Source organism: Zeus faber (genome assembly GCF_960531495.2).
Source record: "Zeus faber genome assembly, chromosome: 12".
Classification (NCBI taxonomy): domain Eukaryota; kingdom Metazoa; phylum Chordata; class Actinopteri; order Zeiformes; family Zeidae; genus Zeus; species Zeus faber.
Window position 1 is genome coordinate 785,165 of NC_137196.1, and position 144,179 is coordinate 929,343.

Consider the following 144,179-nt stretch of genomic DNA (forward strand, 5'->3'; position numbering starts at 1 on the left):
GAATTAAAGAAAGATTGAAAGAAATATTGAAAGAAAGAATGAAAGATTGAAAGAAAAAAATGAAAGAAAGATTGTAAGAAAGAATGAAAGAATGAAAGAAAGAATGAAAGTATGAAAGAAAGAATGAAAGTATGAAAGAAAGATTGAAAGATTGAAGGAAAGATTGAAAGAACGATTGAAAGAAAGAATGAAAGAATGAAAGAAAGATTGAAAGATTGAAAGAAAGATTGAAAGTAATAAAGATTGAAAGAAGGAATGAAGGAAAAATTGAAAGTTTGAAAGACTGAAAGAATGAATGAAAGAAAGATTGAAAGATTGAAAGAAAGAAAGATTGAAAGAAAGAATGAAAGAATGAAAGAAAGATTGAAAGATTGAAAGAAATACTGAAAGAAAGAAAGATTGAAAGTAAGAACGATTGAAAGAAAGCTTGAAAGAAAGATTGAAAGAAAGAATGAAAGAAACATTGAAAGAATGAAAGATTGAAAGAAAGATTGAAAGATTGAAAGAAAGAATAAAAGAACGATTGAAAGAAAGAATGAAAGAATGAAAGAAAGATTGAAAGATTGAAAGAATATTGAAAGAAAGAGAGAATGAAAGTAAGAAAGATTGAAAGAAAGATTGAAAGACTGAAAGAAAGAATGAATAAAATAATTAAAGAAAGATTGAAAGATTGAAAGATTGAAAGAAAGATTGAAAAAAGAATGATTGAAAGAAAGAAAGATTTAAAGAATGAAAGATTTAAAGAAAGATTGAAAGACTAAAAGTAAGAATGAAAAAAAAGAATGAAAGAAAGTTGAAAGATTGAAAGATTGGAAGAAAGAATGAAAGATTGAAAGAAAGAATGAAAGAACGATTGAAAGAAAGAATGAAAGAATGAAAAAAAAGAATGAAAGAAAGATTGAAAGATTGAAGGAAAGATTGAAAGAACGATTGAAAGAAAGAATGAAAGAATGAAAGAAAGATTGAAAGATTCAAAGAAAGATTGAAAGTAATAAAGATTGAAAGAAGGAATGAAGGAAAAATTGAAAGTTTGAAAGACTGAAAGAATGAATGAAAGAAAGATTGAAAGATTGAAAGAAAGAAAGATTGAAAGAAAGAATGAAAGACTGAAGGAAAGAATGAGTGAAAGATTGAAAGAAAGATTAAAAGAAAAAAAGATTGAAAGTATTAAAGACTGAAAAAAATATTGAAAGAAAGATTGAAAGATTGAAAGATAGAATGAAAGAAAGATTGAAAGATTGAAAGATTGAATGAAAGAATGAAAGATAGATTGAAAGACTGAAAAAAATATTGAAAGAAAGATTGAAAGATTGAAAGATAGAATGAAAGAAAGATTGAAAGATTGAAAGATTGAAAGAAAGAATGAAATAAAGATTGAAAGACTGAAAGAAAGAATGAAAGAAAGATTGAAAGTGCGAAAGAAAGAATGAAAGAATTAAAGAAAGATTGAAAGAAATATTGAAAGAAAGAATGAAAGATTGAAAGAAAGAATGAAAAAAAGATTGTATGAAAGAATGAAAGAAAGATTGAAAGATTGAAAGAAAGATTGAAAGAAAGATTGAATGTTTGAAAGAAAGATTGAAAGAAAGATTTAAAGAAAGATTGAAAGACTGAAAGAAAGAATGAAAGAAAGATTGAAAGTTTGAAAGAAAGAATGAAAGAATTAAAGAAAGATTGAAAGAAATATTGAAAGAAAGAATGAAAGATTGAAAGAAAAAAATGAATGAAAGATTGTAAGAAAGAATGAAAGAATGAAAGAAGGAATGAAAGTATGAAAGAAAGATTGAAAGATTGAAAGAAAGATTGAAAGAACGATTGAAAGAAAGATTTATAGAAAGATTGAAAGACTGAAAGAAAGAATGAAAGAAAGATTGAAAGAACGATTGAAAGAAAGATTTATAGAAAGATTGAAAGACTGAAAGAAAGAATGAAAGAAAGATTGAAAGTTTGAAAGAAAGAATGAAAGAATTAAAGAAAGATTGAAAGAAATATTGAAAGAAAGAATGAAAGATTGAAAGAAAAAAATGAAAGAAAGATTGTAAGAAAGAATGAAAGAATGAAAGAAAGAATGAAAGTATGAAAGAAAGAATGAAAGTATGAAAGAAAGATTGAAAGATTGAAGGAAAGATTGAAAGAACGATTGAAAGAAAGAATGAAAGAATGAAAGAAAGATTGAAAGATTGAAAGAAAGATTGAAAGTAATAAAGATTGAAAGAAGGAATGAAGGAAAAATTGAAAGTTTGAAAGACTGAAAGAATGAATGAAAGAAAGATTGAAAGATTGAAAGAAAGAAAGATTGAAAGAAAGAATGAAAGAATGAAAGAAAGATTGAAAGATTGAAAGAAATACTGAAAGAAAGAAAGAAAGATTGAAAGTAAGAACGATTGAAAGAAAGCTTGAAAGAAAGATTGAAAGAAAGAATGAAAGAAAGATTGAAAGAATGAAAGATTGAAAGAAAGATTGAAAGATTGAAAGAAAGAATAAAAGAACGATTGAAAGAAAGAATGAAAGAATGAAAGAAAGATTGAAAGATTGAAAGAATATTGAAAGAAAGAGAGAATGAAAGTAAGAAAGATTGAAAGAAAGATTGAAAGACTGAAAGAAAGAATGAATAAAATAATTAAAGAAAGATTGAAAGATTGAAAGATTGAAAGAAAGATTGAAAAAAGAATGATTGAAAGAAAGAAAGATTTAAAGAATGAAAGATTTAAAGAAAGATTGAAAGACTAAAAGTAAGAATGAAAAAAAAGAATTAAAGAAAGATTGAAAGATTGAAAGATTGGAAGAAAGAATGAAAGATTGAAAGAAAGAATGAAAGAACGATTGAAAGAAAGAATGAAAGAATGAAAAAAAAGAATGAAAGAAAGATTGAAAGATTGAAGGAAAGATTGAAAGAACGATTGAAAGAAAGAATGAAAGAATGAAAGAAAGATTGAAAGATTGAAAGAAAGATTGAAAGTAATAAAGATTGAAAGAAGGAATGAAGGAAAAATTGAAAGTTTGAAAGACTGAAAGAATGAATGAAAGAAAGATTGAAAGATTGAAAGAAAGAAAGATTGAAAGAAAGAATGAAAGACTGAAGGAAAGAATGAGTGAAAGATTGAAAGAAAGATTAAAGGAAAAAAGATTGAAAGTATTAAAGACTGAAAAAAATATTGAAAGAAAGATTGAAAGATTGAAAGATAGAATGAAAGAAAGATTGAAAGATTGAAAGATTGAATGAAAGAATGAAAGATAGATTGAAAGACTGAAAAAAATATTGAAAGAAAGATTGAAAGATTGAAAGATAGAATGAAAGAAAGATTGAAAGATTGAAAGATTGAAAGAAAGAATGAAATAAAGATTGAAAGACTGAAAGAAAGAATGAAAGAAAGATTGAAAGTGCGAAAGAAAGAATGAAAGAATTAAAGAAAGATTGAAAGAAATATTGAAAGAAAGAATGAAAGATTGAAAGAAAGAATGAAAAAAAGATTGTAAGATAGAATGAAAGAAAGATTGAAAGATTGAAAGAAAGATTGAAAGAAAGATTGAATGTTTGAAAGAAAGATTTCAAGAAAGATTGAAAGACTGAAAGAAAGAATGAAAGAAAGATTGAAAGTTTGAAAGAAAGAATGAAAGAATTAAAGAAAGATTGAAAGAAATATTGAAAGAAAGAATGAAAGATTGAAAGAAAAAAATGAAAGAAAGATTGTAAGAAAGAATGAAAGAATGAAAGAAAGAATGAAAGTATGAAAGAAAGATTGAAAGATTGAAAGAAAGATTGAAAGAACGATTGAAAGAAAGATTTATAGAAAGATTGAAAGACTGAAAGAAAGAATGAAAGAAAGATTGAAAGTTTGAAAGAAAGAATGAAAGAATTAAAGAAAGATTGAAAGAAATATTGAAAGAAAGAATGAAAGATTGAAAGAAAAAAATGAAAGAAAGATTGTAAGAAAGAATGAAAGAATGAAAGAAAGAATGAAAGTATGAAAGAAAGAATGAAAGTATGAAAGAAAGATTGAAAGATTGAAGGAAAGATTGAAAGAACGATTGAAAGAAAGAATGAAAGAATGAAAGAAAGATTGAAAGATTGAAAGAAAGATTGAAAGTAATAAAGATTGAAAGAAGGAATGAAGGAAAAATTGAAAGTTTGAAAGACTGAAAGAATGAATGAAAGAAAGATTGAAAGATTGAAAGAAAGAACGATTGAAAGAAAGAATGAAAGAATGAAAGAAAGATTGAAAGATTGAAAGAAAGATTGAAAGTAATAAAGATTGAAAGAAGGAATGAAGGAAAAATTGAAAGTTTGAAAGACTGAAAGAATGAATGAAAGAAAGATTGAAAGATTGAAAGAAAGAAAGATTGAAAGAAAGAATGAAAGAATGAAAGAAAGATTGAAAGATTGAAAGAAATACTGAAAGAAAGAAAGATTGAAAGTAAGAACGATTGAAAGAAAGCTTGAAAGAAAGATTGAAAGAAAGAATGAAAGAAACATTGAAAGAATGAAAGATTGAAAGAAAGATTGAAAGATTGAAAGAAAGAATAAAAGAACGATTGAAAGAAAGAATGAAAGAATGAAAGAAAGATTGAAAGATTGAAAGAATATTGAAAGAAAGAGAGAATGAAAGTAAGAAAGATTGAAAGAAAGATTGAAAGACTGAAAGAAAGAATGAATAAAATAATTAAAGAAAGATTGAAAGATTGAAAGATTGAAAGAAAGATTGAAAAAAGAATGATTGAAAGAAAGAAAGATTTAAAGAATGAAAGATTTAAAGAAAGATTGAAAGACTAAAAGTAAGAATGAAAAAAAAGAATGAAAGAAAGTTGAAAGATTGAAAGATTGGAAGAAAGAATGAAAGATTGAAAGAAAGAATGAAAGAACGATTGAAAGAAAGAATGAAAGAATGAAAAAAAAGAATGAAAGAAAGATTGAAAGATTGAAGGAAAGATTGAAAGAACGATTGAAAGAAAGAATGAAAGAATGAAAGAAAGATTGAAAGATTCAAAGAAAGATTGAAAGTAATAAAGATTGAAAGAAGGAATGAAGGAAAAATTGAAAGTTTGAAAGACTGAAAGAATGAATGAAAGAAAGATTGAAAGATTGAAAGAAAGAAAGATTGAAAGAAAGAATGAAAGACTGAAGGAAAGAATGAGTGAAAGATTGAAAGAAAGATTAAAAGAAAAAAAGATTGAAAGTATTAAAGACTGAAAAAAATATTGAAAGAAAGATTGAAAGATTGAAAGATAGAATGAAAGAAAGATTGAAAGATTGAAAGATTGAATGAAAGAATGAAAGATAGATTGAAAGACTGAAAAAAATATTGAAAGAAAGATTGAAAGATTGAAAGATAGAATGAAAGAAAGATTGAAAGATTGAAAGATTGAAAGAAAGAATGAAATAAAGATTGAAAGACTGAAAGAAAGAATGAAAGAAAGATTGAAAGTGCGAAAGAAAGAATGAAAGAATTAAAGAAAGATTGAAAGAAATATTGAAAGAAAGAATGAAAGATTGAAAGAAAGAATGAAAAAAAGATTGTATGAAAGAATGAAAGAAAGATTGAAAGATTGAAAGAAAGATTGAAAGAAAGATTGAATGTTTGAAAGAAAGATTGAAAGAAAGATTTAAAGAAAGATTGAAAGACTGAAAGAAAGAATGAAAGAAAGATTGAAAGTTTGAAAGAAAGAATGAAAGAATTAAAGAAAGATTGAAAGAAATATTGAAAGAAAGAATGAAAGATTGAAAGAAAAAAATGAATGAAAGATTGTAAGAAAGAATGAAAGAATGAAAGAAGGAATGAAAGTATGAAAGAAAGATTGAAAGATTGAAAGAAAGATTGAAAGAACGATTGAAAGAAAGATTTATAGAAAGATTGAAAGACTGAAAGAAAGAATGAAAGAAAGATTGAAAGAACGATTGAAAGAAAGATTTATAGAAAGATTGAAAGACTGAAAGAAAGAATGAAAGAAAGATTGAAAGTTTGAAAGAAAGAATGAAAGAATTAAAGAAAGATTGAAAGAAATATTGAAAGAAAGAATGAAAGATTGAAAGAAAAAAATGAAAGAAAGATTGTAAGAAAGAATGAAAGAATGAAAGAAAGAATGAAAGTATGAAAGAAAGAATGAAAGTATGAAAGAAAGATTGAAAGATTGGAGGAAAGATTGAAAGAACGATTGAAAGAAAGAATGAAAGAATGAAAGAAAGATTGAAAGATTGAAAGAAAGATTGAAAGTAATAAAGATTGAAAGAAGGAATGAAGGAAAAATTGAAAGTTTGAAAGACTGAAAGAATGAATGAAAGAAAGATTGAAAGATTGAAAGAAAGAAAGATTGAAAGAAAGAATGAAAGAATGAAAGAAAGATTGAAAGATTGAAAGAAATACTGAAAGAAAGAAAGAAAGATTGAAAGTAAGAACGATTGAAAGAAAGCTTGAAAGAAAGATTGAAAGAAAGAATGAAAGAAAGATTGAAAGAATGAAAGATTGAAAGAAAGATTGAAAGATTGAAAGAAAGAATAAAAGAACGATTGAAAGAAAGAATGAAAGAATGAAAGAAAGATTGAAAGATTGAAAGAATATTGAAAGAAAGAGAGAATGAAAGTAAGAAAGATTGAAAGAAAGATTGAAAGACTGAAAGAAAGAATGAATAAAATAATTAAAGAAAGATTGAAAGATTGAAAGATTGAAAGAAAGATTGAAAAAAGAATGATTGAAAGAAAGAAAGATTTAAAGAATGAAAGATTTAAAGAAAGATTGAAAGACTAAAAGTAAGAATGAAAAAAAAGAATTAAAGAAAGATTGAAAGATTGAAAGATTGGAAGAAAGAATGAAAGATTGAAAGAAAGAATGAAAGAACGATTGAAAGAAAGAATGAAAGAATGAAAAAAAAGAATGAAAGAAAGATTGAAAGATTGAAGGAAAGATTGAAAGAACGATTGAAAGAAAGAATGAAAGAATGAAAGAAAGATTGAAAGATTGAAAGATTGATTTAAAGTAATAAAGATTGAAAGAAGGAATGAAGGAAAAATTGAAAGTTTGAAAGACTGAAAGAATGAATGAAAGAAAGATTGAAAGATTGAAAGAAAGAAAGATTGAAAGAAAGAATGAAAGACTGAAGGAAAGAATGAGTGAAAGATTGAAAGAAAGATTAAAGGAAAAAAGATTGAAAGTATTAAAGACTGAAAAAAATATTGAAAGAAAGATTGAAAGATTGAAAGATAGAATGAAAGAAAGATTGAAAGATTGAAAGATTGAATGAAAGAATGAAAGATAGATTGAAAGACTGAAAAAAATATTGAAAGAAAGATTGAAAGATTGAAAGATAGAATGAAAGAAAGATTGAAAGATTGAAAGATTGAAAGAAAGAATGAAATAAAGATTGAAAGACTGAAAGAAAGAATGAAAGAAAGATTGAAAGTGCGAAAGAAAGAATGAAAGAATTAAAGAAAGATTGAAAGAAATATTGAAAGAAAGAATGAAAGATTGAAAGAAAGAATGAAAAAAAGATTGTAAGATAGAATGAAAGAAAGATTGAAAGATTGAAAGAAAGATTGAAAGAAAGATTGAATGTTTGAAAGAAAGATTTCAAGAAAGATTGAAAGACTGAAAGAAAGAATGAAAGAAAGATTGAAAGTTTGAAAGAAAGAATGAAAGAATTAAAGAAAGATTGAAAGAAAGATTGAAAGAAAGAACGATTGAAAGAAAGAATGAAAGAATGAAAGAAAGATTGAAAGATTGAAAGAAAGATTGAAAGTAATAAAGATTGAAAGAAGGAATGAAGGAAAAATTGAAAGTTTGAAAGACTGAAAGAATGAATGAAAGAAAGATTGAAAGATTGAAAGAAAGAAAGATTGAAAGAAAGAATGAAAGAATGAAAGAAAGATTGAAAGATTGAAAGAAATACTGAAAGAAAGAAAGATTGAAAGTAAGAACGATTGAAAGAAAGCTTGAAAGAAAGATTGAAAGAAAGAATGAAAGAAACATTGAAAGAATGAAAGATTGAAAGAAAGATTGAAAGATTGAAAGAAAGAATAAAAGAACGATTGAAAGAAAGAATGAAAGAATGAAAGAAAGATTGAAAGATTGAAAGAATATTGAAAGAAAGAGAGAATGAAAGTAAGAAAGATTGAAAGAAAGATTGAAAGACTGAAAGAAAGAATGAATAAAATAATTAAAGAAAGATTGAAAGATTGAAAGATTGAAAGAAAGATTGAAAAAAGAATGATTGAAAGAAAGAAAGATTTAAAGAATGAAAGATTTAAAGAAAGATTGAAAGACTAAAAGTAAGAATGAAAAAAAAGAATGAAAGAAAGTTGAAAGATTGAAAGATTGGAAGAAAGAATGAAAGATTGAAAGAAAGAATGAAAGAACGATTGAAAGAAAGAATGAAAGAATGAAAAAAAAGAATGAAAGAAAGATTGAAAGATTGAAGGAAAGATTGAAAGAACGATTGAAAGAAAGAATGAAAGAATGAAAGAAAGATTGAAAGATTCAAAGAAAGATTGAAAGTAATAAAGATTGAAAGAAGGAATGAAGGAAAAATTGAAAGTTTGAAAGACTGAAAGAATGAATGAAAGAAAGATTGAAAGATTGAAAGAAAGAAAGATTGAAAGAAAGAATGAAAGACTGAAGGAAAGAATGAGTGAAAGATTGAAAGAAAGATTAAAAGAAAAAAAGATTGAAAGTATTAAAGACTGAAAAAAATATTGAAAGAAAGATTGAAAGATTGAAAGATAGAATGAAAGAAAGATTGAAAGATTGAAAGATTGAATGAAAGAATGAAAGATAGATTGAAAGACTGAAAAAAATATTGAAAGAAAGATTGAAAGATTGAAAGATAGAATGAAAGAAAGATTGAAAGATTGAAAGATTGAAAGAAAGAATGAAATAAAGATTGAAAGACTGAAAGAAAGAATGAAAGAAAGATTGAAAGTGCGAAAGAAAGAATGAAAGAATTAAAGAAAGATTGAAAGAAATATTGAAAGAAAGAATGAAAGATTGAAAGAAAGAATGAAAAAAAGATTGTATGAAAGAATGAAAGAAAGATTGAAAGATTGAAAGAAAGATTGAAAGAAAGATTGAATGTTTGAAAGAAAGATTGAAAGAAAGATTTAAAGAAAGATTGAAAGACTGAAAGAAAGAATGAAAGAAAGATTGAAAGTTTGAAAGAAAGAATGAAAGAATTAAAGAAAGATTGAAAGAAATATTGAAAGAAAGAATGAAAGATTGAAAGAAAAAAATGAATGAAAGATTGTAAGAAAGAATGAAAGAATGAAAGAAGGAATGAAAGTATGAAAGAAAGATTGAAAGATTGAAAGAAAGATTGAAAGAACGATTGAAAGAAAGATTTATAGAAAGATTGAAAGACTGAAAGAAAGAATGAAAGAAAGATTGAAAGAACGATTGAAAGAAAGATTTATAGAAAGATTGAAAGACTGAAAGAAAGAATGAAAGAAAGATTGAAAGTTTGAAAGAAAGAATGAAAGAATTAAAGAAAGATTGAAAGAAATATTGAAAGAAAGAATGAAAGATTGAAAGAAAAAAATGAAAGAAAGATTGTAAGAAAGAATGAAAGAATGAAAGAAAGAATGAAAGTATGAAAGAAAGAATGAAAGTATGAAAGAAAGATTGAAAGATTGAAGGAAAGATTGAAAGAACGATTGAAAGAAAGAATGAAAGAATGAAAGAAAGATTGAAAGATTGAAAGAAAGATTGAAAGTAATAAAGATTGAAAGAAGGAATGAAGGAAAAATTGAAAGTTTGAAAGACTGAAAGAATGAATGAAAGAAAGATTGAAAGATTGAAAGAAAGAAAGATTGAAAGAAAGAATGAAAGAATGAAAGAAAGATTGAAAGATTGAAAGAAATACTGAAAGAAAGAAAGAAAGATTGAAAGTAAGAACGATTGAAAGAAAGCTTGAAAGAAAGATTGAAAGAAAGAATGAAAGAAAGATTGAAAGAATGAAAGATTGAAAGAAAGATTGAAAGATTGAAAGAAAGAATAAAAGAACGATTGAAAGAAAGAATGAAAGAATGAAAGAAAGATTGAAAGATTGAAAGAATATTGAAAGAAAGAGAGAATGAAAGTAAGAAAGATTGAAAGAAAGATTGAAAGACTGAAAGAAAGAATGAATAAAATAATTAAAGAAAGATTGAAAGATTGAAAGATTGAAAGAAAGATTGAAAAAAGAATGATTGAAAGAAAGAAAGATTTAAAGAATGAAAGATTTAAAGAAAGATTGAAAGACTAAAAGTAAGAATGAAAAAAAAGAATTAAAGAAAGATTGAAAGATGAAAGATTGGAAGAAAGAATGAAAGATTGAAAGAAAGAATGAAAGAACGATTGAAAGAAAGAATGAAAGAATGAAAAAAAAGAATGAAAGAAAGATTGAAAGATTGAAGGAAAGATTGAAAGAACGATTGAAAGAAAGAATGAAAGAATGAAAGAAAGATTGAAAGATTGAAAGAAAGATTGAAAGTAATAAAGATTGAAAGAAGGAATGAAGGAAAAATTGAAAGTTTGAAAGACTGAAAGAATGAATGAAAGAAAGATTGAAAGATTGAAAGAAAGAAAGATTGAAAGAAAGAATGAAAGACTGAAGGAAAGAATGAGTGAAAGATTGAAAGAAAGATTAAAGGAAAAAAGATTGAAAGTATTAAAGACTGAAAAAAATATTGAAAGAAAGATTGAAAGATTGAAAGATAGAATGAAAGAAAGATTGAAAGATTGAAAGATTGAATGAAAGAATGAAAGATAGATTGAAAGACTGAAAAAAATATTGAAAGAAAGATTGAAAGATTGAAAGATAGAATGAAAGAAAGATTGAAAGATTGAAAGATTGAAAGAAAGAATGAAATAAAGATTGAAAGACTGAAAGAAAGAATGAAAGAAAGATTGAAAGTGCGAAAGAAAGAATGAAAGAATTAAAGAAAGATTGAAAGAAATATTGAAAGAAAGAATGAAAGATTGAAAGAAAGAATGAAAAAAAGATTGTAAGATAGAATGAAAGAAAGATTGAAAGATTGAAAGAAAGATTGAAAGAAAGATTGAATGTTTGAAAGAAAGATTTCAAGAAAGATTGAAAGACTGAAAGAAAGAATGAAAGAAAGATTGAAAGTTTGAAAGAAAGAATGAAAGAATTAAAGAAAGATTGAAAGAAATATTGAAAGAAAGAATGAAAGATTGAAAGAAAAAAATGAAAGAAAGATTGTAAGAAAGAATGAAAGAATGAAAGAAAGAATGAAAGTATGAAAGAAAGATTGAAAGATTGAAAGAAAGATTGAAAGAACGATTGAAAGAAAGATTTATAGAAAGATTGAAAGACTGAAAGAAAGAATGAAAGAAAGATTGAAAGTTTGAAAGAAAGAATGAAAGAATTAAAGAAAGATTGAAAGAAATATTGAAAGAAAGAATGAAAGATTGAAAGAAAAAAATGAAAGAAAGATTGTAAGAAAGAATGAAAGAATGAAAGAAAGAATGAAAGTATGAAAGAAAGAATGAAAGTATGAAAGAAAGATTGAAAGATTGAAGGAAAGATTGAAAGAACGATTGAAAGAAAGAATGAAAGAATGAAAGAAAGATTGAAAGATTGAAAGAAAGATTGAAAGTAATAAAGATTGAAAGAAGGAATGAAGGAAAAATTGAAAGTTTGAAAGACTGAAAGAATGAATGAAAGAAAGATTGAAAGATTGAAAGAAAGAAAGATTGAAAGAAAGATTGAAAGTAAAAAAGATTGAAAGAAAGAATGAAAGAAAAATTGAAAGATTGAAAGATTGAAAGAAAGATTTAAAGAAAGATTTAAAGAAAGATTGAAAGACTGAAAGAAAGAATGAATAAAAGAATTAAAGAAAGATTGAAAGATCGAAAGATTGAAAGATTGAAAGAAAGATTGAAAAAAGAATGATTGAAAGAAAGAAAGATTTAAAGAATGAAAGTAAGAATGAAAAAAAAGAATGAAAGAAAGATTGAAAGATTGAAAGATTGAAAGAAAGAATGAAAGATTGAAAGAAAGAATGAAAGAACGATTGAAAGAAAGAATGAAAGAATGAAAGAAAGATTGAAAGATTGAAAGAAATATTGAAAGAAAGAGAGAATGAAAGTAAGAAAGATGGAAAGAAAAATTGAAAGATTGAAAGATTGAAAGAAAGAATTAAAGAAAGATTGAATGATTGAAAGATTGAAAGAAAGATTGAAAGAAAGATTGAAGAAAGAAAGATTTAAAGAAAAAAATATTTAAAGAAAGATTGAAAGACTAAAAGTAAGAATGAAAAAAAAGATTGAAAGAAAGATTGAAAAAAGAAAGAAAGATTGAAAGAAAGATTGAAAGAAAGATTGAAAGAAAGAATGAAAGTTTGAAAGAAAGATTGAAAGAAAGATTGAAAGAAAGATTGAAAGACTGAAAGAAAAAATGAAAGAAAGATTAAAAGAGAGATTGAAAGATTGAAAGATTGAAAGAAAGAATGAAAGATTGAAAGAAAGAATGAAAGAATGAATGAAAGATTAAAAGATTGAAAGAAATATTGAAAAAAAGAAAGATTGAAAGTAAGAAAAATTGAAAGAATGAATGAAAGAAAAAAAAAAAGACTGATAAAAAGAAAGAATGTTTGAGAGATCAAAATATTTAAAGATAGAAAGATTGAAAGAAAGATTTTAAGACTGAATTAAAGAATTAAAGAAAGATTGAAAGAAAGGTTGAAAGATAGAATGAAAGAAAGATTGAAAGATTGAAAGTTGTAAAGAAAGATTGAAAGAAAGATTTAAAGAAAGATTGAAAGACTAAAAAAAAGAATGAAAGAAAGATTGAAAGGTTGAAAGAAAAAATGAAAGAATGAAAGAAAGATTGAAAGATTGAAAGAAAGATTGGATGAAAGAATGAAAGTATGAAAGAAAGATTGAAAGATTGAAGGAAAGATTGAAAGAACGATTGAAAGAAAGAATGAAAGAATGAAAGAAAGATTGAAAGATTGAAAGAAAGATTTAAAGTAATAAAGATTGAAAGAAGGAATGAAGGAAAAATTGAATGTTTGAAAGACTGAAAGAATGAATGAAAGATTGAAAGAAAGATTTTAAGAAAGGTTGAAAGACTGAAAGAAAGAATGAAAGAATGATTGAAAGATTGAAAGAAAGAATGAAAGATTGAAAGAAAGAATATAAGAACGATTGAAAGAAAGATTGAAAGTAAGATTGAAAGTTTGAAAGAAAGATTGAAAGAAAAATTGAAAGAAAGTTGAAAGACTGAAGGAAAGAATGAGTGAAAGATTGAAAGAAAGATTAAAAGAAAAAAAGATTGAAAGTATTAAAGACTGAAAAAAATATTGAAAGAAAGATTTAAAGACTGAAAGATAGAATGAAAGAAAGATTGAAAGATTGAAAGATTGAAAGAAAGAATGAAAAAAAGATTGAAAGACTGAAAAAAATATTGAAAGAAAGATTGAAAGATTGAAAGATAGAATGAAAGAAAGATTGAAAGATTGAAAGATTGAAAGAAAGAATGAAAGAAAGATTGAAAGACTGAAAGAAAGAATGAAAGAAAGATTGAAAGTGCGAAAGAAAGAATGAAAGAATTAAAGAAAGATTGAAAGAAATATTGAAAGAAAGAATGAAAGATTGAAAGAAAGAATGAAAGTAATAAAGATTGAAAGAAGGAATGAAGGAAAAGTTGAATGTTTGAAAGACTGAAAGAATGAATGAAAGAAAGCTTGAAAGAAAGATTGAAAGAAAGATTTTAAGAAAGGTTGAAAGACTGAAAGAAAGAATGAAAGAAAGAATGATTGAAAGATTGAAAGAAAGAATGAAAGATTGAAAGAAAGAATATAAGAACGATTGAAAGAAAGATTGAAAGTAAGATTGAAAGTTTGAAAGAAAGATTGAAAGAAAAATTGAAAGAAAGATTAGAAGAGTGAAGGAAAGAAAGAATGAAAGAATTAAAGAAAGATTGAAAGAAATATTGAAAGAAAGAATGAAAGATTGAAAGAAAGAATGAAAAAAAGATTGTAAGATAGAATGAAAGAAAGATTGAAAGATTGAAAGAAAGATTGAAAGAAAGATTGAATGTTTGAAAGAAAGATTTCAAGAAAGATTGAAAGACTGAAAGAAAGAATGAAAGAAAGATTGAAAGTTTGAAAGAAAGAATGAAAGAATTAAAGAAAGATTGAAAGAAATATTGAAAGAAAGAATGAAAGATTGAAAGAAAAAAATGAAAGAAAGATTGTAAGAAAGAATGAAAGAATGAAAGAAAGAATGAAAGTATGAAAGAAAGATTGAAAGATTGAAAGAAAGATTGAAAGAACGATTGAAAGAAAGATTTATAGAAAGATTGAAAGACTGAAAGAAAGAATGAAAGAAAGATTGAAAGTTTGAAAGAAAGAATGAAAGAATTAAAGAAAGATTGAAAGAAATATTGAAAGAAAGAATGAAAGATTGAAAGAAAAAAATGAAAGAAAGATTGTAAGAAAGAATGAAAGAATGAAAGAAAGAATGAAAGTATGAAAGAAAGAATGAAAGTATGAAAGAAAGATTGAAAGATTGAAGGAAAGATTGAAAGAACGATTGAAAGAAAGAATGAAAGAATGAAAGAAAGATTGAAAGATTGAAAGAAAGATTGAAAGTAATAAAGATTGAAAGAAGGAATGAAGGAAAAATTGAAAGTTTGAAAGACTGAAAGAATGAATGAAAGAAAGATTGAAAGATTGAAAGAAAGAAAGATTGAAAGAAAGATTGAAAGTAAAAAAGATTGAAAGAAAGAATGAAAGAAAAATTGAAAGATTGAAAGATTGAAAGAAAGATTTAAAGAAAGATTTAAAGAAAGATTGAAAGACTGAAAGAAAGAATGAATAAAAGAATTAAAGAAAGATTGAAAGATCGAAAGATTGAAAGATTGAAAGAAAGATTGAAAAAAGAATGATTGAAAGAAAGAAAGATTTAAAGAATGAAAGTAAGAATGAAAAAAAAGAATGAAAGAAAGATTGAAAGATTGAAAGATTGAAAGAAAGAATGAAAGATTGAAAGAAAGAATGAAAGAACGATTGAAAGAAAGAATGAAAGAATGAAAGAAAGATTGAAAGATTGAAAGAAATATTGAAAGAAAGAGAGAATGAAAGTAAGAAAGATGGAAAGAAAAATTGAAAGATTGAAAGATTGAAAGAAAGAATTAAAGAAAGATTGAATGATTGAAAGATTGAAAGAAAGATTGAAAGAAAGATTGAAGAAAGAAAGATTTAAAGAAAAAAATATTTAAAGAAAGATTGAAAGACTAAAAGTAAGAATGAAAAAAAAGATTGAAAGAAAGATTGAAAAAAGAAAGAAAGATTGAAAGAAAGATTGAAAGAAAGATTGAAAGAAAGAATGAAAGTTTGAAAGAAAGATTGAAAGAAAGATTGAAAGAAAGATTGAAAGACTGAAAGAAAAAATGAAAGAAAGATTAAAAGAGAGATTGAAAGATTGAAAGATTGAAAGAAAGAATGAAAGATTGAAAGAAAGAATGAAAGAATGAATGAAAGATTAAAAGATTGAAAGAAATATTGAAAAAAAGAAAGATTGAAAGTAAGAAAAATTGAAAGAATGAATGAAAGAAAAAAAAAAAGACTGATAAAAAGAAAGAATGTTTGAGAGATCAAAATATTTAAAGATAGAAAGATTGAAAGAAAGATTTTAAGACTGAATTAAAGAATTAAAGAAAGATTGAAAGAAAGGTTGAAAGATAGAATGAAAGAAAGATTGAAAGATTGAAAGTTGTAAAGAAAGATTGAAAGAAAGATTTAAAGAAAGATTGAAAGACTAAAAAAAAGAATGAAAGAAAGATTGAAAGGTTGAAAGAAAAAATGAAAGAATGAAAGAAAGATTGAAAGATTGAAAGAAAGATTGGATGAAAGAATGAAAGTATGAAAGAAAGATTGAAAGATTGAAGGAAAGATTGAAAGAACGATTGAAAGAAAGAATGAAAGAATGAAAGAAAGATTGAAAGATTGAAAGAAAGATTTAAAGTAATAAAGATTGAAAGAAGGAATGAAGGAAAAATTGAATGTTTGAAAGACTGAAAGAATGAATGAAAGATTGAAAGAAAGATTTTAAGAAAGGTTGAAAGACTGAAAGAAAGAATGAAAGAATGATTGAAAGATTGAAAGAAAGAATGAAAGATTGAAAGAAAGAATATAAGAACGATTGAAAGAAAGATTGAAAGTAAGATTGAAAGTTTGAAAGAAAGATTGAAAGAAAAATTGAAAGAAAGTTGAAAGACTGAAGGAAAGAATGAGTGAAAGATTGAAAGAAAGATTAAAAGAAAAAAAGATTGAAAGTATTAAAGACTGAAAAAAATATTGAAAGAAAGATTTAAAGACTGAAAGATAGAATGAAAGAAAGATTGAAAGATTGAAAGATTGAAAGAAAGAATGAAAAAAAGATTGAAAGACTGAAAAAAATATTGAAAGAAAGATTGAAAGATTGAAAGATAGAATGAAAGAAAGATTGAAAGATTGAAAGATTGAAAGAAAGAATGAAAGAAAGATTGAAAGACTGAAAGAAAGAATGAAAGAAAGATTGAAAGTGCGAAAGAAAGAATGAAAGAATTAAAGAAAGATTGAAAGAAATATTGAAAGAAAGAATGAAAGATTGAAAGAAAGAATGAAAGTAATAAAGATTGAAAGAAGGAATGAAGGAAAAGTTGAATGTTTGAAAGACTGAAAGAATGAATGAAAGAAAGCTTGAAAGAAAGATTGAAAGAAAGATTTTAAGAAAGGTTGAAAGACTGAAAGAAAGAATGAAAGAAAGAATGATTGAAAGATTGAAAGAAAGAATGAAAGATTGAAAGAAAGAATATAAGAACGATTGAAAGAAAGATTGAAAGTAAGATTGAAAGTTTGAAAGAAAGATTGAAAGAAAAATTGAAAGAAAGATTAGAAGAGTGAAGGAAAGAATGAGTGAAAGATTGAAAGAAAGATTAAAAGAAAAAAAGATTGAAAGTATTAAAGACTGAAAAAAATATTGAAAGAAAGATTGAAAGATTGAAAGATAGAATGAAAGAAAGATTGAAAGATTGAAAGATTGAAAGAAAGAATGAAAGAAAGATTGAAAGACTGAAAAAAATATTGAAAGAAAGATTGAAAGATTGAAAGATAGAATGAAAGAAAGATTGAAAGATTGAAAGATTGAAAGAAAGAATGAAATAAAGATTGAAAGACTGAAAGACAGAATGAAAGAAAGATTGAAAGTGCGAAAGAAAGAATGAAAGAATTAAAGAAAGATTGAAAGATTGAAAGAATATTGAAAGAAAGAGAGAATGAAAGTAAGAAAGATTGAAAGAAAGATTGAAAGTAAAAAAGATTGAAAGAAAGAATGAAAGAAAAATTGAAAGACTGAAAGATTGAAAGAAAGATTTAAAGAAAGATTTAAAGAAAGATTGAAAGACTGAAAGAAAGAATGAATAAAAGAATTAAAGAAAGATTGAAAGATCGAAAGATTGAAAGATTGAAAGAAAGATTGAAAAAAGAATGATTGAAAGAAAGAAAGATTTAAAGAATGAAAGATTTAAAGAAAGATTGAAAGACTAAAAGTAAGAATGAAAAAAAAGAATGAAAGAAAGATTGAAAGATTGAAAGATTGAAAGAAAGAATGAAAGATTGAAAGAAAGAATGAAAGAACGATTGAAAGAAAGAATGAAAGAATGAAAGAAAGATTGAAAGATTGAAAGAAATATTGAAAGAAAGAGAGAATGAAAGTAAGAAAGATGGAAAGAAAAATTGAAAGATTGAAAGATTGAAAGAAAGAATTAAAGAAAGATTGAATGATTGAAAGATTGAAAGAAAGATTGAAAGAAAGATTGAAGAAAGAAAGATTTAAAGAAAAAAAGATTTAAAGAAAGACTGAAAGACTAAAAGAAGGAATGAAAAAAAAGATTGAAAGAAAGATTGAAAAAAGAAAGAAAAGTTGAAAGAAAGATTGAAAGAAAGATTGAAAGATTGAAGGAAAGATTGAAAGAACGATTGAAAGAAAGAATGAAAGAATGAAAGAAAGATTGAAAGATTGAAAGAAAGATTGAAAGTAATAAAGATTGAAAGAAGGAATGAAGGAAAAATTGAATGTTTGAAAGACTGAAAGAATGAATGAAAGAAAGCTTGAAAGAAAGATTGAAAGAAAGATTTTAAGAAAGGTTGAAAGACTGAAAGAAAGAATGAAAGAAAGAATGATTGAAAGATTGAAAGAAAGAATGAAAGATTGAAAGAAAGAATATAAGAACGATTGAAAGAAAGATTGAATGTAAGATTGAAAGTTTGAAAGAAAGATTGAAAGAAAAATTGAAAGAAAGATTGAAAGACTGAAGGAAAGAATGAGTGAAAGATTGAAAGAAAGATTAAAAGAAAAAAAGATTGAAAGTATTAAAGACTGAAAAAAATATTGAAAGAAAGATTTAAAGACTGAAAGATAGAATGAAAGAAAGATTGAAAGATTGAAAGATTGAAAGAAAGAATGAAAGAAAGATTGAAAGACTGAAAAAAATATTGAAAGAAAGATTGAAAGATTGAAAGATAGAATGAAAGAAAGATTGAAAGATTGAAAGATTGAAAGAAAGAATGAAATAAAGATTGAAAGACTGAAAGAAAGAATGAAAGAAAGATTGAAAGTGCGAAAGAAAGAATGAAAGAATTAAAGAAAGATTGAAAGATTGAAAGAATATTGAAAGAAAGAGAGAATGAAAGTAAGAAAGATTGAAAGAAAGATTGAAAGTAAAAAAGATTGAAAGAAAGAATGAAAGAAAAATTGAAAGATTGAAAGATTGAAAGAAAGATTTAAAGAAAGATTTAAAGAAAGATTGAAAGACTGAAAGAAAGAATGAATAAAAGAATTAAAGAAAGATTGAAAGATCGAAAGATTGAAAGATTGAAAGAAAGATTGAAAAAAGAATGATTGAAAGAAAGAAAGATTTAAAGAATGAAAGATTTAAAGAAAGATTGAAAGACTAAAAGTAAGAATGAAAAAAAAGAATGAAAGAAAGATTGAAAGATTGAAAGATTGAAAGAAAGAATGAAAGATTGAAAGAAAGAATGAAAGAACGATTGAAAGAAAGAATGAAAGAATGAAAGAAAGATTGAAAGATTGAAAGAAATATTGAAAGAAAGAGAGAATGAAAGTAAGAAAGATGGAAAGAAAGAATGAAAGAAATAATTAAAGAAAGATTGAAAGAACAAATGTAAGAAAGATTGAAAGATTGAAAGATTGAAATAAAGATTGAAAGTTTGAAAGAAAGATTGAAAGAAAGATTTAAAGAAAGAAAGATTGAAAGAAATATTGAAAGAAAGATTGAAAGAATTAACAAAAGAAAGATTGAAAGAAAGAATGAAAGAAAGATTGAACGATTGGAAGAAATATTGAAAGAAAGATAGATTGAAAGTAAGATAGATTGAAAGAAAGAATGAAAGAAAGATTGAAAGATTTAAAGAATGAATGAAAGAAAGATTGAAAGATTGAAATATTGAAAGAAAGAATGAATGAAAGATTGAAAGATTGAAAGAAAGATTGAAAGATTGAAAGATTGAAATAAAGATTGAAAGTTTGAAAGAAAGATTGAAAGAAAGATTGAAAGAAAGAAAGAAATATTGAAAGAAAGATTGAACGAAAGATTGAAAGAAAGAAAGATTGAATGATTGAATGATTGAAAGAAAGACTGAAAGAAAGAATGACGGACAGAAAGATTGAAAGAAAGAATGAAAGAAAGATTGAAAAAAAGATTGAAAGATTAAACAATTGAAAGAAAGATTGCAAGAAAGATGGAAAGAATGAAAGATTGAAATAATGATTGAAAGTTTGAAAGAAAGATTGAAAGAAAGTTTTAAACAAAGAAAGATTGAAAGTAAGAAAGATTGAAAGAAATATTGAACGAAAGATTGGAAGAAAGGATGAAAGAAAAATTGAAAGAAAGATTGAAAGAAAGATTGAAAGAAAGATTGAAAGAAAGATTTAAACAAAGAATGATTTAAACAAAGAAAGATTGAAAGTAAGAAAGATTGAAAGAAATATTGAACGAAAGATTGAAAGAAAGGATGAAAGAAAGATTGAAAGAAAGATTGAAAGATTGAAATATTGAAAGAAAGAATGAAAGAAAGATTGAAAGATTGAAAGAAAGATTGAAAGATTGAAAGATTGAAATAAAAATTGAAAGTTTGAAAGAAAGATTGAAAGAAAGATTTAAAGAAAGATTGAAAGACTGAAAGAAAAAATGAAAGGCAGATTGAAAGAAAGATTGAAAGATTGCAAGAAAGAATGAAAGAAATATTGAAAGATTGAAATATTGAAAGAAAGAATGAAAGAAAGATTGAAAGATTGAAAGAAAGATTGAAAGATTGAAAGATTGAAATAAAGATTGAAAGTTTGAAAGAAAGATTGAAAGATTGAAAGAAAGATTGAAAGAAAGATTGAAATAAAGATTGAAAGTTTGAAAGAAAGAAAGAAAGATTGAAAGAAAGATTGAAAGAAAGATTGAAAGAAAGAATGAAACAAAGATTGAAATAAAGAATGAAAGAAAGATTGAAAGAAAGATTGAAAGAAAGAAAGATTGAAAGATTGAATGATTGAAAGAAAGACTGAAAGAAAGAATGACGGACAGAAAGATTGAAAGAAAGAATGAAAGAAAGATTGAAAAAAAGATTGAAAGATTAAACAATTGAAAGAAAGATTGCAAGAAAGATGGAAAGAATGAAAGATTGAAATAATGATTGAAAGTTTGAAAGAAAGATTGAAAGAAAGATTTAAACAAAGAAAGATTGAAAGTAAGAAAGATTGAAAGAAATATTGAACGAAAGATTGAAAGAAAGGATGAAAGAAAGATTGAAAGAAAGATTGAAAGATTGAAAGAAAGATTGAAAGAAAGATTGAAAGAATGATTTAAACAAAGAAAGATTGAAAGTAAGAAAGATTGAAAGAAATATTGAACGAAAGATTGAAAGAAAGGATGAAAGAAAGATTGAAAGAAAGATCGAAAAAAAGAAACATTGAAAGAAAGATTGAACGACTGAAGGAAAGAATGAAAGAAAGATTGAAAGAAAGATTGAAAGAAAGATTTAAACAAAGAAAGATTGAACGTAAGAAAGATTGAAAGACATATTGAACGAAAGATTGAAAGAAAGGATGAAAGAAAGATTGAAAGAAAGATTGAAAGATTGAAAGAAAGATTGAAAGAAAGATTGAAAGAATTAAATATTGAAATAATGATTGAAGTTTGAAAGAAAGATTGAAAGAAAGATTTAAACAAAGATAGATTGAAAGTAAGAAAGATTGATAGAAATATTGAACGAAAGATTGAAAGAAAGGATGAAAGAAAGATTTAAACAAAGATAGATTGAAAGTAAGAAAGATTGAAAGAAATATTGAACGAAAGATTGAAAGAAAGGATGAAAGAAAGATTGAAAGAAAGATTGAAAAAAGAAAGATTGAAAGAAAGATTGAAAGAATTAAATATTGAAATAATGATTGAAGTTTGAAAGAAAGAATGAAAGAAAGATTGAAAGATTGAAAGATTGAAAGAAAGAATGAAAAATTGAAAGAAGGAATGAAAGAACGATTGAAAGAAAGAATGAAAGAATGAAAGAAAGATTGAAAGATTGAAAGAAATATTGAAAGAAAGAGAGAATGAAAGTAAGAAAGATTGAAAGAAAGATTGAAAGTAATAAAGATTGAAAGAAAGAATGAAAGAAAAATTGAAAGATTGATAGATTGAAAGAAATATTGAAAGAAAGAGAGAATGAAAGTAAGAAAGATTGAAAGAAAGATTGAAAGTAATAAAGATTGAAAGAAAGAATGAAAGAAAAATTGAAAGATTGATAGATTGAAAGAAAGATTGAAAGAAAGATATAAAGAAAGATTGAAAGACTGAAAGAAAGAATGAATAAAAGAATTAAAGAAAGATTGAAAGATTGAAAGATTGAAAGAAAGATTGAAAGAAAGAAAGATTTATAGAAAGAATGAAAGAAAGATTGAAAAAAGATTGAAAAAAAGAAAAATTGAAAGAAAGATTGAAAGAAATATTGAAAGACTGAAGGAAAGAATGAAAGAAAGATGGAAAGAAAGATTGAATGAAAGAAAGATTGAAAGTAAGAAAGATTGAAAGAAATATTGAATGAAAGAAAGATTGAAAGATTGAAAGAAAGAATGAAAGAAAGATTGAAAGATTGAAAGATTGAAAGATTGAAAGAAAGAATGAAAGAAAGAGTGAAAGATTGAAAGAAAAATTGAAAGAAAGATTGAAAGATTGAAAGATTGAAAGAAAGATTGAAAGTTTGAAAGAAATATTGAAAGACTGAAAGAAAGATTGCAAGAAAGATTGAAAAAAGAAAGAAAGATTGAAAGATTCAATGAAAGAAAGATTGAAAGATTAAAAGAAAGAATGAAAGAAAGATTGAAAAATTGAAAGATTGAAAGAAAGACTAAAAGAAAGAAAGAACGATTGAAAGAAAGATTGAAAGAAAGATTGAAAGAAAGAAAGATTGTAAGAAAGAATAAAACAAAGATTGAAATAAAGAAAGAAAGAAAGATTGAAAGAAATATTGAAAGAAAGATTGAAAGACTGAAAGAAAGAATGAAAGAAAGATTGAAAGTTTGAAAGAAAGAATGAAAGAATTAAAGAAAGATTGAAAGAAATATTGAAAGAAAGAATGAAAGAAAGATTGAAAGATTAAACAATTGAAAGAAAGATTGCAAGAAAGATTGAAAAAAGAAAGATTGAAAGAAATAATGAAAGAAAGATTGAACGATTGGAAGAAATATTGAAAGATAGAAAAATTGAAAGTAAGAAAGATTGAAAGAAATAATGAAAGAAAGTTTGAAAGATTGAAAGAAAGAATGAAAGAAAGATTGAAAGATTGAAATATTGAAAGATAGAATGAAAGAAAGATTGAAAGATTGAAAGAAAGATTGAAAGTTTGAAAGAAAGATTGAAAGAAAGATTTAAAGAAAGAAAGATTGAAAGAAATATTGAAAGAAAGATTGAAAGATTGAAAGAAAGATTGAAAGAAAGAATGAAAGAAAGATTGAACGATTGAAATATTGAAATAAAGAATGAAAGTTTGAAAGAAAGATTGAAAGAAAGTTTTAAAGACAGAAAGATTGAAAGTAAAAAAGATTGAAAGAAATATTGAAAGAAAGATTGAAAGATTGAAAAAAAGAAAAAAGAAAGATTGAAAGAATGAAAGAAAGATTGAAAGAAGGAATGAAAGAATGAAAGAAAGATTGAAAGATTGAAAGAAATATTGAAAGAAAGAACGATTGAAAGATTGAAAGAAAGAATGAAAGATTGAAAGAAAGATTGAAAGATTGAAAGAAAGATTGAAAAAATGAAAGATTGAAAGAAAGAATAAAAGAAAGATTGAAAGAACAATTGAAAGATTGAAAGAAAGAATGAAAGAAAGATTAAAGGAAGGAATGAAAGAATAAAAGAAAGATTGAAAGATTGAAAGAAATATTGAAAGAAAGAGAGAATGAAAGTAAGAAAGATTGAAAGAAAGATTGAAAGTAATAAAGATTGAAAGAAAGAATGAAAGAAAAATTGAAAGATTGATAGATTGAAAGAAAGATTGAAAGAAAGATTGAAAGAAAGATTGAAAGACTGAAAGAAAGAATGAATAAAAGAATTAAAGAAAGATTGAAAGATTGAAAGATTTAAAGAAAGGTTGAAAGAAAGAAAGATTTATAGAAAGAATGAAAGAAAGATTGAAAAAAGAAAGAAAGATTGAAAGAAATATTGAAAGATTGAAAGAAAGAATGAAAGAAAGATTGAAAAAAGATTGAAAAAAAGAAAAATTGAAAGAAAGATTGAAAGAAATACTGAAAGACTGAAGGAAAGAATGAAAGAAAGATGGAAAGAAAGATTGAATGAAAGAAAGATTGAAAGTAAGAAAGATTGAAAGAAATATTGAAAGAAAGATTGAAAGATTGAAAGAAAGAATGAAATAAAGAATGAAAGAAAGATTGAAAGATTGAAAGATTGAAAGAAAGAATGAAAGAAAGAGTGAAAGATTGAAAGAAAAATTGAAAGAAAGATTGAAAGATTGAAAGATTGAAAGAAAGATTGAAAGTTTGAAAGAAATATTGAAAGACTGAAAGAAAGATTGCAAGAAAGATTGAAAAAAGAAAGAAAGATTGAAAGATTCAATGAAAGAAAGATTGAAAGATTAAAAGAAAGAATGAAAGAAAGATTGAAAAATTGAAAGATTGAAAGAAAGACTAAAAGAAAGAAAGAACGATTGAAAGAAAGATTGAAAGAAAGATTGAAAGAAAGAAAGATTGTAAGAAAGAATGAAACAAAGATTGAAATAAAGAAAGAAAGAAAGATTGAATGAAAGATTGAAAGAAAGATTGAAAGACTGAAAGAAAGAATTAAAGAAAGATTGAAAGTTTGAAAGAAAGAATAAAAGAATTAAAGAAAGATTGAAAGAAATATTGAAAGAAAGAATGAAAGAAAGATTGAAAGAAATATTGAAAGAAAGAATGAAAGAAAGATTGAAAGATTAAACAATTGAAAGAAAGATTGCAAGAAAGATTGAAAAAAGAAAGATTGAAAGAAATAATGAAAGATAGATTGAACGATTGGAAGAAATATTGAAAGATAGAAAAATTTAAAGTAAGAAAGATTGAAAGAAATAATGAAAGAAAGATTGAAAGATTGAAAGAAAGAATGAAAGAAAGATTGAAAGATTGGAAGAAATATTGAAAGAAAGAGAGAATGAAAGTAAGAAAGATTGAAAGAAAGATTGAAAGTAATAAAGATTGAAAGAAAGAATGAAAGAAAAATTGAAAGATTGATAGATTGAAAGAAAGATTGAAAGAAAGATTGAAAGACTGAAAGAAAGAATGAATAAAAGAATTAAAGAAAGATTGAAAGATTGAAAGATTGAAAGAAAGGTTGAAAGAAAGAAAGATTTATAGAAAGAATGAAAGAAAGATTGAAAAAAGAAAGAAAGATTGAAAGAAATATTGAAAGATTGAAAGAAAGAATGAAAGAAAGATTGAAAAAGGATTGAACAAAAAGAAAAATTGAAAGAAAGATTGAAAGAAATACTGAAAGACTGAAGGAAAGAATGAAAGAAAGATGGAAAGAAAGATTGAATGAAAGAAAGATTGAAAGTAAGAAAGATTGAAAGAAATATTGAAAGAAAGATTGAAAGATTGAAAGAAAGAATGAAAGAAAGAATGAAAGAAAGATTGAAAGATTGAAAGATTGAAAAAAAGAATGAAAGAAAGAGTGAAAGATTGAAAGAAAAATTTAAAGAAAGATTGAAAGATTTAAAGATTGAAAGAAAGATTGAAAGTTTGAAAGAAATATTGAAAGACTGAAAGAAAGATTGCAAGAAAGATTGAAAAAAGAAAGAAAGATTGAAAGATTCAATGAAAGAAAGATTGAAAGATTAAAAGAAAGAATGAAAGAAAGATTGAAAAATTGAAAGATTGAAAGAAAGACTAAAAGAAAGAAAGAACGATTGAAAGAAAGATTGAAAGAAAGATTGAAAGAAAGAAAGATTGTAAGAAAGAATGAAACAAAGATTGAAATAAAGAAAGAAAGAAAGATTGAAAGAAAGATTGAAAGAAAGATTGAAAGACTGAAAGAAAGAATTAAAGAAAGATTGAAAGTTTGAAAGAAAGAATAAAAGAATTAAAGAAAGATTGAAAGAAATATTGAAAGAAAGAATGAAAGAAAGATTGAAAGATTAAACAATTGAAAGAAAGATTGCAAGAAAGATTGAAAAAAGAAAGATTGAAAGAAATAATGAAAGATAGATTGAACGATTGGAAGAAATATTGAAAGATAGAAAAATTGAAAGTAAGAAAGATTGAAAGAAATAATGAAAGAAAGATTGAAAGATTGAAAGAAAGAATGAAAGAAAGATTGAAAGATTGGAAGAAATATTGAAAGATAGAAAAATTGAAAGAAAGAAAGATTGAAAAAAAGAATTAAAGAAAGATTGAAAGATTGAAAGAAAGAATGAAAGAAAGATTGAAAGATTGAAAGATTGAAATATTGAAAGAAAGAATGAAAGAAAGATTGAAAGATTGAAAGAAATATTGAAAGAAAGAGAGATTGAAAGAAAGATTGAAAGTTTGAAAGAAAGATTGAAAGAAAGATTGAAAGACTGAAAGAAAGAATGAAAGAAAGATTGAAAGTTTGAAAGAAAGAATAAAAGAATTAAAGAAAGATTGAAAGAAATATTGAAAGAAAGAATGAAAGAAAGATTGAAAGATTAAACAATTGAAAGAAAGATTGCAAGAAAGATTGAAAAAAGAAAGATTGAAAGAAATAATGAAAGAAAGATTGAACGATTGGAAGAAATATTGAAAGATAGAAAAATTGAAAGTAAGAAAGATTGAAAGAAATAATGAAAGAAAGATTGAAAGATTGAAAGAAAGAATGAAAGAAAGATTGAAAGATTGGAAGAAATATTGAAAGATAGAAAAATTGAAAGAAAGAAAGATTGAAAAAAAGAATTAAAGAAAGATTGAAGGATTGAAAGAAAGAATGAAAGAAAGATTGAAAGATTGAAAGATTGAAATATTGAAAGAAAGAATGAAAGAAAGATTGAAAAATTGAAAGAAATATTGAAAGAAAGAGAGATTGAAAGAAAGATTGAAAGTTTGAAAGAAAGATTGAAAGAAAGATTTAAAGAAAGAAAGATTGAAAGAAATATTGAAAGAAAGATTGAAAGATTGAAAGAAAGATTGAAAGAAAGAATGAAAGAAAGATTGAACGATTGAAATATTGAAATAAAGAATGAAAGTTTGAAAGAAAGATTGAAAGAAAGTTTTAAAGAAAGAAAGAAAGATTGAAATAAATAATGAAAGAAAGATTGAAAGAAGGAATGAAAGAATGAAAGAAAGATTGAAAGATTGAAAGAAATATTGAAAGAAAGAACAATTGAAAGATTGAAAGAAAGAATGAAAGATTGAAAGAAAGATTGAAAGATTGAAAGAAAGATTGAAAGAAAGAATGAAAGAAAGATTGAACGATTGAAATATTGAAATAAAGAATGAAAGTTTGAAAGAAAGATTGAAAGAAAGTTTTAAAGAAAGAAAGATTGAAAGTAAAAAAGATTGAAAGAAATATTGAAAGAAGGATTGAAAGATTGAAAAAAAGAATAAAAGAAAGATTGAAAGAATGAAAGAAAGATTGAAATAAATAATGAAAGAAAGATTGAAAGAAGGAATGAAAGAATGAAAGAAAGATTGAAAGAAATATTGAAAGAAAGAACAATTGAAAGATTGAAAGAAAGAATGAAAGATTGAAAGAAAGATTGAAAGATTGAAAGAAAGATTGAAAAAATGAAAGATTGAAAGAAAGATTGAAAGAAATACTGAAAGACTGAAGGAAAGAATGAAAGAAAGATGGAAAGAAAGATTGAATGAAAGAAAGATTGAAAGTAAGAAAGATTGAAAGAAATATTGAAAGAAAGATTGAAAGATTGAAAGAAAGAATGAAATAAAGAATGAAAGAAAGATTGAAAGATTGAAAGATTGAAAGAAAGAATGAAAGAAAGAGTGAAAGATTGAAAGAAAAATTGAAAGAAAGATTGAAAGATTGAAAGATTGAAAGAAAGATTGAAAGTTTGAAAGAAATATTGAAAGACTGAAAGAAAGATTGCAAGAAAGATTGAAAAAAGAAAGAAAGATTGAAAGATTCAATGAAAGAAAGATTGAAAGATTAAAAGAAAGAATGAAAGAAAGATTGAAAAATTGAAAGATTGAAAGAAAGACTAAAAGAAAGAAAGAACGATTGAAAGAAAGATTGAAAGAAAGATTGAAAGAAAGAAAGATTGTAAGAAAGAATGAAACAAAGATTGAAATAAAGAAAGAAAGAAAGATTGAAAGAAAGATTGAAAGACTGAAAGAAAGAATTAAAGAAAGATTGAAAGTTTGAAAGAAAGAATAAAAGAATTAAAGAAAGATTGAAAGAAATATTGAAAGAAAGAATGAAAGAAAGATTGAAAGAAATATTGAAAGAAAGAATGAAAGAAAGATTGAAAGATTAAACAATTGAAAGAAAGATTGCAAGAAAGATTGAAAAAAGAAAGATTGAAAGAAATAATGAAAGATAGATTGAACGATTGGAAGAAATATTGAAAGATAGAAAAATTTAAAGTAAGAAAGATTGAAAGAAATAATGAAAGAAAGATTGAAAGATTGAAAGAAAGAATGAAAGAAAGATTGAAAGATTGGAAGAAATATTGAAAGAAAGAGAGAATGAAAGTAAGAAAGATTGAAAGAAAGATTGAAAGTAATAAAGATTGAAAGAAAGAATGAAAGAAAAATTGAAAGATTGATAGATTGAAAGAAAGATTGAAAGAAAGATTGAAAGAAAGATTGAAAGAATGAATAAAAGAATTAAAGAAAGATTGAAAGATTGAAAGATTGAAAGAAAGGTTGAAAGAAAGAAAGATTTATAGAAAGAATGAAAGAAAGATTGAAAAAAGAAAGAAAGATTGAAAGAAATATTGAAAGATTGAAAGAAAGAATGAAAGAAAGATTGAAAAAGGATTGAACAAAAAGAAAAATTGAAAGAAAGATTGAAAGAAATACTGAAAGACTGAAGGAAAGAATGAAAGAAAGATGGAAAGAAAGATTGAATGAAAGAAAGATTGAAAGTAAGAAAGATTGAAAGAAATATTGAAAGAAAGATTGAAAGATTGAAAGAAAGAATGAAAGAAAGAATGAAAGAAAGATTGAAAGATTGAAAGATTGAAAAAAAGAATGAAAGAAAGAGTGAAAGATTGAAAGAAAAATTTAAAGAAAGATTGAAAGATTTAAAGATTGAAAGAAAGATTGAAAGTTTGAAAGAAATATTGAAAGACTGAAAGAAAGATTGCAAGAAAGATTGAAAAAAGAAAGAAAGATTGAAAGATTCAATGAAAGAAAGATTGAAAGATTAAAAGAAAGAATGAAAGAAAGATTGAAAAATTGAAAGATTGAAAGAAAGACTAAAAGAAAGAAAGAACGATTGAAAGAAAGATTGAAAGAAAGATTGAAAGAAAGAAAGATTGTAAGAAAGAATGAAACAAAGATTGAAATAAAGAAAGAAAGAAAGATTGAAAGAAAGATTGAAAGAAAGATTGAAAGACTGAAAGAAAGAATTAAAGAAAGATTGAAAGTTTGAAAGAAAGAATAAAAGAATTAAAGAAAGATTGAAAGAAATATTGAAAGAAAGAATGAAAGAAAGATTGAAAGATTAAACAATTGAAAGAAAGATTGCAAGAAAGATTGAAAAAAGAAAGATTGAAAGAAATAATGAAAGATAGATTGAACGATTGGAAGAAATATTGAAAGATAGAAAAATTGAAAGTAAGAAAGATTGAAAGAAATAATGAAAGAAAGATTGAAAGATTGAAAGAAAGAATGAAAGAAAGATTGAAAGATTGGAAGAAATATTGAAAGATAGAAAAATTGAAAGAAAGAAAGATTGAAAAAAAGAATTAAAGAAAGATTGAAAGATTGAAAGAAAGAATGAAAGAAAGATTGAAAGATTGAAAGATTGAAATATTGAAAGAAAGAATGAAAGAAAGATTGAAAGATTGAAAGAAATATTGAAAGAAAGAGAGATTGAAAGAAAGATTGAGAGTTTGAAAGAAAGATTGAAAGAAAGATTGAAAGACTGAAAGAAAGAATGAAAGAAAGATTGAAAGTTTGAAAGAAAGAATAAAAGAATTAAAGAAAGATTGAAAGAAATATTGAAAGAAAGAATGAAAGAAAGATTGAAAGATTAAACAATTGAAAGAAAGATTGCAAGAAAGATTGAAAAAAGAAAGATTGAAAGAAATAATGAAAGAAAGATTGAACGATTGGAAGAAATATTGAAAGATAGAAAAATTGAAAGTAAGAAAGATTGAAAGAAATAATGAAAGAAAGATTGAAAGATTGAAAGAAAGAATGAAAGAAAGATTGAAAGATTGGAAGAAATATTGAAAGATAGAAAAATTGAAAGAAAGAAAGATTGAAAAAAAGAATTAAAGAAAGATTGAAGGATTGAAAGAAAGAATGAAAGAAAGATTGAAAGATTGAAAGATTGAAATATTGAAAGAAAGAATGAAAGAAAGATTGAAAAATTGAAAGAAATATTGAAAGAAAGAGAGATTGAAAGAAAGATTGAAAGTTTGAAAGAAAGATTGAAAGAAAGATTTAAAGAAAGAAAGATTGAAAGAAATATTGAAAGAAAGATTGAAAGATTGAAAGAAAGATTGAAAGAAAGAATGAAAGAAAGATTGAACGATTGAAATATTGAAATAAAGAATGAAAGTTTGAAAGAAAGATTGAAAGAAAGTTTTAAAGAAAGAAAGAAAGATTGAAATAAATAATGAAAGAAAGATTGAAAGAAGGAATGAAAGAATGAAAGAAAGATTGAAAGATTGAAAGAAATATTGAAAGAAAGAACAATTGAAAGATTGAAAGAAAGAATGAAAGATTGAAAGAAAGATTGAAAGATTGAAAGAAAGATTGAAAGAAAGAATGAAAGAAAGATTGAACGATTGAAATATTGAAATAAAGAATGAAAGTTTGAAAGAAAGATTGAAAGAAAGTTTTAAAGAAAGAAAGATTGAAAGTAAAAAAGATTGAAAGAAATATTGAAAGAAGGATTGAAAGATTGAAAAAAAGAATAAAAGAAAGATTGAAAGAATGAAAGAAAGATTGAAATAAATAATGAAAGAAAGATTGAAAGAAGGAATGAAAGAATGAAAGAAAGATTGAAAGAAATATTGAAAGAAAGAACAATTGAAAGATTGAAAGAAAGAATGAAAGATTGAAAGAAAGATTGAAAGATTGAAAGAAAGATTGAAAAAATGAAAGATTGAAAGAAAGAATAAAAGAAAGATTGAAAGAACGATTGAAAGATTGAAAGAAAGAATGACACAAAGATTAAAGGAAGGAATGAAAGAATGAAAGAAAGATTGAAAGATTGAAAGAAATATTGAAAGAAAGAACGATTGAAAGATTGAAAGAAAGAATGAAAGATTGAAAGAAAGATTGAAAGATTGAAAGAAAGATTGAAAAAATGAAAGATTGAAAGAAAGAATAAAAGAAAGATTGAAAGAACGATTGAAAGATTGAAAGAAAGAATGAAAGATTGAAAGAAACATTGAAAGAAAGATTGAAAGATTGAAAGAAAGAATGAAAGAGAGATTGAAAGATTGAATGAAAGATTGAAAGATCGATTGAAAGATTGAAAGATTGAAAGAAAGATTGAAAGAAAGATTGAAAGTTTGAAAGAAAGATTTAAAGAAAGATTGAAATATTGAAAGAAATATTGAAAGAGAGAAATATTAAAAGTAAGAAAGATTGAAAGAAAGAATGAAAGAAAGATTGAATGATTGAAAGATTGAAAGAAAGATTGAAAGAAAGAAAGATTGAAAGAAAGAATGAAAGATTGAAAGAAGGAATGAAAGAATGAAAGAAAGAATGAAAGAAAGATTGAAAGAAAGATTGAAAGAAATATTGAAAGAAAGAAAGATTGAAAGTAAGAAAGATTGAAAGAAAGAATGAAAGAAAGATTGAAAGATTGAAAGAAAGATTGAAAAAAGAAAGATTGAAAGAAAGATTGAAAGAAAGATTGAACGACTGAAAGAAAGAATGAAAGAAAGATTGAAAGATAGATTGAAAGAGAGATTGAAAGAAATATTGAAAGACTGAAAGAAAGAATGAAAGAAAGATTGAAAGAAAGATTGAAAGATTGAAAGAAAGATTGAAAGAACGATTGAAATAAAGGAGAACGAAAGAAAGGTTGATCCATTAACATCAGCACAACCCCATTGTGTTTATTGTTCTATGATAAGATTGAAAGAAAGATTGAAAATAAGATTGAAAGAAACAAAGATTGAAAGAAAGATTAAAAAAAAATGAGTACTAGTCACTTTTAAAAAATCATTTGTCCTATGGATTAAATGCCATACACACTTGCATCTCTCCCCTCCCACCCCACACACATTCACATGACCAATCCTCCCAACACCCACACACACATGCGTACATGCACACACACACACACACACACACACACTAGCACAGGAATAAATGTACCCGTACATGTTAGGCCCACGGCCTCCCAGCGCCACTAGAGGCCGCCCTTGCCCCATCTGCAGCTCCCTACTCAGACCCAATTGCACACACCTGGGATCAATTACCCGCACTGTATTTAGCCCCAGCTTCCTAGCCATTCCTTGCCAGACCGTCAACTAGCTTTCCCCGAGTTGCATCGCGATTGGCTCCCTTCCTAGTTCCTAGTTCCTAGTTCCCAGTTCCCAGTTCCAAGTTCCTAGTTTATGTCTTGTTGTCTCGCCTTCCCTTCACCTGTCTGTCTCCGCTTGTCGACCAGGACTCTCCACCCAGCCTGGTTCCCCGTCTCTCCACCTGGATCCTGGACCCCATCTCCTGGTCATCATCGTCCCTGCCCTGCCCTGCTCCATCCCCTCCCGACCAGGTCCCCCCGGCCAGCTCCACCGTCCCAGTTAATAAACATCCCTTGCCTGCCTCCCGTGTCCCTGTGTCGTGCGTTTGGGTTCCTCCCTGTTCGGGTCGTGACAGTACGGTCTGGCCAGGAAAACATGGACCCAGCCGACACAGAAGGGCTCCGCCGCGCACTCCGGGACAGAGGAGTGTTGCTTGGGCAACATGACCGGGTCCTCCGGGACATCGCGGAACACCTCCGGACCATCTCTGCGGCCGTCAGCAGCCTGCAGGGCCCTCCGGCCCCCGTGGCCTCCCCTGCTCCTCCGACCTGCCCTCCTTCCCCCACCAGGGCTCCCAGCGCCTCTCTCGTTCCCCCTGAGCCCCACGTTCCGGCTCCAGCGCCTTACGACGGCGATTTCGGCACCTGCCGCGCCTTCCTTGTGCAGTGCGTGGTGGTTTTCCAACAGCGGCTGTCGTCGTACGACTCCGATAGTGCCCACATCGCGTTCCTCATCTCCTGCCTGAGAGGGGCGGCTCTCGGCTGGGGTTCCGCGGTTTGGAGTCAGGGGGGTCCCGTGAGTCTCTCCTACGATCTGTTTACCCGCGAAATGAGGAGAGTCTTCGACCACCCAGTTTGCGGCAAGGAGGCCGCCAGAAGACTCCTCTCCCTCCGCCAGGGTTCCCGTAGCGTCGCCTCCCTCGTCGTCGAGTTCCGGACTCTAGCCGCGGAAAGCGGCTGGAATGACGGAGCCCTGCAGGACGTGTTCCAGCGTGCCCTGAACGACGAGTTGCGGGACGAGCTGGCACGGCGGGACGAGCCCACGGACCTGGACCAACTAGTGGAGACCTCAATCCGCCTGGACAACCGGCTACGGGAGCGCCATCGCGAGAGGGAGGGGGCGAGCCTCCAGTCCGTGCCTCCCGCCTGGGCGGCCACGCCCCAGTCTCCAGCGCCCGCTACTCTCGGGCGCCGCACAAGTCCCCCGACTCTCTCCGATGCCGAGCCAATGCAGCTTGGTCGCTCCCGGATCTACCCAGAGGAGCGAGCACGCCGCCTACAGACCGGTGCCTCTCTGTATTGCGGTCGGCTGGGACACCTCTGAGCCACCTGCCCGGTCCGGCCACGAGAGGGCGACTCCTCGGTAGGGCTACGCTCCGGCCGCTCCTTACCACGTCATCGCCCCTATGACTGCGCAATCAACCTCCTGCCAGGCGCCCCCCTCCCCTGCAGTCGCCTGTATAACGTCTCCCGGTCTGAACAGGAGGCCATGGAGACTCACATCCGCGACTCTCTCGCTGCCAGGATTACTCGTCCCTCGTTTTCTCCGCTAGGCGCAGGGTTCTTCTTTGTTGCGGAGAAGGACAAGACCCTCCGTCCTTGCGTCGATTTCAGGGGACTGAACGATATCACGATCAAAGACAAGTACCCCTTGCCCCTGATGGATTCAGTCTTCGTCCCCATCCAGGGGGCCACCCACTTTTCCAAGCTGGACCTCCGCAACGCTTACCACCTGGTCCGCATCCGCAAAGGGGACGAGTGGAAGACTGCCTTTAACACCCCGCTCGGTCACTTTGAGTACCTTGTTATGCCCTTTGGGCTGTCAAATGCCCCAGCGGTCTTCCAGGCCCTAATTAACGGGAGGTTAGCAACTAGCTTTCCCCGAGTTGCATCGCCGCGTCAGCCGCGTCAGCCGCATCAGCGATTGGCTCCCTTCCTAGTTCCTAGTTCCCAGTTCCAAGTTCCAAGTTCCTAGTTTATGTCTTGTTGTCTCGCCTTCCCTTCACCTGTCTGTCTCCGCTGGTCGACCAGGACTCTCCACCCAGCCTGGTTCCCCGTCTCTCCACCCGGATCCTGGACCCCATCTCCTGGTCATCATCGTCCCTGTCCTGCCCTGCTCCATCCCCCCCCGACCAGGTCCCCCCGGCCAGCTCCACCGTCCCGGTTAATAAACATCACTTTATTATTTGCCTGCCTCCCGTGTCCCTGTGTCGTGCGTTTGGGTTCCTCCCTGTTCTGGTCGTGACAGTACATCCAGTATGTATACACACACAGTCATGTTAACCTATACACTGTGGTTTAAACAGGACTACGTACTACCCATATGCACTCACAGCACTGTGTATATCCTCTCCCACCACACACATTCACATAACAAACCGTCCCGGCACACATACACACACACACACACACAATGATGCAAGTCATATCAACACAGCTGAAGCCGCCTTGTGTTATGAATTCCTCTCATGCCGCAGCCTTCAGCTCTCCAGTAGCTCTCCAGCAGCTCCTCGTGTCCCAGCAGAGCTGCCGTGCAGTTGTTCTGCTGCTAAAGGCTGTCAACGTTCAGCGGGCGGACGCTCGTTTGCCCCCACCCTCCGAGCTCCCCTGCCATCCAGGGTCCTTCTGACCCCCCCCCCCCCCCCTTTAGCAGGGAGCTTGCCATCCTGCTTCTGTGTGTGGCCAGAGTCCACCGCTGCACACATCCCCTGGCCGACACGGCCCGTTGTGTTGTTTTTTTTTTATAATAGGGGGGATAAACAAAGTGTGTGTGTGGCGGAACAATCTCACGGGTTACAGGGGCCAAGTTGGGTTCACCTGTCGACGATGACGAAGCCCGGCATTGACGTGCAAGCTTGGCGGCGGTAGTGGAGTCGGGTGGTGGGGGTAGGCAGACTCAGAGCTTTACAAGGAGCGGGGCCGGGAAATGTGGCGCACGGCTGAAGGCGACGTAGCTAAATCACCTCCACGGGGTGTTTACGGGGAAGGATCATTAGCGAGCTCGGCTACCTGCGTTACTCCTCGCTCTCCCTCCGTCAGCGTTTCGGCAGGAGTCCAGGGAGTCTGATGCCCTCATTAATAAAGATTACTATCTTATCCTACAATGAATAGTAGTAATTTTAATAATTATGCCGAACAGCGATAAACTTAATCTCATTAAATTAATGCCCAATCGTTCTTCTTTACAAAGAATAATCCACGTATTCATAATAATAAATAATAATTTGGTTATCAAAATGCGTCATTATAGACGTTTTTTTTAATATCTTAATGGTATATTTTGTACGATCACATTAGCATGATGTAATAATAATTTTGGGAATGCATTATTAAAATATATTAAAATAATTTATTTGGATGGAGTAATTTTTTGGAGAAGCTTCCGCATTGCGGGAGGAGAACGTCTGAGAGAAGCACACTATATTTACCCTATCTCCTCATGCCGTGACTGTGCCCAATATTGAAACAGCAGAAGAAGAACGGGGGCAATAAAATGGATATAGAGTAAGTGCACGAAAAAAAAATGTTTTAGAAAGTTAACTTTTCAATTGTTACACGTTTTTGCTGTTAAATGCTAGCAGGTTTTGTGTTATAACACGATATAACACGGAGAGATTATGCATGCAAAAGTTAATGACTTTGTTTTATTTTATAAAGCCGTTTTTAACATGCACAGTATCTAGCTTTAGTTAAATGTGTGTTGGAGTGGAGTGTTAACTAGCATTTAGATTTAGTTTACTGTGTGTTGGGGCAGGGAGACGGTACTGTGAGAGAGAGACGGTTTTCAAACAGACAGACGGACCCGCTAGCTAAGTTTCACTTGATCGGTTCTCCACCAAAGCGTGCTGAGAGAGTCCGGACTGTTTTTTGCCAGTTTAGACTTTATTTGAAGGTACAATGGTACCTCGACTTATGACTGCATCTACTTACTAATCCAAGATACGATAGTCGTGAAAATTAGCATCGTCTTACGACTGACTGCTCCAAGATACGACCGTGGAAATTTGTAGTTGGCGCGTCGGCGTCAGTCAGCGGGCGACCTACATCGTGTGTGCACGTTGTTCGTGGCTTATCGATTTTTTTTTCATATTTACTGTGTTTGTGCTGTGCATTTTGTTTTTTTGTTTTTTAACTTATGAAAGCAATATGTGCTCTCTGTCATTTGGGTGGGCCGGCTGTACAAGTGGTTGCCTGCTGAAATAGAATATTTTCTGCAATGATATCTGTTATCCTCGGGCAGTGCCTGACTTTAAGGATAAACAGTAAAAGATAACATTTATAAAGTCGCGATCATGTGGGACATCTGGAACAATCACAGCATCCCATTTTGCTGGTTCATACACATTGCTGTATGGAGGTGATTTAGCAGCATGAGAAATGTACCACTGAATTTTGGAGTCCTAAATAGTTGTAACTGGTTCTAATGTTGTGGCTGATCGGTGTGTATGTTGTTGTATGATGTTGTTGTGATTTTATTTTTTCCTATTGAAATAAAAAAAAATGAAAGTCAAACCTGATTTTAAATTTCACTCATCCTTTGGTCATGAAATGGAAAAATAATTTTTCAATTTTGATTTTTGTATCTCCAAAAAAGCAAAATTTGAAAACCACTCATACCCCATTTTTTCCATTTCTGATTCTGAATTGAGAATAGAGTAACCAAAAGATACAGCGATTGAAAGACCTGGTCTACACTCCTAATTGTATTTGTCCTTTTACATTTCTATTTCTATCTTAGAAATCTCTGAGAGAAGGAGGTGGTTACCTGAGGAGGTCCATGCGGTGGAAAAGAACCTGAAGGCTTTCATTGAAAGTGGTAAAGTGCCGGGAAGGACTGAGTGTGATGCATGTATTAGAGCTTCACCTGAAGCTCTAAACCAGCGAAGCTGGACTGCATTGAAGTACTATGTAAAAAATCGTATCACTGCCATCCAATGCGAAAGTGCGAGAAGAATTTATTAATAGAGTTGTTAAAGCATTTGCTCAAACATGTTGGTTCACGTTGCTCAAAAATGTTGGTTCATTTGATGCAACTTCATTTTTGATGATGTTTGTGTTGTTCGTTGGCATCCTGAGTACCCAGGTATACACTGGAGTTCAACTAGTTATTGATTTTATCAGGCGAAAACATTGATAATTAGTAGTTAGGTGCAGTCAAAGGCCGCAAGTCAATTCATCTGCTGATAACAACTGACTCTACGGTGGTCAACGGGAAAACTCTGCAACTAAAGAAAATACATGTAAATAGACAAAACGCAAGCAAATTTAGAAAATGTCATCATCAATTTGACAACACAGGCAACAACACAATGGAAAAGTTCACGAAGGAACAAACTTAAAATAAAAACATCAAGAAATGTTTGTGTATCATATCTGATATATTCCCCAAATGAAGTGTCCGTGGTGAATTGCTTTTAAGTTTGTTTCTGTGCAAATGTTTCCATTGTTTTGCATCTCTTGCCTGTGTTGTCAAATTGATGATGATGTTTTCTGAATTTGCTTGTGTTTTGTCTATTTGCAGTGAGTTTTCGTGCCGACCACCGTAGGGTAGGTTTTTATCAGCAGATTAATTGAAAATGGATAGTTAGGTGCAGGCAAAGGCCAAAGGTCAGGGTTTACCACCATACTACTCTTCCCCCGCGTGAATACATTGCACTTTTTCTTTGTTACAAAGCATATCAGGAGACTTACTAAGCCCTGTGTGAGCCCTTGTTTGTTTTCTTGTGCCATCTGCTCCTTTTTATTTTATAATAAATAATTCTAATTTTTTATCTACCTTTTGTACAGTGGGTGTAGGTTTATTCCCCGTTCGATTAAGTTTGGAAGAAAATATTATACTGTCAAAACTATCAAATTCAATAACAATTGATTCTGTGCTCTCTTTTAAAGTATATGTGGTATTTGTCATACTTATCTGGAAATCAATTGATGAACCGGTATTTAAGTCGAAAATGATCTGCATAATATGCTCAAATTTACTACATTTACTTACAGCGTGCTTAGGTAGAAAAATAATCTTTACTTTCCAATTTTTGATATGTTTAAGTGGTGTTGGCCTGAGGCCTGATTTCTTAAATTGGTTGTATATCCTTTCAAATTAATAATTATACTTTTGGAAGGTTTATATTTTTCAATCAGAATCTGACCTATTGATTAAAAAAAGTGTTCAGTGTCAAAGTTTGCATGTCAATAGACCATAACATGGTGGGTCCCCTGTGTAATCAAAAAGTCAGGTGGGGTTCCCATGAGGCTCAAAAATTCAGGTCTAAAATCTTTTTGAGGGTTATCATTTTTTTAAGTAGTTTTTGTATCATCAAAAAATGATCCGTGATTTATGTACTCAACACTAAACATTTTACGAGACACAAGGACGCGTTAGCATGGGCTATGCCACGTGAAAACCCCAGCATGCAATGGGGGGCGTACCTTCGTATTCCTGTCTATTATTTGTCCGCATTTTGTTAATTGTTTATATTCTTGTTATTTACATTTACATTTACATTTAGTCATTTAGCAGATGCTTTTATCCAAAGCGACTTACAAGGGAGAATAACATTCAAGCTACAGCTATTTCTCTACATTCTGCTGGTACTTGTAGAGTTAATTGACTAACCGATATGATGGTCTATAGACCAATCAATAGAAAAAATAGTTTCACCTTTACAGCCAGCAGTAAGGTTTTTGGATGCTTTAAATTGCAGTACACTTGTTCTAGAAAATGATCAGTTTCTAAGTTATGGAGCCATTTCAAAATGTTATTGTCGAATTAGTGTCTTGTGCTGTTCTTATTTATCTATTGTGCCTCAACACTTTTAGAAGCCTCGTGGAAAGTCAGTAGTATTTATTTTGGGTTTTTGTCTGTTAAGAAACAGGTGATCACCAGAAAGTGCGCCTGTAGCCAATTTCCACCGTGACTGGACGAAGCCACAAGCTGGTCATTACAGCAGAGTCTCCAGATAAGAAGGTATTTTTGTTTGATTATTTATGAACAATACTTGAAGACAAAAGTTGTGATTTTCATGAAAAAAAAAGACTTTCTATGTTTCTAGTTTGTACTTCTTGTTGGTGACTCCCATCTACGGAGCATTGTGGATGGATTTGTGAAGATGCCAGGGGACCGAGGTACTGAATGCTTTTTTGTCTCGGAGACCTGACGCAGTTTGTGTTGTAGCCCCTAGCATTGACTTGACGGCCAGCAGGACCATCGACGAGGCAGCAGTAGACTTTCGCAGCCTCCTGGTCAGTGTCTGCAGTCGCTGGCCAAAGTTACGCTTCATGTTTAGTACATTTTTGGTAGTATTGGTACTATTAATACTTTTGCTTTGTGAGCTCTGCAGAACATATTTTACATTTTGAAAACAAATGTACTGTAATAAACACCTTTTTTTTTTTGTGTGTTTGTATAGGTGTTTGTCCTGGACTTCCTTCCGCGTCTGACTATTTGCTCCGTGAGGAATACCATCCTGTGGCGGCATGCATGGGAAGCATATTTTAATTTTAGTACAGTTAAATGTATAACGGAGTATATATTTTTAGACAAACCAATTCAATAAATATTTCTAATGAACAAAGTTGACATCTATGTATGCATATTTCTATTCGTCCTAATCGTTGTTTTAAGGCATCAAGTACTTTTCTGCAGCCAACCACTTCCCATTGAACCACCCAGAGCTGTGAAGCAGAGATGGTGTAAGTACAATTGTACAATTTGTTGTCATGTCACGTGATGGCTATTTTATGAATAACTTTGCTATGTTGTGAAACCATGGCCCTGTGACATTGCTGTGAAATGCTGCTTATCGCCAACTGGAGACAACAGCGCCGCCAACAGCACGAAAGTCAAAGGTTTCTCCCGGCAGGTCACTTCCAACATTCTCTCCAAAAGTGGTTGTGAAGGGAGAGCTCATCGTGCCTCATCCTTCACCTAACCCTTTTGAGTGGAGACTGGTTGGAAGGGGCAGAAAGATAATCGGTTGCACACTGTTATTGTTGGGGTAAGACCCTGTGGAAACTGTGATAGTCTCTGATATTCACTCAAAGTGTACCGATTTTCATTAAACAATTTTAATATGTTTGTTATGTGTGTAGTTGGCCTTTTGTCAAGACATTGTCTTAAATCGACATTTTGCTCTATGATTTCACAGGTGGACACAACACCAGTAGCGTCGCCGGAATGATCCATCCCGTTATCAACTTGTTCCATCGCATCTTTCTAGCGCTGTCCAGTGTGGAGAATTTTATATTGTTTTTATATCAACAATTGTATATCAATTTTATATCAAGAAAATTTTGCTTTGCTTACATGGGAAAGCCACGGTGGGACATTGGCAGAAAGCTACTGCCTCCAAGAGGACACTGGGAACGGAGCAGGTTTGCTTTGTTCGTTGTTTTTCTTCTTTTTTCAATGACATTTTTGATAGTAGTACTTCATTTTAGTTTTATTTTGTCCATGCATTTCATTCTCTTGCTTTTTTTTAGGGGAAGGCAGCACCAACCGTTGTGGAGGTGTCTTCAAAGCCACACCTGCCAGTGATGTGCCAGTTCTTGTGAAGGAATAGCAGCGCTCTCAAACATTTGTCAAAGGTCAGAGTGATGCTGCTCCTTATTATCCTGATATGGAGAGTGCTACAGTGTTTTCTGATGTTGCAGCAGAGCTTGACGCTAGCAGTTCTGTCATGGGAACAATTGATGTCACTTCTATCAGCGGAATAGGTGATAGCTGAGAACATTTTTTAACAAAGAAAAACGTAGAACACTTTCAGTGCCGGGAAAGCATACGTTGAGTGTTTACACAAATGGTCCTTTTACGATCTAGAAAAACTGAGATAACGACTAAAACTTTCGTGACAGTGATATACAGGAATGTAAGATCTCCTGTGAAAGAGTCGGGCGTCACCAAACAAACATATGCCTCAGCATTCAGACATCACTTGGTGGTAGAATTATATCATTCATTAACATTGATCATCATTTTTCTCTCACACTCCCTTCTGTTGTTCCCAGTGGAATGATACAAAAGGAAAATGCAATAATGCTAAAGTATAATATAATTGAGGCAAAGGGATCAGAAAATGATGTATAAATTGAGTACAATACATTTATACAGAGATATTGTTTTATCTGTGTCCTTTTGATGGAGGGGCCAAGGAAAATGATGACCATATAACAAGGTGGGAAGTGGCCAGGTGTAATCAAATGTGAAGCAGAAGTCCAGCGGTGGAGCCGTCTGTGGGGCGCCAATGTTGGTGTAGAAAGCCCCTTCGATAACTGCTTCCAAAACACACATTTCTTCGGCTGTGGTAAGGGGAATGGCAGTAACCCAAGTAGCCTATGTAGGTATGGTTGAAGTGGTTCCATCGCAGTTGCAGGGTGAGCAGCGTTCAGCGTACACTCACGTTGTCTCCTCAACGAGTACCTAGAGGGGAGTAGGAACTTTCTTGCGAGGAGATACGTGTATCCATATTGGTCGTTCTACCACCTTAACTGCTGCTGCAGTGGTCCCTAACCCTGCTGGAAAGGTCCTAGGAATCTGGCAGAGTTCCAGCTTTTCCTCTGTAAGTCGCGATCACCACCCATTCACCTGGTCAGCGGCCGTGTAGAGGTCCTTCAAGTGGGACGGGTAGGGCTGCTTTGACCTGGGCACATAGACTTAAACACTTGGGTGAGAGACACATTTTGACAACATTGTTTGGTATAGGTCCAAGATTGTTAAATGGGCGTTAAATAGTTGAATAGCAGACTACAGGCTCAGTACAAAAATGAATGTATGCACACTCGTGTAACAACAGAATAATATTATCACAATGTCTAATATGTAGGAGATAATAGGCGGCCATTTTGACACGCCCATGCATGGCACCACTAGAATATCAAATGACACACTGGGACTGACGAGTGTGCAAAGATTTGTGAATTTCCAAGTATCTTTTGGAACATGAAATTGTACGTGTTGCCACGCCCACACCGTGTGCCAAAATATATATGTATTTTAATAAGTTTTAGCTGTGAAGGTGTCTTGTAGACACTCGTCAAGTTTGAAGTCGATCCGATAAATCGCCAAGGAGGAGTTTCGCGAAAGTACAAAGCATAAATATGACTAAAAAGTCAGGAAAATTCAAAATGGCCGACTTCCTGTTGGGTTTCCGTCATGGTGGAAATATATATTTTTTCCAAGTCTAGAGAGGTTACAAATGTGTACCGAATTTTGGGAGTTTACGTGGAAAAAGGTGAATAGGTCAGAAAATTATTATTTTATTTTCTAGGGTGGCGTGGCAACACGTAAAATTTCATGTTCCAAAGATACTAATTCACGAAACTTTGCGCACTTGTTAGTCCCAGTGTGGCAATTGATATTGTATGAGTTGCCTGCATGGGCGTGGCAAAATGGCCCGACACACCCTGTTGAAAATGCCAAAACATCAAACCTATTCACTTTTTACCATGAAATTCACAAAATTCGGGACACTTTTGTAACTTCTTGGATTAAATGTGTAATTTTAGTCACTTTCCGTTCATTTTCTCGCTTTGTACTTTCGTAAACTCCTCCGAGGCCATTTATCTGGCTTCAAACTTGGCGAGTGTCTACAAGACACCTTCACGATTAAAAGATATTAAAAAAAATTATAATTGTCACACGATGTGGCCGTGGCAAAGCGTTGGATTTTGTGTTCCAAAAAAAGCTGTGTTTTTGTAATATTTTATCCACTTTTTATGCTTTGTACTTTCGTGAACTTCTCCTGGGGGATTTTTTGGATTGAGACTCATTGGGGATTAAAAGTTATTAAAACATTTTTTTTTCGTCACGATGCGGGTGTGGCAACACGTTGAATTTTATGTTAAAAAAAACAGTTTACGTGACTTTTGGGGCCTTGAGAAACTACAAAATTATTGCAAAACTTTGCACACTCTTCAGTCCCAGTGTGGCATTCAATATTCTATGGGTCCTATACATGGGCGTGTCAAAATGATCAACTAGATGCAGTTATCGTGGATGAGGATGTCGGGGTCCTGGTGCTGGGGAAAGGAGGCCCATACCTATAGCAACATAGGTGTCGCCACATTCCTTCTGTCTCAATGCCATGTACGCTTGTATTTCTGGTTTTCCCAACGCAGTCATGATGCATTTTTCACTAGAGTACAAATGCATGGTATACAACAACATCCACATACAATTAACAGAGCAGCAATGATAGAAACGTTGATTATGCATGATAAAATGAGGCCTTTTCATTTGGAAAACATAGAGTCCAACCAACCAGTGATGTGATCATCCATTCCTGCATTTTCTTTTAGTTCTACGCTCCGTGAGTGGAGTAGCAATTCCTCCTACTGGTTCCTGTGTTTATAAGCACATTACTCCATGCCCCACAATCAATATGGGTACCTTAAACCTCGTCCAGCCACCAGTCACTTGTTAGTCTAGGGTTGGTGGACCACGCATATTTCTCATTCCACTGGTACTGCTCCTACCCTGTGGAATCACACTTTATTATGGAACAGAAATCAACATTGAATGCCAGGATTTGTCCTTCATAGGCATAAATGACAAGAACTGTTTCTTTCATTCGGCCCCACTCTTTGACCTTTGTCATATACTGGTCATACGATAATTGGGGTCCCACTTGGTAAGAATATGTATACTGTGTAGGGTCCAGGACTTCTCCTAGGGTAAACAAAAAAAAAATATTTTTTTTTTTACATGGTTAATTACATAATGCTTACGTCTTTCAGCTGGATCCTTGTTTCTGTGAGAGTTCTTGCGGGTGGGGTGACAGGGGCGCAGTGGGAGAGGTGGTGACAGGGAGCACCAGTTTTATTTTTGAGCTTTACTGCATGTGAGGTGGCCAACACTACCTCCCAAGGTCCAGTCCACCTTGGCTCAGGCCACTTCTGTTTGTGGACCTTGATGTGGACCCAGTCTCCGGGGCTGACCACCAGGGTGTGGGGCAGTCTGGGGCAGTGTTCTTGACCTGTGAATACAAAACTCGAGATACTGCGGTTAGTGCTTTGACATATTCAGGTAAACCTTCCTGGAAATCATCAAAAGCGGGTGATTTAGCTGGTAGGTTGTGAGGACCTGGCATGGGGCGGCCTGTTAATATCTCGTGTGGGCTAAGATGTGTTTGACTATGGGGAGAGGTCTCGCATGGACATTAATGCTAGGGGTAGGGCATCTACCCACGTTAGTTTAGTCGTTTTTGTGATGTTCTGTAGAGACATACTGAGTTGCTGTTTTGTCTCTATCAGCACCTTGGCCATTTTTTCTTTCAACGTCTGGTTTGCACTTTCAACTAGGCCTTTTGACTGGGGGTGATAGACTGGACCAGATCTATGGGAGATACCTAATGCCTGTTCTACCTGGCTGAGTTTTTTATCGCTGGTAAAATGAGATCCATTGTCCGAGCAGATAACTGTGGGGTAACCCCACCGAGGAATGCGTTTTTTCCATAACCATTTAATCACAGATACTGCATCCTCTCTTTTGCAAGGGACTGCTTCTACCCATTTGGAGAATCGATCTACCATCACGAGTAGGTATCTGTACCCTTGTACTCTGTTGTCCCTGCCCATGCCGGTGTAATCTATGCATATTTCTCTGAAGGGGTAGGGGGACACTGAGAATGTTCCCAAAGGTCTTTGGTAGACTGTCTTCTTATTTAGCTCGTGACAGACGACGCATTCTGCAATATGGTTGGCCACCATTTCCTCCAGGTAGGGATGCCACCAGTCCTGTTTGAGCCTGTTGGTGGTTCTTTTGGGTCCTTCATGAGTCTGTCCATGTGCATCCTTGATGAGGTAGACCAGGAGTGCGGCTGGTGCTACTGGGCGCCCATCGTGGCTTCTCCATAGGCCGCTGGTGCATGTGGCTCCTTTCTTCTGCCACTGCGAGTGTTCGTTCCATTTCGCTTCTTTCTGCACTTCTTTCAGATGTTCCTCTGACAAATTGAGGGCGTTGTCTTCAGTAAATACAATCATCATTGCTGCGCTTTCTTTTAGGTTCCCTCCTGCTTCTTTTGCTGCTGTGTCGGCTGCGTTTGAATTTCCTTTGGAGTGTCCTTTGCATTTGATGATCTGGATTTTTCGGGGGAGATGTATAGCTTCCAGGAGGGCGAGTATGAGGTCTTTGTGTTTTACCGGGGCTCCTGCTGACGTTTGGAGTCCTCTTTTCATCCATATGGCTACATCCACGTGAGCTGCAGCGTGTGCGTATGCTGAGTCGGTGAATATGTTTGCATTTTTGTTTTTTGAGATTTTTAATGCTTTCACCGAGGCGTCGAGTTCTGCTTTTTGTGCTGATGCTGGTTGTTCTATCATCCCACTTCTTAGGGTGACGTGGTGTCCATTAATTTGTTGAATGGCTGCGTATGATGCTCTATTTCCCTCTTCTTCTTTGAAACAACAACCATCTATAAACAGGACAATTTCTGCATCGGGGTCAGATGTTCCATCCAAGTCTGTGCGGCCCTTTGCTTCCAGTTTCATGAGCTGTACGCAGTCATGGGTGCCATCTGCATACTGTAGTCCGCCGGCCAAGTTGATTCCATCGGCTGTGTACAAGACATTGTCTCTTTCCAGGGTGACATGCAAGCGCATCTTGTGTTTTGGTGTGGTAAAGGTGAAATCCGTTTGATCGAGATAGGATTTGACTCCATGAGTGGTATGCACGATGGTGGGGTGGTAGAAAGTAATGTGGTCGGTTCTCGTAGGGCGTGTGCGATGGCAGCCGTGTGTCGTCCACATCCGGAGAGTCCATGTTCCACTGTGTCGAGTTTGCAACTGTGGTGAGCCAGGATCGCGCGCTCACCGTGTCGAGGCTGCCAGAGCACAGCTTGACAATTCCGTGCTTTTCAGTAACGTCCAAATGGAACGAGGAAGAGATGTCTGGGGTGCATAGGTGTTCGGCCTTCCCCATGAGTTGTTTCAATCTTATGAACGCTTCCTCCGCACTTGTGGTCCAGTTGAGTGGTGCCTTGACGTTCCGATGGCCAGCTTCCGCAATGGGTTCGCGTGGGGGAACAGTGTGGTCCACATAATCAGCTATGTGGTGTCTGCTATAGCCAGTGAGTCCCAGGAATGCTAGCATTTGCTGCACAGTGGTGGGTTTAGGGTACTGGAGCATTGCCTGTTGTCTTTCCGGGTTGATGTATCTCTTATCTCCCGTGATCCTTTTTCCCAGGAATACCACTTCTGTGCGGCAGACCTGTGCTTTTTCCTTCCTGATTTTGTAGCCACATTTTGCGATGTGCCGTAGCAGGGATTTGGTGGCCGTGAGGCAATTTTCTACTGTGGTGATGTCCATGAGGATGTCGTCGACATACTGGATGAGTAGGAGTTCCTTGAGATCTGCCTTCAGGCAGGCGTTGAATATGGTTGGCGTGCATGTGAATCCTCGTAGCATTCTTGTGTAGGTCTAAGAGCATTTTTTAAATGTGAATGCAAACATATCTTGACTTTCTTTGGCCAAGGGGAGGCAAAAAAATGCGTTGGCCAGGTCGATGACGGTGAAAAATTGATGACTCGGGGAGCCTGCATGCAGGGCGACATGGGGGTTGGGCACTTTTTCAGTAATGGGTTGGACCACCTGGTTGATACGTCGCAGATCGTGGACCAGGCGCCATGAGTGTCCTCCAGCCTTGGGTACTGGTAGAATTTGTGTGTTCCACGGTGAATCCGCTGGTCGTAGAACTCCTGCTTGTAAGAGGCCTTCAATGCTGGAGTCTATTCGAGCAGCTGCCTCGGGCTTGACCTTGTACTGACCTTGCCAAATGGGCACAGCGTGGGCTTTCACTTTGATGTGTATATTGTGGTGTGGTGTGCAGCCAACGTGATAGGGGCCGGTGGTCCAGAGGGTTGGCGGTAGTTGGGCGAACATTTCTGCTGCCAGGGGTTGTTCTTCGATGCTTCCTTGATAAGTTCTTTCCAGGACATTTCTTTCATATATGCCTTGTTCGTAGCTGTTGTGTCCTATTCTCCAAACCGATTTGTCTGGCGTGTGTTGCAACAGGGGGTTCGTTGTGGGGACCCAGGTGGGTTGGCGAGGGCTCTTTTGACCATGGGGCCCAATTGTTTGGCTGCATGGTTGGCTTCTACGGCTAGGGTCACATGTGGAACTGCGGTGTCGTGAAGTAGATACCAGGATTGTTGGTCTGGTGTCAGGCGGACCGCTGCTGCAACTCCTTCGTGGCCCAGATAGAAGTCTGTTGTCTGGAGTCGTTCTTGTCGTCCCTCCTTTTTCGCTTCCCAGCCTTCGTCATAGATGTCATCACGGTGGCGTGTGAAACAGAGAGTGCAGTGTACGGGTCCAGCATCGACTTTTTCCAGAGTTGGTAGGTTTACAAAATTCCACCAGCCGGTGAGTGTGGGGTCGGGGGTGGTATCAGGAGTTCCACCTAAGACGAGTATACGTTCGAGGGGTATTAGCTCTTCTTTTGGCTCAGAGAAACTAACTTCCAGACCGTGGAGGTTACATATCACAGATGCCCCTGTTCTTCGGAGAAGGTCCCTTCCCATTAGGTTGGTGGGGCAGCTTGGTGAGTAGAGGTATTGGTGTCTGACTTTGTGAGGACCTATCTTGGTAGGGAGGGGTGCGGTGAAGGGTTGGACTTGTGTCGTCCCAGAGAATCCAACAGTCCGTAATTTCCGAGTGGATAGTTGTATGTAGTACGTAGTATGTTGGCGGCCAGGTTCTTCAAGCAAGACACGTGACAGTGACAGTGACAGTAATTCCTTGGATTGACAGTGATTCCTTGGATTGTACATGGCACTACTGGTTCGGCATTTATTTTTGTCTGTACCACCACTTCCATGTCCCCTGGGCGCCTCTATGCTCCATGCCATGGCGGGGTGTCCATGCGGGGTCCTCCCTTTCCTCTCGAGGAAGCTCCTCTTCCTCTCTGAGGGGGGCGGTAGGATCCTCTATATAATTGCTGGGGTTGTTGGTTCTGGGGGCATTCCCTTGCCCAGTGGTCACTTTGGCCACAGATGAAACATCCTGTAGTTTTCTCGGGTCCTCCCCATCTAGAGGATTGGAATTGTCCTCTCCCTCTCAGTTGCTGCCATTGGGGGGGGCCTTGGGGGTATGAGGGTGCGGGGGCCCCGGGATACTGCCGCTGGGGATATTCATAGGGGGTCCAGGCCTGCTGCCATTGGGGTAGGTGCTGGGCTGGTGGGTAGGCGGGGGTTACAGTTAGGGGCTGTGGTCCTGTCCATTGTAGTGGCGCGGTTTGGGGCGGGGCCTGTGCTTCAGGGGTGGTGACTACTGCTTGCACAGTTGCTTTCTTCTTTTTGTCCGTATTGACTTCATCTTCCAGTTTTTTTACCTGCATTTTTAGTAGTCTGGTTTGTATGGAATCTTTCTCCAGGAATTCGTCTTCTTGCTTTTTGATGTGTCTTTCCAGGTGATGGATGAGATGGCTCTCCCACTGTCTCTCGGTCATGTCTGACAGTCAAACTGTGTCTGCGAGCTACAGCCTGACATCTCCTGGGAGGCCATTTTGGCATTTGGCATCTGCATGTACATGGGGAGACCCACTAGGCAGGGGTCATGACGTTCTACAGTGCTATCACTCCAGAGCTCCTTTGCTCATGTGAGATAGGCGTGTGGTTCTTCCCCATTTTTAAATCTCAGGCCTGCCAGGGCCACTGTGTTGCGTCTGGTCGGCCAGGTTTCTCTCATGGCTGTCCATATGTCATTCCGCATGTGGTCGAATGGGTGCTCGTGTGCCATGGTGAGGGTTCTAACTTCTCTTTCCAGGGAGGTCAGGGTGATGTTTCCTGCTGTGGCGCGGAGAATGGCTCGCCCATCTCTTAGGGCTAGTGTGTCAGCCGCTGTGTGGTTTTCGAAGATTCGGATCCATGCTGCAGCTCCTTTGTCCAACGCTGATAGGTTGCCTTTGAGGGCCTGCATGTCGCGGTGGTACCAGGGAACTGCTTTGGCGGACTGCTTTTGTTCCTCCTCTCGTTGTCTAATTTTCGAGCGGGTAACTATCCCTATTGCTGACGATCTTCTGGCCTGGCTTTTGGATGATGCTATAAGGGTTCCTTTTCTTCTGTTGTCGTTTGTGTACTCTCCCCGGGAGCTGCCACTGTTTTTGAATGACCACTTTTTTGTCTTAGTCTCGTGGTCTGACATGGGTTCTTCTTCCCAGGAGCGGAGGGGGGTGGGGTGTCTTTGTTTTGTTTTCTTAAAGGTGTATTTGGGGACTACAGGGGTAGGTGAAGGTGTGGGCTGGCTTCGGGTCTTTTGTTTTTCTTTGGGTTGTTGTTTGGCTGTAGCGTCTGAAGGAGGTGCTATGAGATGAACATGGGTTGTGTTGGCATCCTCTGGTAGTGGGCCACATTGTCCAGTCAGTGTGACAGTTGCGTGGCTAACCCTTGTGGTACATTTCTTTTTCCTTTCTTGATGTCTTTTTGTGGTTTGTAGGACTGGCAAGTGCATTCGTCGTCCTCTGTATTAGAGGAGAGAAACTCTTTGTGTCTGTTTGATCGTTAGGGGGCGATGTCTGATCATTGTCCTTGTTCTCACTGTCAGATGGCTTTGGGGAGGGCTGTACTCGGAAATGGATTTGGATCGGGCCTTCCATTACTAATACGGGTGCTTGTATTTCTGGCGGGGGTGGGGTGGCTATTTTCTGGTTGCTCAGCACAGGGGGCGCTGTTGCTTCAGGTGTGTGCTCGGTCTTAGGGTTGTACGGAGAGGGGGGGTGCCGATGTGTTTCTTCATCGGCCAGCAGGGAGGGGTAGAGGGATGGGGTGGTGTGTGGTTGGAGTGGGGTGTGACCTTGGGGGATGGGTTCGGGGAGGGGTGGTAACTTGTCTTCTTGTGGGGGGTAGGGTTCCTTCTGGGCTTCTACCACTGCCTTGGTTGCGGCATTTCTGATTTTATTGCGACGTTCGACAATCATTTCCGCTCGAATCCATGCCGTCATTATGTGCTGAACCAGCGCCCATTGTGCACGCTGCTTGTTTAACTTGCGCTTTCAAGCCCCCATTAATCCAGGGTTGTTTTTTGCATCCACTCCTGCTTCAGCCAGCAGTCTTTTTTCTTCCTCTATCACCTTGGTGCGGTTTTCTGCTGTCGGGGTAGTGTCTTTCGACCACCACCCTGCTTTGATCCATTTTTGTTCATATTTATGGAATTTCCAAGTTTCTCAAGCATGGAACTTTGGCTCTGTTCTGTTCTTGAGCTCAGCTACAGCTTCAATACGAATCTCACTGGTGCCGGGTCTGGGGGATGGGGTCTTTTCCATTATGTTTTTGAATGGCAGGAGAACAAAAGACATGGGAAGAAGTGGGAGGGGGAAACCTCAAATGTTCGGATCTCAATGTGTTTCTGGTGCAGCTACGCCACTAGTGGTCTTTTAGGTTATTACAGGTCAACTTTTTTTTTTATTTGTATTTTTTTATTATATATTGCCCTTTTATCTAGGGCAATTTGAGGAGGTTGTTCATACACATACACACACAAAACCTCTAGCACACATGCACAGACTCTATCAAACACACACTCTCTTAAACACAAAGACTGTCTCAAACACACACACGCCCGCGGTCTCTCTCACATTCACACACACGCATGGTACCTCTCTTTCCACACACACAAGGTACCTCGTTGCGCACACTCTCACTCACACAGCCGGCAATACAATTTTACGCTAAGTCACGTGAATTGGGCCTTTAACCCTTTAATATTTGGTTTCTCTAAGAACCGGGCCTTTAACCCCTAAATGCTTGGCTTCCTTTTTACTTTAAAAATGATTCCGGGCCTTTCACCCTTAAATGAAATTACCGACTATCGACTACCCTTCTGAAGGCTGAGTTTAACATTTTTCATCGCCAGACATCACTTAGTTTAGGCATTTCGGAGGTCTTTTCAACAACCGGGCCTAAACGGGATTCGGAATTACTTCACGAGTTAAACATTGTTCATCACCAAAACGTCGCTCAGTTTAGGCATACTGGATGTATTCTCTACACACGGGCCCAAACTTTACGTGGAATTACTACGCAATTTAAACACACAGCCGCTTCGAAGGGGGGTTTCCTAACCCGTTCCCTTAACTTACCTTACTACCGTTCTCATCAAACAATCCAATTTCTCCTCTCCACAATATTTAACAATTATTATTGTTAAATAATGGGGATGGGGATGGGGATGGTAGCTCAGGGGATGGGGATGGGGATGGTAGCTCAGGCGGTAGAGCTGGTGGTCTAGTGATCTAAAGGTTGCTGGTTCGATCCCAGGCTCCTCCTGCTAGCATGCTGTAGTGTCCTTGAGCAAGACACTTAACCCCTAATTGCTCCTGATGGCTGCGTCCGTCGGTGTTTGAACAATTGTAAGTCGCTTTGGATAAAAGCGTCTGCTAAATGACTAAATTTTTTTTTTTTTTTTTAAATTATTCATGCATCATTCAACAATACATCCCCAAAACCACAAAGTTGTTCGTCCAGCCTTAAACAGTACAACACTTGCACCTAAAATATTCCTATCTAATCTATGCAGACTTCATGAAATGGCTCTGCTCACCTTTTAGCGGGTACCCATGGAAGTATCGCAACCGTTCAGGCTTTCGGAACTCCTCTGCAGTCTTGTAATGGGATCACGTCGGGGTCACCAATTTGTTGTGTCCAAAATTTCCAAATCCGGAATGATGGGATGAAACTGGAACTTTGAGCTACGGAGAGTTTATAGGACGGTTTGAGAATCTACCAAAAAATAAACAACGTTTTACGTCGACGTGGTTAGTCCTAAGCTGCGTGTCTCATCTAGCATACATTTCACCCAGGAGTCTGCAGAAACTTTGTTTCCTCGTCACTTTGTTACAAACGACAGACCCCCCTTTGCGAGGCGGTCCCGCCTTTGTTATTTCCCATCTCCCGAGTATCTAGTTTCAGACTCCCCGCTGTGTGTGCGCCAGATTAACCGTTTCAGTGCCGGTTTCTAACTGGTTGCGTAGTTACACCCAGTGTCTTTAGACATGTTTTAATTTTGGCTCTGACTGATCAATAAAACTGTATTTCATAATTACCCACTATATGAATGATAGTAATGTACATGAATAAATTTATGTAATGTATACTGTAGTATACACACATATAGTTTTGCTATCGAGGATTAGTTCAATCTGTAATGTTATAGTTATAGTAGTAAAGTTATATGTAGTACGTAATAGTTATAGTATATGTATATATATATATATTTTTTTTTTTCTCACAAAACCCAACAGGAAGTCGGCCATTTTTAATTTTCCTGACTTTTTAGTCATATTTATGTTTTGTACTTTAGCGAAACTCCTCCTTGGCGATTTATCGGATCGGCTTCAAACTTGACGAGTGTCTACAAGACACCTTCACAGCTTAACATTATCAAAATATATATATTTTTTGGCACACGGTGTGGGCGTGGCAACACATTAAATTTCATGTTCCAAAAGATACTTGGAAATTCATGAAACTTTGTGCACTCGTCAGTCCCAGTGTGGCAATTGATATTCTATGGGTTCCGTGCTTGGGCATGGCAAAATGACCGGACATGCCCTGTTGAAAATTTCAAAACATCAAACCTATTCACTTTTTAACATGAAATTGGGTATATTAATGTAACATCACTAGACTCAAAAAAAATTATATTGCCGCCATGACCGACACCCAACCAACAGGAAGGTGGCCATATTGGATTTAATGTGCGCAAACTCCTAGGGGATTCATCAGATCGACTTCAAAGTTCGCGAGTGTCTACAAGACACTTTGGGGATTAAATTTATTAAAACATTGGGTTTTCGTCACACAATGTGGGCATGGCACTGTGTTGAATTGAAGTGGTGACCTGACTTTTGGGGCCTTAAGAAACTCGAAAAATCACAAAACTTTACACACTCAAGATCAAACCTATTCACTTTTTTAGTATCTCCTCCGAGATCTGCATAGAATTCCGGCAGGTTTTCCTCTTGTCTTTCTCCTCCGTCGGCGTATTGGTAAACACAGTGGCGGCAGGACAAAGAGATCTTAGTACGTACTCCGGTAAGTTGCGAAAAAGTCCGTATGAGGTGTCGAACAGACGTCCAGGAGTGCTTGTCGTTCATATTGTAATAGCGACAGTGCACTGCATGCAAAAATAAGAACAATACAAATAGTAATAAACACAAAACTAAGAGTTGAATGCAGAGCCGGTGTGTCCATACTACGGCGCACCCGGAAGTTAGTCCGGGTTAACTCATAAGTTAGCTAGCTTCCTCTGCTGAACCAATATTTTACTAAAATGACTTTTACAACTCTCTTTGCTCCAACTTCCATCCTTAACAAAGAATCCCAAATGCATCATTTGCTAACTTTCCCACTTTCATTGTCTTTCACATCAACTTCCATAATCATTTCAGCCTGTCAACTAACTTTACAGCTCTCTCGCCTTGTTATATTTTTTTCAAATAAATTTAAAGCCTTACAGTATCCTTTCCAGAAATCCTACCAGATATTTAGATTATAACGCTACTTTTAAACCAAGGACTCATGTGGGAAACTAGTTTGACATGTTGTGTACAACACACATACTATGCTTACTGTATCTCACATTTATACATTTGCTTGTTTTTAATCGCGATTTTCATCAGCCATGTAGCTAAACATACCCCGAGACACTGATAAAATGTCTCCGAACTCATCTCATCCATACGTGCTCCAGAGTGATCCATCGGCCAGGCGGTCACACGCCTCAAACACCATTTCAATCACCCAAGGATTCATTCATTCAACGCTTTTGCTAGGATGGGTCAAGAATAATCTATAATAATCATGTATTTAATAATGTCGATTTTATTATTGGATAACATAAAGCAAATAAACAGACAAAAACCACGATTCTCTTGATCAATGCAAAATTGGCTACTTCATAAGTAAGGCATACATTTTTAATGTACAACACATCTCTGAGTACTTAAAAAAGCCCTCTATATAATACATTTCTCTTTATTCTTCTTCATAATATTGTTCTTATACTGTAGCTAACCAATAATAAATGAAATACTTTTTACCATTAATGCAACTTCTGGTGCTCCTTCGTTTTGCTGATGGCCTTCTAGTCTGGATCATACGTTGTGAGGTTAAGCTTAATGCAGGCGTTGAGGCTTCCATCAGTTAAACTTAAGCGTAGGATGGTCTTAATGTTTCTCAGATGCGAGAAAGACTGCTCACATGCATTTGTAAAGCCAAACATGGTCAATACGGCATTACTCACACGCTGCATTGTGTGCTATGTGACGGGACGCTCGTTCCAAGTTTTAAGAATCAGCTGGTCTTCAGTTTCAAGTTCAAGTTCAAGTTCAAGAGATTATTTGTCACATACATATTGAAGTTTTTTCGACTTCTGTCCACTTTTGTTCAGCTGATTGGTCCGACTCGAGACAGGGAGTTTTCTTAATGTTTGTCTGTCATACAGAGGGGATCGGCGCATGGGCTCGTAAGCAGTCCAGCAGTGGAACGCCATTCCTCCTGCTCCCAAGAGGATCATTATTATCCACAATTATTATAATGATCCTCAGTGATACATATAATTGTGGCCTGCGTGCCGCAAGTTGAAATGAACAGTAAAACTTTCGCCATGTCGGCGCACCACAGCCATCTCCTTCCCTAAGCCCTTACCTGTGGGCAGAGACTTCCACAAGTTGCGCCTGAGCAGAGACCCGGTAGGGGCAGGGCGCCGAGTAAATGGCGCCCCGGAGTCTTTATGTTGTCCGCAGCCGGTGCTTGACTACTTTGTCCGCCACATTTATATTTTGAATTTTATTTTCAAGTTGTAATTTCTCTTACCTGTTTTACTTTAAAATGACACAGAATAATAATTTATTACTTGTTAATTGTGATGAAAAATTTTAGCTCAAAATTGTATGCGAGCCATATACCGTCATCAAAAGAGCCGTAATTGGCTCGCGAGCCATAGGTTCCCGACCCCTGCTCTAGATTGATTCAATCTTTAAGCTTACTCAGATCTTCCCTGATCGGAACAATATCTCAGTGAGTCGTCACCTTCACTTTTCGGGAATCTTGTGTTGCCTTTGCTGGACCTGTCCAGACGACTCCTTGTTGGATATCTTACGGCCGGTCTCTGACTGCCGCTGGGCACACAACCTGGACATGAAGAGAGTCTCATCATCGTCGCCAGATTGTTGGATAAATTATCCTAGGTGGTCGGTGAGGTTAATCTGCCCGCTACAGGAAAACAAAACTGAGAGTATTAAAGATATTTATTCTGCAAAATAAAGAGAAAGATACCGTCATGCTTCAAAGCAGTGTTCTGATCAGTCTACCCCTATTACTGACGAAGAGGGCTTTATACCAAAGAGAGGTTGTGTGTCAGGTGTCATTTACAACTCTGATCCTCAGTCATATCCCTGGGTGTTCCCCCAAACAGTGATTTAACAGTCAAACTTCGGTCACAGACACAATCCTACTGTACCATAAAACAAACACACAACGCTCTTTTAAGTCCCTCTTGTCCTTATCCTTATCTCCACACAAGGTTAAGTGAAGGATGGAATGTGGTCTGGTTTTTCCAATACTACAACTGAAATGTTTTAGACAGTTTTTACACACAGACACACACAGACAATTTTTTTGTCTCTTTATATTAACTCTGAGTGACTCATAAAAACCCATAGACAATGAGTTTTATAACTAAGTAACATACAAAAGGCTGTTGTCCTGTATAAAACATGTAAAACCTCATTCAAATAGTTGATCATGTGCATTTTTCTCTCACAGCCTACATACGTGCAACTGCGGCTCTAGCGCATGCCACTGTGATTGCACTGACGTTTCACCTTCTGGACTTGATAGACCTGCTGGCTAATTTAAGGGTCTTATTGGCCCGACTTAATGGCCTTGTTGGCCGACTTGAAGGACCTGCTGGATGCGTTGCCAAGCCCGCTTTGCGCACTCAAAGTTGTACTGCCACTGCGGTCCAGGCCTTTTGCCTGTTCCTCCAAGCCTGGCTGTCTGTTTGGGCCCACGAGTTCTGTGGAGCCTCAGCCTTCCGAGGGGTCTGAGGGTTCCGTGGGCCCTGGGTGTTCTGACATCATTGCTCTCAGCAATGCCTTGAGGTGAGGCCAATCTTTTTACTCTTAAGCCCTCACCACATGTAGCTGAACTTGGCTATACAGCGAGCTAAACACTCTTGCAATAAGTACCCAGAGACAGGAGCGCACTTTTGGTATCGTTAATGAAAGCGGTGTAAAACTGTGGAACAGTAGAGAAATATGCAGATAAACGATCAATCTCTATGCAGATGTAGATAACGTGTTAATACGTTGCCATAGCTCCCACATTGTATACATACAACAATAACATGAATTATCTCACAAATTGTGCTTTCTCAAGGGCAGTGAAGAGGCTGATGGAAGAGATGTTAATCCGGGTCTGGGACATGATCAGATTGGCTGAGTGTGCCTTGATCTGTTTATGCCTGTTCTGATTTTACTATTATATTATTATACTATCATCCAAATGTTATGATGTTGCAATACTGACTGCGCGGGGGGCGCACCGGGAGGCAGAACAACCGTGTTTTGGTTGCATCTAAATTTTTTAGTATGGCTTTTAAGTTGGTTTTTAACTGTATTTCTGTGTTTGTATTGGAACTGATTTTTTTAATCTGGCTTTTAAATCAGTTTTGAAACTGTATTTCTGTATCAGGATTGGGTCTGAATTTTTGGGACACATCATCAGTAGTGGACCCCAGGACCATGGGGTGTTTGACCATTATCACTAGACACCCTCGCCTGAGGAAGGCCCTCCCGTGGTTGATCAAGCCTCGAGTGTGTCCCATAGCCAATTGGAGTTCAATTTGGGTTATGCTCGATTGTGGGTAGGCAAAGAGTTTTGCTAAGCATTAATTTAGAATGATTTATGTTAAGAGTTTTGCTAAACATTAATTTTGAATGACCAATTTACTAATGCTTCATGCAATTATGCCATGTCAAGGTTGGTATGGTAAATTATAAAAAAAAAATAAAAGGTTACGTTTAATAGGTAAGTATTTAGAGGTGTCTTGTGTTCCTACTTTGTGTCAGGGTCTTCTGTAGGTTCAGAATGAAGTTAGCTCCTCGGCACATCTGAATTTATGGGGCATAGCTCCACCCATTTTTTGGAATAAACTCCTTTTATTTTCTTTGTTTTCTTCCAATAAAAATCCTAATTGGTTTTAACCAATTGGGGATGGGGGGATGGGTTTTAACCAACTTCATCTTTCATTTTCATAAACGTCCTTTACTTACTCAACTTACTACGCCGGATCGAGCTGTACACTCTACCTTCATCCACTCCCTCATTTTCATGAGGGAAAGGAGGATAGAAGAGAGAAGATAGAAGATAACGTATTGTCAGACGATTTAAAATGCTGAAAAGGCGGTTAGGTTAAAAGCTTGTATGTGCGCCCCACACTGTGTTGGTGTGGGGCGTGGTTGTGTGTTTGGGCGCCGCGCCCTTGCATCGATCTGGTCGCGATTCGCCTATCTCTCCCAGTGCCAAAACTTATATTCACAAATACACCACACAATAGGCCTAGGGCTTGCGGGATGGGTGGGGTGCAAGCTATATAGGTGGGGATGCAGCGGGCAGCTGCCATCTTGCCTGTCACGCTCCTGCCCCAGCGTGCTTCTCGTCCGTTACGAAATGTTAATCCGACTCATATTGGCTTAGAATGCATACACTCGCACACGAATCCTACTCCAAGCAACACTCCACCAGACCAGGGTCTGCGGGGCAGGAGGGGTGTGAGTGATTCAGGGTCGACTTACCTGAAGGACTTGCATCCCCAACCCCGCAATTTTGACTGCAATAGGCAACAGTACACATTTAGCACTGGGGTTTTCCGGGATGGACAGACAGGCGGTCCTATCACACACACACACACATGCACACACCACCACACCTTCTTTGAATGCACCCCAGCAGCCTTCTGGTTGCATTACTCTCCTTTTCTCCCTCATTTACTGCCATAACTATGACAGGAAGAGGCCAGGTGACCATTTGTCATTCCAGTTTTCCTGGACCTAATCAACTGTTTTTCATTACATGTTGTCGTCCAATGTTAATTTTTTTGTGTAAATGTTTTCAGGTTCTATGTTTAATTGTCTCACCGGCCATGATTCTCTCCCTCTTGGGGTAGTGATCAGTTGTTTATAGACCCAAACATGATAAATAGTTTTCCAAAGAGGGGGGTTGGTGGTGGTTCTCTTTGACCAAAAACTGTGCTCTTGTCATCCTACAGGTCATCCACTGGACAGAATTATTGCAGCAGTTCTTGATGATTTAAGAATTAATAAAGTGTTGCATTGCAGGTGGAGAACTTGAGCTACACTTGCGGACTAACTCTGTCCTAGATGCAATGGCATGCAAATACTCTTTGTTGTATGCCCAGCATGCTGACAGGATGGGTTGAAAATAAATAAATAAAAAATAAAATCTCCACGAATTACTCTGTGTGGCAGGATCAGACAAAAGGTCAAACATGTATTTGTCGAGTTAAAAAACGCATTTTCAGCCCATTTAAACGTCGAAAAGGCGGATCGGTTAAACGCTACAGTCATTACTCTGTGTGACAGTGTCAGGCAGTTTAAATACTATGATGAACTAGGATGTGCTGCTAAAGTGTTGTTTGTCAAACAGTTGTAGGTCCTTCTAACATTTATTTTTCGAGTAATGATTATTTTTATCAACGTCTGCACATGTGGGAAAAAACGCATTTTCAGCCGATTTAAACGCCGAAAAGGCGGATCGGTTAAACGCTACAGTCATTACTCTGTGCGACAGTGTCAGACAGTTTAAATACTATGATGAACTAGTATGTGCTGCTAAAGTGTTGTCTGTCAACGAGTTTTAGGCTCATATAAAATGTATTTTTCGAGTTATGAGTATTTTCAGAATTTTGGACGGTTTGCTGCCTTGCTGAATTAGAGAAACACCGAACCAATGTCTCTTTATAGGTGAATGATTCAGAATGCTGAGGTACACCATATAATTTTAATTAATATGAGGAACAATTATGTGCTTAAGTCTTTCTCAAAGACAGTTTAAATACAATGATAAACTAGTATGTGCTGCTAAAGTGTTGTTTGTCAACCAGTTTTAGGCCCATATAAAATGTATTTCTCGAGTTATGATCATTTTCATCAAAGTCTACACATGTGGGAAAAAACGCATTTTCAGCCGATTTAAACGTCGATTTGGCGGAACGGTTAAACGCTTCAGTCATTACTCTATGTGACAGTGTCAGACAGTTTAAATACAATGATAAACTAGTATGTGCTGCTAAAGTGTTGTTTGTCAACCAGTTTTAGGACCTTATAAAATGTATTTTTCGAGTTATGATCATTTTCAGAACTTTGGATCGTTTGCTGTCTAGCTGAATTAGAGAAACACCGAACCATTGTCTCTTTGTAGGCGCATGATTTAGAATGCTGCAGTACACCATATAACTTTAATGAATATGAGGAACTATTATGTGCTTCTTATGTCTTTCTCAAAGACAGTTTAAATACAATGATAAACTAGTATGTGCTGCTAAAGTCTTGTTTGTCAACCAGTTTTAGGCCCATATAAAATTTATTTTTCGAGTTCTGATAATTTTCATCAAAGTCTACACATGTGGGAAAAAACGCATTTTCAGTCGATTTAAACGTCGAAAAGGCGAATCGGTTAAACGCTTAAGTCATTAATCCATGTGACAGTGTCAGACAGTTTAAATACAATGATGAACTAGTATGTGCTGCTAAAGTGTTGTTTGTCAACCAGTTTTAGGCCCATATAAAATGTATTTTTCGAGTTATGATCATTTTCAGAAATTTGGACGATTTGCTGTCTAGCTGAATTTGAGAAACACTGAACCATTGCCTCTTTGTAGGTGCATGATTTAGAATGCTGCAGTACACCATATAACTTTAATTAATATGAGGAACAATTATGTGCTTCTTATGTCTTTCGCAAAGACAGTTTAAATACAATGATAAACTAGTATGTGCTGCTAAAGTGTTGTTTGTCAACCAGTTTTAGGCCCATATAAAATGTATTTTTCGAGTTCTGATAATTTTCATCAAAGTCTACACGTGGGAAAAAACACATTTTCAGCCGATTTTAACGTCGATTTGGCGGAACGGTTAAGCGCTTCAGTCATTACTCTATGTGACAGTGTCAGACAGTTTAAATACAATGATAAACTAGTATGTGCTGCTAAAGTCTTGTTTGTCAACCAGTTTTGGGCCCATATAAAATGTATTTTTCGAGTTCTGATAATTTTCATCAAAGTCTACACATGTGGGAAAAAACGCATTTTCAGTCGATTGAAACGTCGAAAAGGCGAATCGGTTAAACGCTTCAGTCATTACTCCATGTGACAGTGTCAGACAGTTTAAATACAATGATGAACTAGTATGTGCTGCTAAAGTGTTGTTTGACAACCAGTTTTAGGTCCATATAAAATGTATTTTTCGAGTTCTGATAATTTTCATCAAAGTCTACACATGTGGGAAAAAATGCATTTTAAGCCGATTTTAACGTCGATTTGGTGGAACGGTTAAACGCTTCAGTCATTACTCTATGTGACAGTGTCAGACAGTTTAAATACAATGATCAACTAGTATGTGCTGCTAAAGTGTTGTTTGTCAAACAGTTTTAGGCCCATATAAAATGTATTTTTCGAGTTCTGATAATTTTCATCAAAGTCTACACGTGGGAAAAAACGCATTTTCAGCCGATTTTAACGTCGATTTGGCGGAACGGTTAAACGCTTCAGTCATTACTCTATGTGACAGTGTCAGACAGTTTAAATACAATGATAAACTAGTATGTGCTGCTAAAGTGTTGTTTGTCAAACAGTTTTAGGTCCATATAAAATGTATTTTTCGAGTTATGATCATTTTCAGAACTTTGGACGATTTGCTGTCTAGCTGAATTAGAGAAACACCGAACAATTGTCTCTTTGTAGGTGCATGATTTTGAATGCTGCAGTACACCATATAACTTTAATTAATATGAGGAACAATTATGTGCTTCTTAAGTCTTTCTCAAAGACAGTTTAAATACAATGATAAACTAGTATGTGCAGCTAAAGTCTTGTTTGTCAACCAGTTTTAGGCCCATATAAAGTGTATTTTTCGAGTTATGATAATTTTCATCAATGTCTACACGTGGGAAAAAACGCATTTTCAGTCGATTTAAACGTCGATTTGGCGGAACGGTTAAACGCTTCAGTCATTACTCTATGTGACAGTGTCAGTCAGTTTAAATACAATGATGAACTAGTATGTGCTGCTAAAGTCTTGTTTGTCAACCAGTTTTAGGCCCATATAAAATGTATTTTTCGAGTTCAGATAATTTTCATCTAAGTCTACACGTGGGAAAAAACACATTTTCAGTCGATTTAAACGTCGATTTGGCGGAACGGTTAAACACTTCAGTCATTACTCTATGTGACAGTGTCAGACAGTTTAAATACAATGATAAACTAGTATGTGCTGCTAAAGTCTTGTTTGTCAACCAGTTTTAGGCCCAAATAAAATGTATTTTTCGAGTTCTGATAATTTTCATCAAAGTCTACACGTGAGAAAAAACGCATTTTCAGCCGATTTAAACGTCGAAAAGGCGAATCGGTTGAACGCTTCAGTCATTACTCTATGTGACAGTGTCAGAAAGTGTAAATACAATGATAAACTAGTATGTGCTGCTAATGTGTTGTTTGCCATCCAGTTTTAGGCCCATATAAAATGTATTTTTCGAGTTATGATCATTTTCCGAACTTTGGACCGTTTGCTGTCTAGCTGAATTAGAGAAACACCGAACCATTGTCTCTTTGTAGGCGCATGATTCAGAATACTGCAGTACAGCATAGAAATTTAATTAATATGATGAACTATTATGTGCTTAAGTGTTTCTCACAGAGTTCTAGGCCCATCTAACATGTATTTGTGGAGTTATGATCATTTTCAGAACTTCGGACGATTTGCTGTCGAGCTGAATTAGAGAAACACCGAACCATTGTCTCTTTGTAGGTGAATGATTCAGAATGCTGCAGTACACCATATAACTTTAATTGATATGAGGAACAATTATTTTGCTTCTTAAGTCTTTCTCAAAGACAGTTTAAATACAATGATGAACTAGTATGTGCTGCTTATGTCTTGTTTGTCAACCAGTTTTAGGCCCATATAAAATGTATTTTTCGAGTTCTGATAATTTTCATCAAAGTCTACACATGTGGGAAAAAATGCATTTTCAGCCGATTTTAACGTCGATTTGGTGGAACGGTTAAACGCTTCAGTCATTACTCTATGTGACAGTGTCAGACAGTTTAAATACAATGATAAACTAGTATGTGCTGCTAAAGTGTTGTTTGTCAGCCAGTTTTAGGACCTTATAAAATGTATTTTTCGAGTTATGATCATTTTCAGAACTTTGTACGATTTGCTGTCTAGCTGAATTAGAGAAACACCGAACAATTGTTTCTTTGTAGGTGCATGATTCAGTATACTGCAGTACAGCATAGAAATTTAATTAATATGATGAACTATTATGTGCTTCTTAAGTGTTTCTCACAGAGTTCTAGGCCCATCTAACATGTATTTGTGGAGTTATGATCATTTTCAGAACTTTGGACGATTTGCTGTCGAGCTGAATTAGAGAAACACCGAACCATTGTCTCTTTGTAGGTGAATGATTCAGAATGCTGCAGTACACCATATAACTTTAATTAATATGAGGAACAATTATTTTGCTTCTTAAGTCTTTCTCAAAGACAGTTTAAATACAATGATAAACTAGTATGTGCAGCTTAAGTCTTGTTTGTCAACCAGTTTAAGGCCCAGATAAAATGTATTTTTCAAGTTCTGATAATTTTCATCAATGTCTACACGTGGGAAAAAACGCATTTTCAGTCGATTTAAACGTCGATTTGGTGGAACGGTTAAACGCTTCAGTCATTACTCTATGTGACAGTGTCAGTCAGTTTAAATACAATGATAAACTAGTATGTGCTGCTAAAGTCTTGTTTGTCAACCAGTTTTAGGCCCAAATAAAATGTATTTTTCGAGTTCTGATAATTTTCATCAAAGTCTACACGTGAGAAAAAACGCATTTTCAGCCGATTTAAACGTCGAAAAGGCGAATCGGTTGAACGCTTCAGTCATTACTCTATGTGACAGTGTCAGAAAGTGTAAATACAATGATAAACTAGTATGTGCTGCTAATGTGTTGTTTGCCAACCAGTTTTAGGCCCATATAAAATGTATTTTTCGAGTTATGATCATTTTCCGAACTTTGGACCGTTTGCTGTCTAGCTGAATTAGAGAAACACCGAACCATTGTCTCTTTGTAGGCGCATGATTTAGAATGCTGCAGTACACCATATAACTTTAATGAATATGAGGAACTATTATGTGCTTCTTAAGTCTTTCTCAAAGACAGTTTAAATACAATGATAAACTAGTATGTGCTGCTAAAGTCTTGTTTGTCAACCAGTTTTAGGCCCATATAAAATGTGTTTTTCGAGTTCTGATCATTTTCATCAAAGTCTACACATGTGGGAAAAAACGCATTTTCAGTCGATTTAAACGTCGAAAATGCGAATCGGTTAAACGCTTCAGTCATTACTCCATGTGACAGTGTCAGACAGTTTAAATACAATGATGAACTAGTATGTGCTGCTAAAGTGTTGTTTGCCAACCAGTTTTAGGCCCATATAAAATGTATTTTTCGAGTTATGATCATTTTCCGAACTTTGGACCGTTTGCTGTCGAGCTGAATTAGAGAAACACCGAACCATTGTCTCTTTGTAGGTGAATGATTCAGAATGCTGCAGTACACCATATAACTTTAATTAATATGAGGAACAATTATTTTGCTTCTTAAGTCTTTCTCAAAGACAGTTTAAATACAATGATAAACTAGTATGTGCAGCTTAAGTCTTGTTTGTCAACCAGTTTTAGGCCCAGATAAAATGTATTTTTCAAGTTCTGATAATTTTCATCAATGTCTACACGTGGGAAAAAACGCATTTTCAGTCGATTTAAACGTCGATTTGGTGGAACGGTTAAACGCTTCAGTCATTACTCTATGTGACAGTGTCAGTCAGTTTAAATACAATGATAAACTAGTATGTGCTGCTAAAGTCTTGTTTGTCAACCAGTTTTAGGCCCAAATAAAATGTATTTTTCGAGTTCTGATAATTTTCATCAAAGTCTACACGTGAGAAAAAACGCATTTTCAGCCGATTTAAACGTCGAAAAGGCGAATCGGTTGAACGCTTCAGTCATTACTCTATGTGACAGTGTCAGAAAGTGTAAATACAATGATAAACTAGTATGTGCTGCTAATGTGTTGTTTGCCAACCAGTTTTAGGCCCATATAAAATGTATTTTTCGAGTTATGATCATTTTCCGAACTTTGGACCGTTTGCTGTCTAGCTGAATTAGAGAAACACCGAACCATTGTCTCTTTGTAGGCGCATGATTTAGAATGCTGCAGTACACCATATAACTTTAATGAATATGAGGAACTATTATGTGCTTCTTAAGTCTTTCTCAAAGACAGTTTAAATACAATGATAAACTAGTATGTGCTGCTAAAGTCTTGTTTGTCAACCAGTTTTAGGCCCATATAAAATGTGTTTTTCGAGTTCTGATCATTTTCATCAAAGTCTACACGTGGGAAAAAACGCATTTTCAGTCGATTTAAAGGTCGAAAATGCGAATCGGTTAAACGCTTCAGTCATTACTCCATGTGACAGTGTCAGACAGTTTAAATACAATGATGAACTAGTATGTGCTGCTAAAGTGTTGTTTGCCAACCAGTTTTAGGCCCATATAAAATGTATTTTTCGAGTTATGATCATTTTCCGAACTTTGGACCGTTTGCTGTCGAGCTGAATTAGAGAAACACCGAACCATTGTCTCTTTGTAGGTGAATGATTCAGAATGCTGCAGTACACCATATAACTTTAATTAATATGAGGAACAATTATTTTGCTTCTTAAGTCTTTCTCAAAGACAGTTTAAATACAATGATAAACTAGTATGTGCAGCTAAAGTGTTGTTTGTCAACCAGTTTCAGGCCCATATAAAATGTATTTTTCGAGTTCTGATAATTTTCATCAATGTCTACACGTGGGAAAAAACGCATTTTCAGTCGATTTAAACGTCGATTTGGCGGAACGGTTAAACGCTTCAGTCATTACTCTATGTGACAGTGTCAGACAGTTTAAATACAATGATGAACTAGTATGTGCTGCTAAAGTCTTGTTTGTCAACCAGTTTTAGGCCCATATAAAATGTATTTTTCGAGTTCAGATAATTTTCATCAAAGTCTACACGTGGGAAAAAACGCATTTTCAGTCGATTTAAACGTCTATTTGGCGGAACGGTTAAACACTTCAGTCATTACTCTATGTGACAGTGTCAGACAGTTTAAATACAATGATAAACTAGTATGTGCTGCTAAAGTCTTGTTTGTCAACCAGTTTTAGGCCCAAATAAAATGTATTTTTCGAGTTCTGATAATTTTCATCAAAGTCTACACGTGAGAAAAAACGCATTTTCAGCCGATTTAAACTTCGAAAAGGCGAATCGGTTGAACGCTTCAGTCATTACTCTATGTGACAGTGTCAGACAGTTTAAATACAATGAATAACTAGTATGTGCTGCTAAAGTGTTGTATGTCAAACAGTTTTAGGCCCATTTAAAATGTATTTGTTGAGTTATGATCATTTTCATCATAGTGTGCACATGTGGGAAAAAACGCATTTTCAGCCGATTTAAACGTCGAAAAGGCGTATTGGTTAAACACTTCAGTCAGTACTCTGTGTGACAGTGTCAGACAGTTTAAATACAATGGTGAACTAGTATATGCTGCTAAAGTGTTGTTTGTCAAACAGTTTTAGGCCCATACAACATGTATTTGTCGACGTATGAGCATTTTCAGAACATTGGACGGTTTGCTGTCTAGCTGATTTAGAGAAACACCGAACCATTGTCTCTTCAGAGGTGAATGATTCAGAATGCTGCAGTACAGCATTGAAATTTAATTAATATGATGAACTATTATGTCCTTCTTAAGTGTTTCTCACAGAATTCTAGGCCCATCTAACATGTATTTGTGGAGTTATGATCATTTTCATCATAGTGTGCACATGTGGGAAAAAATGCATTTTCAGCCGATTTAAACGTCGAAAAGGAGAATTGGTCAAAAGCTTTAGTCATTACTTTGAGTGACAGAGTCAGACAGTTTAAATACAATGGTGAACTAGTATATGCTGCTAAAGTGTTGTTTGTCAAACAGTTTTAGGCCCATGTAAAATGTATTTGTCGAGTTATGATCATTTTCATCATAGTGTGCACATGTGGGAAAAAATGCATTTTCAGCCGATTTAAACGTCGAAAAGGAGAATTGGTCAAAAGCTTTAGTCATTACTTTGAGTGACAGAGTCAGACAGTTTAAATACAATGAATAACTAGTATGTGCTGCTAAAGTGTTGTATGTCAAACAGTTTTAGGCCCATTTAAAATGTATTTGTTGAGTTATGATCATTTTCATCATAGTGTGCACTGGTGGGAAAAAACGCATTTTCAGCCGATTTAAACGTCGAAAAGGCGAATTGGTTAAACGCTTCAGTCATTACTCTGTGTGACAGTGTCAGACAGTTTAAATACAATGAATAACTAGTATGTGCGGCTAAAGTGTTGTTTGTCAACCAGTGCGCATGCGCGACTGGCATCCGACAGCACCAGGAAGTGGAACACCGCGGGTGGAACACGGAAGGGAGTTTTTTCCGGACTCCAGAACGTCTTTACGGAATCTTTTTCATTTCTATGTGACTGATCCTCCAGCAGTGGTTGTTTTCAGTGTGTGGGGGGTCCCCCCCCCCACACACCCCAACCACCCTTTTTCTTGGGGTGTGCGATGACCGATCACATTGAAACAAACTCTGCGACCGGGAAAATGGATCACGTACGGCTGAATGAAGAAGCAAACGCACCAAAAGGTGGCGGCGAAGCAGACAGAAGCTATGGAAAAGAGCTTACAGTCTGTGTGGACCTGCAAGGGGAGGAAAGTATTACAAGATTCAAGATTCAAGATTCAAGATTTTTTATTTGTCACATACATATACATACTTCCATACATATATGCAGTGAAATGTAATGCATGTGATAGCACACAATAAGTCCTAGGAAAAAGTACAAAAATAAAATAAAATAAAAAGTAGAAAATTCCTTTCTAATAGACCGACTAACTGACTCCTAAAACGTAATACAGTAAGTGGAATACTTATAGAATAAGATAAAAAATATATAGAATAAAATACAATAAAAAATAAATTGAAATAAAATGGAATAGGTTGAAGGAATATGGGTATGTATATACAGATATGTGCATTTAAAGTGGCATGTGAATTAAAGTGGCATGTGAATGTGAATAGTGTGAGGTAGTGTTTGGGATAATACAGCACAGTATACAACAGTACGGCGCAGCAATACGGCATCACGAACAACCCTGAACAGTGATACAGTATGCGGTACATTATGCTTCATACAGTACAGTAGGTAGTGGAGCCTAGTGCATGGCTCAGTTAGGACCCCTGGTGAGGTCAGCGTTGACAGTTCTGATGGCTTGAGGGAAGAAACTCCGTCTCAGTCTCTCTGTTCTCGCTGCGTGACTGCGGAGGCGCTTGCCTGACCGCAGCAGCTGAAACAGTCCGTTGTTGGGGTGATGAGGATCCTTCATGATCCTACGGGCTCTGCTACTACACCTCCTGGTGTATAACTCCTGCAAGGGGGGGAGGGTAGTTCCAGTGGTACGTTCAGCTGAACGCACCACCCTCTGCAGGGCCCGCCTGTCCTGGGCAGTACAGTTCCCAAACCAGGCAGTGATGTTGCCTGTCAGGATGCTCTCCACTGCTCCAGAGTAGAAGGACTTGAGGATCCTCACCGAGACCCGGAATTTCCTCAGCTGCCTGAGGTGGTAGAGACGCTGCCTCGCCTTTCTCACCAGAGTGTCTGTATGAACAGTCCATGTTAAGTCCTCTGTGATGTGGACTCCCAGATATCTGAAGCTGCTCACCCTATCGACAGAAGTCCCATTAATCCACAAGGGCGCGTGCGTCCTCGATTGTGATCCACGCCTAAAGTCCACAATCAGCTCCTTGGTTTTGCTGACGTTCAGGTGGAGGCTGTTGTCCTGGCACCAGAGTGACAGGTCAGCCACCTCCTCGCGGTAGGCCTTCTCATCGCAGTCGGTGATCAGGCCCACGACCACGGTGTCGTCAGCAAACTTGATGATGGTGTTGGAGCTGGACCTGGCCACACAGTCATGTGTGTACAGGGAGTACAGTAGGGGGCTGAGGACGCAGCCCTGGGGGGATCCTGTATTCAGGGTGAGGGAGCTTGACATGTACTTCCCCACCTTGACCACCTGGGGGCGGCCTGTGAGGAAGTCCAGGATCCAGGTGCACAGCGGAGCATTCAATCCTAGCTCCAACAACTTGACAGCCAGTCTGGTGGGGACTATGGTGTTGAAAGCTGAACTATAATCAATGAACAGCATTCTCACATAGGCCCCTTTCTGGCCATCCAGGTGCGTGAGCGTGGTGTGCAGTACCTGGGAGACCGCGTCATCCGTGGATCTGTTCTGCCGGTACGCGAACTGCAACGGGTCCAAGGTGCGGGGGAGGGAGGCGCAGATGTAATCCTTAATCAGCCTCTCGAAACACTTCATGACCACCGAGGGGAGGGCCACCGGACGGTAGTCATTCAGGCAGGTTGGAGAGGCGATCTTCGGGACAGGAACGACGGTGGACCTCTTGAAACAGGACGGGACCACTGATTCAGCCAGGGAGATGTTGAATATTGTGGTGACCACCGGAGCTAGCTGGTTAGCACAGGTCTTCAGTACTCGTCCAGATATGCCATCTGGACCCGCAGCTTTCCTGGTGTTGACACGCATCAGAGCCCTCCTGACCTCGTGCACGGACACTGAGAGTGCGCGCTCGTCCCCAGCGGTGTAACTCCAATTAGCCGGCGAGCTAGCGGTGCTGCTGCCAGACTCGAACCGCGCATAAAAGGAGTTCAGTTGGTTGGCCAGGGAGGCGTCCACACTCGTGGCTGGGGAGGAGCTGCTCTTGTAGTTTGTTATTGTTCGCAGCCCCTCCCACAAGCGTCTTGTGTCCCCCCGCTCCATCTGCAGCTCCACGGTGTCTCTGTACGTCCGTTTGGCGTCCCTCACCGCCCTCCGCAGATTGTACGACGCCGCTTTGTAATTGTCCATGTTGCCAGATACAAGTCCGTCATTGTAAGCGGCCGTGCGCGCATTCAGAGCGCAGCGGATGGATTTATCAACCCATGGTTTCTGGTTTGGAAATATCCGAACTTTCACCGTGGGAACGATTTCATCCGCGAGCGTAGCCACAAAACTCACTACAACCTCCGTAAACTCGCTGACGTCACTTGAGCTCGCTTGGAACACGTCCCAGTCTACGTCAGTCAGAGCGTCCTGAAGCGCAGCCTCTGATTGGTCCGTCCACCGCTTCACTTCCCTCGTCATCACCAGATCCCGCGCGATCAGAGGCCTGTAAACAGGAAGCAGCGAGATCGCGGCGTGATCTGATTTCCCGAAAGCAGGAAGCGACACGGGCTTGTATCCGTTCTTGTAAGGAGTGTAACAATGGTCCAGAGTTCTGTCTCCCCTGGTGGCACACGTGATGTGTTGGTGGAAATTCGGCAGAACTTTTTTCAGGTTGGCCCTGTTAAAGTCCCCAGTCACCACCACAGCCGCGTCGGGATGTCTGTTCTGAAATCCGCACAACACATCGTGCAGAACCGACAGAGCTGCGTCGGTCTCCGCTTGCGGTGGGATATAAACGGCTGTAATGATGACCGTGCTGAATTCCCGGGGGAGATAAAATGGACGGCATAGTATGGTCAGCTGTTCCAGGTTCGGCGAGCAGGAGTGGGAGAGGAATTTGGTGTTGTTGGCATTACACCAGCGGTTGTTTACCATTAGGCAGACGCCTCCACCTTTGGATTTCCCCGACTCTCCCGTTCTGTCGCCGCGGAACACGGAGAAGGCCTCGGCTGGACGTATGGCTTCATCCGGCACCAGTGGGGTCAGCCATGTTTCCGTCAGGCAGAGGACGCAACAGTTCCTCGTGTCACGCTGGAATTGAATCCTCGCTCGAAGTTCATCCATCTTGTTCTCCAGGGACTGGACGTTAGCAAGAAGGATGCTTGGCAGAGGTGGACGGTAAGGTTGCGTCCTCATTCTGACCCGAATGCCGCCTCCATTTTTGTTGTTGTTGCGAGTGTTCCCGCGTAGGATTTCCGCTGGCCACTCTGCTCCCACGGATAAAAAGTCCCAAAGTTGTTCGTTTAGGGAAATTTTTATATCCATGAGTGCATCGCGGCCGTATGAGTTAATTGTTGATGTTTTTCTGGCGAACATCGTGATAAAAAAAGGAAAAAAATACTAAAGAGTAAGAAAGTAACCGGAGCGCCGGCGCAGGCGACCGCTAGGGGCGGCGCCACTATCGCCACACATCGCCATACGACGACGGAATTGATGAAGAACGTGCGAGAGCTCTGCAGCGGTTTACTAGCTTGCCGCACCACCGGAGATCGACGATACGAACTTACAATGAGTCACCAAAGAGGGAAAGATCGCCTGCTGGAGGGATTCAAGATTGGAGAGGTAAGAATAATAGCCAGAGAATTGAGGAATGACGAGATGGTCGTTTCCTTCCTCAACCTCCCGGCTTATATTACTGACGACGAAATACTGGGGAAGCTACATGGTTGGGGCGTGTCGGCCACCTCGCCGATTAAGCGCAGAATGTGGCCAGGAACCCGTATTGCGGACGGTACACGGTTTATGAGAGTAAAATTCAATAAATTAGTTCAGAGTCTTCCATACTCTGCAAAGTTTCACACTGCCATAGGGCCAGAGTACTTCCGCGTCATTCACGATAGACAATCAAAGGTCTGCCGCCTCTGTATACAGCCTGGACATATCCTACGGGAATGTCCGGAGTTCTTTTGTCGCAAATGTGGATTGCAAGGACACTTTGCGAGAGAGTGCAAAAGTGCCAAGAAATGTGACCTGTGTCATAACACTTGGAATGAATGTGACTGCAATAAGAGCGAGGAGGACGGCGGCGCTCCGCTGGTCACGACGGCCGCTTCAACCGATAGGCAAGGCGAACTGCATAGCGAGGATGAAAATAAAATGGAGACTGAGACAGGGCAGGCGGATGTGAGGGATGAAACTCAACCTGCAGTGGCGGGTAGTATGAACCAAGCAAGCAAGGTGAGGCTAGATCTGAGCTCCGGCTCTGACGAGGAGAGCGGAGCGAGACGAGGAGCGAGGCTGAAGGCGGAGGTGGGAGGGGAGGTGCTAGCCTTGGGAGTGGGCCCCACCCCCGCTCCTACCCCGCTGCTGCTGAAGCAAATCAGAGATCCTGCATCTGAGATGGGAATGATGAATAGGTCATCATCTCAGTCCCAGCCCCTCCAGCGACTGCCTCTTGATAACCCGATCTCAAGTGCAAGTGAGGCCGAATCCAAGATAGACTTGTCTCATATGAACAGAATTGGGAAAAGGCTAAGTGAAAAGCAGATGAGAAGGAGAAGCAAGAGAAACAAAGACAGAGTTAATAACTAAATGTCGAAAATCATACTCTCTTCTCAGTGTGACTCTAATGATTAGCTTCACTTCTCTAAATGCTAACGGCCTACGCACAAAATCGAAAATAGATTCTGTACTGCAAACTTTGAACTCAGATGTAGTCTGCCTGCAAGAAACTTGGTGGGACCAGGAGCATCACGACTATGTGGCGAACCAGAGAAACAAGCAGGTATTTTCAAACCACGGGTCAGCAAGATCATGCGGGGTAGCAATCATATCTAAGATTGCTTCAGGCATGAGTGCTGAAGAGATATACAAAGACGATCAAGGCAGAGTATTAATTGTAGATTTTTCACTTAATAAACAACGATATAGAATAATTAACATATATGCACCAAACAATGAAAATCATAGAAAGCAGTTTTTCATTAAATTAAAGAAATGGTACGGAAACAATGTAATAATAACTGGAGACTTTAATGTGGCTCTAACAAAAATGGACGTGTCAGTAAACAATACCTTCAAGAGTGACGCCAGTCGAACAACCCTAATAAATTTGATAAATCACCATAACCTAGTAGAAATGTGGAGAATCTCAAACCCTTTGAAGCGGGACTTCTCGAGAAGGCAGATTGTAAAGGGGGTCCTCAAACAGTCCAGAATCGATCTCTGTCTGGCTTCCTCCAGCATTATCAGGGACATTAACAAAATTAAATATGAGTTCAATAGCTGGAGCGATCACGCATCTTTATACTGGCAATTAGGGGACGATGGAAGGCCCAGAGGTGGGGGCATCTGGTGCTTCAATGCCAGTCTCCTTGAGGACCAAACCTTAAAAAAAAGATAAGGAATCTACTGAGCAATATAACAGATGAATTAGCTGTAGAAGAAAACTACATTAAATCATGGGACGATGTAAAAAGACGAATTAAGAGAGCCTGTATAAATTATAGTAAAGAGAAAGGATGGCGGGAAGGAATGGAGGAGAGAACATTAAGGCACCTCCTCGCAAAAGAAATTACATTACTTGACCATAACCCTGACAGAAGTTGTGCAAAATTTGAAGAATATGAAGCTAAACTTCACTCTTTTGAAAAGAAAAGATGCATAGGAGCAGCTGTTAGAAGTAGATTTAAAAATATCACAGATGGGGAGAAATGTACAGCTTTTTTCCTTGGCCTAGAAAAACAAAAACAAAACAAAGCCAGAATGGGTCAGATTGAAAATAGTAAGGGGGAAATAATAGCTGAGCAGGAAGACATACTGGACGAAATACATAGGTATTACGAGAACCTCTTTACTAGTAACAGCTCCAATCCAAAACAGACTAAAGAAATACTGGAATGTATTGATAGGGAAATCAATCACATCGACAAAGAAGAGTGCGACACGGTAATCACATTAGCGGAAGTAGAACTGGCAATAGATGGACAAAATAAGAACAAAAGCCCAGGCCCAGACGGAATCTCGACAGAGTTCTACCAGTGCTTCAAAGCCCAGCTGGCCCCCTTGCTGCTAAAACTTTACACTAGTATTAGAGTAAACCAGACAACTCCGGACTCCCTCACAAAAGGTATCATCACAATTGTATTTAAGAATAAAGGATGCCGGAACCAACTGAAAAACTATAGGCCAATTAGCCTACTCAATTCAGATTATAAGATTCTGGCAAAAATTCTGGCTAATAGACTTAAAGCAGTAATAGGCTCAATCATCAGCAATACGCAAACTTACAGTATCCCAGGCAGAGATATTACAGACTCCATCAATACAATTAGGGATACAGTAGAAACAATGACTATGCAGAGGGGCCTGCTGCTTGGAGTAGACCTAGAAAAAGCTTTTGACAGGGTTGAGCATCCGTTCCTCTGGTCCGTAATGGAAAAGTTCGGCTTCGGAGCAAAGTTCATCGATTGGATCAAGGTTTTATATCGAAGTGCGAGTAGCAGGGTGAAATGCAACGGACTTCTCACCAGGGACATTCGGATCGAGAGGTCGGTGAGACAGGGATGCCCCCTCTCAGCTCTGCTATACACCCTGGTCGCAGAACCCCTCGCACTCCTAATACTGAAAGACAAAAATATAAAAGGTATCTTAACGCCAAATGGCAGCAAAACCAAAATAGTCCAATATGCAGACGACATTAATATCATGGTCTCGGATGGTGACAGCATAGACCATGTCTTCAAACACCTAGGGGCCTATGAGAAAGCCTCTGGCGCAAGAATCAATAAAGAAAAATCTGCAATAATGTTCTGCGGTAAGAATCAAAAAACGATAAACAAATGGGGCCTTAAAGAGACCACAGGGTGCAGAGAAATCTGGGGTGTGTACATTGGGAAAGACGAGAGTGAAGCAAGAGATAAAACATGGAAGAGTGTGATAATTAAAATACAGTGTACCTTGAACCTGTGGAGGGCGAGGGGGCTTAGTCTAAAAGGAAAGGTAATAGTATCTAATGCCCTAGTGCTGTCAAAAATAAATCATGCTTTGGGAACCTGTGAGCTGCCCGATTGGGCACTAAATTCATTGAACGGTGAGATCTCCTCCTTTCTTTGGAAGGGTAAGGGAAATATGTTCGCCCACAGGACGTTAATTGCTAATAAACGGGAGGGGGGATTAGGGCTGATTGACATTGGTGCCAAAAGAGACGCACTGAGGGTTAAATTGATAGGGAAATTCTTGGATTTGACCAGGCAGTATCCCTGGGAGGACGCACTCGCAGGCTACCTGGCGGAGTTTGGGGAGAGGAGCAAATACAATCTCTGTACCCACTACCCCAGAAAAACTTACAGTGGCCTGCCGGGCTTCTACCAGGAGGTGCTGGAGGCATGGGGAAGGATACTCCCCCACCTCAGACCCGAGTGCAGTAAAAAAGAGCATGTGCTGTAGTTACCTTTCCTCTCGAATCCATGCTTCACCTATAATGGGAGAAACCTCGTCAGCAGTCACTTAACGGCAGCAGGCCTAACAAGAGTGGGACAGGTGACCGACCACAAAGGGAACTTTGATATAGGGAATGTACTATGGGAATTAGACAGATGGAAGGTGCAATACAGGGAAAAACTGATTGTCTCTTTCGGGGAAAAATTTGATCAAAGCCTACTACCTGAGTGGCGAGGCATGCTCAAAGAGAAAGGAACCAAGGTGCAGGATGATGCCCTGAACTTCCTCCTGTGCCTTAGAGGAAAATTCCCCACCATCCAATCAGTGAAAACCAGAGACTGGTATAGATTACTCATTTCAAAGATTGTGACAATTCCAGCTTCAGAAAAGGCCTGGTCAAGGATATTTCCTGGCTATTCAATTAGAAATATATGGAACAACATGGAAATCCCTTTTGCCACATCAGCCATCTTCCACCTGGATTTCAAGATAAGGCACAGGAGGATTTTTACTGGCATCATCCTGCATCAATAACACAAAGACTTGCACAAAAGGGAGTGTGTGGTCTGCATGGAAGAAGCAGAAGACATTGAGCACCTGTTCCTTAGGTGCACGGCCCTCACAAACTATAGGGAGAGGGTCAAGAGCCTACTGGTGGAACATTGTGGCCTTAGGAGACTAACAGGGCTTACATGGGACTGGGCCTACATGTTTGGCCCCCCCCCCAAAACAATGAGCCCAACGGAAAACATACTGATAAACACTGTGCTGGCATTTGCCAGGCGCGCAACATGGACAAGAAGGAACTTGGCACTATATGAGGGTAGAGACGTAAGCATACAAAGCCTCTTTGGAAACTCACTAAAGGCCCACCTATTGTTGCTAAATGGAGGAAACAAAGACCTTTTTGTAATCCAATTTATGCAACAAACTACCCTACTCCAGGAAACTGAATGCCACTCTCTCTCCTTCGCATTCTGATAGGATAGAGAAGGGAGAAAAAGGGAAAACATGTATTTCCCAAGTGTTTAAAAATGTTTTCTTGGCATAATTGTTACTGTTGATGATTCTGTATTTTTATATTTAAAAAAAAAAATGTATTTGTTGAGTTATGATCATTTTCATCATAGTGTGCACATGAGGGAAAAAACGCATTTTCAGCCGATTTAAACGTCGAAAAGGCGAATTGGTTAAACGCTTCAGTCATTACTCTGTGTGACAGTATCAGACAGTTTAAATACAATGATGAACTAGTATGTGCTGCTAAAGTGTTGTTTATCAAACAGTTTTAGTCCCATAGAAAATGTATTTGTCGAGTTATGATCATTTTCATCATAGTGTGCACATGTGGAAAAAAACGCATTTTCAGCCGATTTAAACGTCGAAAAGGCGTATTGGTTAAACACTTCAGTCATTACTCTGTGTGACAGTGTCAGACAGTTTAAATACAATGATTAACTAGTATGTGCTGCTAAAGTGTTGTTTGTCAACCAGTTTTAGGCCCATATAAAATGTATTTGTCGAGGTATGAGCATTTTCATAACATTGGACGGTTTGCTGTCTAGCTGAATTAGAGAAACACCGAACCATTGTCTCTTCAGAGGTGAATGATTCAGAATGCTGCTGTACAGCATAGAAATTTAATTAATATGATGAACTATTATGTGCTTCCTAAGTGTTTCTCTCAGATTTCTATGCCCATCTAACATGTATTTGTGGAGTTATGATCATTTTCAGAACTTTTGACGGTTTGCTGTCTAGCTGAATTAGAGAAACACCGAACCATTGTCTCTTCAGAGGTGAATGATTCAGAATGCTGCAGTACAGCATAGAAATTTAATTAATATGATTAACTATTATGTGCTTCTTAAGTGTTTCTCACAGATTTCTAGGCCCATCTAACATGTATTTGTGGAGTTATGATCATTTTCATCATTGTGTGCACATGTGGGAAAAAACGCATTTTCAGCCGATTTAAACGTCGAAAAGGGGAATTGGTTAAACGCTTCAGTCATTACTCTGTGTGACAGTGTCAGACAGTTTAAATACAATGGTGAACTAGTATATGCTGCTAAAGTGTTGTTTGTCAACCAGTTTTAGGCCCATCTAACATGTATTTGTGGAGTTATGATCATTTTCATCATTGTGTGCACATGTGGGAAAAAACGCATTTTCAGCCGATTTAAACGTCGAAAAGGGGAATTGGTTAAACGCTTCAGTCATTACTCTGTGTGACAGTGTCAGACAGTTTAAATACCATGGTGAACTAGTATATGCTGCTAAAGTGTTGTTTGTCAACCAGTTTTAGGCCCATCTAACATGTATTTGTCGAGTTATGATCATTTTCATCATAATGTGTACATGTGGGAAAAAACGCATTTTCAGCCGATTTAAACGTCGAAAAGGGGAATTGCTTAAACGCTTCAGTCATTACTCTGTGTGACAGTGTCAGACAGTTTAAATACAATGGTGAACTAGTATATGCTGCTAAAGCGTTGTTTGTCAAACAGTTTTAGGCCCATACAACATGTATTTGTCGAGGTATGAGCATTTTCAGAACATTGGACGGTTTGCTGTCTAGCTGAATAAGAGAAACACCGAACCATTGTCTCTTCAGAGGTGAACGATTCAGAATGCTGCAGTACAGCATAGAAATTTTATTAATATGATGAACTATTATGTGCTTCCTAAGTTTTTCTCTCAGATTTCTATGCCCATCTAACATGTATTTCTGGAGTTATGATCATTTTCAGAACTTGTGACGGTTTGCTGTCTAGCTGAATTAGAGAAACACCGAACCATTGTCTCTTCAGAGGTGAATGATTCAGAATGCTGCAGTACAGCATAGAAATTTTATTAATATGATGAACTATAATGTGCTTCCTAAGTTTTTCTCTCAGATTTCTATGCCCATCTAACATGTATTTGTGGAGTTAGGATCATTTTCATCATTGTGTGCACATGTGGGAAAAAACGCATTTTCAGACGATTTAAACGTCGAAAAGGGGAATTGGTTAAACGCTTCAGTCATTACTCTGTGTGACAGTGTCAGACAGTTTAAATACAATGGTGAACTAGTATATGCTGCTAAAGTGTTTTTTGTCAAACAGTTTTAGGCTCATCTAACATGTATTTGTGGAGTGATGATCATTTTCATCATTGTGTGCACATGTGGGAAAAAACGCATTTTCAGCCGATTTAAACGTCGAAAAGGGGAATTGGTTAAACGCTTCAGTCATTACTCTGTGTGACAGTGTCAGACAGTTTAAATACCATGGTGAACTAGTATATGCTGCTAAAGTGTTGTTTGTCAACCAGTTTTAGGCCCATCTAACATGTATTCGTCGAGTTATGATCATTTTCATCATTGTGTGCACATGTGGGAAAAAACGCATTTTCAGCCGATTTAAACGTCGAAAAGGGGAATTGGTTAAACGCTTCAGTCATAACTCTGTGTGACAGTGTCAGACAGTTTAAATACAATGGTGAACTAGTATATGCTGCTAAAGCGTTGTTTGACAAACAGTTTTAGGCCCAAACAACATGTATTTGTCGAGGTATGAGCATTTTCAGAACATTGGACGGTTTGCTGTCTAGCTGAATTAGAGAAACACCGAACCATTGTCTCTTCAGAGGTGAATGGTTCAGAATGCTGCAGTACAGCATTGAAATTGTATTAATATGATGAACTATTATGTGCTTCCTAAGTTTTTCTCTCAGATTTCTATGCCCATCTAACATGTATTTCTGGAGTTATGATCATTTTCAGAACTTGTGACGGTTTGCTGTCTAGCTGAATTTGAGAAACACCGAACCATTGTCTCTTCAGAGGTGAATGATTCAGAATGCTGCAGTACAGCATAGAAATTTAATTAATATGATGAACTATTATGTGCTTCTTAAGTGTTTCTCACAGATTTTTAGGCCCATCTAACATTTTTTTGTGGAGTTATGATCATTCTCATCATTGTGTGCACATGTGGGAAAAAACGCATTTTCAGCCGATTTAAACGTCGAAAAGGGGAATTGCTTGAACGCTTCAGTCAGTACTCTGTGTGACAGTGTCAGACAGTTTAAATACAATGGTGAACTAGTATATGCTGCTGAAGCGTTGTTTGTCAAACAGTTTTAGTCCCATACAACATGTATTTGTCGAGGTATGATCATTTTCAGAACATTGGTCGGTTTGCTGTCTAGCTGAATTAGAGAAACACCGAACCATTGTCTATTCAGAGGTGAATGATTCAGAATGCTGTAGTAGAGCATAGAAATTTAATTGATATGATGAACTATTATGTGCTTCTTAAGTGTTTCTCACAGATTTCTAGGCCCATCTAACATGTATTTGTGGAGTTATGATCATTTTCATCATTGTGTGCACATGTGGGAAAAAACGCATTTTCAGCCGATTTAAACGTCGAAAAGGGGAATTGGTTAAACGCTTCAGTCATTACTCTGTGTGACAGTGTCAGACAGTTTAAATACAATGGTGAACTAGTATATGCTGCTAAAGTGTTGTTTGTCAAACAGTTTTAGGCCCATCTAACATGTATTTGTGGAGTTATGATCATTTTCATCATTGTGTGCACATGTGGGAAAAAACGCATTTTCAGCCGATTTAAACGTCGAAAAGGGGAATTGGTTAAACGCTTCAGTCATTACTCTGTGTGACAGTGTCAGACAGTTTAAATACCATGGTGAACTAGTATATGCTGCTAAAGTGTTGTTTGTCAACCAGTTTTAGGCCCATCTAACATGTATTTGTCGAGTTATGATCATTTTCAGAACTTGTGACGGTTTGCTGTCTAGCTGAATTTGAGAAACACCGAACCATTGTCTCTTCAGAGGTGAATGATTCAGAATGCTGCAGTACAGCATAGAAATTTAATTAATATGATGAACTATTATGTGCTTCTTAAGTGTTTCTCACAGATTTTTAGGCCCATCTAACATTTTTTTGTGGAGTTATGATCATTCTCATCATTGTGTGCACATGTGGGAAAAAACGCATTTTCAGCCGATTTAAACGTCGAAAAGGGGAATTGCTTGAACGCTTCAGTCAGTACTCTGTGTGACAGTGTCAGACAGTTTAAATACAATGGTGAACTAGTATATGCTGCTGAAGCGTTGTTTGTCAAACAGTTTTAGTCCCATACAACATGTATTTGTCGAGGTATGATCATTTTCAGAACATTGGTCGGTTTGCTGTCTAGCTGAATTAGAGAAACACCGAACCATTGTCTATTCAGAGGTGAATGATTCAGAATGCTGTAGTAGAGCATAGAAATTTAATTGATATGATGAACTATTATGTGCTTCTTAAGTGTTTCTCACAGATTTCTAGGCCCATCTAACATGTATTTGTGGAGTTATGATCATTTTCATCATTGTGTGCACATGTGGGAAAAAACGCATTTTCAGCCGATTTAAACGTCGAAAAGGGGAATTGGTTAAACGCTTCAGTCATTACTCTGTGTGACAGTGTCAGACAGTTTAAATACAATGGTGAACTAGTATATGCTGCTAAAGTGTTGTTTGTCAAACAGTTTTAGGCCCATCTAACATGTATTTGTGGAGTTATGATCATTTTCATCATTGTGTGCACATGTGGGAAAAAACGCATTTTCAGCCGATTTAAACGTCGAAAAGGGGAATTGGTTAAACGCTTCAGTCATTACTCTGTGTGACAGTGTCAGACAGTTTAAATACCATGGTGAACTAGTATATGCTGCTAAAGTGTTGTTTGTCAACCAGTTTTAGGCCCATCTAACATGTATTTGTCGAGTTATGATCATTTTCATCATAATGTGTACATGTGGGAAAAAACGCATTTTCAGCCGATTTAAACGTCGAAAAGGGGAATTGCTTAAACGCTTCAGTCATTACTCTGTGTGACAGTGTCAGACAGTTTAAATACAATGGTGAACTAGTATATGCTGCTAAAGCGTTGTTTGTCAAACAGTTTTAGGCCCATACAACATGTATTTGTCGAGGTATGAGCATTTTCAGAACATTGGACGGTTTGCTGTCTAGCTGAATTAGAGAAACACCGAACCATTGTCTCTTCAGAGGTGAATGATTCAGAATGCTGCAGTACAGCGTAGAAATTAAATTAATATGATGAACTATTATGTGCTTCTTAAGTTTTTCTCACAGATTTCTAGGCCCATCTAACATGTATTTGTGGAGTTATGATCATTCTCATCATTGTGTGCACATGTGGGAAGAAACGCATTTTCAGCCGATTTAAACGTCGAAAAGGAGAATTGGTTAAACGCTTCAGTCATTACTCTGTGTGACAGTGTCAGACAGTTTAAATACAATGGTGAACTAGTATATGCTGCTAAAGCGTTGTTTGTCAAACAGTTTTAGGCCCATACAACATGTATTTGTCGAGTTATGATTATTTTTATCATTGTGTGCACATGTGGGAAAAAACGCATTTTCAGCCGATTTAAACGTCGAAAAGGGGAATTGCTTAAACGCTTCAGTCATTACTCTGTGTGACAGTGTCAGACAGTTTAAATACAATGGTGAACTAGTATATGCTGCTAAAGCGTTGTTTGTCAAACAGTTTTAGGCCCATACAACATGTATTTGTCGAGGTATGAGCATTTTCAGAACATTGGACGGTTTGCTGTCTAGCTGAATTAGAGAAACACCGAACCATTGTCTCTTCAGAGGTGAATGATTCAGAATGCTGCAGTACAGCGTAGAAATTAAATTAATATGATGAACTATTATGTGCTTCTTAAGTTTTTCTCACAGATTTCTAGGCCCATCTAACATGTATTTGTGGAGTTATGATCATTCTCATCATTGTGTGCACATGTGGGAAGAAACGCATTTTCAGCCGATTTAAACGTCGAAAAGGAGAATTGGTTAAACGCTTCAGTCATTACTCTGTGTGACATTGTCAGACAGTTTAAATACAATGGTGAACTAGTATATGCTGCTAAAGTGTTGTTTGTCAACAAGTTTTAGGCCCATCTAACATGTATTTGTCGAGTCATGATCATTTTCATCATTATGTGTACATGTGGGAAAAAATGCATTTTCAGCCGATTTAAACGTCGAAAAGGGGAATTGCTTGAACGCTTCAGTCAGTACTCTGTGTGACAGTGTCAGACAGTTTAAATACAATGGTGAACTAGTATATGCTGCTGAAGCGTTGTTTGTCAACCAGTTTTAGGCCCAAACAACATGTATTTGTCGAGGTATGAGCATTTTCAGAACATTGGACGGTTGCTGTCTAGCTGAATTAGAGAAACACCGAACCATAGTCTCTTCAGAGGTGAATGATTCAGAATGCTGCAGTACAGCATAGAAATTTAATTAATATGATGAACTATTATGTGCTTCTTAAGTGTTTCTCACAGATTTCTAGGCCCATCTAACATGTATTTGTGGAGTTATGATCATTTTCATCATTGTGTGCACATGTGGGAAAAAACGCATTTTCATCCGATTTAAACGTCGAAAAGGGGAATTGGTTAAACGCTTCAGTCGTTACTCTGTGTGACAGTGTCAGACAGTTTAAATACATTGGTGAACTAGTATATGCTGCTAAAGTGTTGTTTGTCAACCAGTTTTAGGCCCATCTAACATGTATTTGTCGAGTTATGATCATTTTCATCATTATGTGTACATGTGGGAAAAAACGCATTTTCAGCCGATTTAAACGTCGAAAAGGGGAATTGCTTAAACGCTTAAGTCATTTCTCTGTGTGACAGTGTCAGACAGTTTAAATACAATGGTGAACTAGTATATGCTGCTAAAGCGTTGTTTGTCAAACAGTTTTAGGCCCATACAACATGTATTTGACGAGGTATGAGCATTTTCAGAACATTGGACGGTTTGCTGTCTAGCTGAATTAGAGAAACACCGAACCATTGTCTCTTCAGAGGTGAATGATTCAGAATGCTGCAGTACAGCATTGAAATTGTATTAATATGATGAACTATTATGTGCTTCCTAAGTGTTTCTCTCAGATTTCTATGCCCATCTAACATGTATTTGTGGAGTTATGATCATTTTCAGTTCTTTTGACGGTTTGCTGTCTAGCTGAATTAGAGAAACACCGAACCATTGTCTCTTCAGAGGTGAATGATTCAGAATGCTGCAGTACAGCATAGAAATTTAATTAATATGATGAACTATTATGTGCTTCTTAAGTGTTTCTCTCAGATTTCTATGCCCATCTATCATGTATTTGTGGAGTTAGGATCATTTTCATCATTGTGTGCACATGTGGGAAAAAACGCATTTTCAGCCGATTTAAACGTCGAAAAGGGGAATTGGTTAAACGCTTCAGTCATTACTCTGTGTGACAGTGTCTGACAGTTTAAATACAATGGTGAACTAGTATATGCTGCTAAAGTGTTGTTTGTCAAACAGTTTTTGGCCCATGTAAAATGTATTTGTCGAGTTATGATTATTTTCATCATTATGTGCACATGTGGGAAAAAACGCATTTTCAGCCGATTTAAACGTCGAAAAGGAGAATTGGTTAAACGCTTCAGTCATTACTCTGTGTGACAGTGTCAGACAGTTTAAATACAATGGTGAACTAGTATATGCTGCTAAAGTGTTTTTTGTCAAACAGTTTTAGGCCCATCTAACATGTATTTGTGGAGTGATGATCATTTTCATCATTGTGTGCACATGTGGGAAAAAACGCATTTTCAGCCGATTTAAACGTCGAAAAGGGGAATTGGTTAAACGCTTCAGTCATTACTCTGTGTGACAGTGTCAGACAGTTTAAATACCATGGTGAACTAGTATATGCTGCTAAAGTGTTGTTTGTCAACCAGTTTTAGGCCCATCTAACATGTATTTGTCGAGTTATGATCATTTTCATCATTATGTGTACATGTGGGAAAAAACGCATTTTCAGCCGATTTAAACGTCGAAAAGGGGAATTGCTTAAATGCTTCAGTCATTACTCTGTGTGACAGTGTCAGACAGTTTAAATACAATGGTGAACCAGTATATGCTGCTAAAGCGTTGTTTGTCAACCAGTTTTAGGCCCATACAACATGTATTTATCGAGGTATGATCATTTTCAGAACATTGGACGGTTTGCTGTCTAGCTGAATTAGAGAAACACCGAACCATTGTCTATTCAGAGGTGAATGATTCAGAATGCTGTAGTAGAGCATAGAAATTTAATTAATATGATGAACTATTATGTGCTTCTTAAGTGTTTCTCACAGATTTCTAGGCCCATCTAACATGTATTTGTGGAGTTATGATCATTTTCATCATTGTGTGCACATGTGGGAAAAAACGCATTTTCATCCGATTTAAACGTCGAAAAGGGGAATTGGTTAAACGCTTCAGTCGTTACTCTGTGTGACAGTGTCAGACAGTTTAAATACAATGGTGAACTAGTATGTGCTGCTAAAGCGTTGTTTGTCAAACAGTTTTAGGCCCATACAACATGTATTTGTCGAGTTATGATCATTTTCATCATTGTGTGCACATGTGGGAAAAAACGCATTTTCAGCCGATTTAAACGTCGAAAAGGGGAATTGGTTAAACGCTTCAGTCATTACTCTGTGTGACAGTGTCAGACAGTTTAAATACAATGGTGAACTAGTATATGCTGCTAAAGTGTTGTTTGTCAAAAAGTGTTAGGCCCATGTAAAATGAATTTGTCGAGTTATGATCATTTTCATCATTGTGTGCACATGTGGGAAAAAACGCATTTTCAGCCGATTTAAACGTCGAAAAGGGGAATTGGTTAAACGCTTCAGTCATAACTCTGTGTGACAGTGTCAGACAGTTTAAATACAATGGTGAACTAGTATATGCTGCTAAAGCGTTGTTTGTCAAACAGTTTTAGGCCCATACAACATGTATTTGTCGAGGTATGAGCATTTTCAGAACATTGGACGGTTTGCTGTCTAGCTGAATTAGAGAAACACCGAACCATTGTCTCTTCAGAGGTGAACGATTCAGAATGCTGCAGTACAGCATAGAAATTTTATTAATATGATGAACTATTATGTGCTTCCTAAGTTTTTCTCTCAGATTTCTATGCCCATCTAACATGTATTTCTGGAGTTATGATCATTTTCAGAACTTGTGACGGTTTGCTGTCTAGCTGAATTAGAGAAACACCGAACCATTGTCTCTTCAGAGGTGAATGATTCAGAATGCTGCAGTACAGCATAGAAATTTTATTAATATGATGAACTATAATGTGCTTCCTAAGTTTTTCTCTCAGATTTCTATGCCCATCTAACATGTATTTGTGGAGTTAGGATCATTTTCATCATTGTGTGCACATGTGGGAAAAAACGCATTTTCAGCCGATTTAAACGTCGAAAAGGGGAATTGGTTAAACGCTTCAGTCATTACTCTGTGTGACAGTGTCTGACAGTTTAAATACAATGGTGAACTAGTATATGCTGCTAAAGTGTTGTTTGTCAAACAGTTTTTGGCCCATGTAAAATGTATTTGTCGAGTTATGATTATTTTCATCATTATGTGCACATGTGGGAAAAAACGCATTTTCAGCCGATTTAAACGTCGAAAAGGGGAATTGCTTAATTGCTTCAGTCATTACTCTGTGTGACAGTGTCAGACAGTTTAAATACAATGGTGAACTAGTATATGCTGCTAAAGTGTTTTTTGTCAAACAGTTTTAGGCCCATCTGCAGCATTCTGAATCATTCACCTCTGAAGAGACAATGGTTCGGTGTTTCTCTAATTCAGCTAGATACCAAACCGTCCAAAGTTCTGAAAATGATCATAACTCGAAAAATACATGTTAGATGGGCCTAAAACTCTGTGAGAAACACTTATGGGGCTCATAATAGTTCATCATATTAATCAAATTTCTATGCTGTACTGTAGCATTGTGAATCATTCACTTATGAAGAGACAATGGTTCGGTGTTTCTCTAATTCAGCTAGACAGCAAACCGTCCAAAGTTCTGAAAATGATCATAACTCCACAAATACATGTTAGATGGGTCTAGAACTCTGTGAGAAAAACTGAAGAAGCACATAAAAGTTCATCAAATTAATTAAATTCATATGCTGTACTGCAGCATTCTGAATCATTCACCTCTGAAGACACAATGGTTCGGTGTTTCTCTAATTCAGCTAGACAGCAAACCGTCCCAAGTTCTGAAAATGCTCATAGCTCGACAAATACATGTTAGATGGGCCTAAAACTCTGTGAGAAACACTTATGGAGCACATAATAGTTCATCATATTGATAAAATTGATCAAATTTCTATGCTGTACTGCACCATTCTGAACCATTCACCTCTGAAGAGACAATGGTTCGGTGTTTCTCTAATTCAGCTAGACAGCAAACCGTCCAAAGTTCTGAAAATGCTCATAACTCTACAAATACATGTTGTATGGGACAAAAACTGTTTGACAAACAACACTTTAGCAGCACATACTTGTTCATCATAGTATTTAAACTGTCTGACACTGTCACACAGAGTAATGACTGAAGCGTTTAACCAATTCGCCTTTTCGACGTTTAAATCGGCTGAAAATGCGTTTTTTCCCACATGTGCACACTATGATGAAAATGATCATAACTCGACAAATACATTTTATATGGGCCTAAAACTGTTTGACATACAACACTTTAGCAGCTTATACTAGTTCATCATTGTATTTAAACTGTCTGACACTGTCACCGAGAGTAATGACTGAAGCTTTTAACCAATTCGCCTTTTCGACGTTTAAATCGGCTGAAAATGCATTTTTCCCCACTTGTGCACACTATGATGAAAATTATCATAACTCCACAAAAAAATGTTAGATGGGTCTAGAAGTCTGTGAGAAACACTTAAGAAGCACATAATAGTTCATCATATTAATTAAATTTCTATGCTGTACTGCAGCATTCTGAATCATTCACCTCTGAAGAGACAATGGGTCGGTGTTTCTCTAATTCAGTTAGACAGCAAACCGTCCAAAGTTCTGAAAATTATCATAACTCGAAAAATTCATGTTAGATGGGCTTAAAACTCTGTGAGAAACACTTATGGACCACATAATAGTTCATCATATTAATCAAATTTCTATGCTGTACTGCAGCATTCTGAACCATTCACCTTTGATGAGACAATGGTTCAGTGTTTCTCTAATTCAGCTAGAAAGCAAACCGTTCAAAGTTCTGAAACTGCTCATAACTCGACAAATAGATGTTGTATGGGACTAAAACTGTTTGACAAACAACACTTTAGCAGCACAGACTAGTTCATCATATTAATTACATTTCTATGCTGTACTGCAGCATTCTGAATCATTCACCTCTGAAGAGACAATGGTTCGGTGTTTCTCTAATTCAGCTAGACAGCAAACCGTCCACAGTTCTGAAAATGATCATAACTCCACAGATACATGTTATATGGGACTAAAACTGTTTGACAAACAACACTTTAGCAGCACAGACTAGTTAGTCATAGTATTCAAACTGTCTGACACTGTCACACAGAGTAATGACTGAAGCGTTTAACCAATTCGCCTTTTCGACGTTTAAATCGGTTGAAAATTTGTTTTTTCCCACATGTGCACACTATGATGAAAATGATCATAACTCGACAAATACATGTTGTATGGGACTAAAACTGTTTGACAAGCAACACTTTAGCAGCACATACTTGTTCATCATAGTATTTAAACTGTCTGACACTGTCACACAGAGTAATGACTGTCTGAAAATGATCATAACTCGAAAAATACATGTTAGATGGGCCTAAAACTCTGTGAGAAACACTTATGGAGCACATAATAGTTCATCATATTAATCATCATATTATGTACTGCAGCATTCTTAACCATTCACCTTTGATGAGACAATGGTTCCGTATTGAAAGAAAGATTGAATGATTGAAAGAAATGTAGATTGAAATAAAGAATGAAAGAAAGATTTGAAGTAAGAATGAAATATTGAAAGAAAGATTTTAGGAAAGGTTGAAAGACTGAAAGAAAGAATGAAAGATTGAAAGAAAGATTGAAAGATTGAAAGAAATATTGAAAGAAAGAGAATTTGAAAGTAAGAAAGATTGAAAGAAAGATTGAAAGTAATAAAGATTGAAAGAAAGAATAAAAGAAAAATTGAAAGATTGAAAGATTGAAAGAAAGATTGAAAGAAAGATTTAACGAAAATTGAAAGACTGAAAGTAAGAATGAAAGAAAGATTGAAAGTTTGAAAGAAAGAATGAAAGAATTAAAGAAAGATTGAAAGAAATATTGAAAGAAAGAATGAAAGATTGAAAGAAAGAATGAAAGAATGAAAGAAATACTGAAAGAAAGAAAGATTGAAAGTAAGAACGATTGAAAGAAAGATTTATAGAAAGATTGAAAGACTGAAAGAAAGAATGAAAGATTGAAAGAAATATTGAAAGAAAGAGAGATTGAAAGATTAAAAGATTGAAAGAAAGATTGAAAGTAATAAAGATTGAAAGAAAGAATGGAGGAATAATTGAAAGATTGAAAGAAAAAATGAAAGTAAGAAAGAAATATTGAAAGATTGAAAGAAATATTGAAAGAAAGAAAGATTGAAAGTAAGAACGATTGAAAGAAAGATTGAAAGAAAGACTGAAAGCTTGAAAGAAAGAATGAAAGAAAGATTTTAAGAAAGGTTGAAAGACTGAAAGAAAGAATGAAAGATTGAAAGAAAGAATGAAAGAACGATTGAAAGAAAAAATGAAAGAATGATAGAAAGATTGATAGATTGAAAGAAAGATTGAATGTTTGAAAGAAAGATTGAAAGTATTAAAGATCGAAAGAAATATTTAAAGAAAGATTGAAAGATTGAAAGAAAGAATGAAATAACGATTGAAAGAAAGAATGAAAGAATGAAAGAAATATTGAAAGATTGAAAGAAAAATTGAAAGAAAAAGAGATTGAAAGATTAAAAGATTGAAAGAAAGATTGAAAGTGATGAAGTTTGAAAGAAAGAATGAAGGAAAAACTGAAAGATTGAAATACTGAAAGAATGAATGAAAGATTGATTGAAAGATTGAATGAAAAAATGAAAAACTTAAAGAAGATTGAAAGAAATATTGAAAGATAGATTGAAAGATTGAAAGAAAGAAAGATTGAAAGAAAGAATGAAAGAAAGATTGTAAGAATGAATGAAAGTAAGAAAGAAAGATTGAAATATTGAAAGAAATATTGAAAGAAAGAAAGATTGAAACTAAGAACGATTGAAAGAAAGATTGAAAGAAAGATTGATAGCTTGAAAGAAAGATTGAAAGAAAGATTTTAAGAAAGGTTGAAAGACTGAAAAAAAGAATGAAAGATTGAAAGAAAGAATGAAAGAATGAAAGAAAGATTGAAAGATTGAAAGAAATATTGAAAGAAAGAGAGATTGAAAATAAGAAAGATTGAAAGAAAGATTGAAAGTAATAAAGATTGAAAGAAATAACAAAAGAAAGATTGAAAGAAAGAATGAAAGAAAGGTTGAACGATTGGAAGAAATTTTGAAAGATAGAAAAATTTAAAGTAAGAAAGATTGAAAGAAAGAATGAAAGAAAGATTGAAAGATTGAAAGATTGAAAGAAAGATTGAATGTTTGAAAGAAAGATTGAAAGTATTAAAGATCGAAAGAAATATTTAAAGAAAGATTGAAAGATTGAAAGAAAGAATGAAATAACGATTGAAAGAAAGAATGAAAGACTGAAAGAAAAATTGAAAGATTGAAAGAAATATTGAAAGAAAGAGAGATTGAAAGATTAAAAGATTGAAAGAAAGATTGAAAGTTATGAAGATTGAAAGAAAGAATGAAGGAAAAACTGAAAGATTGAAAGACTGAAAGAATGAATGAAAGAAAGATTGAAAGATTGAAAGAAAAAATGAAAAACTTAAAGAAAGATTGAAAGAAATATTGAAAGACAGATTGAAAGATTGAAAGAAAGAAAGATTGAAAGAAAGATTGTAAGAAAGAATGAAATATTGAAAGAAAAAATGAAAGAAAGACTGAAAAAAACAAAGAAAGATTGAAAGAAATAAAGATTTAAAGAAAAAAAGATTTAAAGAAAGATTGAAAGACTAAAAGTAAGAATGAAAAAAAAAGATTGAAAGAAAGATTGAAAAAAGAAAGAAAGATTGAAAGAAAGATTGAAAGAAAGATTGAAAGAAAGAATGAAAGTTTGAAAGAAAGATTGAAAGAAAGATTGAAAGAAAGATTGAAAGACTGAAAGAAAAAATGAAAGAAAGATTAAAAGAGAGATTGAAAGATTGAAAGATTGAAAGAAGGAATGAAAGAAAGATTGAATGATTGAAAGATTGAAATAAAGAATGAAAGATTGAAAGAAAGAATAAAAGAATGATTGAAAGAAAGAATGAAAGAATGAAAGAAAGATTAAAAGATTGAAAGAATATTGAAAGAAAGAGAGAATGAAAGTAATAAAGATGGAAAGAAAAATTGAAAGAAAGATTAAAAGAGAGATTGAAAGATTGAAAGATTGAAAGAAAGAATATAAGAAAGATTGAAAGAAAGATTGAAAGTAAGATTGAAAGTTTGATAGAAAGATTGAAAGAAAAATTGAAAGAAAGATTGAAAGACTGAAGAAAATAATGAGTGAAAGATTGAAAGAAAGATTAAAAGAAAAAAAGATTGAAAGTATTAAAGACTGAAAAAAATATTGAAAGAAAGATTGAAAGATTGAAAGATAGAATGAAAGAAAGATTGAAAGATTGAAAGACTGAAAGAAAGAATGAAAGAAAGATTGAAAGAAAGATTAAAAGAAAAAAAGATTGAAAGTATTAAAGACTGAAAAAAATATTGAAAGAAAGATTGAAAGATTGAAAGATAGAATGAAAGAAAGATTGAAAGATTGAAAGACTGAAAGAAAGAATGAAAGAAAGATTGAAAGACTGAAAAAAATATTGAAAGAAAGATTGAAAGATTGAAAGATAGAATGAAAGAAAGATTGAAAGATTGAAAGATTGAAAGAAAGAATGAAAGAAAGATTGAAAGACTGAAAGAAAGATTGAAAGTGCGAAAGAAAGAATGAAAGAATTAAAGAAAGATTGAAAAAAATATTGAAAGAAAGAATGAAAGATTGAAAGAAAGAATGAAAAAAAGATTGTAAGAAAGAATGAAAGAAAGATTGAAAGATTGAAAGAAAGATTGAATGTTTGAAAGAAAGATTGAAAGAAAGATTTAAAGAAAGATTGAAAGATTGAAAGAAAGATTGAAAGATAGATTTAAAGAAAGATTGAAAGACTGAAAGAAAGATTGAAAGAAAGAAAGATTTATAGAAAGAATGAAAGAAAGATTGAAAAAAGAAAGATAGATTGAAAGAAAGATTGAAAGATTGAAAGAAAGAATGAAAGAAAGATTGAAAAAAAGATTGAAAAAAAGAAAGATTGAAAGAAAGATTGAAAGACAGATTGAAAGACTGAAGGAAAGAATGAAAGAAAGATGGAAAGAAAGATGGAAAGAAAGATTGAAAGAAATAAAGATTGAAAGAAATATTGAAAGAAAGATTGAAAGTTTGAAAGAAAGAATGAAAGACAGATTGAAAGATTGAAAGAAAGAATGAAAGAAAGATTGAAAGATTGAAAGATTGAAAGAAAGAATTAAAGAAAGATTGAAAGACTGAAAAAAATATTGAAAGAAAGATTGGAAGATTGAAAGATAGAATGAAAGAAAGATTGAAAGATTGAAAGATTGAAAGAAAGAATGAAAGAAAGATTGAAAGACTGAAAGAAAGAATGAAAGAAAGATTGAAAGTGCGAAAGAAAGAATGAAAGAATTAAAGAAAGATTGAAAGAAATATTGAAAGAAAGAATGAAAGATTGAAAGAAAGAATGAAAGTAATAAAGATTAAAAGAAGGAATGAAGGAAAAATTGAATGTTTGAAAGACTGAAAGAATGAATGAAAGAAAGCTTGAAAGAAAGATTGAAAGAAAGATTTTAAGAAAGGTTGAAAGACTGAAAGAAAGAATGAAAGAAAGAATGATTGAAAGACTGAAGGAAAGAATGAGTGAAAGATTGAAAGAAAGATTAAAAGAAAAAAAGATTGAAAGTATTAAAGACTCAAAAAAATATTGAAAGAAAGATTGAAAGATTGAAAGATAGAATGAAAGAAAGATTGAAAGATTGAAAGATTGAATGAAAGAATGAAAGATAGATTGAAAGACTGAAAAAAATATTGAAAGATTGAAAGATTGAAAGATTGAAAGAAAGAATGAAATAAAGATTGAAAGACTGAAAGAAAGAATGAAAGAAAGATTGAAAGTGCGAAAGAAAGAATGAAAGAATTAAAGAAAGATTGAAAGAAATATTGAAAGAAAGAATTAAAGATTGAAAGAAAGAATGAAAAAAAGATTGTAAGAAAGAATGAAAGAAAGATTGAAAGATTGAAAGAAAGATTGAAAGAAAGATTGAATGTTTGAAAGAAAGATTAAAAGAAAGATTTAAAGAAAGATTGAAAGACTGAAAGAAAGAATGAAAGAAAGATTGAAAGTTTGAAAGAAAGAATGAAAGAATTAAAGAAAGATTGAAAGAAATATTGAAAGAAAGAATGAAAGATTGAAAGAAAAAAATGAAAGAAAGATTGTAAGAAAGAATGAAAGAATGAAAGAAAGAATGAAAGTATGAAAGAAAGATTGAAAGATTGAAAGAAAGATTGAAAGAACGATTGAAAGAAAGATTTATAGAAAGATTGAAAGACTGAAAGAAAGAATGAAAGAAAGATTGAAAGTTTGAAAGAAAGAATGAAAGAATTAAAGAAAGATTGAAAGAAATATTGAAAGAAAGAATGAAAGATTGAAAGAAAAAAATGAAAGAAAGATTGTAAGAAAGAATGAAAGAATGAAAGAAAGAATGAAAGTATGAAAGAAAGAATGAAAGTATGAAAGGAAGATTGAAAGATTGAAGGAAAGATTGAAAGAACGATTGAAAGAAAGAATGAAAGAATGAAAGAAAGATTGAAAGATTGAAAGAAAGATTGAAAGTAATAAAGATTGAAAGAAGGAATGAAGGAAAAATTGAAAGTTTGAAAGACTGAAAGAATGAATGAAAGAAAGATTGAAAGATTGAAAGAAAGAAAGATTGAAAGAAAGAATGAAAGAATGAAAGAAAGATTGAAAGATTGAAAGAAATACTGAAAGAAAGAAAGAAAGATTGAAAGTAAGAACGATTGAAAGAAAGCTTGAAAGAAAGATTGAAAGAAAGAATGAAAGAAAGATTGAAAGAATGAAAGATTGAAAGAAAGATTGAAAGATTGAAAGAAAGAATAAAAGAACGATTGAAAGAAAGAATGAAAGAATGAAAGAAAGATTGAAAGATTGAAAGAATATTGAAAGAAAGAGAGAATGAAAGTAAGAAAGATTGAAAGAAAGATTGAAAGACTGAAAGAAAGAATGAATAAAAGAATTAAAGAAAGATTGAAAGATTGAAAGATTGAAAGAAAGATTGAAAAAAGAATGATTGAAAGAAAGATTTAAAGAATGAAAGATTTAAAGAAAGATTGAAAGACTAAAAGTAAGAATGAAAAAAAAGAATGAAAGAAAGATTGAAAGATTGAAAGATTGAAAGAAAGAATGAAAGATTGAAAGAAAGAATGAAAGAACGATTGAAAGAAAGAATGAAAGAATGAAAAAAAAGAATGAAAGAAAGATTGAAAGATTGAAAGATTGAAAGAAAGAATGAAAGATTGAAAGAAAGAATGAAAGAACGATTGAAAGAAAGAATGAAAGAATGAAAGAAAGATTGAAAGATTGAAAGAAATATTGAAAGAAAGAGAGAATGAAAGTAATAAAGATGGAAAGAAAAATTGAAAGAAAGATTAAAAGAGAGATTGAAAGATTGAAAGATTGAAAGAAAGAATGAAAGATTGAAAGAAAGAATGAAAGAATGAATGAAAGATTAAAAGATTGAAAGAAAGGTTGAAAGATAGAATGAAAGAAAGATTGAAATATTGAAAGTTTGAAAGAAAGATTGAAAGAAAGATTTAAAGAAAGATTGAAAGACTAAAAAAAAGAATGAAAGAAAGATTGAAAGGTTGAAAGAAAGAATGAAAGAATGAAAGAAAGATTGAAAGATAGAAAGAAAGATTGAAAGAAAGAATGAAAGTATGAAAGAAAGAATGAAAGATTGAAGGAAAGATTGAAAGAACGATTGAAAGAAAGAATGAAAGAACGAAAGAAAGATTGAAAGAAAGATTGAAAGAAATAAAGATTGAAAGAAGGAATGAAGGAAAAATTGAAAGTTTGAAAGACTGAAAGAATGAATGAAAGAAAGAATGAAAGATTGAAAGAAAGAAAGATTGAGAGAAAGAATGAAAGAATGAAAGAAAGATTGAAAGATTGAAAGAAATACTGAAAGAAAGAAAGAAAGATTGAAAGTAAGAACGATTGAAAGAAAGCTTGAAAGAAAGATTGAAAGAAGGAATGAAAGAAAGATTGAAAGATTGAAAGATTGAAATAAAGAATGAAAGATTGAAAGAAAGAATAAAAGAACGATTGAAAGAAAGAATGAAAGAATGAAAGAAAGATTGAAAGATTGAAAGAATATTGAAAGAAAGAGAGAATGAAAGTAAGAAAGATTGAAAGAAAGATTGAAAGTAAAAAAGATTGAAAGAAAGAATGAAAGAAAAATTGAAAGATTGAAAGATTGAAAGAAAGATTTAAAGAAAGATTGAAAGAAAGATTGAAAGACTGGAAGAAAGAATGAATAAAAGAATTAAAGAAAGATTGAAAAATTGAAAGATTGAAAGATTGAAAGAAAGATTGAAAAAAGAATGATTGAAAGAAAGATTTAAAGAATGAAAGATTTAAAGAAAGATTGAAAGACTAAAAGTAAGAATGAAAAAAAAGAATGAAAGCAAGATTGAAAGATTGAAAGATTGAAAGAAAGAATGAAAGATTGAAAGAAAGAATGAAAGAATGAAAGAAAGATTGAAAGACTGAAAGAAATATTGAAAGAAAGAGAGAATGAAAGTAAGAAAGATTGAAAAAAAAATTGAAAGATTGAAAGATTGAAAGAAAGAATGAAAGAAAGATTGAAAGATTGAAAGAAATACTGAAAGAAAGAAAGAAAGATTGAAAGAAAGATTGAAAGAAAGAATGAAAGAAAGATTGAACGATTGAAATATTGAAATAAAGAATGAAAGTTTGAAAGAAAGATTGAAAGAAAGTTTTAAAGAAAGAAAGATTGAAAGTAAAAAAGATTGAAAGAAATATTGAAAGAAAGATTGAAAGATTGAAAAAAAGAATAAAAGAAAGATTGAAAGAATGAAAGAAAGATTGAAATAAATAATGAAAGAAAGATTGAAAGAAGGAATGAAAGAATGAAAGAAAGATTGAAAGATTGAAAGAAATATTGAAAGAAAGAACGATTGAAAGATTGAAAGAATGAATGAAAGATTGAAAGAAAGATTGAAAGATTGAAAGAAAGATTGAAAAAATGAAAGATTGAAAGAAAGAATAAAAGAAAGATTGAAAGAACGATTGAAAGATTGAAAGAAAGAATGAAAGATTGAAAGAAACATTGAAAGAAAGATTGAAAGATTGAAAGAAAGAATGAAAGAGAGATTGAAAGATTGAATGAAAGATTGAAAGATCGATTGAAAGATTGAAAGATTGAAAGAAAGATTGAAAGAAAGATTGAAAGTTTGAAAGAAAGATTTAAAGAAAGATTGAAATATTGAAAGAAATATTGAAAGAGAGAAAGATTAAAAGTAAGAAAGATTGAAAGAAAGAATGAAAGAAAGATTGAATGATTGAAAGATTGAAAGAAAGATTGAAAGAAAGAAAGATTGAAAGAAAGAATGAAAGATTGAAAGAAGGAATGAAAGAATGAAAGAAAGAATGAAAGAAAGATTGAAAGAAAGATTGAAAGAAATATTGAAAGAAAGAAAGATTGAAAGTAAGAAAGATTGAAAGAAAGAATGAAAGAAAGATTGAAAGATTGAAAGAAAGATTGAAAAAAGAAAGATTGAAAGAAAGATTGAAAGAAAGATTGAACGACTGAAAGAAAGAATGAAAGAAATATTGAAAGAAGGATTGAAAGATTGAAAAAAAGAATAAAAGAAAGATTGAAAGAATGAAAGAAAGATTGAAATAAATAATGAAAGAAAGATTGAAAGAAGGAATGAAAGAATGAAAGAAAGATTGAAAGAAATATTGAAAGAAAGAACAATTGAAAGATTGAAAGAAAGAATGAAAGATTGAAAGAAAGATTGAAAGATTGAAAGAAAGATTGAAAAAATGAAAGATTGAAGAAAGAATAAAAGAAAGATTGAAAGAACGATTGAAAGATTGAAAGAAAGAATGAAACAAAGATTAAAGGAAGGAATGAAAGAATGAAAGAAAGATTGAAAGATTGAAAGAAATATTGAAAGAAAGAACGATTGAAAGATTGAAAGAAAGAATGAAAGATTGAAAGAAAGATTGAAAGATTGAAAGAAAGATTGAAAAAATGAAAGATTGAAAGAAAGAATAAAAGAAAGATTGAAAGAACGATTGAAAGATTGAAAGAAAGAATGAAAGATTGAAAGAAACATTGAAAGAAAGATTGAAAGATTGAAAGAAAGAATGAAAGAGAGATTGAAAGATTGAATGAAAGATTGAAAGATCGATTGAAAGATTGAAAGATTGAAAGAAAGATTGAAAGAAAGATTGAAAGTTTGAAAGAAAGATTTAAAGAAAGATTGAAATATTGAAAGAAATATTGAAAGAGAGAAAGATTAAAAGTAAGAAAGATTGAAAGAAAGAATGAAAGAAAGATTGAATGATTGAAAGATTGAAAGAAAGAAAGATTGAAAGAAAGAATGAAAGATTGAAAGAAGGAATGAAAGAATGAAAGAAAGAATGAAAGAAAGATTGAAAGAAAGATTGAAAGAAATATTGAAAGAAAGAAAGATTGAAAGTAAGAAAGATTGAAAGAAAGAATGAAAGAAAGATTGAAAGATTGAAAGAAAGATTGAAAAAAGAAAGATTGAAAGAAAGATTGAAAGAAAGATTGAACGACTGAAAGAAAGAATGAAAGAAAGATTGAAAGATAGATTGAAAGAGAGATTGAAAGAAATATTGAAAGACTGAAAGAAAGAATGAAAGAAAGATTGAAAGAAAGATTGAAAGATTGAAAGAAAGATTGAAAGAACGATTGAAATAAAGGAGAACGAAAGAAAGGTTGATCCATTAACATCAGCACAACCCCATTGTGTTTATTGTTCTACGATAAGATTGAAAGAAAGATTGAAAATAAGATTGAAAGAAAGATTAAAAAAAAATGAGTACTAGTCACTTTTAAAAAATCATTTGTCCTATGGATTAAATGCCATACACACTTGCATCTCTCCCCTCCCACCCCACACACATTCACATGACCAATCCTCCCAACACCCACACACACATGCGTACATGCACACACACACACTCACACACACACACTAGCACAGGAATAAATGTACCCGTACATGTTAGGCCCACGGCCTCCCAGCGCCACTAGAGGCCGCCCTTGCCCCATCTGCAGCTCCCTACTCAGACCCAATTGCACACACCTGGGATCAATTACCCGCACTGTATTTAGCCCCAGCTTCCTAGCCATTCCTTGCCAGACCGTCAACTAGCTTTCCCCGAGTTGCATCGCGATTGGCTCCCTTCCTAGTTCCTAGTTCCTAGTTCCCAGTTCCCAGTTCCAAGTTCCTAGTTTATGTCTTGTTGTCTCGCCTTCCCTTCACCTGTCTGTCTCCGCTTGTCGACCAGGACTCTCCACCCAGCCTGGTTCCCCGTCTCTCCACCTGGATCCTGGACCCCATCTCCTGGTCATCATCGTCCCTGCCCTGCCCTGCTCCATCCCCTCCCGACCAGGTCCCCCCGGCCAGCTCCACCGTCCCAGTTAATAAACATCCCTTGCCTGCCTCCCGTGTCCCTGTGTCGTGCGTTTGGGTTCCTCCCTGTTCGGGTCGTGACAGTACGGTCTGGCCAGGAAAACATGGACCCAGCCGACACAGAAGGGCTCCGCCGCGCACTCCGGGACAGAGGAGTGTTGCTTGGGCAACATGACCGGGTCCTCCGGGACATCGCGGAACACCTCCGGACCATCTCTGCGGCCGTCAGCAGCCTGCAGGGCCCTCCGGCCCCCGTGGCCTCCCCTGCTCCTCCGACCTGCCCTCCTTCCCCCACCAGGGCTCCCAGCGCCTCTCTCGTTCCCCCTGAGCCCCACGTTCCGGCTCCAGCGCCTTACGACGGCGATTTCGGCACCTGCCGCGCCTTCCTTGTGCAGTGCGCGGTGGTTTTCCAACAGCGGCTGTCGTCGTACGACTCCGATAGTGCCCACATCGCGTTCCTCATCTCCTGCCTGAGAGGGGCGGCTCTCGGCTGGGGTTCCGCGGTTTGGAGTCAGGGGGGTCCCGTGAGTCTCTCCTACGATCTGTTTACCCGCGAAATGAGGAGAGTCTTCGACCACCCAGTTTGCGGCAAGGAGGCCGCCAGAAGACTCCTCTCCCTCCGCCAGGGTTCCCGTAGCGTCGCCTCCCTCGTCGTCGAGTTCCGGACTCTAGCCGCGGAAAGCGGCTGGAATGACGGAGCCCTGCAGGACGTGTTCCAGCGTGCCCTGAACGACGAGTTGCGGGACGAGCTGGCACGGCGGGACGAGCCCACGGACCTGGACCAACTAGTGGAGACCTCAATCCGCCTGGACAACCGGCTACGGGAGCGCCATCGCGAGAGGGAGGGGGCGAGCCTCCAGTCCGTGCCTCCCGCCTGGGCGGCCACGCCCCAGTCTCCAGCGCCCGCTACTCTCGGGCGCCGCACAAGTCCCCCGACTCTCTCCGATGCCGAGCCAATGCAGCTTGGTCGCTCCCGGATCTACCCAGAGGAGCGAGCACGCCGCCTACAGACCGGTGCCTCTCTGTATTGCGGTCGGCTGGGACACCTCTGAGCCACCTGCCCGGTCCGGCCACGAGAGGGCGACTCCTCGGTAGGGCTACGCTCCGGCCGCTCCTTACCACGTCATCGCCCCTATGACTGCGCAATCAACCTCCTGCCAGGCGCCCCCCTCCCCTGCAGTCGCCTGTATAACGTCTCCCGGTCTGAACAGGAGGCCATGGAGACTCACATCCGCGACTCTCTCGCTGCCAGGATTACTCGTCCCTCGTTTTCTCCGCTAGGCGCAGGGTTCTTCTTTGTTGCGGAGAAGGACAAGACCCTCCGTCCTTGCGTCGATTTCAGGGGACTGAACGATATCACGATCAAAGACAAGTACCCCTTGCCCCTGATGGATTCAGTCTTCGTCCCCATCCAGGGGGCCACCCACTTTTCCAAGCTGGACCTCCGCAACGCTTACCACCTGGTCCGCATCCGCAAAGGGGACGAGTGGAAGACTGCCTTTAACACCCCGCTCGGTCACTTTGAGTACCTTGTTATGCCCTTTGGGCTGTCAAATGCCCCAGCGGTCTTCCAGGCCCTAATTAACGGGAGGTTAGCAACTAGCTTTCCCCGAGTTGCATCGCCGCGTCAGCCGCGTCAGCCGCATCAGCGATTGGCTCCCTTCCTAGTTCCTAGTTCCCAGTTCCAAGTTCCAAGTTCCTAGTTTATGTCTTGTTGTCTCGCCTTCCCTTCACCTGTCTGTCTCCGCTGGTCGACCAGGACTCTCCACCCAGCCTGGTTCCCCGTCTCTCCACCCGGATCCTGGACCCCATCTCCTGGTCATCATCGTCCCTGTCCTGCCCTGCTCCATCCCCCCCCGACCAGGTCCCCCCGGCCAGCTCCACCGTCCCGGTTAATAAACATCACTTTATTATTTGCCTGCCTCCCGTGTCCCTGTGTCGTGCGTTTGGGTTCCTCCCTGTTCTGGTCGTGACAGTACATCCAGTATGTATACACACACAGTCATGTTAACCTATACACTGTGGTTTAAACAGGACTACGTACTACCCATATGCACTCACAGCACTGTGTATATCCTCTCCCACCACACACATTCACATAACAAACCGTCCCGGCACACATACACACACACACACACACAATGATGCAAGTCATATCAACACAGCTGAAGCCGCCTTGTGTTATGAATTCCTCTCATGCCGCAGCCTTCAGCTCTCCAGTAGCTCTCCAGCAGCTCCTCGTGTCCCAGCAGAGCTGCCGTGCAGTTGTTCTGCTGCTAAAGGCTGTCAACGTTCAGCGGGCGGACGCTCGTTTGCCCCCACCCTCCGAGCTCCCCTGCCATCCAGGGTCCTTCTGACCCCCCCCCCCTTTAGCAGGGAGCTTGCCATCCTGCTTCTGTGTGTGGCCAGAGTCCACCGCTGCACACATCCCCTGGCCGACACGGCCCGTTGTGTTGTTTTTTTTTTATAATAGGGGGGATAAACAAAGTGTGTGTGTGGCGGAACAATCTCACGGGTTACAGGGGCCAAGTTGGGTTCACCTGTCGACGATGACGAAGCCCGGCATTGACGTGCAAGCTTGGCGGCGGTAGTGGAGTCGGGTGGTGGGGGTAGGCAGACTCAGAGCTTTACAAGGAGCGGGGCCGGGAAATGTGGCGCACGGCTGAAGGCGACGTAGCTAAATCACCTCCACGGGGTGTTTACGGGGAAGGATCATTAGCGAGCTCGGCTACCTGCGTTACCCCTCGCTCTCCCTCCGTCAGCGTTTCGGCAGGAGTCCAGGGAGTCTGATGCCCTCATTAATAAAGATTACTATCTTATCCTACAATGAATAGTAGTAATTTTAATAATTATGCCGAACAGCGATAAACTTAATCTCATTAAATTAATGCCCAATCGTTCTTCTTTACAAAGAATAATCCACGTATTCATAATAATAAATAATAATTTGGTTATCAAAATGCGTCATTATAGACGTTTTTTTTAATATCTTAATGGTATATTTTGTACGATCACATTAGCATGATGTAATAATAATTTTGGGAATGCATTATTAAAATATATTAAAATAATTTATTTGGATGGAGTAATTTTTTGGAGAAGCTTCCGCATTGCGGGAGGAGAACGTCTGAGAGAAGCACACTATATTTACCCTATCTCCTCATGCCGTGACTGTGCCCAATATTGAAACAGCAGAAGAAGAACGGGGGCAATAAAATGGATATAGAGTAAGTGCACGAAAAAAAAATGTTTTAGAAAGTTAACTTTTCAATTGTTACACGTTTTTGCTGTTAAATGCTAGCAGTTTTGTGTTATAACACGATATAACACGGAGAGATTATGCATGCAAAAGTTAATGACTTTGTTTTATTTTATAAAGCCGTTTTTAACATGCACAGTATCTAGCTTTAGTTAAATGTGTGTTGGAGTGGAGTGTTAACTAGCATTTAGATTTAGTTTACTGTGTGTTGGTGCAGGGAGACGGTACTGTGAGAGAGAGACGGTTTTCAAACAGACAGACGGACCCGCTAGCTAAGTTTCACTTGATCGGTTCTCCACCAAAGCGTGCTGAGAGAGTCCGGACTGTTTTTTGCCAGTTTAGACTTTATTTGAAGGTACAATGGTACCTCGACTTATGACTGCATCTACTTACTAATCCAAGATACGATAGTCGCGAAAATTAGCATCGTCTTACGACTGACTGCTCCAAGATACGACCGTGGAAATTTGTAGTTGGCGCGTCGGCGTCAGTCAGCGGGCGACCTACATCGTGTGTGCACGTTGTTCGTGGCTTATCGATTTTTTTTTCATATTTACTGTGTTTGTGCTGTGCATTTTGTTTTTTTGTTTTTTAACTTATGAAAGCAATATGTGCTCTCTGTCATTTGGGTGGGCCGGCTGTACAAGTGTTTGCCTGCTGAAATAGAATATTTTCTGCAATGATATCTGTTATCCTCGGGCAGTGCCTGACTTTAAGGATAAACAGTAAAAGATAACATTTATAAAGTCGCGATCATGTGGGACATCTGGAACAATCACAGCATCCCATTTTGCTGGTTCATACACATTGCTGTATGGAGGTGATTTAGCAGCATGAGAAATGTACCACTGAATTTTGGAGTCCTAAATAGTTGTAACTGGTTCTAATGTTGTGGCTGATCGGTGTGTATGTTGTTGTATGATGTTGTTGTGATTTAATTTTTTCCTATTGAAATAAAAAAAAATGAAAGTCAAACCTGATTTTAAATTTCACTCATCCTTTGGTCATGAAATGGAAAAATAATTTTTCAATTTTGATTTTTGTATCTCCAAAAAAGCAAAATTTGAAAACCACTCATACCCCATTTTTTCCATTTCTGATTCTGAATTGAGAATAGAGTAACCAAAAGATACAGCGATTGAAAGACCTGGTCTACACTCCTAATTGTATTTGTCCTTTTACATTTCTATTTCTATCTTAGAAATCTCTGAGAGAAGGAGGTGGTTACCTGAGGAGGTCCATGCGGTGGAAAAGAACCTGAAGGCTTTCATTGAAAGTGGTAAAGTGCCGGGAAGGACTGAGTGTGATGCATGTATTAGAGCTTCACCTGAAGCTCTAAACCAGCGAAGCTGGACTGCATTGAAGTACTATGTAAAAAATCGTATCACTGCCATCCAATGCGAAAGTGCGAGAAGAATTTATTAATAGAGTTGTTAAAGCATTTGCTCAAACATGTTGGTTCACGTTGCTCAAAAATGTTGGTTCATTTGATGCAACTTCATTTTTGATGATGTTTGTGTTGTTCGTTGGCATCCTGAGTACCCAGGTATACACTGGAGTTCAACTAGTTATTGATTTTATCAGGCGAAAACATTGATAATTAGTAGTTAGGTGCAGTCAAAGGCCGCAAGTCAATTCATCTGCTGATAACAACTGACTCTACGGTGGCCAACGGGAAAACTCTGCAACTAAAGAAAATACATGTAAATAGACAAAACGCAAGCAAATTTAGAAAATGTCATCATCAATTTGACAACACAGGCAACAACACAATGGAAAAGTTCACGAAGGAACAAACTTAAAATAAAAACATCAAGAAATGTTTGTGTATCATATCTGATATATTCCCCAAATGAAGTGTCCGTGGTGAATTGCTTTTAAGTTTGTTTCTGTGCAAATGTTTCCATTGTTTTGCATCTCTTGCCTGTGTTGTCAAATTGATGATGATGTTTTCTGAATTTGCTTGTGTTTTGTCTATTTGCAGTGAGTTTTTGTGCCGACCACCGTAGGGTAGGTTTTTATCAGCAGATTAATTGAAAATGGATAGTTAGGTGCAGGCAAAGGCCAAAGGTCAGGGTTTACCACCATACTACTCTTCCCCCGCGTGAATACATTGCACTTTTTCTTTGTTACAAAGCATATCAGGAGACTTACTAAGCCCTGTGTGAGCCCTTGTTTGTTTTCTTGTGCCATCTGCTCCTTTTTATTTTATAATAAATAATTGTAATTTTTTATCTACCTTTTGTACAGTGGGTGTAGGTTTATTCCCCGTTCGATTAAGTTTGGAAGAAAATATTATACTGTCAAAACCATCAAATTCAATAACAATTGATTCTGTGCTCTCTTTTAAAGTATATGTGGTATTTGTCATACTTATCTGGAAATCAATTGATGAACCGGTATTTAAGTCGAAAATGATCTGCATAATATGCTCAAATTTACTACATTTACTTACAGCGTGCTTAGGTAGAAAAATAATCTTTACTTTCCAATTTTTGATATGTTTAAGTGGTGTTGGCCTGAGGCCTGATTTCTTAAATTGGTTGTATATCCTTTCAAATTAATAATTATACTTTTGGAAGGTTTATATTTTTCAATCAGAATCTGACCTATTGATTAAAAAAAGTGTTCAGTGTCAAAGTTTGCATGTCAATAGACCATAACATGGTGGGTCCCCTGTGTAATCAAAAAGTCAGGTGGGGTTCCCATGAGGCTCAAAAATTCAGGTCTAAAATCTTTTTGAGGGTTATCATTTTTTAAAGTAGTTTTTGTATCATCAAAAAATGATCCGTGATTTATGTACTCAACACTAAACATTTTACGAGACACAAGGACGCGTTAGCATGGGCTATGCCACGTGAAAACCCCAGCATGCAATGGGGGGCGTACCTTCGTATTCCTGTCTATTATTTGTCCGCATTTTGTTAATTGTTTATATTCTTGTTATTTACATTTACATTTACATTTAGTCATTTAGCAGATGCTTTTATCCAAAGCGACTTACAAGGGAGAATAACATTCAAGCTACAGCTATTTCTCTACATTCTGCTGGTACTTGTAGAGTTAATTGACTAACCGATATGATGGTCTATAGACCAATCAATAGAAAAAATAGTTTCACCTTTACAGCCAGCAGTAAGGTTTTTGGATGCTTTAAATTGCAGTACACTTGTTCTAGAAAATGATCAGTTTCTAAGTTATGGAGCCATTTCAAAATGTTATTGTCGAATTAGTGTCTTGTGCTGTTCTTATTTATCTATTGTGCCTCAACACTTTTAGAAGCCTCGTGGAAAGTCAGTAGTATTTATTTTGGGTTTTTGTCTGTTAAGAAACAGGTGATCACCAGAAAGTGCGCCTGTAGCCAATTTCCACCGTGACTGGACGAAGCCACAAGCTGGTCATTACAGCAGAGTCTCCAGATAAGAAGGTATTTTTGTTTGATTATTTATGAACAATACTTGAAGACAAAAGTTGTGATTTTCATGAAAAAAAAAGACTTTCTATGTTTCTAGTTTGTACTTCTTGTTGGTGACTCCCATCTACGGAGCATTGTGGATGGATTTGTGAAGATGCCAGGGGACCGAGGTACTGAATGCTTTTTTGTCTCGGAGACCTGACGCAGTTTGTGTTGTAGCCCCTAGCAGCGACTTGACGGCCAGCAGGACCATCGACGAGGCAGCAGTAGACTTTCGCAGCCTCCTGGTCAGTGTCTGCAGTCGCTGGCCAAAGTTACGCTTCATGTTTAGTACATTTTTGGTAGTATTGGTACTATTAATACTTTTGCTTTGTGAGCTCTGCAGAACATATTTTACATTTTGAAAACAAATGTACTGTAATAAACACCTTTTTTTTTTTGTGTGTTTGTATAGGTGTTTGTCCTGGACTTCCTTCCGCGTCTGACTATTTGCTCCGTGAGGAATACCATCCTGTGGCGGCATGCATGGGAAGCATATTTTAATTTTAGTACAGTTAAATGTATAACGGAGTATATATTTTTAGACAAACCAATTCAATAAATATTTCTAATGAACAAAGTTGACATCTATGTATGCATATTTCTATTCGTCCTAATCGTTGTTTTAAGGCATCAAGTACTTTTCTGCAGCCAACCACTTCCCATTGAACCACCCAGAGCTGTGAAGCAGAGATGGTGTAAGTACAATTGTACAATTTGTTGTCATGTCACGTGATGGCTATTTTATGAATAACTTTGCTATGTTGTGAAACCATGGCCCTGTGACATTGCTGTGAAATGCTGCTTATCGCCAACTGGAGACAACAGCGCCGCCAACAGCACGAAAGTCAAAGGTTTCTCCCGGCAGGTCACTTCCAACATTCTCTCCAAAAGTGGTTGTGAAGGGAGAGCTCATCGTGCCTCATCCTTCACCTAACCCTTTTGAGTGGAGACTGGTTGGAAGGGGCAGAAAGATAATCGGTTGCACACTGTTATTGTTGGGGTAAGACCCTGTGGAAACTGTGATAGTCTCTGATATTCACTCAAAGTGTACCGATTTTCATTAAACAATTTTAATATGTTTGTTATGTGTGTAGTTGGCCTTTTGTCAAGACATTGTCTTAAATCGACATTTTGCTCTATGATTTCACAGGTGGACACAACACCAGTAGCGTCGCCGGAATGATCCATCCCGTTATCAACTTGTTCCATCGCATCTTTCTAGCGCTGTCCAGTGTGGAGAATTTTATATTGTTTTTATATCAACAATTGTATATCAATTTTATATCAAGAAAATTTTGCTTTGCTTACATGGGAAAGCCACGGTGGGACATTGGCAGAAAGCTACTGCCTCCAAGAGGACACTGGGAACGGAGCAGGTTTGCTTTGTTCGTTGTTTTTCTTCTTTTTTCAATGACATTTTTGATAGTAGTACTTCATTTTAGTTTTATTTTGTCCATGCATTTCATTCTCTTGCTTTTTTTTAGGGGAAGGCAGCACCAACCGTTGTGGAGGTGTCTTCAAAGCCACACCTGCCAGTGATGTGCCAGTTCTTGTGAAGGAATAGCAGCGCTCTCAAACATTTGTCAAAGGTCAGAGTGATGCTGCTCCTTATTATCCTGATATGGAGAGTGCTACAGTGTTTTCTGATGTTGCAGCAGAGCTTGACGCTAGCAGTTCTGTCATGGGAACAATTGATGTCACTTCTATCAGCGGAACAGGTGATAGCTGAGAACATTTTTTAACAAAGAAAAACGTAGAACACTTTCAGTGCCGGGAAAGCATACGTTGAGTGTTTACACAAATGGTCCTTTTACGATCTAGAAAAACTGAGATAACGACTAAAACTTTCGTGACAGTGATATACAGGAATGTAAGATCTCCTGTGAAAGAGTCGGGCGTCACCAAACAAACATATGCCTCAGCATTCAGACATCACTTGGTGGTAGAATTATATCATTCATTAACATTGATCATCATTTTTCTGTCACACTCCCTTCTGTTGTTCCCAGTGGAATGATACAAAAGGAAAATGCAATAATGCTTAAGTATAATATAATTGAGGCAAAGGGATCAGAAAATGATGTATAAATTGAGTACAATACATTTATACAGAGATATTGTTTTATCTGTGTCCTTTTGATGGAGGGGCCAAGGAAAATGATGACCATATAACAAGGTGGGAAGTGGCCAGGTGTAATCAAATGTGAAGCAGAAGTCCAGCGGTGGAGCCGTCTGTGGGGCGCCAATGTTGGTGTAGAAAGCCCCTTCGATAACTGCTTCCAAAACACACATTTCTTCGGCTGTGGTAAGGGGAATGGCAGTAACCCAAGTAGCCTATGTAGGTATGGTTGAAGTGGTTCCATCGCAGTTGCAGGGTGAGCAGCGTTCAGCGTACACTCACGTTGTCTCCTCAACGAGTACCTAGAGGGGAGTAGGAACTTTCTTGCGATGAGATACGTGTATCCATATTGGTCGTTCTACCACCTTAACTGCTGCTGCAGTGGTCCCTAACCCTGCTGGAAAGGTCCTAGGAATCTGGCAGAGTTCCAGCTTTTCCTCTGTAAGTCGCGATCACCACCCATTCACCTGGTCAGCGGCCGTGTAGAGGTCCTTCAAGTGGGACGGGTAGGGCTGCTTTGACCTGGGCACATAGACTTAAACACTTGGGTGAGAGACACATTTTGACAACATTGTTTGGTATAGGTCCAAGATTGTTAAATGGGCGTTAAATAGTTGAATAGCAGACTACAGGCTCAGTACAAAAATGAATGTATGCACACTCGTGTAACAACAGAATAATATTATCACAATGTCTAATATGTAGGAGATAATAGGCGGCCATTTTGACACGCCCATGCATGGCACCACTAGAATATCAAATGACACACTGGGACTGACGAGTGTGCAAAGATTTGTGAATTTCCAAGTATCTTTTGGAACATGAAATTGTACGTGTTGCCACGCCCACACCGTGTGCCAAAATATATATGTATTTTAATAAGTTTTAGCTGTGAAGGTGTCTTGTAGACACTCGTCAAGTTTGAAGTCGATCCGATAAATCGCCAAGGAGGAGTTTCGCGAAAGTACAAAGCATAAATATGACTAAAAAGTCAGGAAAATTCAAAATGGCCGACTTCCTGTTGGGTTTCCGTCATGGCGGAAATATATATTTTTTCCAAGTCTAGAGAGGTTACAAATGTGTACCGAATTTTGGGAGTTTACGTGGAAAAAGGTGAATAGGTCAGAAAATTATTATTTTATTTTCTAGGGTGGCGTGGCAACACGTAAAATTTCATGTTCCAAAGATACTAATTCACGAAACTTTGCGCACTTGTTAGTCCCAGTGTGGCAATTGATATTGTATGAGTTGCCTGCATGGGCGTGGCAAAATGGCCCGACACACCCTGTTGAAAATGCCAAAACATCAAACCTATTCACTTTTTACCATGAAATTCACAAAATTCGGGACACTTTTGTAACTTCTTGGATTAAATGTGTAATTTTAGTCACTTTCCGTTCATTTTCTCGCTTTGTACTTTCGTAAACTCCTCCGAGGCCATTTATCTGGCTTCAAACTTGGCGAGTGTCTACAAGACACCTTCACGATTAAAAGATATTAAAAAAAATTATAATTGTCACACGATGTGGCCGTGGCAAAGCGTTGGATTTCGTGTTCCAAAAAAAGCTGTGTTTTTGTAATATTTTATCCACTTTTTATGCTTTGTACTTTCGTGAACTTCTCCTGGGGGATTTTTTGGATTGAGACTCATTGGGGATTAAAAGTTATTAAAACATTTTTTTTTCGTCACGATGCGGGTGTGGCAACGCGTTGAATTTTATGTTAAAAAAAACAGTTTACGTGACTTTTGGGGCCTTGAGAAACTACAAAATTATTGCAAAACTTTGCACACTCTTCAGTCCCAGTGTGGCATTCAATATTCTATGGGTCCTATACATGGGCGTGTCAAAATGATCAACTAGATGCAGTTATCGTGGATGAGGATGTCGGGGTCCTGGTGCTGGGGAAAGGAGGCCCATACCTATAGCAACATAGGTGTCGCCACATTCCTTCTGTCTCAATGCCATGTACGCTTGTATTTCTGGTTTTCCCAACGCAGTCATGATGCATTTTTCACTAGAGTACAAATGCATGGTATACAACAACATCCACATACAATTAACAGAGCAGCAATGATAGCAACGTTGATTATGCATGATAAAATGAGGCCTTTTCATTTGGAAAACATAGAGTCCAACCAACCAGTGATGTGATCATCCATTCCTGCATTTTCTTTTAGTTCTACGCTCCGTGAGTGGAGTAGCAATTCCTCCTACTGGTTCCTGTGTTTATAAGCACATTACTCCATGCCCCACAATCAATATGGGTACCTTAAACCTCGTCCAGCCACCAGTCACTTGTTAGTCTAGGGTTGGTGGACCACGCATATTTCTCATTCCACTGGTACTGCTCCTACCCTGTGGAATCACACTTTATTATGGAACAGAAATCAACATTGAATGCCAGGATTTGTCCTTCATAGGCATAAATGACAAGAACTGTTTCTTTCATTCGGCCCCACTCTTTGACCTTTGTCATATACTGGTCATACGATAATTGGGGTCCCACTTGGTAAGAATATGTATACTGTGTAGGGTCCAGGACTTCTCCTAGGGTAAACAAAAAAAATATATATATTTTTTTACATGGTTAATTACAGAATGCTTACGTCTTTCAGCTGGATCCTTGTTTCTGTGAGAGTTCTTGCGGGTGGGGTGACAGGGGCGCAGTGGGAGAGGTGGTGACAGGGAGCACCAGTTTTATTTTTGAGCTTTACTGCATGTGAGGTGGCCAACACTACCTCCCAAGGTCCAGTCCACCTTGGCTCAGGCCACTTCTGTTTGTGGACCTTGATGTGGACCCAGTCTCCGGGGCTGACCACCAGGGTGTGGGGCAGTCTGGGGCAGTGTTCTTGACCTGTGAATACAAAACTCGAGATACTGCGGTTAGTGCTTTGACATATTCAGGTAAACCTTCCTGGAAATCATCAAAAGCGGGTGATTTAGCTGGTAGGTTGTGAGGACCTGGCATGGGGCGGCCTGTTAATATCTCGTGTGGGCTAAGATGTGTTTGACTATGGGGAGAGGTCTCGCATGGACATTAATGCTAGGGGTAGGGCATCTACCCACGTTAGTTTAGTCGTTTTTGTGATGTTCTGTAGAGACATACTGAGTTGCTGTTTTGTCTCTATCAGCACCTTGGCCATTTTTTCTTTCAACGTCTGGTTTGCACCTTCAACTAGGCCTTTTGACTGGGGGTGATAGACTGAACCAGATCTATGGGAGATACCTAATGCCTGTTCTACCTGGCTGAGTTTTTTATCGCTGGTAAAATGAGATCCATTGTCCGAGCAGATAACTGTGGGGTAACCCCACCGAGGAATGCGTTTTTTCCATAACCATTTAATCACAGATACTGCATCCTCTCTTTTGCAAGGGACTGCTTCTACCCATTTGGAGAATCGATCTACCATCACGAGTAGGTATCTGTACCCTTGTACTCTGTTGTCCCTGCCCATGCCGGTGTAATCTATGCATATTTCTCTGAAGGGGTAGGGGGACACTGAGAATGTTCCCAAAGGTCTTTGGTAGACTGTCTTCTTATTTAGCTCGTGACAGACGACGCATTCTGCAATATGGTTGGCCACCATTTCCTCCAGGTAGGGATGCCACCAGTCCTGTTTGAGCCTGTTGGTGGTTCTTTTGGGTCCTTCATGAGTCTGTCCATGTGCATCCTTGATGAGGTAGACCAGGAGTGCGGCTGGTGCTACTGGGCGCCCATCGTGGCTTCTCCATAGGCCGCTGGTGCATGTGGCTCCTTTCTTCTGCCACTGCGAGTGTTCGTTCCATTTCGCTTCTTTCTGCACTTCTTTCAGATGTTCCTCTGACAAATTGAGGGCGTTGTCTTCAGTAAATACAATCATCATTGCTGCGCTTTCTTTTAGGTTCCCTCCTGCTTCTTTTGCTGCTGTGTCGGCTGCGTTTGAATTTCCTTTGGAGTGTCCTTTGCATTTGATGATCTGGATTTTTCGGGGGAGATGTATAGCTTCCAGGAGGGCGAGTATGAGGTCTTTGTGTTTTACCGGGGCTCCTGCTGACGTTTGGAGTCCTCTTTTCATCCATATGGCTACATCCACGTGAGCTGCAGCGTGTGCGTATGCTGAGTCGGTGAATATGTTTGCATTTTTGTTTTTTGAGATTTTTAATGCTTTCACCGAGGCGTCGAGTTCTGCTTTTTGTGCTGATGCTGGTTGTTCTATCATCCCACTTCTTAGGGTGACGTGGTGTCCATTAATTTGTTGAATGGCTGCGTATGATGCTCTATTTCCCTCTTCTTCTTTGAAACAACAACCATCTATAAACAGGACAATTTCTGCATCGGGGTCAGATGTTCCATCCAAGTCTGTGCGGCCCTTTGCTTCCAGTTTCATGAGCTGTACGCAGTCATGGGTGCCATCTGCATACTGTAGTCCGCCGGCCAAGTTGATTCCATCGGCTGTGTACAAGACATTGTCTCTTTCCAGGGTGACATGCAAGCGCATCTTGTGTTTTGGTGTGGTAAAGGTGAAATCCGTTTGATCGAGATAGGATTTGACTCCATGAGTGGTATGCACGATGGTGGGGTGGTAGAAAGTAATGTGGTCGGTTCTCGTAGGGCGTGTGCGATGGCAGCCGTGTGTCGTCCACATCCGGAGAGTCCATGTTCCACTGTGTCGAGTTTGCAACTGTGGTGAGCCAGGATCGCGCGCTCACCGTGTCGAGGCTGCCAGAGCACAGCTTGACAATTCCGTGCTTTTCAGTAACGTCCAAATGGAACGAGGAAGAGATGTCTGGGGTGCATAGGTGTTCGGCCTTCCCCATGAGTTGTTTCAATCTTATGAACGCTTCCTCCGCACTTGTGGTCCAGTTGAGTGGTGCCTTGACGTTCCGATGGCCAGCTTCCGCAATGGGTTCGCGTGGGGGAACAGTGTGGTCCACATAATCAGCTATGTGGTGTCTGCTATAGCCAGTGAGTCCCAGGAATGCTAGCATTTGCTGCACGGTGGTGGGTTTAGGGTACTGGAGCATTGCCTGTTGTCTTTCCTGGTTGATGTATCTCTTATCTCCCGTGATCCTTTTTCCGAGGAATACCACTTCTGTGCGGCAGACCTGTGCTTTTTCCTTCCTGATTTTGTAGCCACATTTTGCGATGTGCCGTAGCAGGGATTTGGTGGCCGTGAGGCAATTTTCTACTGTGGTGATGTCCATGAGGATGTCGTCGACATACTGGATGAGTAGGAGTTCCTTGAGATCTGCCTTCAGGCAGGCGTTGAATATGGTTGGCGTGCATGTGAATCCTCGTAGCATTCTTGTGTAGGTCTAAGAGCATTTGTTAAATGTGAATGCAAACATATCTTGACTTTCTTTGGCCAAGGGGAGGCAAAAAAATGCGTTGGCCAGGTCGATGACGGTGAAAAATTGATGACTCGGGGAGCCTGCATGCAGGGCGACATGGGGGTTGGGCACTTTTTCAGTAATGGGTTGGACCACCTGGTTGATACGTCGCAGATCGTGGACCAGGCGCCATGAGTGTCCTCCAGCCTTGGGTACTGGTAGAATTTGTGTGTTCCACGGTGAATCCGCTGGTCGTAGAACTCCTGCTTGTAAGAGGCCTTCAATGCTGGAGTCTATTCGAGCAGCTGCCTCGGGCTTGACCTTGTACTGACCTTGCCAAATGGGCACAGCGTGGGCTTTCACTTTGATGTGTATATTGTGGTGTGGTGTGCAGCCAACGTGATAGGGGCCGGTGGTCCAGAGGGTTGGCGGTAGTTGGGCGAACATTTCTGCTGCCAGGGGTTGTTCTTCGATGCTTCCTTGATAAGTTCTTTCCAGGACATTTCTTTCATATATGCCTTGTTCGTAGCTGTTGTGTCCTATTCTCCAAACCGATTTGTCTGGCGTGTGTTGCAACAGGGGGTTCGTTGTGGGGACCCAGGTGGGTTGGCGAGGGCTCTTTTGACCATGGGGCCCAATTGTTTGGCTGCATGGTTGGCTTCTACGGCTAGGGTCACATGTGGAACTGCGGTGTCGTGAAGTAGATACCAGGATTGTTGGTCTGGTGTCAGGCGGACCGCTGCTGCAACTCCTTCGTGGCCCAGATAGAAGTCTGTTGTCTGGAGTCGTTCTTGTCGTCCCTCCTTTTTCGCTTCCCAGCCTTCGTCATAGATGTCATCACGGTGGCGTGTGAAACAGAGAGTGCAGTGTACGGGTCCAGCATCGACTTTTTCCAGAGTTGCTAGGTTTACAAAATTCCACCAGCCGGTGAGTGTGGGGTCGGGGGTGGTATCAGGAGTTCCACCTAAGACGAGTATACGTTCGAGGGGTATTAGCTCTTCTTTTGGCTCAGAGAAACTAACTTCCAGACCGTGGAGGTTACATATCACAGATGCCCCTGTTCTTCGGAGAAGGTCCCTTCCCATTAGGTTGGTGGGGCAGCTTGGTGAGTAGAGGTATTGGTGTCTGACTTTGTGAGGACCTATCTTGGTAGGGAGGGGTGCGGTGAAGGGTTGGACTTGTGTCGTCCCAGAGAATCCAACAGTCCGTAATTTCCGAGTGGATAGTTGTATGTAGTACGTAGTATGTTGGCGGCCAGGTTGTTCAAGCAAGACACGTGACAGTGACAGTGACAGTAATTCCTTGGATTGACAGTGATTCCTTGGATTGTACATGGCACTACTGGTTCGGCATTTATTTTTGTCTGTACCACCACTTCCATGTCCCCTGGGCGCCTCTATGCTCCATGCCATGGCGGGGTGTCCATGCGGGGTCCTCCCTTTCCTCTCGAGGAAGCTCCTCTTCCTCTCTGAGGGGGGCGGTAGGATCCTCTATATAATTGCTGGGGTTGTTGGTTCTGGGGGCATTCCCTTGCCCAGTGGTCACTTTGGCCACAGATGAAACATCCTGTAGTTTTCTCGGGTCCTCCCCATCCTCTAGAGGATTGGAATTGTCCTCTCCCTCTCAGTTGCTGCCATTGGGGGGGGCCTTGGGGGTATGAGGGTGCGGGGGCCCCGGGATACTGCCGCTGGGGATATTCATAGGGAGTCCAGGCCTGCTGCCATTGGGGTAGGTGCTGGGCTGGTGGGTAGGCGGGGGTTACAGTTAGGGGCTGTGGTCCTGTCCATTGTAGTGGCGCGGTTTGGGGCGGGGCCTGTGCTTCAGGGGTGGTGACTACTGCTTGCACAGTTGCTTTCTTCTTTTTGTCCGTATTGACTTCATCTTCCAGTTTTTTTACCTGCATTTTTAGTAGTCTGGTTTGTATGGAATCTTTCTCCAGGAATTCGTCTTCTTGCTTTTTGATGTGTCTTTCCAGGTGATGGATGAGATGGCTCTCCCACTGTCTCTCGGTCATGTCTGACAGTCAAACTGTGTCTGCGAGCTACAGCCTGACATCTCCTGGGAGGCCATTTTGGCATTTGGCATCTGCATGTACATGGGGAGACCCACTAGGCAGGGGTCATGACGTTCTACAGTGCTATCACTCCAGAGCTCCTTTGCTCATGTGAGATAGGCGTGTGGTTCTTACCCATTTTTAAATCTCAGGCCTGCCAGGGCCACTGTGTTGCGTCTGGTCGGCCAGGTTTCTCTCATGGCTGTCCATATGTCATTTCGCATGTGGTCGAATGGGTGCTCGTGTGCCATGGTGAGGGTTCTAACTTCTCTTTCCAGGGAGGTCAGGGTGATGTTTCCTGCTGTGGCGCGGAGAATGGCTCGCACATCTCTTAGGGCTAGTGTGTCAGCCGCTGTGTGGTTTTCGAAGATTCGGATCCATGCTGCAGCTCCTTTGTCCAACGCTGATAGGTTGCCTTTGAGGGCCTGCATGTCGCGGTGGTACCAGGGAACAAATGTTTCTCTTTTGGCGGACTGCTTTTGTTCCTCCTCTCGTTGTCTAATTTTCGAGCGGGTAACTATCCCTATTGCTGACGATCTTCTGGCCTGGCTTTTGGATGATGCTATAAGGGTTCCTTTTCTTCTGTTGTCGTTTGTGTACTCTCCCCGGGAGCTGCCACTGTTTTTGAATGACCACTTTTTTGTCTTAGTCTCGTGGTCTGACATGGGTTCTTCTTCCCAGGAGCGGAGGGGGTGGGGTGTCTTTGTTTTGTTTTCTTAAAGGTGTATTTGGGGACTACAGGGGTAGGTGAAGGTGTGGGCTGGCTTCGGGTCTTTTGTTTTTCTTTGGGTTGTTGTTTGGCTGTAGCGTCTGCAGGAGGTGCTATGAGATGAACATGGGTTGTGCTGGCATCCTCTGGTAGTGGGCCACATTGTCCAGTCAGTGTGACAGTTGCGTGGCTAACCCTTGTGGTACATTTCTTTTTCCTTTCTTGATGTCTTTTTGTGGTTTGTAGGACTGGCAAGTGCATTCGTCGTTCTCTGTATTAGAGGAGAGAAACTCTTTGTGTCTGTTTGATCGTTAGGGGGCGATGTCTGATCATTGTCCTTGTTCTCACTGTCAGATGGCTTTGGGGAGGGCTGTACTCGGAAATGGATTTGGATCGGGCCTTCCATTACTAATACGGGTGCTTGTATTTCTGGCGGGGGTGGGGTGGCTATTTTCTGGTTGCTCAGCACAGGGGGCGCTGTTGCTTCAGGTGTGTGCTCGGTCTTAGGGTTGTACGGAGAGGGGGGGTGCCGATGTGTTTCTTCATCGGCCAGCAGGGAGGGGTAGAGGGATGGGGTGGTGTGTGGTTGGAGTGGGGTGTGACCTTGGGGGATGGGTTCGGGGAGGGGTGGTAACTTGTCTTCTTGTGGGGGGTAGGGTTCCTTCTGGGCTTCTACCACTGCCTTGGTTGCGGCATTTCTGATTTTATTGCGACGTTCGACAATCATTTCCGCTCGAATCCATGCCGTCATTATGTGCTGAACCAGCGCCCATTGTGCACGCTGCTTGTTTAACTTGCGCTTTCAAGCCCCCATTAATCCAGGGTTGTTTTTTGCATCCACTCCTGCTTCAGCCAGCAGTCTTTTTTCTTCCTCTATCACCTTGGTGCGGTTTTCTGCTGTCGGGGTAGTGTCTTTCGACCACCACCCTGCTTTGATCCATTTTTGTTCATATTTATGGAATTTCCAAGTTTCTCAAGCATGGAACTTTGGCTCTGTTCTGTTCTTGAGCTCAGCTACAGCTTCAATACGAATCTCACTGGTGCCGGGTCTGGGGGATGGGGTCTTTTCCATTATGTTTTTGAATGGCAGGAGAACAAAAGACATGGGAAGAAGTGGGAGGGGGAAACCTCAAATGTTCGGATCTCAATGTGTTTCTGGTGCAGCTACGCCACTAGTGGTCTTTTAGGTTATTACAGGTCAACTTTTTTTTTTATTTGTATTTTTTTTTAATATATTGCCCTTTTATCTAGGGCAATTTGAGGAGGTTGTTCATACACATACACACACAAAACCTCTAGCACACATGCACAGACTCTATCAAACACACACTCTCTTAAACACAAAGACTGTCTCAAACACACACACGCCCGCGGTCTCTCTCACATTCACACACACGCATGGTACCTCTCTTTCCACACACACAAGGTACCTCGTTGCGCACACTCTCACTCACACAGCCGGCAATACAATTTTACGCTAAGTCACGTGAATTGGGCCTTTAACCCTTTAATATTTGGTTTCTCTAAGAACCGGGCCTTTAACCCCTAAATGCTTGGCTTCCTTTTTACTTTAAAAATGATTCTGGGCCTTTCACCCTTAAATGAAATTACCGACTATCGACTACCCTTCTGAAGGCTGAGTTTAACATTTTTCATCGCCAGACATCACTTAGTTTAGGCATTTCGGAGGTCTTTTCAACAACCGGGCCTAAACGGGATTCGGAATTACTTCACGAGTTAAACATTGTTCATCACCAAAACGTCGCTCAGTTTAGGCATACTGGATGTATTCTCTACACACGGGCCCAAACGTTACGTGAATTACTACGCAATTTAAACACACAGCCGCTTCGAAGGGGGGTTTCCTAACCCGTTCCCTTAACTTACCTTACTACCGTTCTCATCAAACAATCCAATTTCTCCTCTCCACAATATTTAACAATTATTATTGTTAAATAATGGGGATGGGGATGGGGATGGTAGCTCAGGGGATGGTAGCTCAGGCGGTAGAGCTGGTGGTCTAGTGATCTAAAGGTTGCTGGTTCGATCCCAGGCTCCTCCTGCTAGCATGCTGTAGTGTCCTTGAGCAAGACACTTAAACCCTAATTGCTCCTGATGGCTGCGTCCGTCGGTGTTTGAACAATTGTAAGTCGCTTTAGATAAAAGCGTCTGCTAAATGACAAAATTTTTTTTTTTTTTTTTAATTATTCATGCATCATTCAACAATACATCCCCAAAACCACAAAGTTGTTCGTCCAGCCTTAAACAGTACAACACTTCCACCTAAAATATTCCTATCTAATCTATGCAGACTTCATGAAATGGCTCTGCTCACCTTTTAGCGGGTACCCATGGAAGTATCGCAACCGTTCAGGCTTTCGGAACTCCTCTGCAGTCTTGTAATGGGATCACGTCGGGGTCACCAATTTGTTGTGTTCAAAATTTCCAAATCCGGAATGATGGGATGAAACTGGAACTTTGAGCTACGGAGAGTTTATAGGACGGTTTGAGAATCTACCAAAAAATAAAAAACGTTTTACGTCGACGTGGTTAGTCCTAAGCTGCGTGTCTCATCTAGCATACATTTCACCCAGGAGTCTGCAGAAACTTTGTTTCCTCGTCACTTTGTTACAAACGACAGACCCCCCTTTGCGAGGCGGTCCCGCCTTTGTTATTTCCCATCTCCCGAGTATCTAGTTTCAGACTCCCCGCTGTGTGTGCGCCAGATTAACCGTTTCAGTGCCGGTTTCTAACTGGTTGCGTAGTTACACCCAGTGTCTTTAGACATGTTTTAATTTTGGCTCTGACTGATCAATAAAACTGTATTTCATAATTACCCACTATATGAATGATAGTAATGTACATGAATAAATTTATGTAATGTATACTGTAGTATACACACATATAGTTTTGCTATCGAGGATTAGTTCAATCTGTAATGTTATAGTTATAGTAGTATAGTTATATGTAGTACGTAATAGTTATAGTATATGTATATATATATATATTTTTTTTTTTCTCACAAAACCCAACAGGAAGTCGGCCATTTTTAATTTTCCTGACTTTTTAGTCATATTTATGTTTTGTACTTTAGCGAAACTCCTCCTTGGCGATTTATCGGATCGGCTTCAAACTTGACGAGTGTCTACAAGACACCTTCACAGCTTAACATTATCAAAATATATATATTTTTTGGCACACGGTGTGGGCGTGGCAACACGTTCAATTTCATGTTCCAAAAGATACTTGGAAATTCACGAAACTTTGTGCACTCGTCAGTCCCAGTGTGGCAATTGATATTCTATGGGTTCCGTGCTTGGGCATGGCAAAATGACCGGACACGCCCTGTTGAAAATTTCAAAACATCAAACCTATTCACTTTTTAACATGAAATTGGGTATATTAATGTAACATCACTAGACTCAAAAAAAATTATATTGCCGCCATGACCGACACCCAACCAACAGGAAGGTGGCCATATTGGATTTAATGTGCGCAAACTCCTAGGGGATTCATCAGATCGACTTCAAAGTTCGCAAGTGTCTACAAGACACTTTGGGGATTAAATTTATTAAAACATTGGGTTTTCGTCACACAATGTGGGCATGGCACTGTGTTGAATTGAAGTGGTGACCTGACTTTTGGGGCCTTAAGAAACTCGAAAAATCACAAAACTTTACACACTCAAGATCAAACCTATTCACTTTTTTAGTATCTCCTCCGAGATCTGCATAGAATTCCGGCAGGTTTTCCTCTTGTCTTTCTCCTCCGTCGGCGTATTGGTAAACACAGTGGCGGCAGGACAAAGAGATCTTAGTACGTACTCCGGTAAGTTGCGAAAAAGTCCGTATGAGGTGTCGAACAGACGTCCAGGAGTGCTTGTCGTTCATATTGTAATAGCGACAGTGCACTGCATGCAAAAATAAGAACAATACAAATAGTAATAAACACAAAACTAAGAGTTGAATGCAGAGCCGGTGTGTCCATACTACGGCGCACCCGGAAGTTAGTCCGGGTTAACTCATAAGTTAGCTAGCTTCCTCTGCTGAACCAATATTTTACTAAAATGACTTTTACAACTCTCTTTGCTCCAACTTCCATCCTTAACAAAGAATCCCAAATGCATCATTTGCTAACTTTCCCACTTTCATTGTCTTTCACATCAACTTCCATAATCATTTCAGCCTGTCAACTAACTTTACAGCTCTCTCGCCTTGTTATATTTTTTTCAAATAAATTTAAAGCCTTACAGTATCCTTTCCAGAAATCCTACCAGATATTTAGATTATAACGCTACTTTTAAACCAAGGACTCATGTGGGAAACTAGTTTGACATGTTGTGTACAACACACATACTATGCTTACTGTATCTCACATTTATACATTTGCTTGTTTTTAATCGCGATTTTCATCAGCCATGTAGCTAAACATACCCCGAGACACTGATAAAATGTCTCCGAACTCATCTCATCCATACGTGCTCCAGAGTGATCCATCGGCCAGGCGGTCACACGCCTCAAACACCATTTCAATCACCCAAGGATTCATTCATTCAACGCTTTTGCTAGGATGGGTCAAGAATAATCTATAATAATCATGTATTTAATAATGTCGATTTTATTATTGGATAACATAAAGCAAATAAACAGACAAAAACCACGATTCTCTTGATCAATGCAAAATTGGCTACTTCATAAGTAAGGCATACATTTTTAATGTACAACACATCTCTGAGTACTTAAAAAAGCCCTCTATATAATACATTTCTCTTTATTCTTCTTCATAATATTGTTCTTATACTGTAGCTAACCAATAATAAATGAAATACTTTTTACCATTAATGCAACTTCTGGTGCTCCTTCGTTTTGCTGATGGCCTTCTAGTCTGGATCATACGTTGTGAGGTTAAGCTTAATGCAGGCGTTGAGGCTTCCATCAGTTAAACTTAAGCGTAGGATGGTCTTAATGTTTCTCAGATGCGAGAAAGACTGCTCACATGCATTTGTAAAGCCAAACATGGTCAATACGGCATTACTCACACGCTGCATTGTGTGCTGTGTGACGGGACGCTCGTTCCAAGTTTTAAGAATCAGCTGGTCTTCAGTTTCAAGTTCAAGTTCAAGTTCAAGAGATTATTTGTCACATACATATTGAAGTTTTTTCGACTTCTGTCCACTTTTGTTCAGCTGATTGGTCCGACTCGAGGCAGGGAGTTTTCTTAATGTTTGTCTGTCTTACAGAGGGGATCGGCGCATGGGCTCGTAAGCAGTCCAGCAGTGGAACGCCATTCCTCCTGCTCCCAAGAGGATCATTATTATCCACAATTATTATAATGATCCTCAGTGATACATATAATTGTGGCCTGCGTGCCGCAAGTTGAAATGAACAGTAAAACTTTCGCCATGTCGGCGCACCACAGCCATCTCCTTCCCTAAGCCCTTACCTGTGGGCAGAGACTTCCACAAGTTGCGCCTGAGCAGAGACCCGGTAGGGGCAGGGCGCCGAGTAAATGGCGCCCCGGAGTCTTTATGTTGTCCGCAGCCGGTGCTTGACTACTTTGTCCGCCACATTTATATTTTGAATTTTATTTTCAAGTTGTAATTTCTCTTACCTGTTTTACTTTAAAATGACACAGAATAATAATTTATTACTTGTTAATTGTGATGAAAAATTTTAGCTCAAAATTGTATGCGAGCCATATACCGTCATCAAAAGAGTCGTAATTGGCTCGCGAGCCATAGGTTCCCGACCCCTGCTCTAGATTGATTCAATCTTTAAGCTTACTCAGATCTTCCCTGATCGGAACAATATCTCAGTGAGTCGTCACCTTCACTTTTCGGGAATCTTGTGTTGCCTTTGCTGGACCTGTCCAGACGACTCCTTGTTGGATATCTTACGGCCGGTCTCTGACTGCCGCTGGGCACACAACCTGGACATGAAGAGAGTCTCATCATCGTCGCCAGATTGTTGGATAAATTATCCTAGGTGGTCGGTGAGGTTAATCTGCCCGCTACAGGAAAACAAAACTGAGAGTATTAAAGATATTTATTCTGCAAAATAAAGAGAAAGATACCGTCATGCTTCAAAGCAGTGTTCTGATCAGTCTACCCCTATTACTGACGAAGAGGGCTTTATACCAAAGAGAGGTTGTGTGTCAGGTGTCATTTACAACTCTGATCCTCAGTCATATCCCTGGGTGTTCCCCCAAACAGTGATTTAACAGTCAAACTTCGGTCACAGACACAATCCTACTGTACCATAAAACAAACACACAACGCTCTTTTAAGTCCCTCTTGTCCTTATCCTTATCTCCACACAAGGTTAAGTGAAGGATGGAATGTGGTCTGGTTTTTCCAATACTACAACTGAAATGTTTTAGACAGTTTTTACACACAGACACACACAGACAATTTTTTTGTCTCTTTATATTAACTCTGAGTGACTCATAAAAACCCATAGACAATGAGTTTTATAACTAAGTAACATACAAAAGGCTGTTGTCCTGTATAAAACATGTAAAACCTCATTCAAATAGTTGATCATGTGCATTTTTCTCTCACAGCCTACATACGTGCAACTGCGGCTCTAGCGCATGCCACTGTGATTGCACTGACGTTTCACCTTCTGGACTTGATAGACCTGCTGGCTAATTTAAGGGTCTTATTGGCCCGACTTAATGGCCTTGTTGGCCGACTTGAAGGACCTGCTGGATGCGTTGCCAAGCCCGCTTTGCGCACTCAAAGTTGTACTGCCACTGCGGTCCAGGCCTTTTGCCTGTTCCTCCAAGCCTGGCTGTCTGTTTGGGCCCACGAGTTCTGTGGAGCCTCAGCCTTCCGAGGGGTCTGAGGGTTCCGTGGGCCCTGGGTGTTCTGACATCATTGCTCTCAGCAATGCCTTGAGGTGAGGCCAATCTTTTTACTCTTAAGCCCTCACCACATGTAGCTGTACTTGGCTATACAGCGAGCTAAACACTCTTGCAATAAGTACCCAGAGACAGGAGCGCACTTTTGGTATCGTTAATGAAAGCGGTGTAAAACTGTGGAACAGTAGAGAAATATGCAGATAAACGATCAATCTCTATGCAGATGTAGATAACGTGTTAATACGTTGTCATAGCTCCCACATTGTATACATACAACAATAACATGAATTATCTCACAAATTGTGCTTTCTCAAGGGCAGTGAAGAGGCTGATGGAAGAGATGTTAATCCGGGTCTGGGACATGATCAGATTGGCTGAGTGTGCCTTGATCTGTTTATGCCTGTTCTGATTTCACTATTATATTATTATACTATCATCCAAATGTTATGATGTTGCAATACTGACTGCGCGGGGGGCGCACCGGGAGGCAGAACAACCGTGTTTTGGTTGCATCTAAATTTTTTAGTATGGCTTTTAAGTTGGTTTTTAACTGTATTTCTGTGTTTGTATTGGAACTGATTTTTTTAATCTGGCTTTTAAATCAGTTTTGAAACTGTATTTCTGTATCAGGATTGGGTCTGAATTTTTGGGACACATCATCAGTAGTGGACCCCAGGACCATGGGGTGTTTGACCATTATCACTAGACACCCTCGCCTGAGGAAGGCCCTCCCGTGGTTGATCAAGCCTCGGAGTGTGTCCCATAGCCAATTGGAGTTCAATTTGGGTTATGCTCGATTGTGGGTAGGCAAAGAGTTTTGCTAAGCATTAATTTAGAATGATTTATGTTAAGAGTTTTGCTAAACATTAATTTTGAATGACCAATTTACTAATGCTTCATGCAATTATGCCATGTCAAGGTTGGTATGGTAAATTATAAAAAAAAAATAAAAGGTTACGTTTAATAGGTAAGTATTTAGAGGTGTCTTGTGTTCCTACTTTGTGTCAGGGTCTTCTGTAGGTTCAGAATGAAGTTAGCTCCTCGGCACATCTGAATTTATGGGGCATAGCTCCACCCATTTTTTGGAATAAACTCCTTTTATTTTCTTTGTTTTCTTCCAATAAAAATCCTAATTGGTTTTAACCAATTGGGGATGGGGGGATGGGTTTTAACCAACTTCATCTTTCATTTTCATAAACGTCCTTTACTTACTCAACTTACTACGCCGGATCGAGCTGTACACTCTACCTTCATCCACTCCCTCATTTTCATGAGGGAAAGGAGGATAGAAGAGAGAAGATAGAAGATAACGTATTGTCAGACGATTTAAAATGCTGAAAAGGCGGTTAGGTTAAAAGCTTGTATGTGCGCCCCACACTGTGTTGGTGTGGGGCGTGGTTGTGTGTTTGGGCGCCGCGCCCCTGCATCGATCTGGTCGCGATTCGCCTATCTCTCCCAGTGCCAAAACTTATATTCACAAATACACCACACAATAGGCCTAGGGCTTGCGGGATGGGTGGGGTGCAAGCTATATAGGTGGGGATGCAGCGGGCAGCTGCCATCTTGCCTGTCACGCTCCTGCCCCAGCGTGCTTCTCGTCCGTTACGAAATGTTAATCCGACTCATATTGGCTTAGAATGCATACACTCGCACACGAATCCTACTCCAAGCAACACTCCACCAGACCAGGGTCTGCGGGGCAGGAGGGGTGTGAGTGATTCAGGGTCGACTTGCCTGAAGGACTTGCATCCCCAACCCCGCAATTTTGACTGCAATAGGCAACAGTACACATTTAGCACTGGGGTTTTCCGGGATGGACAGACAGGCGGTCCTATCACACACACACACACATGCACACACCACCACACCTTCTTTGAATGCACCCCAGCAGCCTTCTGGTTGCATTACTCTCCTTTTCTCCCTCATTTACTGCCATAACTATGACAGGAAGAGGCCAGGTGACCATTTGTCATTCCAGTTTTCCTGGACCTAATCAACTGTTTTTCATTACATGTTGTCGTCCAATGTTAATTTTTTTGTGTAAATGTTTTCAGGTTCTATGTTTAATTGTCTCACCGGCCATGATTCTCTCCCTCTTGGGGTAGTGATCAGTTGTTTATAGACCCAAACATGATAAATAGTTTTCCAAAGAGGGGGGTTGGTGGTGGTTCTCTTTGACCAAAAACTGTGCTCTTGTCATCCTACAGGTCATCCACTGGACAGAATTATTGCAGCAGTTCTTGATGATTTAAGAATTAATAAAGTGTTGCATTGCAGGTGGAGAACTTGAGCTACACTTGCGGACTAACTCTGTCCTAGATGCAATGGCATGCAAATACTCTTTGTTGTATGCCCAGCATGCTGACAGGATGGGTTGAAAATAAATAAATAAAAAATAAAATCTCCACGAATTACTCTGTGTGGCAGGATCAGACAAAAGGTCAAACATGTATTTGTCGAGTTAAAAAACGCATTTTCAGCCCATTTAAACGTCGAAAAGGCGGATCGGTTAAACGCTACAGTCATTACTCTGTGTGACAGTGTCAGGCAGTTTAAATACTATGATGAACTAGTATGTGCTGCTAAAGTGTTGTTTGTCAAACAGTTGTAGGTCCTTCTAACATTTATTTTTCGAGTAATGATTATTTTTATCAATGTCTGCACATGTGGGAAAAAACGCATTTTCAGCCGATTTAAACGCCGAAAAGGCGGATCGGTTAAACGCTACAGTCATTACTCTGTGCGACAGTGTCAGACAGTTTAAATACTATGATGAACTAGTATGTGCTGCTAAAGTGTTGTCTGTCAACGAGTTTTAGGCTCATATAAAATGTATTTTTCGAGTTATGAGTATTTTCAGAATTTTGGACGGTTTGCTGCCTTGCTGAATTAGAGAAACACCGAACCAATGTCTCTTTATAGGTGAATGATTCAGAATGCTGCAGTACACCATATAATTTTAATTAATATGAGGAACAATTATGTGCTTAAGTCTTTCTCAAAGACAGTTTAAATACAATGATAAACTAGTATGTGCTGCTAAAGTGTTGTTTGTCAACCAGTTTTAGGCCCATATAAAATGTATTTCTCGAGTTATGATCATTTTCATCAAAGTCTACACATGTGGGAAAAAACGCATTTTCAGCCGATTTAAACGTCGATTTGGCGGAACGGTTAAACGCTTCAGTCATTACTCTATGTGACAGTGTCAGACAGTTTAAATACAATGATAAACTAGTATGTGCTGCTAAAGTGTTGTTTGTCAACCAGTTTTAGGCCCATATAAAATGTATTTTTCGAGTTATGATCATTTTCAGAACTTTGGATCGTTTGCTGTCTAGCTGAATTAGAGAAACACCGAACCATTGTCTGTTTGTAGGCGCATGATTTAGAATGCTGCAGTACACCATATAACTTTAATGAATATGAGGAACTATTATGTGCTTCTTATGTCTTTCTCAAAGACAGTTTAAATACAATGATAAACTAGTATGTGCTGCTAAAGTCTTGTTTGTCAACCAGTTTTAGGCCCATATAAAATGTATTTTTCGAGTTCTGATAATTTTCATCAAAGTCTACACATGTGGGAAAAAACGCATTTTCAGTCGATTTAAACGTCGAAAAGGCGAATCGGTCAAACGCTTAAGTCATTACTCCATGTGACAGTGTCAGACAGTTTAAATACAATGATGAACTAGTATGTGCTGCTAAAGTGTTGTTTGTCAACCAGTTTTAGGCCAATATAAAATGTATTTTTCGAGTTATGATCATTTTCAGAAATTTGGACGATTTGCTGTCTAGCTGAATTTGAGAAACACTGAACCATTGCCTCTTTGTAGGTGCATGATTTAGAATGCTGCAGTACACCATATAACTTTAATTAATATGAGGAACAATTATGTGCTTCTTATGTCTTTCGCAAAGACAGTTTAAATACAATGATAAACTAGTATGTGCTGCTAAAGTGTTGTTTGTCAACCAGTTTTAGGCCCATATAAAATGTATTTTTCGAGTTATGATAATTTTCATCAAAGTCTACACATGTGGGAAAAAACGCATTTTCAGCCGATTTAAACGTCGAAAAGGCGGATCGGTTAAACGCTTCAGCCATTACTCTGTGACAGTGTCAGACAGTTTAAATACAATGATAAACTAGTATGTGCTACTAAAGTCTTGTTTGTCAACCAGTTTTAGGCCCATATAAAATGTATTTTTCGAGTTCTGATAATTTTCATCAAAGTCTACACGTGGGAAAAAACGCATTTTCAGCCGATTTTAACGTCGATTTGGCGGAACGGTTAAGCGCTTCAGTCATTACTCTATGTGACAGTGTCAGACAGTTTAAATACAATGATAAACTAGTATGTGCTGCTAAAGTCTTGTTTGTCAACCAGTTTTAGGCCCATATAAAATGTATTTTTCGAGTTCTGATAATTTTCATCAAAGTCTACACATGTGGGAAAAAACGCATTTTCAGTCGATTGAAACGTCGAAAAGGCGAATCGGTTAAACGCTTCAGTCATTACTCCATGTGACAGTGTCATACAGTTTAAATACAATGATGAACTAGTATGTGCTGCTAAAGTGTTGTTTGACAACCAGTTTTAGGTCCATATAAAATGTATTTTTCGAGTTCTGATAATTTTCATCAAAGTCTACACATGTGGGAAAAAATGCATTTTAAGCCGATTTTAACGTCGATTTGGTGGAACGGTTAAACGCTTCAGTCATTACTCTATGTGACAGTGTCAGACAGTTTAAATACAATGATCAACTAGTATGTGCTGCTAAAGTGTTGTTTGTCAAACAGTTTTAGGCCCATATAAAATGTATTTTTCGAGTTCTGATAATTTTCATCAAAGTCTACACGTGGGAAAAAACGCATTTTCAGCCGATTTTAACGTCGATTTGGCGGAACGGTTAAACGCTTCAGTCATTACTCTATGTGACAGTGTCAGACAGTTTAAATACAATGATAAACTAGTATGTGCTGCTAAAGTGTTGTTTGTCAAACAGTTTTAGGTCCATATAAAATGTATTTTTCGAGTTATGATCATTTTCAGAACTTTGGACGATTTGCTGTCTAGCTGAATTAGAGAAACACCGAACAATTGTCTCTTTGTAGGTGCATGATTTTGAATGCTGCAGTACACCATATAACTTTAATTAATATGAGGAACAATTATGTGCTTCTTAAGTCTTTCTCAAAGACAGTTTAAATACAATGATAAACTAGTATGTGCAGCTAAAGTCTTGTTTGTCAACCAGTTTTAGGCCCATATAAAGTGTATTTTTCGAGTTATGATAATTTTCACTAATGTCTACACGTGGGAAAAAACGCATTTTCAGTCGATTTAAACGTCGATTTGGCGGAACGGTTAAACGCTTCAGTCATTACTCTATGTGACAGTGTCAGTCAGTTTAAATACAATGATGAACTAGTATGTGCTGCTAAAGTCTTGTTTGTCAACCAGTTTTAGGCCCATATAAAATGTATTTTTCGAGTTCAGATAATTTTCATCAAAGTCTACACGTGGGAAAAAACGCATTTTCAGTCGATTTAAACGTCGATTTGGCGGAACGGTTAAACACTTCAGTCATTACTCTATGTGACAGTGTCAGACAGTTTAAATACAATGATAAACTAGTATGTGCTGCTAAAGTCTTGTTTGTCAACCAGTTTTAGGCCCAAATAAAATGTATTTTTCGAGTTCTGATAATTTTCATCAAAGTCTACACGTGAGAAAAAACGCATTTTCAGCCGATTTAAACGTCGAAAAGGCGAATCGGTTGAACGCTTCAGTCATTACTCTATGTGACAGTGTCAGAAAGTGTAAATACAATGATAAACTAGTATGTGCTGCTAATGTGTTGTTTGCCAACCAGTTTTAGGCCCATATAAAATGTATTTTTCGAGTTATGATCATTTTCCGAACTTTGGACCGTTTGCTGTCTAGCTGAATTAGAGAAACACCGAACCATTGTCTCTTTGTAGGCGCATGATTCAGAATACTGCAGTACAGCATAGAAATTTAATTAATATGATGAACTATTATGTGCTTCTTAAGTGTTTCTCACAGAGTTCTAGGCCCATCTAACATGTATTTGTGGAGTTATGATCATTTTCAGAACTTTGGACGATTTGCTGTCGAGCTGAATTAGAGAAACACCGAACCATTGTCTCTTTGTAGGTGAATGATTCAGAATGCTGCAGTACACCATATAACTTTAATTGATATGAGGAACAATTATTTTGCTTCTTAAGTCTTTCTCAAAGACAGTTTAAATACAATGATGAACTAGTATGTGCTGCTTATGTCTTGTTTGTCAACCAGTTTTAGGCCCATATAAAATGTATTTTTCGAGTTCTGATAATTTTCATCAAAGTCTACACATGTGGGAAAAAATGCATTTTCAGCCGATTTTAACGTCGATTTGGTGGAACGGTTAAACGCTTCAGTCATTACTCTATGTGACAGTGTCAGACAGTTTAAATACAATGATAAACTAGTATGTGCTGCTAAAGTGTTGTTTGTCAGCCAGTTTTAGGACATTATAAAATGTATTTTTCGAGTTATGATCATTTTCAGAACCTTGGACGATTTGCTGTCTAGCTGAATTAGAGAAACACCGAACAATTGTTTCTTTGTAGGTGCATGATTCAGTATACTGCAGTACAGCATAGAAATTTAATTAATATGATGAACTATTATGTGCTTCTTAAGTGTTTCTCACAGAGTTCTAGGCCCATCTAACATGTATTTGTGGAGTTATGATCATTTTCAGAACTTTGGACGATTTGCTGTCGAGCTGAATTAGAGAAACACCGAACCATTGTCTCTTTGTAGGTGAATGATTCAGAATGCTGCAGTACACCATATAACTTTAATTAATATGAGGAACAATTATTTTGCTTCTTAAGTCTTTCTCAAAGACAGTTTAAATACAATGATAAAATAGTATGTGCAGCTAAAGTCTTGTTTGTCAACCAGTTTTAGGCCCAGATAAAATGTATTTTTCAAGTTCTGATAATTTTCATCAATGTCTACACGTGGGAAAAAACGCATTTTCAGTCGATTTAAACGTCGATTTGGCGGAACGGTTAAACGCTTCAGTCATTACTCTATGTGACAGTGTCAGTCAGTTTAAATACAATGATAAACTAGTATGTGCTGCTAAAGTCTTGTTTGTCAACCAGTTTTAGGCCCAAATAAAATGTATTTTTCGAGTTCTGATAATTTCATCAAAGTCTACACGTGAGAAAAAACGCATTTTCAGCCGATTTAAACGTCGAAAAGGCGAATCGGTTGAACGCTTCAGTCATTACTCTATGTGACAGTGTCAGAAAGTGTAAATACAATGATAAACTAGTATGTGCTGCTAATGTGTTGTTTGCCAACCAGTTTTAGGCCCATATAAAATGTATTTTTCGAGTTATGATCATTTTCCGAACTTTGGACCGTTTGCTGTCTAGCTGAATTAGAGAAACACCGAACCATTGTCTCTTTGTAGGCGCATGATTTAGAATGCTGCAGTACACCATATAACTTTAATGAATATGAGGAACTATTATGTGCTTCTTAAGTCTTTCTCAAAGACAGTTTAAATACAATGATAAACTAGTATGTGCTGCTAAAGTCTTGTTTGTCAACCAGTTTTTGGCCCATATAAAATGTGTTTTTCGAGTTCTGATCATTTTCATCAAAGTCTACACATGTGGGAAAAAACGCATTTTCAGTCGATTTAAACGTCGAAAATGCGAATCGGTTAAACGCTTCAGTCATTACTCCATGTGACAGTGTCAGACAGTTTAAATACAATGATGAACTAGTATGTGCTGCTAAAGTGTTGTTTGCCAACCAGTTTTAGGCCCATATAAAATGTATTTTTCGAGTTATGATCATTTTCCGAACTTTGGACCGTTTGCTGTCGAGCTGAATTAGAGAAACACCGAACCATTGTCTCTTTGTAGGTGAATGATTCAGAATGCTGCAGTACACCATATAACTTTAATTAATATGAGGAACAATTATTTTGCTTCTTAAGTCTTTCTCAAAGACAGTTTAAATACAATGATAAACTAGTATGTGCAGCTAAAGTCTTGTTTGTCAACCAGTTTTAGGCCCATATAAAATGTATTTTTCGAGTTCTGATAATTTTCATCAATGTCTACACGTGGGAAAAAACGCATTTTCAGTCGATTTAAACGTCGATTTGGCGGAACGGTTAAACGCTTCAGTCATTACTCTATGTGACAGTGTCAGTCAGTTTAAATACAATGATAAACTAGTATGTGCTGCTAAAGTCTTGTTTGTCAACCAGTTTTAGGCCCAAATAAAATGTATTTTTCGAGTTCTGATAATTTTCATCAAAGTCTACACGTGAGAAAAAACGCATTTTCAGCCGATTTAAACGTCGAAAAGGCGAATCGGTTAAACGCTTCAGTCATTACTCTATGTGACAGTGTCAGAAAGTTTAAATACAATGATAAACTAGTATGTGCTGCTAATGTGTTGTTTGCCAACCAGTTTTAGGCCCATATAAAATGTATTTTTCGAGTTATGATCATTTTCCGAACTTTGGACCGTTTGCTGTCTAGCTGAATTAGAGAAACACCGAACCATTGTCTCTTTGTAGGCGCATGATTTAGAATGCTGCAGTACACCATATAACTTTAATGAATATGAGGAACTACTATGTGCTTCTTAAGTCTTTCTCAAAGACAGTTTAAATACAATGATAAACTAGTATGTGCTGCTAAAGTCTTGTTTGTCAACCAGTTTTAGGCCCATATAAAATGTATTTTTCGAGTTCTGATCATTTTCATCAAAGTCTACACGTGGGAAAAAACGCATTTTCAGTCGATTTTAACGTCGAAAAGGCGAATCGGTTAAACGCTTCAGTCATTACTCCATGTGACAGTGTCAGACAGTTTAAATACAATGATGAACTAGTATGTGCTGCTAAAGTGTTGTTTGTCAACCAGTTTTAGGCCCATATAAAATGTATTTTTCGAGTTCTGATCATTTTCAGAACTTTGGACGATTTGCTGTCTAGCTGAATTAGAGAAACACCGAACCATTGTCTCTTTGTAGGTGAATGATTCAGAATGCTGCAGTACACCATATAACTTTAATTAATATGAGGAACAATTATTTTGCTTCTTAAGTCTTTCTCAAAGACAGTTTAAATACAATGATGAACTAGTATGTGCTGCTTATGTCTTGTCTGTCAACCAGTTTTAGGCCCATATAAAATGTATTTTTCGAGTTATGATAATTTTCATCAAAGTCTACACGTGGGAAAAAACGCATTTTCGGCCGATTTTAACGTCGATTTGGCGGAACGGTTAAACGCTTCAGTCATTACTCTATGTGACAGTGTCAGACAGTTTAAATACAATGATAAACTAGTATGTGCTGCTAAAGTGTTCTTTGTCAAACAGTTTTAGGCCCATATAAAATGTATTTTTCGAGTTATGATCATTTTCAGAACTTTGGACGATTTGCTGTGTGTTGTTTGTCAACCAGTTTTAGGCCCATATAAAATGTATTTTTCGAGTTATGATCATTTTCAGAACTTTGGACGATTTGCTGTCTACCTGAATTAGAGAAACACCGAACAATTGTCTCTTTGTAGGTGCATGATTCAGTATACTGCAATACAGCATAGAACTTTAATTAATATGATGAACTATTATGTGCTTCTTAAGTGTTTCTCACAGAGTTCTAGGCCCATCTAACATGTATTTGTGGAGTTATGATCATTTTCAGAACTTTGGACGATTTGCTGTCGAGCTGAATTAGAGAAACACCGAACCATTGTCTCTTTGTAGGTGAATGATTCAGAATGCTGCAGTACACCATATAACTTTAATTAATATGAGGAACAATTATTTTGCTTCTTAAGTCTTTCTCAAAGACAGTTTAAATACAATGATAAACTAGTATGTGCTGCTAAAGTGTTGTTTGTCAACCAGTTTTAGGCCCATATAAAATGTATTTCTCGAGTTCTGATAATTTTCATCAAAGTCTACACATGTGGGAAAAAATGCATTTTCAGCCGATTTTAACGTTGATTTGGTGGAACGGTTAAACGCTTCAGTCATTACTCTATGTGACAGTGTCAGACAGTTTAAATACAATGGTCGATTGTATTTGCTGCTAAAGTGTTGTTTGTCAACCAGTTTTAGGCCCATATAAAATGTATTTTTCGAGTTCTGATAATTTTCATCAAAGTCTACACGTGGGAAAAAACGCATTTTCAGCCGATTTTAACGTCGATTTGGCGGAACGGTTAAACGCTTCAGTCATTACTCTATGTGACAGTGTCAGACAGTTTAAATACAATGATAAACTAGTATGTGCTGCTAAAGTGTTGTTTGTCAAACAGTTTTAGGTCCATATAAAATGTATTTTTCGAGTTATGATCATTTTCAGAACTTTGGACGATTTGCTGTCTAGCTGAATTAGAGAAACACCGAACAATTGTCTCTTTGTAGGTGCATGATTTTGAATGCTGCAGTACACCATATAACTTTAATTAATATGAGGAACAATTATGTGCTTCTTAAGTCTTTCTCAAAGACAGTTTAAATACAATGATAAACTAGTATGTGCAGCTAAAGTCTTGTTTGTCAACCAGTTTTAAGCCCATATAAAGTGTATTTTTCGAGTTATGATAATTTTCACTAATGTCTACACGTGGGAAAAAACGCATTTTCAGTCGATTTAAACGTCGATTTGGCGGAACGGTTAAACGCTTCAGTCATTACTCTATGTGACAGTGTCAGTCAGTTTAAATACAATGATGAACTAGTATGTGCTGCTAAAGTCTTGTTTGTTAACCAGTTTTAGGCCCATATAAAATGTATTTTTCGAGTTCAGATAATTTTCATCAAAGTCTACACGTGGGAAAAAACGCATTTTCAGTCGATTTAAACGTCGATTTGGCGGAACGGTTAAACACTTCAGTCATTACTCTATGTGACAGTGTCAGACAGTTTAAATACAATGATAAACTAGTATGTGCTGCTAAAGTCTTGTTTGTCAACCAGTTTTAGGCCCAATTAAAATGTATTTTTCGAGTTCTGATAATTTTCATCAAAGTCTACACGTGAGAAAAAACGCATTTTCAGCCGATTTAAACGTCGAAAAGGCGAATCGGTTGAACGCTTCAGTCATTACTCTATGTGACAGTGTCAGAAAGTGTAAATACAATGATAAACTAGTATGTGCTGCTAATGTGTTGTTTGCCAACCAGTTTTAGGCCCATATAAAATGTATTTTTCGAGTTATGATCATTTTCCGAACTTTGGACCGTTTGCTGTCTAGCTGAATTAGAGAAACACCGAACCATTGTCTCTTTGTAGGCGCATGATTCAGAATACTGCAGTACAGCATAGAAATTTAATTAATATGATGAACTATTATGTGCTTCTTAAGTGTTTCTCACAGAGTTCTAGGCCCATCTAACATGTATTTGTGGAGTTATGATCATTTTCAGAACTTTGGACGATTTGCTGTCGAGCTGAATTAGAGAAACACCGAACCATTGTCTCTTTGTAGGTGAATGATTCAGAATGCTGCAGTACACCATATAACTTTAATTGATATGAGGAACAATTATTTTGCTTCTTAAGTCTTTCTCAAAGACAGTTTAAATACAATGATGAACTAGTATGTGCTGCTTATGTCTTGTTTGTCAACCAGTTTTAGGCCCATATAAAATGTATTTTTCGAGTTCTGATAATTTTCATCAAAGTCTACACATGTGGGAAAAAATGCATTTTCAGCCGATTTTAACGTCGATTTGGTGGAACGGTTAAACGCTTCAGTCATTACTCTATGTGACAGTGTCAGACAGTTTAAATACAATGATAAACTAGTATGTGCTGCTAAAGTGTTGTTTGTCAGCCAGTTTTAGGACATTATAAAATGTATTTTTCGAGTTATGATCATTTTCAGAACCTTGGACGATTTGCTGTCTAGCTGAATTAGAGAAACACCGAACAATTGTTTCTTTGTAGGTGCATGATTCAGTATACTGCAGTACAGCATAGAAATTTAATTAATATGATGAACTATTATGTGCTTCTTAAGTGTTTCTCACAGAGTTCTAGGCCCATCTAACATGTATTTGTGGAGTTATGATCATTTTCAGAACTTTGGACGATTTGCTGTCGAGCTGAATTAGAGAAACACCGAACCATTGTCTCTTTGTAGGTGAATGATTCAGAATGCTGCAGTACACCATATAACTTTAATTAATATGAGGAACAATTATTTTGCTTCTTAAGTCTTTCTCAAAGACAGTTTAAATACAATGATAAACTAGTATGTGCAGCTAAAGTCTTGTTTGTCAACCAGTTTTAGGCCCAGATAAAATGTATTTTTCAAGTTCTGATAATTTTCATCAATGTCTACACGTGGGAAAAAACGCATTTTCAGTCGATTTAAACGTCGATTTGGCGGAACGGTTAAACGCTTCAGTCATTACTCTATGTGACAGTGTCAGTCAGTTTAAATACAATGATAAACTAGTATGTGCTGCTAAAGTCTTGTTTGTCAACCAGTTTTAGGCCCAAATAAAATGTATTTTTCGAGTTCTGATAATTTCATCAAAGTCTACACGTGAGAAAAAACGCATTTTCAGCCGATTTAAACGTCGAAAAGGCGAATCGGTTGAACGCTTCAGTCATTACTCTATGTGACAGTGTCAGAAAGTGTAAATTCAATGATAAACTAGTATGTGCTGCTAATGTGTTGTTTGCCAACCAGTTTTAGGCCCATATAAAATGTATTTTTCGAGTTATGATCATTTTCCGAACTTTGGACCGTTTGCTGTCTAGCTGAATTAGAGAAACACCGAACCATTGTCTCTTTGTAGGCGCATGATTTAGAATGCTGCAGTACACCATATAACTTTAATGAATATGAGGAACTATTATGTGCTTCTTAAGTCTTTCTCAAAGACAGTTTAAATACAATGATAAACTAGTATGTGCTGCTAAAGTCTTGTTTGTCAACCAGTTTTAGGCCCATATAAAATGTGTTTTTCGAGTTCTGATCATTTTCATCAAAGTCTACACATGTGGGAAAAAACGCATTTTCAGTCGATTTAAACGTCGAAAATGCGAATCGGTTAAACGCTTCAGTCATTACTCCATGTGACAGTGTCAGACAGTTTAAATACAATGATGAACTAGTATGTGCTGCTAAAGTGTTGTTTGCCAACCAGTTTTAGGCCCATATAAAATGTATTTTTCGAGTTATGATCATTTTCCGAACTTTGGACCGTTTGCTGTCGAGCTGAATTAGAGAAACACCGAACCATTGTCTCTTTGTAGGTGAATGATTCAGAATGCTGCAGTACACCATATAACTTTAATTAATATGAGGAACAATTATTTTGCTTCTTAAGTCTTTCTCAAAGACAGTTTAAATACAATGATAAACTAGTATGTGCAGCTAAAGTCTTGTTTGTCAACCAGTTTTAGGCCCATATAAAATGTATTTTTCGAGTTCTGATAATTTTCATCAATGTCTACACGTGGGAAAAAACGCATTTTCAGTCGATTTAAACGTCGATTTGGCGGAACGGTTAAACGCTTCAGTCATTACTCTATGTGACAGTGTCAGTCAGTTTAAATACAATGATAAACTAGTATGTGCTGCTAAAGTCTTGTTTGTCAACCAGTTTTAGGCCCAAATAAAATGTATTTTTCGAGTTCTGATAATTTTCATCAAAGTCTACACGTGAGAAAAAACGCATTTTCAGCCGATTTAAACGTCGAAAAGGCGAATCGGTTAAACGCTTCAGTCATTACTCTATGTGACAGTGTCAGAAAGTGTAAATACAATGATAAACTAGTATGTGCTGCTAATGTGTTGTTTGCCAACCAGTTTTAGGCCCATATAAAATGTATTTTTCGAGTTATGATCATTTTCCGAACTTTGGACCGTTTGCTGTCTAGCTGAATTAGAGAAACACCGAACCATTGTCTCTTTGTAGGCGCATGATTTAGAATGCTGCAGTACACCATATAACTTTAATGAATATGAGGAACTACTATGTGCTTCTTAAGTCTTTCTCAAAGACAGTTTAAATACAATGATAAACTAGTATGTGCTGCTAAAGTCTTGTTTGTCAACCAGTTTTAGGCCCATATAAAATGTATTTTTCGAGTTCTGATCATTTTCATCAAAGTCTACACGTGGGAAAAAACGCATTTTCAGTCGATTTTAACGTCGAAAAGGCGAATCGGTTAAACGCTTCAGTCATTACTCCATGTGACAGTGTCAGACAGTTTAAATACAATGATGAACTAGTATGTGCTGCTAAAGTGTTGTTTGTCAACCAGTTTTAGGCCCATATAAAATGTATTTTTCGAGTTCTGATCATTTTCAGAACTTTGGACGATTTGCTGTCTAGCTGAATTAGAGAAACACCGAACCATTGTCTCTTTGTAGGTGAATGATTCAGAATGCTGCAGTACACCATATAACTTTAATTAATATGAGGAACAATTATTTTGCTTCTTAAGTCTTTCTCAAAGACAGTTTAAATACAATGATGAACTAGTATGTGCTGCTTATGTCTTGTCTGTCAACCAGTTTTAGGCCCATATAAAATGTATTTTTCGAGTTATGATAATTTTCATCAAAGTCTACACGTGGGAAAAAACGCATTTTCGGCCGATTTTAACGTCGATTTGGCGGAACGGTTAAACGCTTCAGTCATTACTCTATGTGACAGTGTCAGACAGTTTAAATACAATGATAAACTAGTATGTGCTGCTAAAGTGTTCTTTGTCAAACAGTTTTAGGCCCATATAAAATGTATTTTTCGAGTTATGATCATTTTCAGAACTTTGGACGATTTGCTGTGTGTTGTTTGTCAACCAGTTTTAGGCCCATATAAAATGTATTTTTCGAGTTATGATCATTTTCAGAACTTTGGACGATTTGCTGTCTACCTGAATTAGAGAAACACCGAACAATTGTCTCTTTGTAGGTGCATGATTCAGTATACTGCAATACAGCATAGAACTTTAATTAATATGATGAACTATTATGTGCTTCTTAAGTGTTTCTCACAGAGTTCTAGGCCCATCTAACATGTATTTGTGGAGTTATGATCATTTTCAGAACTTTGGACGATTTGCTGTCGAGCTGAATTAGAGAAACACCGAACCATTGTCTCTTCGTAGGTGAATGATTCAGAATGCTGCAGTACACCATATAACTTTAATTAATATGAGGAACAATTATTTTGCTTCTTAAGTCTTTCTCAAAGACAGTTTAAATACAATGATAAACTAGTATGTGCTGCTAAAGTGTTGTTTGTCAACCAGTTTTAGGCCCATATAAAATGTATTTCTCGAGTTCTGATAATTTTCATCAAAGTCTACACATGTGGGAAAAAATGCATTTTCAGCCGATTTTAACGTCGATTTGGTGGAACGGTTAAACGCTTCAGTCATTACTCTATGTGACAGTGTCAGACAGTTTAAATACAATGGTCGATTGTATTTGCTGCTAAAGTGTTGTTTGTCAAACAGTTTTAGGCCCATATAAAATGTATTTTTCGAGTTCTGATAATTTTCATCAAAGTCTACACGTGGGAAAAAACGCATTTTCAGCCGATTTTAACGTCGATTTGGCGGAACGGTTAAACGCTTCAGTCATTACTCTATGTGACAGTGTCAGACAGTTTTAATACAATGATAAACTAGTATGTGCTGCTAAAGTGTTGTTTGTCAAACAGTTTTAGGCCCATATAAAATGTATTTTTCGAGTTATGATCATTTTCAGAACTTTGGACGATTTGCTGTCCAGCTGAATTAGAGAAACACCGAACAATTGTCTCTTTGTAGGTGCATGATTTTGAATGCTGCAGTACACCATATAACTTTAATTAATATGAGGAACAATTATGTGCTTCTTAAGTCTTTCTCAAAGACAGTTTAAATACAATGATAAACTAGTATGTGCTGCTAAAGTCTTGTTTGTCAACCAGTTTTAGGCCCATATAAAATGTATTTTTCGAGTTCTGATAATTTTCATCAATGTCTACACGTGGGAAAAAACGCATTTTCAGTCGATTTAAACGTCGATTTGGCGGAACGGTTAAACGCTTCAGTCATTACTCTATGTGACAGTGTCAGTCAGTTTAAATACAATGATGAACTAGTATGTGCTGCTAACGTCTTGTTTGTCAACCAGTTTTAGGCCCATATAAAATGTATTTTTCGAGTTCAGATAATTTTCATCAAAGTCTACACATGTGGGAAAAAACGCATTTTCAGTCGATTTAAACGTCGATTTGGCGGAACAGTTAAACACTTCAGTCATTACTCTATGTGACAGTGTCAGACAGTTTAAATACAATGATAAACTAGTATGTGCTGCTAAAGTCTTGTTTGTCAACCAGTTATAGGCCCATATAAAATGTATTTTTCGAGTTCTGATAACTTTCATCAAAGTCTACACGTGAGAAAAAACGCATTTTCAGCCGATTTAAACGTCGAAAAGGCGAATCGGTTGAACGCTTCAGTCATTACTCTATGTGACAGTGTCAGAAAGTGTAAATACAATGATAAACTAGTATGTGCTGCTAATGTGTTGTTTGTCAACCAGTTTTAGGCCCATATAAAATGTATTTTTCGAGTTATGATCATTTTCCGAACTTTGGACCGTTTGCTGTCTAGCTGAATTAGAGAAACACCGAACCATTGTCTCTTTGTAGGCGCATGATTTAGAATGCTGCAGTACACCATATAACTTTAATGAATATGAGGAACTATTATGTGCTTCTTAAGTCTTTCTCAAAGACAGTTTAAATACAATGATAAACTAGTATGTGCTGCTAAAGTCTTGTTTGTCAACCAGTTTTAGGCCCATATAAAATGTGTTTTTCGAGTTCTGATAATTTTCATCAATGTCTACACGTGGGAAAAAACGCATTTTCAGTCGATTTAAACGTCGATTTGGCGGAACGGTTAAACGCTTCAGTCATTACTCTATGTGACAGTGTCAGTCAGTTTAAATACAATGATGAACTAGTATGTGCTGCTAACGTCTTGTTTGTCAACCAGTTTTAGGCCCATATAAAATGTATTTTTCGAGTTCAGATAATTTTCATCAAAGTCTACACGTGGGAAAAAACGCATTTTCAGTCGATTTAAACGTCGATTTGGCGGAACAGTTAAACACTTCAGTCATTACTCTATGTGACAGTGTCAGACAGTTTAAATACAATGATAAACTAGTATGTGCTGCTAAAGTCTTGTTTGTCAACCAGTTTTAGGCCCAAATAAAATGTATTTTTCGAGTTCTGATAATTTTCATCAAAGTCTACACGTGAGAAAAAACGCATTTTCAGCCGATTTAAACTTCGAAAAGGCGAATCGGTTGAACGCTTCAGTCATTACTCTATGTGACAGTGTCAGACAGTTTAAATACAATGAATAACTAGTATGTGCTGCTAAAGTGTTGTATGTCAAACAGTTTTAGGCCCATTTAAAATGTATTTGTTGAGTTATGATCATTTTCATCATAGTGTGCACATGTGGGAAAAAACGCATTTTCAGCCGATTTAAACGTCGAAAAGGCGTATTGGTTAAACACTTCAGTCAGTACTCTGTGCGACAGTGTCAGACAGTTTAAATACAATGGTGAACTAGTATATGCTGCTAAAGTTTTAGGCCCATACAACATGTATTTGTCGACGTATGAGCATTTTCAGAACATTGGACGGTTTGCTGTCTAGCTGATTTAGAGAAACACCGAACCATTGTCTCTTCAGAGGTGAATGATTCAGAATGCTGCAGTACAGCATTGAAATTTAATTAATATGATGAACTATTATGTCCTTCTTAAGTGTTTCTCACAGAATTCTAGGCCCATCTAACATGTATTTGTGGAGTTATGATCATTTTCATCATAGTGTGCACATGTGGGAAAAAATGCATTTTCAGCCGATTTAAACGTCGAAAAGGAGAATTGGTCAAAAGCTTTAGTCATTACTTTGAGTGACAGAGTCAGACAGTTTAAATACAATGGTGAACTAGTATATGCTGCTAAAGTGTTGTTTGTCAAACAGTTTTAGGCCCATGTAAAATGTATTTGTCGAGTTATGATCATTTTCATCATAGTGTGCACATGTGGGAAAAAATGCATTTTCAGCCGATTTAAACGTCGAAAAGGAGAATTGGTCAAAAGCTTTAGTCATTACTTTGAGTGACAGAGTCAGACAGTTTAAATACAATGAATAACTAGTATGTGCTGCTAAAGTGTTGTATGTCAAACAGTTTTAGGCCCATTTAAAATGTATTTGTTGAGTTATGATCATTTTCATCATAGTGTGCACTGGTGGGAAAAAACGCATTTTCAGCCGATTTAAACGTCGAAAAGGCGAATTGGTTAAACGCTTCAGTCATTACTCTGTGTGACAGTGACAGACAGTTTAAATACAATGATGAACTAGTATATGCTGCTAAAGTGTTGTTTGTCAAACAGTTTTAGGCCCATAGAAAATGTATTTGTCGAGTTATGATCATTTTCATCATAGTGTGCACATGTGGGAAAAAACGCATTTTCAGCCGATTTAAACGTCGAAAAGGCGAATTGGTTAAACGCTTCAGTCATTACTCTGTGTGACAGTGTCAGACAGTTTAAATACAATGAATAACTAGTATGTGCGGCTAAAGTGTTGTTTGTCAACCAGTGCGCATGCGCGACTGGCATCCGACAACACCAGGAAGTGGAACACCGCGGGTGGAACACGGAAGGGAGTTTTTTCCGGACTCCAGAACGTCTTTACGGAATCTTTTTCATTTTTATGTGACTGATCCTCCAGCAGTGGTTGTTTTCAGTGCGTGGGGGGTCCCCCCCCCCACACACCCCAACCACCCTTTTTCTTGGGGTGTGCGATGACCGATCACATTGAAACAAACTCTGGGACCGGGAAAATGGATCACGTACGGCTGAATGAAGAAGCAAACGCACCAAAAGGTGGCGGCGAAGCAGACAGAAGCTATGGAAAAGAGCTTACAGTCTGTGTGGACCTGCAAGGGGAGGAAAGTATTACAAGATTCAAGATTCAAGATTCAAGATTTTTTATTTGTCACATACATATACATACTTCCATACATTTATGCAGTGAAATGTAATGCATGTGATAGCACACAATAAGTCCTAGGAAAAAGTACAAAAATAAAATAAAATAAAAAGTAGAAAATTCCTTTCTAATAGACCGACTAACTGACTCCTAAAACGTAATACAGTAAGTGGAATACTTATAGAATAAGATAAAAAATATATAGAATAAAATACAATAAAAAATAAATTGAAATAAAATGGAATAGGTTGAAGGAATATGGGTATGTATATACAGATATGTGCATTTAAAGTGGCATGTGAATTAAAGTGGCATGTGAATGTGAATAGTGTGAGGTAGTGTTTTGGATAATACAGCACAGTATACAACAGTACGGCGCAGCAATACGGCATCACGAACAACCCTGAACAGTGATACAGTATGCGGTACAGTATGCTTCATACAGTACAGTAGGTAGTGGAGCCTAGTGCATGGCTCAGTTAGGACCCCTGGTGAGGTCAGCGTTGACAGTTCTGATGGCTTGAGGGAAGAAACTCCGTCTCAGTCTCTCTGTTCTCGCTGCGTGACTGCGGAGGCGCTTGCCTGACCGCAGCAGCTGAAACAGTCCGTTGTTGGGGTGATGAGGATCCTTCATGATCCTACGGGCTCTGCTACTACACCTCCTGGTGTATAACTCCTGCAAGGGGGGGAGGGTAGTTCCAGTGGTACGTTCAGCTGAACGCACCACCCTCTGCAGGGCCCGCCTGTCCTGGGCAGTACAGTTCCCAAACCAGGCAGTGATGTTGCCTGTCAGGATGCTCTCCACTGCTCCAGAGTAGAAGGACTTGAGGATCCTCACCGAGACCCGGAATTTCCTCAGCTGCCTGAGGTGGTAGAGACGCTGCCTCGCCTTTCTCACCAGAGTGTCTGTATGAACAGTCCATGTTAAGTCCTCTGTGATGTGGACTCCCAGATATCTGAAGCTGCTCACCCTATCGACAGAAGTCCCATTAATCCACAAGGGCGCGTGCGTCCTCGATTGTGATCCACGCCTAAAGTCCACAATCAGCTCCTTGGTTTTGCTGACGTTCAGGTGGAGGCTGTTGTCCTGGCACCAGAGTGACAGGTCAGCCACCTCCTCGCGGTAGGCCTTCTCATCGCAGTCGGTGATCAGGCCCACGACCACGGTGTCGTCAGCAAACTTGATGATGGTGTTGGAGCTGGACCTGGCCACACAGTCATGTGTGTACAGGGAGTACAGTAGGGGGCTGAGGACGCAGCCCTGGGGGGATCCTGTATTCAGGGTGAGGGAGCTTGACATGTACTTCCCCACCTTGACCACCTGGGGGCGGCCTGTGAGGAAGTCCAGGATCCAGGTGCACAGCGGAGCATTCAATCCTAGCTCCAACAACTTGACAGCCAGTCTGGTGGGGACTATGGTGTTGAAAGCTGAACTATAATCAATGAACAGCATTCTCACATAGGCCCCCTTCTTGCCATCCAGGTGCGTGAGCGTGGTGTGCAGTACCTGGGAGACCGCGTCATCCGTGGATCTGTTCTGCCGGTACGCGAACTGCAACGGGTCCAAGGTGCGGGGGAGGGAGGCGCAGATGTAATCCTTAATCAGCCTCTCGAAACACTTCATGACCACCGAGGTGAGGGCCACCGGACGGTAGTCATTCAGGCAGGTTGGAGAGGCGATCTTCGGGACAGGAACGACGGTGGACCTCTTGAAACAGGACGGGACCACTGATTCAGCCAGGGAGATGTTGAATATTGTGGTGACCACCGGAGCTAGCTGGTTAGCACAGGTCTTCAGTACTCGTCCAGATATGCCATCTGGACCCGCAGCTTTCCTGGTGTTGACACGCATCAGAGCCCTCCTGACCTCGTGCACGGACACTGAGAGTGCGCGCTCGTCCCCAGCGGTGTAACTCCAATTAGCCGGCGAGCTAGCGGTGCTGCTGCCGGACTCGAACCGCGCATAAAAGGAGTTCAGTTGGTTGGCCAGGGAGGCGTCCACACTCGTGGCTGGGGAGGAGCTGCTCTTGTAGTTTGTTATTGTTCGCAGCCCCTCCCACAAGCGTCTTGTGTCCCCCCGCTCCATCTGCAGCTCCACGGTGTCTCTGTACGTCCGTTTGGCGTCCCTCACCGCCCTCCGCAGATTGTACGACGCCGCTTTGTAATTGTCCATGTTGCCAGATACAAGTCCGTCGTTGTAAGCGGCCGTGCGCGCATTCAGAGCGCAGCGGATGGATTTATCAACCCATGGTTTCTGGTTTGGAAATATCCGAACTTTCACCGTGGGAACGATTTCATCCGCGAGCGTAGCCACAAAACTCACTACAACCTCCGTAAACTCGCTGACGTCACTTGAGCTCGCTTGGAACACGTCCCAGTCTACGTCAGTCAGAGCGTCCTGAAGCGCAGCCTCTGATTGGTCCGTCCACCGCTTCACTTCCCTCGTCATCACCAGATCCCGCGCGATCAGAGGCCTGTAAACAGGAAGCAGCGAGATCGCGGCGTGATCTGATTTCCCGAAAGCAGGAAGCGACACGGGCTTGTATCCGTTCTTGTAAGGAGTGTAACAATGGTCCAGAGTTCTGTCTCCCCTGGTGGCACACGTGATGTGTTGGTGGAAATTCGGCAGAACTTTTTTCAGGTTGGCCCTGTTAAAGTCCCCAGTCACCACCACAGCCGCGTCGGGATGTCTGTTCTGAAATCCGCACAACACATCGTGCAGAACCGACAGAGCTGCGTCGGTGTCCGCTTGCGGTGGGATATAAACGGCTGTAATGATGACCGTGCTGAATTCCCGGGGGAGATAAAATGGACGGCATAGTATGGTCAGCTGTTCCAGGTTCGGCGAGCAGGAGTGGGAGAGGAATTTGGTGTTGTTGGCATTACACCAGCGGTTGTTTACCATTAGGCAGACGCCTCCACCTTTGGATTTCCCCGACTCTCCCGTTCTGTCGCCGCGGAACACGGAGAAGGCCTCGGCTGGACGTATGGCTTCATCCGGCACCAGTGGGGTCAGCCATGTTTCCGTCAGGCAGAGGACGCAACAGTTCCTCGTGTCACGCTGGAATTGAATCCTCGCTCGAAGTTCATCCATCTTGTTCTCCAGGGACTGGACGTTAGCAAGAAGGATGCTTGGCAGAGGTGGACGGTAAGGTTGCGTCCTCATTCTGACCCGAATGCCGCCTCGTTTACCTCGGTGCTTCCTCCGTGGGCCGGCTCGTGGAACAGCGACTCCATTTTTGTTGTTGTTGCGAGTGTTCCCGCGTAGGATTTCCGCCGGCCACTCTGCTCCCACGGATAAAAAGTCCCAAAGTTGTTCGTTTAGGGAAATTTTTATATCCATGAGTGCATCGCGGCCGTATGAGTTAATTGTTGATGTTTTTCTGGCGAACATCGTGATAAAAAAAGGAAAAAAATACTAAAGAGTAAGAAAGTAACCGGAGCGCCGGCGCAGGCGACCGCTAGGGGCGGCGCCACTATCGCCACACATCGCCATACGACGACGGAATTGATGAAGAACGTGCGAGAGCTCTGCGGCGGTTTACTAGCTTGCCGCACCACCGGAGATCGACGATACGAACTTACAATGAGTCACCAAAGAGGGAAAGATCGCCTGCTGGAGGGATTCAAGATTGGAGAGGTAAGAATAATAGCCAGAGAATTGAGGAATGACGAGATGGTCGTTTCCTTCCTCAACCTCCCGGCTTATATTACTGACGACGAAATACTGGGGAAGCTACATGGTTGGGGCGTGTCGGCCACCTCGCCGATTA